This window comes from Punica granatum, chromosome 3 (assembly GCF_007655135.1).
Source record: "Punica granatum isolate Tunisia-2019 chromosome 3, ASM765513v2, whole genome shotgun sequence".
Classification (NCBI taxonomy): Eukaryota; Viridiplantae; Streptophyta; class Magnoliopsida; order Myrtales; family Lythraceae; genus Punica; species Punica granatum.
Window position 1 is genome coordinate 34,088,297 of NC_045129.1, and position 142,037 is coordinate 34,230,333.

General features: G+C 38.6%; 13 protein-coding genes, 1 non-coding gene and 1 pseudogene across 19 annotated transcripts; 11 read left to right on the forward strand and 4 right to left on the reverse strand.

Annotated features, from left to right (window-relative positions):
* Positions 1-17,386: 17,386 nt before the first annotated feature.
* Positions 17,387-18,838, forward strand: LOC116199024 (annotated as a pseudogene).
* A 7,766-nt stretch (positions 18,839-26,604) lies between these two features.
* LOC116201939 lies at positions 26,605-28,560 on the forward strand. The gene is made up of 4 exons (XM_031533411.1): positions 26,605-27,013; positions 27,106-27,189; positions 27,687-27,859; positions 28,086-28,560. Exons 1-4 carry the CDS (start codon positions 26,677-26,679, stop codon positions 28,278-28,280), a joined length of 789 nt encoding a protein of 262 aa, XP_031389271.1. The 5' UTR covers positions 26,605-26,676; the 3' UTR covers positions 28,281-28,560.
* A 6,338-nt stretch (positions 28,561-34,898) lies between these two features.
* On the forward strand, positions 34,899-36,039 carry LOC116198893 (protein YLS3-like). Its single transcript, XM_031529158.1, has 3 exons — positions 34,899-35,286; positions 35,418-35,513; positions 35,670-36,039. The coding sequence occupies exons 1-3, from the start codon at positions 34,935-34,937 to the stop codon at positions 35,813-35,815; spliced, it is 594 nt and encodes a 197-aa protein (XP_031385018.1). The 5' UTR covers positions 34,899-34,934; the 3' UTR covers positions 35,816-36,039.
* Positions 36,040-44,877: 8,838 nt separating this feature from the next.
* LOC116198772 (protein YLS3-like) lies at positions 44,878-46,788 on the forward strand. Its single transcript, XM_031529002.1, has 3 exons — positions 44,878-45,289; positions 45,846-45,950; positions 46,430-46,788. The coding sequence occupies exons 1-3, from the start codon at positions 44,944-44,946 to the stop codon at positions 46,567-46,569; spliced, it is 591 nt and encodes a 196-aa protein (XP_031384862.1). The 5' UTR covers positions 44,878-44,943; the 3' UTR covers positions 46,570-46,788.
* Positions 46,789-53,192: 6,404 nt separating this feature from the next.
* LOC116201594 lies at positions 53,193-55,092 on the forward strand. Its single transcript, XM_031532879.1, has 2 exons — positions 53,193-53,795; positions 54,770-55,092. The coding sequence occupies exons 1-2, from the start codon at positions 53,208-53,210 to the stop codon at positions 54,812-54,814; spliced, it is 633 nt and encodes a 210-aa protein (XP_031388739.1). The 5' UTR covers positions 53,193-53,207; the 3' UTR covers positions 54,815-55,092.
* A 6,821-nt stretch (positions 55,093-61,913) lies between these two features.
* Positions 61,914-68,044, reverse strand: LOC116199473 (DEAD-box ATP-dependent RNA helicase 37-like). Of its 2 annotated transcripts, XM_031529825.1 has the most exons (8): positions 67,874-68,044; positions 66,535-67,404; positions 66,357-66,440; positions 65,946-66,188; positions 65,116-65,283; positions 64,801-64,914; positions 63,830-64,372; positions 61,914-62,240 (listed from the first exon to the last, which is right to left on the reverse strand). In XM_031529825.1, exons 2-7 carry the CDS (start codon positions 67,282-67,284, stop codon positions 63,830-63,832), a joined length of 1,902 nt encoding a protein of 633 aa, XP_031385685.1. In that variant the 5' UTR covers positions 67,285-67,404; positions 67,874-68,044; the 3' UTR covers positions 61,914-62,240. The 2 variants fall into 2 exon arrangements, with proteins under 2 accessions (XP_031385685.1, XP_031385684.1); XM_031529824.1 differs by lacking the exon at positions 61,914-62,240 and having other exon boundaries at positions 63,143-64,372; positions 67,874-68,043.
* An 8,196-nt stretch (positions 68,045-76,240) lies between these two features.
* LOC116199475 (phytoene synthase 2, chloroplastic-like) lies at positions 76,241-78,455 on the reverse strand. The gene is made up of 6 exons (XM_031529826.1): positions 77,897-78,455; positions 77,756-77,806; positions 77,304-77,476; positions 76,968-77,203; positions 76,672-76,864; positions 76,241-76,584 (listed from the first exon to the last, which is right to left on the reverse strand). Exons 1-6 carry the CDS (start codon positions 78,234-78,236, stop codon positions 76,432-76,434), a joined length of 1,146 nt encoding a protein of 381 aa, XP_031385686.1. The 5' UTR covers positions 78,237-78,455; the 3' UTR covers positions 76,241-76,431.
* An 810-nt stretch (positions 78,456-79,265) lies between these two features.
* TRNAG-UCC lies at positions 79,266-79,337 on the forward strand. Its single transcript has one exon. It is a non-coding gene; the product is annotated as a tRNA-Gly (tRNA).
* A 6,286-nt stretch (positions 79,338-85,623) lies between these two features.
* Positions 85,624-86,466, forward strand: LOC116201131 (protein MKS1-like). The gene has a single exon (XM_031532250.1). The coding sequence runs from the start codon at positions 85,911-85,913 to the stop codon at positions 86,334-86,336; it is 426 nt and encodes a 141-aa protein (XP_031388110.1). The 5' UTR covers positions 85,624-85,910; the 3' UTR covers positions 86,337-86,466.
* Positions 86,467-88,408: 1,942 nt separating this feature from the next.
* LOC116199001 lies at positions 88,409-90,619 on the forward strand. Its single transcript, XM_031529284.1, has 2 exons — positions 88,409-89,636; positions 89,733-90,619. Exons 1-2 carry the CDS (start codon positions 88,446-88,448, stop codon positions 90,537-90,539), a joined length of 1,998 nt encoding a protein of 665 aa, XP_031385144.1. The 5' UTR covers positions 88,409-88,445; the 3' UTR covers positions 90,540-90,619.
* Positions 90,620-115,674: 25,055 nt separating this feature from the next.
* Positions 115,675-117,495, forward strand: LOC116199060 (probable polyamine transporter At3g13620). The gene has a single exon (XM_031529350.1). It carries the CDS (start codon positions 115,871-115,873, stop codon positions 117,281-117,283), a length of 1,413 nt encoding a protein of 470 aa, XP_031385210.1. The 5' UTR covers positions 115,675-115,870; the 3' UTR covers positions 117,284-117,495.
* A 794-nt stretch (positions 117,496-118,289) lies between these two features.
* LOC116201924 (probable polyamine transporter At3g13620) lies at positions 118,290-120,597 on the forward strand. Its single transcript, XM_031533384.1, has 2 exons — positions 118,290-118,924; positions 119,207-120,597. Exons 1-2 carry the CDS (start codon positions 118,495-118,497, stop codon positions 120,190-120,192), a joined length of 1,416 nt encoding a protein of 471 aa, XP_031389244.1. The 5' UTR covers positions 118,290-118,494; the 3' UTR covers positions 120,193-120,597.
* A 4,981-nt stretch (positions 120,598-125,578) lies between these two features.
* Positions 125,579-126,961, forward strand: LOC116198678 (F-box/kelch-repeat protein At2g44130-like). The gene has a single exon (XM_031528896.1). The coding sequence runs from the start codon at positions 125,703-125,705 to the stop codon at positions 126,729-126,731; it is 1,029 nt and encodes a 342-aa protein (XP_031384756.1). The 5' UTR covers positions 125,579-125,702; the 3' UTR covers positions 126,732-126,961.
* A 4,092-nt stretch (positions 126,962-131,053) lies between these two features.
* On the reverse strand, positions 131,054-133,301 carry LOC116201907 (constitutive photomorphogenesis protein 10). 2 transcript variants are annotated; one of them, XM_031533361.1, is made up of 4 exons: positions 133,002-133,298; positions 132,535-132,608; positions 131,643-131,790; positions 131,054-131,522 (listed from the first exon to the last, which is right to left on the reverse strand). In XM_031533361.1, exons 1-4 carry the CDS (start codon positions 133,216-133,218, stop codon positions 131,425-131,427), a joined length of 537 nt encoding a protein of 178 aa, XP_031389221.1. In that variant the 5' UTR covers positions 133,219-133,298; the 3' UTR covers positions 131,054-131,424. The 2 variants fall into 2 exon arrangements, with proteins under 2 accessions (XP_031389221.1, XP_031389222.1); XM_031533362.1 differs by having other exon boundaries at positions 131,488-131,522; positions 131,643-131,797; positions 133,002-133,301.
* Positions 133,302-135,068: 1,767 nt separating this feature from the next.
* LOC116200825 (glucan endo-1,3-beta-glucosidase 4) lies at positions 135,069-139,446 on the reverse strand. 4 transcript variants are annotated; one of them, XM_031531741.1, is made up of 5 exons: positions 139,161-139,446; positions 137,388-137,509; positions 136,026-137,273; positions 135,544-135,571; positions 135,069-135,440 (listed from the first exon to the last, which is right to left on the reverse strand). In XM_031531741.1, the coding sequence occupies exons 2-5, from the start codon at positions 137,455-137,457 to the stop codon at positions 135,296-135,298; spliced, it is 1,491 nt and encodes a 496-aa protein (XP_031387601.1). In that variant the 5' UTR covers positions 137,458-137,509; positions 139,161-139,446; the 3' UTR covers positions 135,069-135,295. The 4 variants fall into 4 exon arrangements, with proteins under 4 accessions (XP_031387601.1, XP_031387605.1, XP_031387603.1 ...); XM_031531745.1 differs by lacking the exon at positions 139,161-139,446 and adding an exon at positions 138,270-139,124; XM_031531743.1 differs by lacking the exon at positions 139,161-139,446 and adding an exon at positions 138,246-139,124.
* Positions 139,447-142,037: the final 2,591 nt, after the last annotated feature.

The window sequence follows — 142,037 nt, forward strand, 5'->3', positions numbered from 1 at the left end:
TCAGAGGGTGATTCGAATGCATATTGGTCCTGCTATCTCCGGGATTTACCCTCGAATTTGCCCGGCTTCTTGTCACAACCATCCTTGCAGCTTTGAAGTGCCCAAACACGAACAAGAACTAGCAGAAGCCTAAACTTTGCGCATGATTCCCACAGACGGAGCCAACGTTACGACCTGTGATTCAGGTTGAATCCACATGCAATCCTTGTGCTCTTAAACAACCTACAAAAATGAGAGGATTGGGGTGTTGGCCCGATTTCCCTTTTTGACACTCAACTCAACCAAGGTTTTCACGAAAGCAGTAGTACGTCTATCGTACTTTGATATTTATACATGATCATGAAGATATTCGTTACCTTGTTCAATAGGATTCTCGATATATTGCATGGATATCGTATCTCCATAAATCAGAAAAGATACTCAAGCTCCACACTGACCCAGCACATGCTTCATCGGGCCCTCACTGGGCTCCGAGCCCATCGAAGCTTCGCCCCTTAACTAGCTTCACAAGCCCTCGTGGCCCATAGGGTAACGGGTCCAAAACTAGTCCCTAACAGATACAATACAGTTTACACAAATATATCTTGGAATGTAGGTTATCAATACTCGATTTTTTCAGTGGACTTTTCTGTTCCCTTTTCTTTTCATTTTCCTTAACCTATATTAAGCACTTGCGCCTTTCCTTGTAACCGATTTATTATCTTTACAAACCATACATGAATTAATGCTCCAATCGATTGATGTACTATGAGACCCTGAGCTTGGTGCAAACCACCTTCCTGCATGCTGGCAGAACCCAGGGTGACCGGTTTGACAGGAGAGAAGAGCGAGAGGGATAGGTGAATTTTGCATATGTGTTTGGCCAGGGGTCGGTGGACAGGAGGCAAAGTTGAGAAAGGCAAAGCTTGCCAATAAAATTAAAGGGAATTTTTTTAAAAAAAATTTGCAATAAAAGATATTCTAGTTGAGAAATGGTGTAGTACAATGGTACACGCTTTCTTTTGACAAAGAATATTTTAGTTGAGAAAGGCTGTAGTGAAGCGGTTATACACGCTTTCGTTTGACAATTTAGAGGTTGTTGGTTCGATTATTGTGGTGAAACTATTCATTTCCTTTATTAAAATTTTAATTTCTATGTTTTTATACAAGATCTACTAATCCTTCTATATTTTACCATCTTCATATATTTCTAAATTCTTATAAATCATTCCATATTACAAAACAATGATCAATTTTACTGTCCTCTAATTCCTTTCCTCATCCATTCTATTCTCTGCCTAATTCTCCATCAATTCCATTTTTCACGAGCAAACATATCGTAATTTTATGCATCAAAACCACAAAAATTAACTTATGATGGTTCTACATTTTGCTCATTAATATCATTTTTAAACTTTAGCAATCTAAAAAATAAATATGATCTATCTACTGAAAAAAAAGATGATCTTGTGATTCGGTAGTTCGATTCGTCAACGTTTACAGAAATATTAGTTTCCAAATGCCAATTCCATTCATTATTATAATCGTGGAAAGAATTAATATAGTATTCGTTAACAACTTAATTAATTAAATAAAGTGCTTTTAAAAATTATGAAGCACGAGCTGCGTGAAAATGTATAATTTCCCGAGATGACTCAGAATCATCATTTGTCATCACTAGATTTTTAGGCCCATGTGATGCACGAATTTTTAATTAGTTTATTTCGTTAATAATAAATTTTATGATAAACTTTATTTTAATAAAAATATTAATTGTTTTATGATTTTTAATATTTTAATAAAAATTAACTTAAAATTTATTTTAATATTTACTAGCCAACCCTATTTAATAGACTGAGGGACAAATACAATTTTTTTCTTCTTTAACTTTTTAGTAAAAATTAACTTAAAAATTTTATTTTAATATTCACTATTCTAACCCTATTTAGTAGGGTAGGAAATAATTTTACTAATCCTATTTAATAGCGCAGGAGAAAAATATAAATTTTGTCTTTTAAAATTTTTAATAATAATTAACTTAAACTTTATTTTTATATTTATTATTTTAATTCTATTTAATATAGTGGGATACAACTTTTTATATATATATCCTAGTTATGCAACAAATAATATCAATAACTAACTTCACTAGAAGCTCACTTAACTCCTTAAAACGGAGCTGAGTGAGTTATATTTGTACAATGGTCCCTTGATAAAAATCGGACCGGTCGAATTAAAAGACCTAACCCTGGCGTAGGGTTCGAGTGAATATCACTCTAGGACCCGACAACTACGCAAGTCGCAACAAATGTTGATAAGAGGGAAATTCTAATAATAAGATATATTTTGCCCAAATATCTCGTCAGAAGTCGGAGAACACAAGATAAGGATATAAACACAAGATATTTGGTTTATTGAAATTAACTTTCTCTTGCACGAAATCGTTTAATCTGTCGGACAATCTTAATCAATTATATCAGCCAACGAACAAGTGGAGCCATGTAAATAAGCTACCCATTAAAGAAAAGGGGGAAATAAAAAGCTAATCAGAAGTGTGATCGGAGAGGGCAACATTAAATTACATTGGATAAATTCGGCGTACATATCGCTTGAATTTAATAGAACTAATAAATGCACGTGGGCATCGTTCATAATTATTATTCGTGACAGAAATTTTATTATTTAATTGGATTTTAAAATATATTATTTAATTTATAACTGTTAAATTAAGTACTTTTTGATAGTTTTATGTTAACAATGGACAGAAAACCTTAAATTCATTGTATTGAGATAGCTCTATTAAATTTGGCTCGATAAAAACCACTATTTTATTCACTTAAAAGTATTAATTCTTATATTTTATAGATAAGACTCGTAAAATTAAATAAGTAAAATTATTTAAATCAAAATTAAAATTAAAAAATTTAAATTTTTAGTAATTTTTAATATCGAAATTGTGAAAAAAGCTTTTTTCAGAGAGAATAATAGTTAAAACTAATTATCTTCTCTAGAATACTTTGAAATACTATATAAGATAAATAAATTAAAATTTTACCATAATTAGATAGGCATGGTGCATAGGAGATTTTGAATCCTTTCATCTTTCGGCGATATCATTTTAAGTATGCTCATATAAATCCCGTAATATTAATTAATTCCAGTGAAGATATTATTGTATCAACACATAGCATAAAATAATCACCGCACGATGTATGATATTTGATAAGTTTATATCAAATAAATTAAGGTAACTTGGAGATATAAAGCGATGTTTAATAAGAATGATGAAGTGTATATATGGCGCCTATATATAGACTTGTGGAGGTAGTAAAACAAGCTGTCCATAGTATTAATATAATAAATTAGAAAATAATAAAATTTTAAATTAAGATTATCCTCTATGGACAAAAAAAATAAAGCAAACGTGGATGGTTTGTTTCTTTTGACATGTGCTTTTCACGTAGAACTATCACTGTGAAAACAAAGTTTAACGCCTCTCTAAATAATAATGCATTACTAATGAAATTTCAGTATCATGAGCGATAAATAATTAATAATTTGATCAAAAAGATGCAATACACTAATAACACACTCTTACTTAGAATATTCTAAGGCCATGTTTGGTTCGCAGGTTTCTCAATTCCATTCCCAACCTATTCCGTACACAATAGGTATTCTGACGTTGGGTAACATCTCTATGCGGAATAACTATTCCGACTTAGAATAGTTATCCGGCTTGCATGAGGAATACGGGTGCCTCGCATGAATGTCCGGAATGGGTTTTCTTCATCAGGAATATGACGTGAAAAAGGCAAAAATACCCTCAACTTTCTTGACTTATTACACTCGCATGCCATTCAGCTTTATCTTGCAGAAACTCACGATTTCGATTTCGACAGAGCTTCACAAACTCTAGCAAAGCAAACGAAATGGACGTCTTTGATTCCTCCCACATCCAACCTCGATTCATCCCTCGACATAACGGAATTGGGTTGAGGTGTTGATCTCCACCACTCCACTGCCGAGTTCAACCAGGCGACGGTGAGGGAGAGGGACTACTACGAAGGGTGCCTGTTGTTCGGGTCGAGCTTCTTGACGTTGGTAGTGAGGCTGAGGCAGAAGATTGCAGCGGAGGTAGGGCAGATCAAGGGAGGCCCGGGTGCTATTGTACAAGTTCAGGAGGTCGAGGGCGACGATGGAAGAGCTGAGGGCGGAAGCTGTGAACTTTGGTTCGAGTTCACAAAGAAGTTACTGTTCATCTTTTTATTTTAATAAATTAGTAAGATAATTATCTAAATAATTAATAAAAAAATTTCTTAATAAAAACATATCCTCTCATTATATTAAATAACATAAAATAAAATGATTAAAATAGTATATTAAATTAAAAAAATATTATTATTAATTCATTATTAATAACCATTTAAATATTAATAATTTTACTATTTTTAATTAAAATAATTATTTTTATTACTAATCACAATTTTCATTAACTTTAATTAAAAAATATTTTTTTTACTAATATTTACTTTTTTATTGTTTAAAATGTTTATTTTTTATTAATTATAAAAATTGTCATTAAAGTTATATATTTATCATATTAAACCCTATTAGATTTGGCATGAAAGGGCATTTTTTTTTTCTTTTCATCATATTTATGATCTTTCCATTCTTTATTCAAGCCAATCAAACTTCAGAATTATAATTCTCAAATTTATTATTTCCTCCAACCAAACAAATAAAAGTTCATTAGAATTTATATTCTATTCCCTGCTTATTCTAATCCATGTCTATTATATCATGTATCAATTCTATTTCAGCGAACCAAACGTAGCCTAAAGGTCTTGAGTTCATCATTAGTGCCAAATTAATTCTATTTTCATTAATTTCTACTAGACTCCTTAATTAATTTCCTTATAACTAGATGAAAAACTATTGATCATATTATCCAACTGTATATAAACTGATGCATCATGATTTAGCTAAATAAATACAAATTAATTAATCATGGCACCGTAAGTGAAAAGTTTCAATGGAAGGCTTTAATAGTAAAGACTTCACGATAAGAAAACAAACTAAGATGTGTTTAATAACACCAATTAAATGGTCAAACTAAATTTTCAGCACTTAATTAGATTAAATTTATTTAATAAACTAAAAATAAAGTGACTTATTAGATTAATCAAAAAGCATTTAGGAATTAAAGTAACTCAAAACCTATTTACTTTATGACTTAATTGCCAACTAATATGGTAATTCTTAAAAAATTCAACTCTGCCCCCTAAAATTTTTTCTAATTGCAAATTGCGGGGTGGGGGTGGTGAAGGGTGCCATGATGGACAAAGATCACGAGAGAGACGGCGGGGCTCTATCTCCAACCAAGACAGCCGTCGACCTCGTCTGAGCTGTGGTGACTGGGATTGAAACCACGGCTGCTAAGAACCCCAATCCACCAAGGGGAATCAGACCAGTGGAGGCTCCGTTGCCGACATCCCCGTTCCTAATGAGGTCATCGGCGATCGTATGGACCCCACTACTCCAATTTGATAGTGGCTCCAACACCATCCATGACCACCCATTCAAGGTCTTCGGCAACTCTTGATACCACCGTTAACCTCGACAGAGACGGTGGTTGCCGAAGGCAGGGCCCGCCACTGTTTCTATCCCCTTCTCATATCGTTCAATCTATCTCTTCTTTTTCTTTTTTTTTTCAATTTTCCAAAAAAACTAATATAAATTTAATTAGGCCTTGTTGTGAGTTATATGAGCCAGCCGATTTCGAGGATAATCAACTGCAGGTTATGCCAGTTGATTGTCCTGGAAGACAGTGTTGTGATTTACATGAATTAGCAGACCTCTAGGATAGTTGACTGCATATGAGAATGGCAGTCAACTGTCTTCGAGTTTAGCTCTTCGCGTTCTCTATTGTGAGTTATGAGGGTACTTTAGTGTTTTCACAATGAAAAGGTTGTAGCTTCCTTTATAATGAAAGTGTCGAACCCTAGATGGGTCTCACGGCTTCTCAATCCTCTGATTTTTCTTCTCTTCTTCCTCTTCCTCTCATCTCATCTTCTCTTTCACAATAACAGGTCTAAAGTGGAAAAAACAGAAAGTTATGTAACCATTATATAACTAGAATTTTAAATAATATAAAATTTTCAGCATTTATCCGACCAAACAAATTAACTTAATTAAATAATTATTGCTTATTTCTTTAACACTTAATTTTCAATATTTAAAATTAAGTTGAAATAAACACATCTTCATTCTTTGGCCTTTACAGGAAAAGAAAATATGGTAGGCAATCCAGCTCAGTCTATGAATTTGGAGTAATCTACATTAAGTCCCAAGTAATTTTCTTTCATTTGGTCATTTAGGATTGAATGATAAACTAACGATGGCTAGTTAGTAATTGACATACCAGGTTTTATCCTATATATATATAAAATTAAGAATTCTTTTTTTTTAATCAAGAATCTTTCTTATTACAAGGGACGTCGGAATTTTTACCCAACTAATTTCTATAGTCACGTAAATATCTTTCAAGCCCATGAGACAGATTAGTCCGATTACACAAATCATACAAATGGCCCAATAGAAAAAATATTTTGATACTTAATTAAAAGCAAAAAATTATATATAGAGAGATATATGTATGGATAGGTGGGTTCATAATAAATAATAAATAATGGTTAGCGTACTTAGATACATACCCACATAGACACAAATAGTAGGTCCACCTCCAATTATATATTTTTTATTTTAATTAGGGACGTTCACTTTTTGATAAGTAAAAGGGTGTAATCATGGGAGCCCAAATCTCATCGCGAAATGTCTAATTTGAGACATAGTAAAAAAAAATGAAAAGAAATAAAAGGACATGAAAATTCTTCTAACAAAAATCGCATTCAAGACTACTTAATTTAGTGTCGAGAATGAATTTAACTGCTTTGTCCTCTCATTCATCAACTTCAATTAAACTAGTCATGTAATCCGTGCGTGTACGAACTTTTTTGCGATTTTTATTTTATATTGATATTATTGTATTTATGAATTTTATAATAACAAAAAAATTTTAATAAATAATCTGCTTGAAAATAATACATCGTGAAAATTTGAGAAAAATTTAATAATGAAAATGTGAAAAAATCTAAGTATATATTAATGTACATGAGATGCGAAGGGTTGATCATCAAGGAACTGAGGTTACAAATAAAGCTCCTTATCAATTGAACGTAGAGTTCTCTTGAGCTCTCGTTGGATGAATCTACTTTACATAATATATAGATATAAATATAAATGTAGATATAGATAGAAAGATTATAGAGGTGATGTTGGGGGCTCTTTGATGAGTCCCCGACCTCTTAAGCAAGTATTTTAGCACTTGTTCCTCCAAATGAGATCTAGAAATCAAGTCTTGTAGATAGAAAACACTATTAGAAATAGCGCGGTTACCGAGGGAAATTACTGTGGAAAAAAGTCCCTCGATAATTACCGAGAGAAAATTCCATCGATAATAATTAAAATAAAAAAGTAAAATAAGCTATAAAGGGAATAATTCCACTGGTAAAAATTTAAAAAATAAGTAAAAATTAAAAATTATCAAGGGATCATTCCCTTGATAAATTCAAAAATTAAAAAGCTTCAAAAAAATTAAATAAAAAATAAAAAAATATCAAAATTTTAAAAAATTAAATATCAAGTGACAAATTTAATATTAGTTTTTGCAATAATAATTTTAGAGATATATATGAAATCTAAATTATATTATGTAAATTAAATAACTTACATTAAATATGAAATTAATTTAATTTAAGGTTGGATGTGTTGAAAGTGTTATATTAAATATGAATTTAATTTAATTTTAATATTAAAAATATTGGTTTTTGAAAAGACATATAAATATAAGTATTATAAGTATAATTAGGTGAAGGTAATGGAAATGCTAATTTCATGAGGGAAAAATTGGCACGGTAATCCATAGAAATTTTATTTTTTATTTTTTTTGAAATTTTTTTATGTGATGAAACCTCTTAATTTACTAAGGATATTGTGTACTACTACATTATACTCTTGTGTCTATCCTAACTTTATTTACACTTAATTGTAAAGTAGAATTGGTTGTCAAAAATTGTCCCCGCATGGGTGGGCATCTCAAATAATCTCATGAAATTGAGCGTAGATATTGTGCTTACAAGGTTCGCAAGTTAGATTATGGTGGCAGAATCACGAATATGCCGAAAACCGTTTAACCATATTTTTGAAAATTCGTTAGTTCATATGCGATCTCGAAACCCATAGGTTGAAGAACTTCATGGAAATTTTATTATATTCGAGAGGATTCAAATTTGTCATAATTAGTCGACTTTTTTTCTTGGAGCTTGACGTATTCGAGAGGATTCCCGGGGAATGGAAACCTACGTTCCAATGTGGATTTAAAAAGATTATTTTATTGTTAATTAAGGTTTTTCTTTCCATCAGCTTCTCGATCATACAACTCTAATTACTAAATCGACGAAGAAAACCATATGAGAGTTTAGTACAGTGCACACATGCACCTTAACGCACTTTAACATTAAAAGATGTCGAATTTGATTGTCATTGATAAGACAACAATATTCTTTATTTTCCAATCTAATTTATAATGAAAAGAAAAAAAAAACACAGGGGAGAACAAAAAAATGTCCACGGATTTCAGCCTAGCTGCGGTTTACGAATTCGGCTCTATGTATATATATATATATACACTTTAAACCCCTTCTTATAAATGAGTCAATTGAATTTGGTACATATAGAAATTATACGGATTTTTCTTCTCTCGAAAAATCTTGGTTGATCCTATCACACTGCACGTAAATGTATCCAGGGAGGAAATACCCTTGACAACTTGCAAGTCGAATCAGCAGGGCCCATCAGTCACATCTCGATTTAAGTCCATGAATTGCCTACCAACCGTTGCTTTCATTTCTAGAGGAAAACAGACATTCGCATCGATCACTTAGAGAAACAAACATTCGATTACCTTCAGAAAAAGAAGGTAATCTGGGACAGTCTCCTGTCATCATGACTCACAAAGCTAGTTCGACGGAATCGTCATCCATCCATAACAAGACATGCTACAGTTATCATTCCGTTGTTTCTATTTGAGACGTAAAATTTTCAGTGGACGTAGAAGTATTGGACCCATATATAAGCTCGAGTTGATAAGTTATGACATTCAATCTCTTTTAAATCAATTGGACTTTTTTTTCTACACTCAGACGAGAGGAAAAGCTGGATATCTAACTATGAGGTGATGAGTTTTCTCTTCCGTTCTCAGACTAAACAAGAGGAGCTAGCAGTTTGGCTGCTATCGACGATAGACTAGAGTCGTAAGACATGACATGGTATCACTCCACACAGACGCAATATGTAAAATTTTCAATATTTTTATAAACAATTGAGCTCATATCTAATCCAAAAATTCGAGCGTATAAATTGTGGTCTCAAATCATCTTGTATATTCAACATTTATCTTTCTGATTTTTCGAAGTGATTCAATACAACTCGAACAGCCACGTACACAAATAATCCAAGTCCAAATTAAGGAAATTCCCTTTCCTTAATTTGTTACATATTTGGGAATTGTACGTTGCTCCCTGCGTTCCAATATGTACATTATATCAAGAATAAATTCACGAAATCTAAAAAGAGGGAGCAGAATCCTAATAAATTCAGTGAACGCTTGTCCAAAGCTCATTTGATTAAACAAAAATATATCCATTAAAGAAAAATACTGAATCCTTAGTGATCTCAGGCTGCTATATTAAATTGCATGGAGCGAGAGGTGCATGGAATTGTATAATTTTCGCGGGAAAACCGTGTCATGATCATTATTTGTCGTCATTACTTATGTAATAATGATATTAATAATCATAATATTTTCGCAAAGCAAGTGAAAGTGATGATCTTAGTAAGCCCCAGAAATTGATGGTCTCATTTAAGAATTGAAAATAGGTTTATTGATGTGTGCATATGTTCCTCCGACCGGTCAACCTAATTATGCAACTATGGGCTCAATTTTTACTGAACATGTGCCCCTCATGGCTCATGATATTAGTTTAGTCTCTTTCTACTCTCTACTCCTTACCAATTCTAAATAATTTACCAGATAAAATTTTCTCATGAAAAAGTTTCAATATATAAATGACATGTTCGAGTCATGTATATTATAATACCAAAAATTGTTAAACCATTCGTCAAAATAAAAATTCGTCAAAACAATATTAAAGAACCCGAGGACAATCCTATTAAGAATCTATAACTATTATACAATCAAAGTCACCTTTTGCCAACAAATTTTCGACCTGTAATAAAAAAGAAAAGGGCAAAGTTGTCAAACTACTCCAATAAAATGATAATTAATCCAGCATTTTTTTTGCAAGAGAACAATTAGTCCTAATATTTAGATCTCTCACCATATTCCTCCATTTTTTTTTTTCAAAGCTCAAACTATGTATACCGCCACCTACAATGAAATGAAATACCAAAAAAAAAAAGAAAAAGTAAAAGAAAGAACTTCACAAAACAGTGCTTTCTCTACAATATATTAGCTTTTTCAAATTTGGGACAACTATACATTTATCATCTAGGTTTGAATACTTTTCTATTTTAGTCCTTACTCTATTTTTTTTATCATTTAGATCCTATACCTTTTAATGCATTTCTATTTTATTCTTTTTTCCTTTTCTTGGTTGGTTTTCATCCAATACCTTTGATTAATTTTCTATTTTTGTCATTTGTCAGATTTTTTATTAGAGAATATTTTAATTTTGGTCCTCAACCTTTTAAAATTATTCTTTTATCTTAATTCTTTTTTTAATTCAATTTTTTCTTAATATTAAATGCTTTTTTCTTATACTTCCACTACTAAAAATGCTGGTATTAGCGAGGGCAAGATCCCTTGCTAATGAAGGTTCAGCGAGGGATCCATATCTCTTGCTAAAATGAGCCTCACTAAACTTGGCCGTTGCACCTTGCACATTTGCCCCTCACCCGTTTCACGCCAATATCCTTAACCGTTGAATTAATCAAATTTCACTTGTTATTCTACTACACTTAAATATATTTATATTACTTATACGTTTGCATTTATATTAATATTATTTATTTTTATTTCCCTAAATACTGAAAAAATTTCATGTTACAAACCTAATCCATGAACCTATAATACTATAAGTTTAATTTATTAATTAATTCTCCAATATTTATAATTAGAATTCTCGTTAGAAAAATTGAAAATAAAATAATGATATTTTTTCATGTGCACAAAAAAATATAGAATTGTTTCATAAATTTACTTTAGTAAAATACATCAAAATCCCTTGATAATTTTAATAAGTATACAGTATTATTATGTATATATGAAATTACTATTTAATAAAAATACATTATTATATATAATTATATTATTAAATTTCATTTAATATTTTAAGCTTATAATAATTGCATTTCAAGTTGGGTATAATATCAATATAATTAATGGGATAAGCAAAATTATTATAAAATATATTTTGGTTTTCCATACAAAATTATATCTAATAAATTTCGAAGATATACATAAATGTAACTAATAAAAAAGAAAATAATACATAAACAGTATATGCATATATATATATATCGAAAAATACCTTTCTACATATATATGTTGATATATATCACCAGATTGATGGAGATCGGGGAGGACAGTGCTGGGAGGGATTTTAATTTTCTTTTTTTTAATTAGTAAGGGCCGATCCCTAGCTAACGTGGATAAATTTTTTAAAAAATTTTTATGGGTCGATCCCTTGCTAACTTGGAAAATATTTTTATATTTTATTTTTCTTTTATGGATTAGTGAGGGACTTAGCGAGGGATCCGATCCCTCGCTAAGCACTCACTAATTCGCTGGTAAAATTTTCCAACGGATTAGCTAGGGTTACTTAGTAAGTCCCTCGCTAACTACTTGTGTTTTAGTAGTGTTCCACCATTCAAATTCTCATAAAAATACCCACACGCTATTTTTGAAATTTATAAAAAAAAATATTATTAAAATTTCAAAAATAAAACAAAATCTTTCAAAATCTATTTGGAGAGGGAGGATGGTAAATTGAGAAGGAGAAAGACGACGGTAGCTGGTATGGGATGAAGTCGAGCACCACCACCCTAAGCGGAGTGGAGTTATAATAGAGTTAAATTCCATTACCAAACATTAAGTTAGTCAAATTACTATGGGGGACCTTAATCTATTATGAGTAAGTACTCTGTATAATATAAATTGGATGAAATTTTCCTCAATTATGAAAAAAATTCTAAAATGGAGGCCTAAATTATATGTTCCAAAATCGGGGGCCTACAGTAAGGACGTTGCTTGCCTTCCTATTAGGTTGACCCTAAGCAACGGCACTCCCAAACCGAGACTTAATTTTCTTATCAATCGGGACTCTTTTCACGATTTGTTAACTTGTTTGTTTTAACTTTTTAGGTTGTTTTAGTCATTAACTTTCCATAGTTTATCCTTTCACGCACTTTTCTTTGTATAGTTAATAGATGTGACGCATGCATTTTCTTTTTCGGAAAGTGCCCATGAATTGGAATATGTGCCAATGTATTTATCCAAATTTAATTGTACATAATTTTGATTTCTTTCGTACGATATAAAATTAATATGAGCCCTTAAATTTTCTCATTTAATATAAATTACCTATTTTATATAATTTTTTTAAATATTTATATTCTTTACTTTTTTATTTTCATCTCACAAATCCTTAATAATATTACAAATTACAGTAACTTTGGAATTTGATATCTCACCAAGAAAGGTAGCGTAACTAGAAGAAAAAGGTAAATGAACTCTAAGCTTACTGAACATGACCATTCACTTTAATAGGAAAAATTACTTCAGGAAGTGCCAAGACAATCAATTTCTATGTGGATCATAAAACAATGGGCAAGCAGCAAAAGGAAAAGCAAGAAGAAAGTAGTTTCGAGGAAATACATCTAAGCTAATATATGCCGACAAAACACCAACAGATTAGAATTGTAAATTTTATTCTTTCACCCAAAACTGGAGTCAACAAGGTAATATAAAAAGAAATGCACGAAAATAGGAATTCACATCATCAATTCGGATTTGTGATGAGATTGAAGATCAGTGGAAAGAATTGTGAACAAAAATCACATTTTATATAATAAAGGACTAGACCGTGATTTTTATGAGTATTTTTGAAATTGTAAAACTTATAAAATAGACTATTTAAATTTGATTAAGGGGAATTTAAGAGTCCAAATAATTATATATGATGTGAAAAAAATGCACCGAAGAAGCAGCCTTGTATTTAACATTGGGTCTATTGTCCCCGTCTTTTTATTCTCTAGGCTAATTTAGAAGTATGATGATGATTGTTTGATGCTCTGGAGACAAAATGCAATTAAGAGGATTATTCCGCAAGCTTTCGGTTCATTCATCGAATACTCATAATATAGGTTGGCCAATTTAATTATTGAGTTAAGCCTGTCAGATCCAATAGGTTTATTGCACGTTCGTTCTATTAATCTTATTATCATCATCATTTATAAATATATAATAATACTTAATTAATGTCTTTAATCATATATATTACTTATTATATTTCCATTTGATAAATACTTAATTCATGCATGTGATGTATTAGGAATTATTTACCAAAGAAAAAAAGAAACAGTGAGGATGTGTTACGAATCATGAGTTTGGTCATGACCCGTCAGTATTTGGCCCCTCTCAGAGAAACTTCGAGCCCCTCCTGGTTATGCCGACAGCCAAGGCTATGTAGAAAAGACGACATAAATAAATGTAACTTAATTGTCGTCTTTGCCTAACCAAACAAGATAATCGATTTTCAGATCATTATTATATTTAAATTTAGGTTAAAAAATCACTATTAGTATTCCTGAACACATCCTCTATTTTTCACTTTCATTCTAAATATTCATTATTTTGTGTCAATCTCATTTTCAACCTTACACGATTTTTTTCATTCCGTTTAAAAAAAAATCAAAAAATTCATTTTTAAAAAATCTCAAAAATTAAAAATAAAACGTAAAGGGAGATAGGAAAATTCGAGGGACAGGGAAAGGCGCGCACTCCGATGATGTCCCGACGAACATTAAGTTCATTAATTAATAATTTTTCTTATGAAGGCGGGAGGGTAGTTTGATTAATTAGTAGCCCAGAGAATTAATAATTAATGGATTAATTGTATCTTGTCCAAGTAGCAGTTAAAATCCAAAGAATGAAATCAGCTGATTTTCTCCGTCACAAAACCATAAAAGCTATCCAAATCAATCCACATGTACACCGTCACCATCACTAAATATTTGCATCAAAATCAGCCTTCCCCATACTTCTTGAACTTTACCTTAAACGTTTAAACATCCGGTCGTTGTTCACATGATAGGAAACCCGCTCAAGATATCTTGCACATAACTCTTTCGAACACGATGAGAACATGATAGCATGCGTACGGTTTTTTTTCTTTCAACAAGAAACCGAAAACAATGTATAGGATTTAAGCCAGGGTATAATAAGATCATGCAAGAGGGCGCATATATGCCGCAACAAACTCGAACGGGCTTGCTTAGGCCACGCACCTGCAACGGAGTGTCGTGCAAGGAAGCAAAACATGACACATGAAATTGGGAAGTCACATGAAAAATTAATGAAGGCAAAGGAAAAAAAGGGCCAAACGAGAAATTGCTGAGAAGCTGACTTTTTCTGGGGGAATAATTTTTTGCTGCTGTTTTTTCTTTGACGGGGCTAATGAAAGTAAATGGAAATTTCAAATAAAAATATGAAAATGAAATTAATAATTCCGTGAAATTGAAGAAGAAGTCTTATCAACTCATAATCAAGAAGTTATTGAATTCAATTCTCATCCATAGGACTTGAATGTCTGTTTATTTTGATTTATTTTTTATTTTTATACTAAAAAAATAAATTCTTAACCTTTTTATAATTAAAAAAATAATAATTTTATGAAAAAAATTAATTAATTGGTTATAATATTTTATTTGGAATACGCAAAAGACGACAACAAAAAAGCACGACAAGTCAGCTTCGTTCGTCTATCCATTTAAATTACATTATTTTAATTTTTCCAGCCGTCGCCGTCGCCGTCGGAGGGTGATTCAAATGAAGTCGACGAATTGAAAGGAAAAGCTTCTCATTTTAATTAGTTTACCGATAATCCCAAAATAAAGAAAAACAAATTTTTTCTTTCTCGTTTAATTTTGGAAAAAAGAAAACAAACTGTCCCCCTTATTCCTTGATGGACAAGGAACCCAATGTACGATTATTTATTCATTCCACGCAGGCGATTACAAGCCGAAAAATCAACTCAAAAATGATGCAGACATCGCATGATTTTGTCGGGAACCTGTACGAGAATGTTCGTTTTGATGTAAAATTAGGATTTTTATTAAAAAAAATTCTAAACTTTCGATGATATTTTACGAGTGAAAAAAAGATAGTTGTATAATCCATTTCCCATGTTAAATTTCCCGAGCATGTTTCGAAAAAATTCCGCAAGCGAAAGCGAAGCACCTAGTATTATATTTGTATAGAAATAAATATTATATTATATATTATATTATCACCCATATTCTTAATCTTTCAATATATTATTTTAATACAACATATCTTACGTTTTCGATTCATAACCTCAAAAAATTAATCTTATGGTTAATTATTTCATATCAATGCTTTGTAACTTAATAATACTCGAATCAGATGTCCCCTAAATTATGTCGGAGGTCCTTAACCCTAACACCATATACCTCCTATGGTATAACTGCTTGGTGTTTAGATCGGTAAATAGCTGATACACTAACTAGGAATTTTGTATAATCTAATGCATCATCTTTTATCTAATTAAATATAATTTGGTTTAGGTCAAAACAGAAAATTTTCAACACGAGGTCTTGATCAGGGAGAAAGGCCACTTTAAGTTTCGTCTAATTTAATTAATTTGGGTGGGTTTAACAGGTTAGAATTTGACCGTCGGGAAAATTCCTTTCCATCAGAGTCAGCTCAAATGATCATGAAAAAGGCTGAAAAATATTGCCTTCAAACGCTATCACACCAGAGCCATATGGAATCATACCCACAGAAAAGTAGGCTAATTAACAATGACGGGTTTGAACAGTAATTAACCAACTTTATGCAACATCATAGACCAAGCTAGATCGGAATTCCCAAATACATTTCATTCTGCCTTTTGCACGCTGTGCAACGTCGAAACAAACTATAGCTGCAATAGTCTGATTAAGATGTTGATGAGTCGCCCATCGTTGTTAATTTCTTTACGGATAGATCGGTCTCAGTTTAATTCCATGGGAAGTCGAACCACCGGCCATAATTTGTGGGATCTTTCTTTGCCCATCTCATCTACCGGAGACGTCGAATATGAAGGCAACAGAAAAATGCCAAATTCCATTCATTGTTTATATACCCAAGAACAAAATCGCAGTGTATGAGGACCGTGCCTTTAGAAACCTAAAAGCCCTAATGTAAGTTAGGTAGGAAATTCTTTAAATTTGAAATACCTTAATTTCGAATAAAAAATAAAGAAATTAACTAACTATTAAAACAGTATAAATTTTTCTCCATTAATTATAAAGAAGGGTCGTGAACCTAGTAAAGGGACATAAAAAAATGATAGTTTCACTAGCGTGAGAGCCAAGTTTTTTTTTCGGTTATAATAGGAGATTTATGGCTTAATATAAGAAAATATAAAGAAAATCTAAATAAAGGAGCACGGATAGTCTCACTGATAAGAATCGAACTTGAAACCTCTAAATTACTAAATGAGGGTGTTAGTCACTGCATTATACCCCTTTCTCAGACCCAAGTAAGAATCGAACTTGAAACCTTTAAATTACTAAACGAGGGTGTTAGTCACTGCATTATACCCCTTTCTCAGACCCAAGTACTCTTAATACTAACTTAACTGTACAAAACTCCTATTATGGTAGGTTCTGCCAGTCCGGGACCAATAACTATTCCTTCAGTTATAAATGGTGATGGATATGTAGCAGTCTTAATTCATTGTGACATATATACGGTAGACACGAATCATAGGTCCCATCATATGATGCATTACTATAATCCAAAATTTAATTAATTTATTGAATTTACATTAATGATGGTCTAATCCCAGGGCCATCTTGTAATTCTAGAAGCAATGAAAGAGCGGTCATTGGTCAACTATGCACTTTAATTTTAAGCCCCGAACCCACGAAAAGAAAATATTCACGCTCTTCTTCCATAGAACCCTCTGGACACATTAGAATTTCGACAATCCAATCCAATCCCTCCCCCGCCCCCAAATCTCCCTCTTAAAAACCCCTTCAAACTCTCCCCTTCCTCCCCCAAACATCCCCCTTCACTCTCTTCAATATCCTTTCTCCAAATACCCCAAAAAAAAAAAAAGCGCTTAGTCCATAGGAATTTAAGGTTGTTTGGGAGATCGACTGCGTCCTTAGTGAAGCATAACGACATGGGCGCATTGGTGGGGCATGTGGCACCCGGGTTTGGCTTCTTTGTCATAGGCCTATGGCACCTCTTCAACCACATCCGGCTCCATGCGCGTGGCCCGAGCTCGTACTCATCCCCGCCCTGGTTCCCATCCCCTAGGGTCAGGTACCTCGAGTTGTACATGATAATGTTCGGGTGTTCCATGTCCATCGCGATGGAGCTCTTCATAGGCCCAGACAGGCACCAGCCCCTAGACCCCGACGGCACCATCCCATCCAACCACCTCCACAACTTCGAGCACTCCCTCATCTCCCTCTCCTTCTTCACCTATGCGGCTTTTGCCATCGTCTTGGACCGGGTGGTGGGGCCATCCAAGGCCCACGCTGGGCCTTCTTCGGCCTGACCCAGCTAGTTGGGGCCGTGGCCTTCGGCCAGCAGCTCCTCCTCTTCCACCTCCACTCGGCCGACCACATGGGCGTGGAGGGACAGTATCACTTGTTGCTCCAAATTGTGATCGTTGTGTCCCTTGCCACAACCTTGATTGGGATCGCCCTCCCAAGGAGTTTCCTAGTCAGCTTTGTGAGGTCAGCTAGCATTCTATTCCAAGGAATTTGGCTGATGGTCATGGGCTTCATGTTGTGGACCCCACAGCTCATCCCTAAGGGCTGCTTCATGAACCTAGAGGAGGGCCACCTGGTGGTCCGGTGCCACAGCGACGAGGCCCTCCACCGGGCCAAGTCGCTCGTGAACATCGGGTTCAGCTGGTTCCTGATCGGGGTCACGATCTTCTCCGTATCCCTCTACCTCATCCTCACCAAAATTTACGGAGACAGCGTCGAATATCAATCTTTAGACCTGGAAGCAGATGATGTGGAGTCGCAGAAGAGAGCCAAGACCGTTAACGATGAGCCATCGAGGAGTTTTATCCACGTGGATAAATTGAGTAGTTGCCCGAACGGAAGTGACATGGAAAGGTAGCTGAGCATATATGGCAAAGTGGATAAGTAATTTGGTCTTGGCATATTGAACAAGATTAGAGACGCGTGCAAAAATGTGTTGGGTTGGTGGGTTATGTCAATTAGTGATTTTCTTTTTTCTTTTTTTCTTTTGTTCTCTCTATCTCTCTTCATGCCTTTATTTGTGATTATTGAAGGGTTTGATTTTTGGGGTTTGGAGATTTGGGGATTAATTATACTGGTTTATGTTTATGGGCTCAATTAAGATTAGGAGCTGGGTGGCTTAATTATTAACTGTGTCCGTTGACTGTATATAAAAGAATACTTGGAAACAAAGAATATATATATATATATATTTTTTTATTTCACCCGAATTAGTTTCATCTGATTTGATTAAGCCATGAAGATTGTCTTTTTTTTTTCTTTTTTGGTTCCCTTCTGTTATGGGCTCAGAGATTTACATTTGTATCATAATTTATAATTTGCGCTTTCTAATTTATATTTGTTTTCTCCTTAACGCATGCATATGATTAAATTTACTTAACTCTAAAACTTTATAAAAGAGTTTAGCATTATCATCATCAAGTCGATATCAAGAGATTTTGAATTCAATTTTCATCAATAAAACTCTCATGCCTCTTTATTTTCTCAAACCAATCTCCAATTAAATTTATAAATCTCTGTTATAGTCAAAAGAAAAATCCATGAAATTAACTAGAGATTGGCTAAAAAAGATCTGACTCGGATCGATTAAATTATTTCATTAAAAAAATATTATTTTTTCCTTCAATGTAAAAGGGGATAAAAAATTAAGAGAAGACGTAGAATTGTGATGATGAGTCTTTTAAATATTGCGAGAGCAGAATCATCAGCTATGCATGCATGACGCATCAGTTCCTTACAAGCATCTGATTCCTTACATATCTTTACACAAACAAATATATCATGTATCAAATCCATACGCCATCAAATTTCTTGCACATATGGAAAATTATAATATAATATGAGGAAAATAGCCATATATAGCGTAATTTTTACCTTATTTTTACTTCTTAGCACGTTTTTAAAAGTTGTCATAATTGTACGAATCACCATTTTATTCCGGATCTAACATACCATTAAACTCCGTCTAAAAACCGTTACACACCGTTAAACTCCTCATCTCCTTCTTCACGACTTTGCCCCTTTTCCTCCTTTCATCTGCATCCCTTTTGAGGACCTCCTAGAACTTCATCATCAGACCAGTCCCTCCTTTAATTCTTTGGACGCCAATTCCATCGAGGGCTCTTTTTCTTCTCCTCTCTTTGGTCGTTGGCTCGACTGCCCTCCAGCTTCCCGAAGCCGCTGTTGTCATTTCTTCTCGGCTGCTGAGCTATTGTGCCCCTCTCTCGAGTTTCTTGATGTGTTGTTTTGCTTCCATGTTGCTCGTTGATCTTGTGCCGTCCTCTCTTGAGCTTCCTGAGCTATTGTCGATGTCGCCTTGCAATTGTTGAGGTCATCCTTGAGCTTGCTGAAACGTTTTGTTGTTGTTCATGCTTCCTGAGCTCCTTGAGATTGCTTCTTGTTGTTGTTGAGCCTCTCCTCAAGTTACTGCTAAATGCTATTGCCCTCCTTCATTCTCGTTGATGTGCTGCTGGTGTCCTTCCCTCAAGTTTCCTGAGCTCTCCTCGAGCTACTGCTCTTCTACTTGTCTGAGCTTCTTCAAGCTACTGAACTGCTGGTGTTCTCAACCACCTAGAGCTCCTTGCACATTTTGTTGCTGCTCATTTTCACTGCAGAGCCTTGCAGCTCTCTTTCCTCTTCCCGTGCAGGTTGTTGTAGCTCGTTGCTTCTGTCCAAGATTTCCTGAGCTGTTGTTCCTCCATCCAGTGCTTCCTTGAACTCCCTACTGCGTTTTGTTGCTACTGCTCGGCCTCTCTTCGAGCTCCTTAAGATGTTGTCGTACTGATCAGTCACTGAGTGTAAAATACCATTTGTCTCAACACTGAGGAGCCTTTGAACAACCCGCTCCAATCTCAGTTTGAAGGATTTTTGAAGCTTTACGGGCTCCTTATAATTCCGGCTTGGGAGATGAAACACACACGCAGGCCAGCTTGAGCACAACACTGACCATCACACCCCTCAGCTCATAACACAACTCGCCCGTGTTCCCTCCCATTCTTCAACTCACCCTCGAGTTCTTCTTAACAACAGTCGTCATCACCAGGGACGATCAGCTGCCCCTCTCACAAGCATCCTCAGCAGATGCTACTTCCTCCTTGAGCTCCTTGACGCCATATCTGTGGCCTAGGCCCTCTTGACATCCTGAAACCGATGTGTTGTGAAGCATAGTTGGTGGATCTGGAAGAGCTGGGAAGCAGAGTCGTGAAGGAGGAGGAGGAAGAAGAAGAAAGAGTTTAACGATATTTAATGGTTTTTAGACAGAGTTCAACGATATGCTAAATCCGGTAATAAAATAGTGATTTGTGCTAAATCGTGATAATTTTAAAAAACGTCATAGGAAGTGAAAATAAAGTAAAAACTGCGTTATATGGGACTATTTTTCCTATAATATGTGATGCCACCTTCGCATTGAGTCAAAAGTTGTAGGGCGATCGTAGCGAAAATGAGACATAGTTTATCTGGGATATCGCCTTGACCGGGAATTAAACATCCCGCTATTATATAAATGACTAGAATTATCCACACGCCCACACTACACGGAGAGCGTAGAGCGACACTACAAATGTATCTTATATATTTACTTTCCTCTCTCGATGTTTCTTATAAAACTATAGAGATTGAAAACTGGTTTGCCGAAAATTCGAGCATATCAAGAATTAACGAGTAAATCGCGGAATAAGCCAGACTACGCAGGGTGATAGTAATTGAAAAAACTGTTAATTAAAAATTAAATTATGGGGGAAAGAAAAAAAAAGTAAATTTTTTGGCCACTAGCGGAACAAGGATGACCAAGATTAAGAGAATGACAATAATTCACAGCCACGAGTTCAGGATAATGTGTGACATTTCGTCCGCCTAATTTCTATTTTTCCTTCTTTCCCATACACTGTTTTTTTTTGGGGTTCTATCTGGTGGACTTTAATTTCTCGTACAAATCAATTTTGAGAGCAGGAGGAGGAAAAAAAGCAACAGCCAAAATTAATTTTGAAAAAAGAAAAATGAAAAGAGAGGAGGAAAGCCCCCTCGACATTTATACTGCTATACCCTGTGTTAAATTTCAAAGTCAAACCAGTAACATCACAACGGCCGCTGAATGTCTCTCATCTACTAAATTCTTCCAGCATATGAATAAGATTCTAGCAAATCAATTAATTATGATAATAATAAAAATAATATATGAAGGTTCAGACGATATATGATTGCGCCATGGTATCCCAATTTTACAATCCCTTAACTCATAACTATTATATTTTGGTTGTTTGAATAATTAATATCATTAATGAAATTATTATCACACTTAATCATTTTATTGAAAAATAAAAAAGGAATTTCTCGATTCACAAATAAATATTAAATATTTCAAAAAATATATTAACAAATCTGATTAACAAATAGATATTAAAAAAATCCTTAAAATAATTTATCCATGAATAAATTTCTCCATGAATAAATTTCTCCACAAATATCAAGTAAATTAAATTTTATTATTTATTTTTTACTCACCCATGCAATACGCAAATTTACACCTAATTAATAATTAAGCTTGGCTTATTAATACGTGGATAACGGCCACTAATTTGTAAAATAGCTAAAAAAAAACATTTCTTGTCATGTCAAAGTAAAAAAGGATCGGATTATATAATTAAAGATTATCAAGTTATACACATTTGTCCTCAAATTAGAAAAGTTAACAGCATCACATTGATATGAAAATTTAGCTGGTGAATATGGTAGAAAAGTTGAGATTGTATATTAATCGATCTATACAAGTAAAAAAATCGAATCCAATTAATTAAGCGTGTAAAAAATATTACATATATATAGCTTCAACCCACTGTCGATGTTATGGAGTGAGCATTCATCACACAGAAGATAGGATCATTTGAGATATTCCCTTAACCAAATAATGCAACACCTTCAGCTCGAAATGGCCTGGTCCCTGCATACTCGATCCTCGTACGAAATATATTTATAAGGATGTAGCGCAATTCACACCTTCGCCTAGTATCAAAGAGGTTTCAAATTCAGTATTCATAATATGACCACCTATACACTTTTATTAGACCCATAGACATTCTTTGTAATCGGAAAAATATATATATATATATTTACAAGAGAAATGTATATAATAGTATATATATTACGCAAATTGGAATAATTTCTATTCGTGAAGAAATATACATAGTTTCATAATGCAAATACCTGATTGTCTATTTTACTCGAACAATGACACATCAAAATTGCAACAAATACATTGTCCGATCGACAAGAACTCCTCCTTTTCTAGTAGAATGCAGTTGGAATGAACAATTCCGTAGCGCAGTCAAGAGGCCCTAATTTTGGATAAATCATCATCCGACCAACCATCAACTTTCAGGTCCGTATAATTAATACATAGATCTCTTGAGAACTGCCCCGTTTGGATTCAAAGAAATTTGATTTTAACTTTAACTTTAACTTTAACTTTAACTCAACACACTACACAATAAAAATACACATTTTCCAAGTCAAATTTATAATCACATCTCATTTGTCCTTTTCCACAATTAAAATCAAAATCAAAATCAAAGTAACTTTAACTCTGAATCCAAATGGCCCCGAGATCCGACTTTCGTGTCAAAAGCTGCATCGTTAGGCATATGGGTAAGGGATTAATTAGCTAGAGAATTATGACCTAAGAGTCAAACCACTTAATTTCCTTGATAAAAACTCAATTAAATTCAAGTAGCCTTAAAATCAATATGGGAAAATAATCTTCAAGTCATTTGCACAGTCTGTATGATCGGAATAATTCATCCCGTGAGTGTGTAAGGTGTTCACATTTAGGGGTGATCGGTTCCGGATACCCTGTATTTTTTATAATACCCGGACCCTACCCTGTAAGGGACAAGTTTCAAGATTTTGGAACCGGACCCTACCCTGTTGAATCATGGAATCGAAACCTACTCGGAACCTGTATTATACCACGGGTTCCGGGTACTCTGTTGAAACCTGTAAATTTTTTCTTCTCACTAAATAAAATCGAAAATATCACATATATAATCAGTAATCATGCCAAATAGAATATCAACAAAATTTAGATTATTCCACAACAATGAAATAATAATATTATGTCTCATCAATTCATCGACAAAATTGAACATCCATAATACGATCTCATACAACAAAGTGCTTATATTCTGATTCATTAGAGGAGATAGTAACTTTACTCTTTTCTCGTTTTTCTTTTAATAAATAACCGGTTCCGGATACCCTGTAGGCAGGAATCGGAACCGGAACCGGAACCGATTTTCACAGGTTCCTAATTTTAATACCCGAAGCCTACCATATTTTCAATACGAGCTACCCGGACCTTACCCGTTAGGGTAGGTTCCAACTGATTCCGGATATACCCGGTATTCATGCACACCCCTATTCACATTATCGTAGAATTTGGTAGCTGAAATTCGAATATATCTCCTTATGTACATACATATATATATATATATATAATCTTTATCTTATTTAATCTTAATCTTAATAATAATATAAAATTGGTCCATTGGGACCAACAGGCAAGTGGGATACATTTTCCCACTCGCTCCTTTTCTAAATTTACAATTTTTTAAAAATTTTCATTTTAAGAAAATTTCTCTCCCTTTTTAGTATTTTGAGATCCAACCAAAATAAGATGATAGGTGATCTGATCTATTCGTGGGGTCAAATAATTCAGTGATTATGGTCTAATTTGTTATTTTCAAAATAGTTTATTTCTAAACTTTTATTTAGAAAATTAGAAAAATTTCGTATTAGAAATACCGCATGTTCAAATTAAGATATATGCAAGATTTTTATTTTCAAATTTTAGGCTGTGAATGAGAAACCTTTTTCCACTCCCAATATTTTGTTTTCTTTTTAATTTTCACATTTTAAAAATTTTTCCCTTTTGTCCAGACCCAAAAATGAACGTTGATTTCATTGCTAATTTATTTTTTTATAAATTTATAAAATGCACATATTTTCATTTTCTTAAACTAGATTGTGTTCTCCTTTACTTAGTATTTGCAAAATTTCAAATGTTATTCATACCACTCACTTTAAAAACAAAAGAGTAAGCTTTTTACTCAACAGTCAACGCATTTAAAGTACACTCCATAAAATAAAAATATTGGTATCATAATCGATAATATGGATTAGTATATCCATAGTTGAGTTAAGGACAAATTGAGAAAAATATGGACATATAAGAAGTATGCATGAGTTCATGAGTTCTACCATCTACCAATTTTAAAATTTAGATTAAACATGTGCTCGCAATAAGATTTATCACTCATTATAAACTCTTATTAAAATAAAAGAGTAAACTCAACTAAATTGATATGATAAATCATACTGTATTTTAATAGATAGGATAACCATAAAATTAGGTTTAGTGTTAACGAAAAATTTCATAAAAATAATGATTAAATAATCATAATCACTTCAATATATCTAACAAATAAATAATATTGGTGGTGGGAATCTATATTGAAGATTTTATTTATAATTACTGATTTTCCAACCTTAGGGTCCTTGGGAGAATCAGAATGGAATCTCTGGAATGAATATTGTGACAAAGTGGAGAAAATTGCGGGAACAAATTATTTATTTGTTAGTGCCATTAATTAAATCGCTAAGAAATTTAAACAAGACAAGTTGCAGGAATGAAAATTAAGATCTTCGTCTATCAAGGACATATAATATTCGAGGTAATCAAGTCAAAAGTATAAACTCGGCTAATAATATTCAGATGACGAATTCACAATCCTCATCGTGCCCCTAATATTCTCCGGTTAAATCGGATTGTATATAAAGCAGTAATAAGAAAGGGGGGAAAAAATTAACTTCATGATCTCGATTTCGGATCTTGTGGATAGGTCTTAGGCATGAGATAGGGTCGGCACGTGGTTCATCCGACCGGATATAGGATATGATTACTCCGATGAGAGAGACCGGGATGGGGTGAGAATTTAGAATATGGGCCTCCTAATAACTATGGGTTGGGTCATATATAAAAGTGAGAATCAGAAGCCCTTCTTCGTTGATGGACTTGAAGTATGGGTTCCTAAATGGGGTCTTTTGATCCCGTCTTAAAGAGCTTTCATTTTTTTTTAATTGATATATATATATATATATATCTATATACAATTCGCTATCTTTCGGCCAAAAAATTATTAATCTTATTATTGCTCGGTCATCCCTTCACCCCGACTTCACTTGATTGGTCGCTATCAGTAATGTTCATACTATTCTATTATCGATTCCTAATGCTAATAATTTTATAGCAGTTTGAAGTTATTAGAAGTAGGAAAAAACAGAAAAAGAAACGTTTGGGTGATTTTAACTTCCACAACTTAGATTTTACCAAAAAAAATCTCATACATAGAATCTCATCTCAACTCCATACAATATCTTGTGCTACCCGCCTCTTTCTAGTCGGGATTCAAAACTTAAATCGATACTTAACATATAAAATTAATACAGTCATTGATAACCATAAATCTGTAATACAATTGATATGAATTTATTTCGGCGAATGAACACGAACTATACTATGCATTACGGCTTTCTTACTATCAAGGCCATTGAATCGCCATAACAAATCGCTTTCAGTTCTGAAGATCAATGGCCCCAGGATACAAAAAATCTTCAGCTCGAAGAAAACAACTCCGTTGTTCTGTCAATATTCAGTTCATCCCTATTTTAAAAGACAGTCCATTTATAAAAATAAATAAATAAATAAATAAAGTAATGGCGCATAATTTCGCATGTCAATAAAATGATTATAAGTTCGATACTAAGTGAAAATATTATTGTCCATTTATTAGATATTATGATTTTTATTTTAATGTATTTTGTTCCTCCCTTATAATATGAAAATATAGTTGATTTTCTTTTTATTTTTTAATTTTTAAAAATTATTTGTCTGTTTGTTATGGTCGAGGATATTTTCCTTTTCGGCTTCGACCGACGGTCTGATTCAGAATCATTCTCCGATCGACGAAGCCCAAACCTCTGCAACTTCAAGAAATGCTTATCTCCACAGGGCTTCTTCAGTCCACTGTCACTCTCACTTCTCCGTTCCAACCTCTGGTCGACACCCACTTCAGGAACAGCCCGTCATCGGCCGCCCCGTGTCTGCCCAAATCCCTCCTGCCGGGCTTCGACGCCGGCGGCGGTGGCCTCCTCAGCGGGCTGCTCTATTCGGGTAGGAGGCCGCACCGGTCGAAGAAGCTCAGCGCCGTCACCACCGCTGTCAACGCCTCTCTGATCGAGGCCCCTCTTCTCTGGGCGGGCAGGCTCTGCGTCTTCTACGCGCTCCTCAAGGCCGGGTTGGCCGGATCCGACGCTAACCCCCTTGTCTCAGGTCTTCTTTGATTGTTCTTCAGTTTCCTATGTTGATCCCCCAAAAAAAAAAAATCTTTTAGTTACGTATCTGATGGAGCTGAGGTGTTTCAGATTTGGGAAGCAGTGGGGTTAGTGCTGAATATGGCGATTTGGGATTCTCCAAATGGCTTGGAAGCTTGCAAGGGAAACAATCAGGTTCCAAGCTTTGAACTTGCTCATGTGTTATTGATTAACATTGTTAGGACTTAGGAGGAATGCGATGTCTGTGATTGATGTAAATAGGCTTGTTGCTAGAGAGGATAATATTTTGTGTAAGTTCCGAATATTTTGCCCCCGGGTTACTGTATTGAATGATGGGTTGATCAATGGATTATTCGACGGAGAAGAATCAGGAAAATGAGGGTTGGTCTCGGTTGGTGGAGTTAATTGAAATGCTGTAGCCTTTGAGTCAGCTAAAGTGGATTAAATTTTTTTCATTGCCATGAATCATTGAGTTCTGTTTTCGTTTTCGGTTTAGACGGCCTTTAGAATTGTGCATTGCAAGAAAAGTTTGAAAAGTGGGCTGCCTTACGGTTTCAAGATCCTTCATATATGCACTCATCTAGATGTCTTTCCTGCTTCTTATGTCGAAATGAAGTTGGCAAGTAAAAGAGGGTGTTTTCTTTTTGTTCTTTGTTGGGGGAATGAATCAGATAAAGAAGCAGCTGACAGAAGAAAACTGGTGAGCAAATGGCACCCTACAACAAAGGGTACCCTTCGACGAAACTACAGGATCCCCTCTAAATCCGAAGGCCGGCGCCTCCTCAAGGCCATCGCTTCCTTGCTGTCTGATGATGATCACTTCACAGACGCCACCTCTCACAAGGTATGAAGATTCATTTCGTCGATTCTCATTTCTTCCTTTCTTAACTTAGTAGCATTGCCCAAGTTACCGTTCCAAGTCTTTTTACCATCAATATTTCCATTAGAAGTCGGGCTCGAGAAGCAGATTTTCTTGGTACAAAGATTAATCAAACCCTTGTATCCTAAGAAGCAAAGTTGTCGGGAGTGATTTAACTGGCTAAACTATTTTGTTTCGGTTGCTTCTGCAGGGCTGTCAAATTAGAAGAGAGAGTGCTCATGGTGAAAGTGTTTGCTGCAACAACGTGAGGGCTCTGTTTGATGAGCTTCCGACCCCGCATGTGATCGTGGAGATCACCCCATTCCCTGCAGGCCCACTCACCGAGAAGGATTATGCAAAGGCTGAGAAACTCGAACGCGTTCTGAGATCAGGCCCTTCGATTTGATCTCAAGCGCCATGGACGTTCTGATCTGATCTGAGCTCCCCTGTCCCTGGACATTGTCATCGACTTGTAAATATCTGCAAACATGAAATGGCTTCCCCCTCTTGCCTCGGAATGGCTTTCAACTCCACGAGTCTTGGTTTACAGGGTTTAGTATTTTTCGAAGGAATAGGGTAACGGGTTCAACTGAAGTAGTTATAACGTGATCATATCAGCTGCGCTGCGCCAGTAAACGACTAAAGATCTTATATATAAATTTAGCGCAGTTTACAACCTTGGTTCATTTAAAAACCTGCACAACAACTTCGATCTCAAAACAATTTAACGGCTGAGGGTGCCTCTGGCTGTTACGGTAACAGTAATTTCATTCTACTCATTTTCCCTGGATACCTTTTAAGTTAGAGTCACGTATGGTTTTGGTCCTTGAAAGATATCATTGTCTTGGGTTTGGTCCCTCAAAAATTTTTGTCATTGTTTTCGTCCCTCAATCTACATTATGTTAGATGTTTTAGTCATGTCGTCTTCTTGTGCGTGCCAATCGTGACGGAAATTTCACATGGCGTATGAGCTAGACATAACACCATTAACCACTCCCCAAATTGCCAAAACGGCGTCATTGTCTTCTTTGAACAACTTCAGATCACTTCTTTGTGCTCGTGGCCTCCGGAAGATGAAGAGGACAGTGATAGGCGAGAAGAGATCATGACGGAATCGAAATCCAAGTCCTTGAGGAAGGGCATGTTGAGGGAGGAATCTGAGGAGCTCGAGGCCTTGGAGCCTCTGTGGAGGAAATTCTTGAAGGATTTCGGGTTCGACGATGAAGACGGCATCGAGTTCCTACGAGACGCAATGGACTTGGCGGGGGCCTTGGCATTTGCATTCTGAAACAGCTTCTTCAGGCCTAGGAGCTCTCTCTACTGGCTAGAACACCTTGGAGCTTTGGGAGAGGAGAGGTAGAGATTCATGGCGGACATATCGCTACTCCAACGCCACTCCACCAAGTCCGGTGAGCTGACCAAGGCCCTAACAACGAGCTTTAGAACTGACACCTGGAGTGGCACAAGTTTCCTGTCGAAGAGGAGCTCGTTAGCGAGCAGCATTGCCATCAGATCTTCGAGGCAGAACTCAAAGTCCCCGCCAAACGGCTCCGAATCCGGATCCGCATTTGCATCCGCCAGTTGATCTACTTGAGGTGGCTTGGCGAGGCTGGTGTCCTCCGCCTGCTGCTAAGGCGGCGGCAGAGGACTTGGAGTAGTCGTCCTCAGGGGTGAAAGAGAGGCGGGTGGGGCTGAGCCAGCCGTAGGTGGGGTAGGATGGGGCGAGGAAGTTGTCCGATGACATGTCGATGTTGTTGACGCAAGCGGAGGCCATTGTCGAAGATCATGTAGGATAGGGGTGGGGGAATGCCAGCTACAAGACAAATGAAGGCAGCCCTTTGCTCTGAATCACATTTAACAGAGAGAGAGAGAGAGCGCTTTCGAGAAAGACAACGATGCCGTTTTTGGCAATTTTGGGGTGGTTAATGGAGTTAAGTCCAGCTCATCCACCACGTGAGATTTCCGTTCACGGTTGGCCCGTGGAAGAAGACGGTATGACTAAAATATCTAATGGAATGGAGATTGAGGGACGAAAACAATGGAAAAAATTTTTGAGGGACTAAACCCAAGGCAATGATATATTTCAGGGACCAAAACCATACATGACTCTTTAGTATAGTTAAAACTTCTGCACGTGCTCTAATTATGGTACAGTAGATCGGGATTGATTAGTCGAAATGAGCGACTTGGAAGTTAGTGAAGTTAAAGTCAAGGGGGTCCCGAAATACTACTCAGATTTAATTGGTTTGGATTTGAGTCGTAATAGATTTCTGGATGTAGGTATTGATATATTGGATGCGCATATATAGGTATTGATTTGTCAACTTGAAATCCCTTTGCTTGCATTTTTTGATTCTCTCGTCCTCACTTCAAAAGATTTTGAAGCACACAAATATCGATTTTCCATCCACATATGTTGTCACGGCACAAGTGTCAGAGCTCTCTTGATGTATAAAAGCTTCGAATATATGAAAACCAACATATTATGCTGTCATGGAGATTGATCTACATATGGATAATCAATCTGACACTGTCACATTTTGAGAAGAACACGAATCTGAAAAAAGTTGCTTGATGCTGCTGTTATGGAAGGTAGGATTGCTTATCATCCCAAGCACAGTAAGGTGAGATTAATACACCTTGGATTTGCAGATAATATTCTTATTTTCTTAAAGGGTGATGTTCGGAATGTGAGAGCAGTTTTGGAGATCTTTGATCAATTTTATAGGATTTCTTGTCTTAAGTTGAATCCCAATAAAAACTGAAATTTTCTGTGCTGGGATGGAAAACTCAGAAGTTAAAGAGACTCTTGTTGTTAGTGGCTTCAGGTTGGGCTCTTTGCCAGTTAAATATCGGGGGGTCCTCTTAATACCAGGGAGGCTAACAGGCAGAGATTGCAAGCCACTAGTAGAGAGGATTACTAGGAGAATATATTGAGGGGTCGGCAGTATCCTCTGCTGGTCTTCTCCAATTCGTAAAATCTGTTATCCACTCTATGCTGAACTTCTTGTGTTCTGCCTTCATGTTGCCCAAAAATGTCCTGTGGTTGAGAAGAAATGTAAGTCCTTCATGTGGAAAGGAGTTGATGGTGAAGGAAGAGGGCTAAAGTTAAGATGGAAACAATGTCTCCCCAAAGAGGGGGGAGGTTTGGGGTTCAAGGACCTGAGTTCATGGAACAAGGCCTACTGTTTGAAATACATCTGGTTACTGTTCAATAAGGCAGGTTCACTCTGAATAGCATGGGTGACTGCGCATCTTCTGAAAGGCTAGAGTTTTTGGAGTCTGAAAGTGCCTAGTACATGCTCCTATGCATGGAGGAAAATTCTCAAATTGAGGAAATTTTGCTTACCCCTTAATCAAACATGTTATAGGTGGTGGGAAGGATACTACGTTTTGGTTCGATAACTGGCACTCAAAGAGCCCTTTTCTTAGAGGGCTTGGACGGTGCATGTATGGCATTACTGACGCAACGGAATTAATTGCAATCTGTTCATTTGCGCATGAATTCTAGAAAATAATTTTTTATAACATGTTGATTTTACGAATACCAGGAATAGGCATCCAACTCGAAACAAATCCGAGAATAGACGAAAGAGCAGGATAGCTTCAAAACTTTATTAAAAAAAAATATCAACTGTCTTAACCTAGGGTTTTACAAAGCTTAAATAGGAATTAAAACGTCTAAATTACACAAAAGACATAAACTTTTCCTAAAATTGCAAAAACGTCATAATAACATGAAAATGCCCGTTTGAGGTCCTAAACAATAGAATTCGTCTTAAATCTCGTCTTTTCACGGTCGAAGGCGTGAGTTATGCTCCTGAGGCCGTTTCCCTCGAAATAGGGTCGTCAAAACTTGTTTTTCTCGAGGTACCAATTCGCCACGTCTTCTGCCACATCAATTACTCTCTATGCCAAAGTGGCTGATGTTCTATTAGGAGTTTCTGGGTTGAGAAACTTAGTCCCTTTACAAAAAAGATCACGTTTCTTGGCTTGCTGATAAAAGGGGACGCTTCGCCATATCGAGTGCTTGGGATTCGTTGAGAATTCAGGCACCTAAGTTTGATTATATTGGCACAAACTGGGTTTGGCTCAACCTAACCATTCCAAGTCACAGCTTTATTAGCTGGTTGGCTATCCACAATAAGCTAGCTACTTTGGATAGGGTTGCTAAATGGGGTCTGATGGTGAATACTACATGCCACTTTTGTCATGAGGAGAATGAAAGCAGGAACCATATGTTCTTTTCCTGCCCCTTCATGAAGGAGATTTGGATTAAAGCTCTGCATCAGTGTGGTATAGCTCGGCAAGTAGGGGATACTGGAACATTGAATTTAGTTGGGCTACCAGGCACATCTTAAAGGGAAAGCTGTTCAAGTGATCCTGCTGAAGATAGCATGGAATGCCTACATATACTATACTTGGAGAGCTCTTAACCAGAAGATTCATGATGGTGATGAGCCTCCCATTGAAGGGATATGGTCAACTATTGGTGCTGCAGTTCCAGGACGCCTTTTAGGAGCTAATATTATTAGAAAATAATGCAATATTTACTCTCACCAGAAGCAGTTGTTGGGGAGCTGGGGCGTTGCTTTCTGATGTTGACATATCTGTTTGGTCTGCTGCTGCAATGTTTTCATCTTTGTGCCACTGATAAGAGTTAGGGGCCTGTGTGCCATTCGGTTCTGGGTCTGTGTGCCCCTTGTGTAATGGTGGCCCAAAGTGATGTGCTCTTGGTTTTGATAAGTATAAAAAAGAGAGCTGCTTTCTGATCGGAAAAAAAAAAAAAAGAATTTGAAAAACAAGTTTTATATACCGAAGACCGGGGAGAATTCGCAAGGAGCAGAACTATTTGAATTTCTGGGAGGGGGGAAAGGGAAGGATGCATAAATATGTTTGATCGCCACTTACATTTTGGTTGGATTCCGTAAAAACATACCGGTGTTACGTTTTGGTTGGTTTCCGGAAAAACATACCGAGTGTTATTGTAGTTTGGAGTCATTCCAAGTTCCAAACACGATGGTGATTATTCAATACGGACCATTAACAATAACTAGCGTTCACAGCTTGTTTAACAGAGAAAAAAGAGAAGAGGGAGGGGGGGAAGGGGATGGGGATGTGGGGAAGGAGATGTTTTCCTTTTCTGTTTCCAAAAATAATGATGAGAAAAACAGAATGATTGGATCTAATTGAGACTGTCTCCTTTCCTACCAGTCGAGGCTAGGCAAATGAGTTCAAGCCCAAAGGATGCCGATATTTAGGTGATTAGGTCGACATACTGTTCAGAAGTCCAAAACTGACCGAGCTCAGGTTCGAGCAGAGCGACCACGCTCTAGAATAAAGATAACTTGAACATATATTTATGATTGTGGATATAAATCATGCATTTGAAAATCAATGTATAGTCTTAACCTCAACTTGGCTCGTGAACATCTCGAAGTGTGTCGATGCTCAACTCAACAGGGCTTGCCCATGTACTGGAAAGATCATCTTGGGTTCGGCTTAAAGCTCAGGATCATACAGTGTAAATGAGCACTGATCAAGTCCTAGCCTGAGTATAGATTGTGAGCCGTTTGAGGGGCTTCTGATGAGCGTTGATCACGGAAAATCTTCGAGATTCATTTATGTCAAGGCCCTTCATCTGGAATATCATGCTAATTGTCGATAGCATCGACTGGTATCTGATCAGGACAGTTTCAAAGATTAACTTCGAGACAGATGAGAAAGGCAATAGTGCATAATTTTCCAGGCGAATGAGGATCTTCCATAACAATGAAATTAAGGATCTTTTTGTTGGCATAACTGTATCCATAAAGGTAATAATCAAGTCTTCCCAATCCGACCACGTCGAAGAAGACCTCATGAAACCCTATAGAGAATTTGTCCAAAAATAACCATAAAAAAAAGTAAAACTATATAAATATGAGAACGATGCATCGGCAATGAAGGACACTAAGACAGGTACGTACGCAATCATCATAATGGCAAAAATTTAAATAAAAGCCACCCGTTTTTTGACTAATACCTGTCAAGTAGGTGCATCCATTAATTACGACATTATCTGTCCAAAGCTAACCCTGCCAGGAGACCCGCAAGCCCAATGGTCCCATTAACTATTATTTCCGCACTTAGCTAGCCGCCCACTGCTTGCTCCAGCTGGCTCGGAACATTTGGCCAACATGGTGTCGACACCTATGCATCGTCTCGGTCTCTCACAGGTCAGCATCGTTTTGTGATCGAACCGGACAGTACCTAGCTGGCTCCTAGAACAAACCCCGGCGACCAGGGAAGGCCATGTGGTCCCTGTCCTGTTCAGTGGAGAAATGGCTTGATTACAACGGGTATATGCGATGGGAAAGGCAGGTTGTTCTTGTCTATTAATATATAGCAATTGATAAACCTTAGGCGGAAGCTCGTTCGATACACAATCATCGACGAGTTGTTCTCGTTTGAAGATCAAAGCATCTAGCTAGTAAAGCTAGTAAAAATTAGATGGATGAATGAATAGGAGAGTGATTGATGATGTGAAGAATCCATGTGTTATGGTGCAGTTGTACGAGGGCATTTCGTCCTTCGATTGGGAAATCAATCGATCCTTCGTTTACATATCACCAGTTGCAAGGATATGCACTATTGAACCATCAAACATGTGATCCCCACTATATACAATTAATGTATAGCCATACTGGCAGTTGGAAGGAGAGAAACCACATGGATCTTGTTTGAAATGAACCTGATTCGAATCTCATCAGTTTTCTCAATTCATCACATATTGACTAAATGTGTTTCGGGCCGTAAGATTAGTGTAGCTTATGGTTCAGTGTCTAAATAAATCCTTGAATACCTTTTTACTAGATGTTCCCAGTTCGACAACACGGTGCGTGTCGACCTAATTAGATCGTTCCATCCAGCTAGGTCCCACGTGGATTTCTTCACTGTGATGTTCCACTGGGCGTTGGTGTCAAATTTATTTGAGGGCCATGCCCATCATCATCAATTTCTATATATAATCGACCGGCCCCTCAGTTCCTAAGCCTTACTTTTCAGTAATTTGAAGAAAATGGGATCCTCAGAGATAACTTCTAGGTCTCTTCGAGCCCAAGCCATCCTCGTGGTGGTTATGGTGGCGCTAGTTGGGTTCTCGGACTCGGACCTGGCTCAGGAGAGGGCCGAGTGCACGGAGCAGTTGGTCAGCCTCGCGCCGTGCCTCCCTTATGTGGGCGGGGACGCCAAGGCCCCAACCCCGGACTGCTGCTCTGGGCTAGGGCAAGTCCTGCAGAAGAGCTTCAGGTGCCTCTGCGTCCTGGTGAAGGACCGGGACGAGCCCAGCCTGGGGCTCAAGATCAACACCACCCTTGCCCTTGGCCTCCCCTCCTCCTGTCACGCCCCAGTCAATATCTCTCAGTGCATCGGTCAGTAATCAATCGACTTTCAGTTACACTACTGCCAGATAATCATATCTGCATGCATGAAGTTTGCATGTGTGTTTTCATCGCAAGAGAAAGGTTGCCTGAAATTTTGAATTTTGACGCATTAATTATAGAGCTTCTTCGGCTAAATCCAAGCTCCCCCGAAGCGAAGATGTTTTCCGGATATGAGAGTAGCCTAGAGAAGGGAAATAGCACGCAAGTACCTGCTGGTAAGTTGCTTGACCTATCATCATCCTATGACTATATAGTTTCTGGCCCTGGCTCCAAATCATTAGTGGTACGTACATTGGTACGTGAAATTTCCTATTTTTAGTTCTTTCAGTTGGTATTGCAGAGTGACCTTTTTCCGTGTGTTATCATTCCAGCTAACGGAAATCCGAGTCGAACACAACAGACTGGAGCCAATACAACGAGCGACGGCTCGATAAAGAAGCCAGTACCTGCTCTGAAGGCCGTTCTAGGAGTTGCTGTATGGAAAATCATTGGCAGCTCGAAGATTGGCCTTAAGTAGAACTCTTTGTTTCCTTTTCTACTTTTTGATCATGATGTAGTCCTCTATATGGTAGTTAGTTTGGTATGAATATGTTGGAAAGGAGAAGGAATATGATATTATGGCATTACAATTGTGTATGTTGTTGTACTCCATTTCCTTATACAATTATTGTACACCAAACAATATTGAGCAGGAATCGTCTTTCATATTAATTGTTGTGGAAAAAAAATCCTTTTTTTTTTAATGCAAGCGATGTATAAGTTACTTTCTTTTTTTCGGTGAATATAAGCTACTTTCTTCTACTCCATATAATAACCAATTGTATACAATCCATATTCCACTAAAGATGCAAATAACTGCACCAACTCCATAACATCATTTCAATTTCCCTAGAATAGAAAGGTTGATCACTTAAGTCGAGCTATTTCAAATTTTAGTAGATTGATATATAGTTGCAGGAAACGAATTTCTTGCAATGATACGTGAAGAAAAAATTGATGTTCTACTGAAATTTAAATGAAAACCGGTACGTCATATGTGGCGATAGAAGGACTAGAAGAAACTCCAACTCATAGGGCCATGACTCATGATTAACTGAATCCTGAATTTGTACAGGAATTAGATTCATTGCGAGGCCAAATAGCAGGATCAAAATTGTGCACTTTTTTGCATTCAGGAAAAAACAAAAGGGATTTTTTTTTTCAGTCAGATTAGGATTTCAGTTAGATAATATTCAACCTTATAACTATATCACTTTATTAGCTATTAAAATTATTATTTTATTATATTAACTTTATAAATTTTATTGAGATACGTTATTCCACATGAAAAAATTGAAAAACAAATTACAAGCTTATATGAGGTTTGAGTCTAGCAACCTATTAGTTTAAGTTTTTAGATTGCAGATGAACTCAAGTCTGTGTAGATTCATGTGGAAATTTTTACATGATATCAGAGAGGGTTATACTTTTGCGTGCTCGTATGGGCTCACACCACACCATATTCAATTTCAAGGTAGCCAAGAGTAGTGGCCTGGTCCAGTTCCGAAGTAGCTAAAAAGTGCATCTCTAGTTAGATCAGAGTGTGGAGCTCGAGATTAGTTTGATATTTGTCCCCCCTTGCACGAGAAAGGAAGAGGATGTCCGACTCGTGGTCAGTTGTTAAGGGAGGGTGTTTAAGGGCACGTGACACTTATTGGACTACACGTTGTCACGTGAGGGCGAGTGTTGATAAATGTTATTCCACATGGAAAAATTGAGAAGGAAATTACAAGTTTATATGAGATTTGAATCTAACAACCTATCAACTTAAACTTTTGGATTGCAGATGGGTTCCAGTCTGTGTAAGTGCAAGTGGAAATTTTTATAGATTTCCCTTATAAAAAAAAGAGTAAAAGGTATTTTTTCCCCCTGACCTATAATGAGAGTTTGAGTTTACCCCCTGACCTTCAAATTTTTGCAGATCACCTCCCGACCTTGTCGGAAAATAAGTAAAATACCTCCTCAACCAATTTCCGATCAAAATTTCGGCAAAATAAAAGCACATGCCACTCACATGTCAAAATAAAAGGGTAAAATTATCTACCTAAAACGATAACCTAGAGAAAAAAAAAAAAAAAAAAAAAAAAAAAAAAAAAAAAAACATATCAGCTAACACAGGTATGACATATATGTTTCCATTGCCAGCGGAACTGTGGTCAGAGATTTCAGCATGAAGGATGAGCTCAGTCAAGCAGGTTATGATCTGTCAGTTCCAATCTTTTTAATCCCTAATAATGAGTCGAGAGACATCATCTCTGGTATTTAGAGCTATGTGTTTTGGTCTATCTTGCCCATTTGTTTGCATTTTTTCCCCATTTTACTGTGGTACTTTTGCTCTCAATCAGTGCTATGTTTTGAAGCTGTTAATCATTTTTATATATCCAGCAGAAGCTCCGGAAGTACCGGCAAGCAAAATTGTCATTCCTCTACGAATGAGATCTGCAACTGCGGCAGCTCTAGGGGCAGCTGCTGCTCATGCAAAATTACTTGCTGATCAAGAAGACAGAGAGACTGAACATTTGGTGGCAACTATAATTGAAACTCAAGTGAATTGGTGGTTTCCGTGGCTGATTTAATAACCAGCTAAAGATTTTTTACACAATATACTCCTAATTATTATTAATTGCGCAGGCATCTGTAGATTAAGAAAGTGTAGGACAAAATGAAGCAATTTGAAGATCTGGAGCTCATAATGGAGAAAGAATTTGCAGAAATGGAAAATCTAAAATAAGCAATCATATCAGAAAGGTTGCGTGTTTTAAAAAGAGCACAGCGTGTAGGCATATCTAGGTGGATGGATCATCCATCTCTGAAGTGTTAAGACTGGTGAGCACGTTGGTGTCGTCTATATGCAATTTTGTGATGATGCCGCACCATGCAGCATTCAAATCTCTTGGATACAGTAGCTGGCTTCCCCTGCATATATCCTCTAGGCTGAGATGGTCTTGTTTTATTGTTGACCCTTTTATACATTTTCCCGTAGCATGGTGTCCTCCTCCAGCTCCTACCAGGCTCCCCGACCCATCTCTCATCTCCCCGCTAGCTTCCCAAGCAGCCACGACGACGCCCTAATTCCTATTGCTGAGTTGCTTTCTTTCTTTCTTCTTTTTTTTTTCCAGGTTATATTTTTAGGTAGACGATTTTACCTTTTATTTTGACATATGAGTAACATGTGCTTTTTTTTTTTGCAGGAATTTTTTATCAGAAATTGGTTGAGGGGGCATCTTACTTATTTTTCAAAAAGGTCGGGAGATAAACCCAAACTCTCATCGTAGATCGGGAGACAAAGTGCCTTTTACTCTAAAAAAAAAGACATTTGAACCTTGTTGATCGGAATTTATTATCCATATATAATGGTTTTGGTACCACGAAACCGATTATATATAATAAATTCTGAAATTGCTGGAGGACAGACTAGCTGTCAATCTAGCTTTTAATTTGCATTCATTGATTGATTAGAAAGAACAGCCGCTGCGAGGAGTCCACGATGGAGAGGGTGGTTGGATGATAGTAATTAACTAGCCTTAGCTAGAGTTAATTATCACTCATCGAGTGTGTGACAGTTCTCCACAATTAGCAAAGGTTAATTAGGCTTGAGTTCTTGGTTAATTTGGTTGATTCATGACTACAATTACGAATTAACTAATCGTTACGATCATGACCGACAGTGGATCGATGCATCCACGGAAACATATCAACTATTGAGAGGTGATATTACGGAGGGATCCACTTTTATATGCGGAGGAATCTATGATAAATTCATGCACACGCGCCTCACAAATGAGTAGATTGAATGTCTTTTTCTCGACATATATATGCATGCTATTGGCAATAAACTACATCAATATAAGTTGTTTTCAATTAAAGAAATGTAAAGTAGCGACGCATACCTTCTTATGGTAACTAATAGGTGTCAAATTTGATATTCATTACGGGACTATCCATATTTCTTTGTTAGCTATTTAAAATTTTTATTTCATCGCACTGAACTGCTGAATTTTCATTGCAAATGAAAACAAAAGTTTTCGGAATAATTTATTACTCAATAAAAGACTTTGCATAATCAACCAATTAATGTACTTTATGTGTACTTCATTAGATCCCTGGCTAGTCCATATTATTAAAAACTTCCAATTAAAGATGGTGTAGTATAATGATCAACTCCCTAGTCTGTTGACTAAGAAGTTATATATTCGATACTCACTGAGATTATTCTTACCCTTTTATTAGTTATTAGAATTTCTATTTCATTGTATTAGACACATAGACCTCCATTGTAATTGGAAAAATAATTTCCATTTCTATTTTTACTAATTAAAATTAGTTTGTGCGGGAACCATCTACTAGTTGTAGATTAAACCATATATTGTTAAGGTTTTCCAGTGTCTCTCGTAACATGTCTGTCTTATGTCCTTAGCCTTCAGTGGGAGGGCCCAGTCGAACTTTATGTACATACCAACTTTTTTGGGCTTATTGAAAAGGGAGTGACCTTAACCGCTTGTTTAGATCGCAGGTTATGAAGGGTTATAAAAAGGTGAATTATGGAGGGTCATTATACAAATTTAATAAATTTCCATCCATCCTCATAACCCTCCATTACCAATGATCCAAGCACGCTATAAATGCGATGTCTTCAAAATTACGAGAATAACAATGTCTCTCACAATTTTATCAGTGAAAAAGAAAAGCCATTTCTCTAGTCTTGTATGTGGCTTACATTATTCGTTTATTATTTTTTGAATGCACTTTTTTTTATGAGCATCATGATATTTGGAAACTCAACGAGCTCGACTGATTCAGTTTGACTCGAACATGAAACCTTACTTAAGGTAATAAGCGCCGAACTTCTTGAAACAATCCAAGGATTGCATGCAATTCTTTAATACATAAATATATAACTCCTACATAATGTACTCCGGCTATTAGTTATAAGATTTCGATGAACATATACATCATCTGGCATAAATGACTTGCCTAACTGATCAAGCCTGTATAGTACGAGAACCGAGATTTTGAAAAATGAAGTTGATTAAGGTAGGAGCGATGGTCACTCGGAGACGTCATCGATCGAGCCCTTGCCCACTTTCCAAAATTGCATAGAAAAGCTCTCGTGGGGAACTGAATTGAGGTTGGAGCTTAGCTAGCATATGGAGATAACGTAGACACATGCAAACAATATGCATGCACGTTGTTGTTCCTCAGCTGCAGAATTTGGTGTCACCAGCGGGGAAAATTGATGATACCAAACTTGATCATTTTCAACTACTTCATATACTTTCATTAATATTACCGCTCGACGAGCACTGCCATGAAAATATATTAGTCCGAACCGGGCACGAATACGTAATGTTTTTAGTCCGATAAAAGAAACATATGGTGGCCAAGACTAGCCTTGGCTGACGGGTCAGGTTAGTAGTGATTGAACCAAGTTTTGCCATAAAGATATAGCCCTAGGATGCAAGAGCCAGGGACTGACTGGTGGTTCATGGCTAGCTCGACGACTGTAGCAAAGGGTATAGAATAGGATAAAGGAGCTACATATGCTGTCGACCAGCTGGAATGCAATGGAATATCCTGACCTCCTGCAGGACCCGAAGACTTGAGATCCGTGAGCCAAAAGGTCGTTGTATCCATATGCAGCATGATTTTGCCTTAATGGTATGAACATGTGTCTGATCAGGCTGCCTAGACCGATTGAAATGTTAAAATGAGACCGATCATCACATGGTTAGATACCACTTATTGGCCCATCTAACTGTTGGATCTCGGGACCAAATTCGAGCAGAATCGTACTTTATATAGTTTTCTCCTCCTGTCAAATTGGAATCAAGCGGTAGGTGGAAGTTGAATATTGTTCTATAGAATTCAATGGCATGATATCATCAATTTCGTCTGACAAGTTGTTAAACAATATTAATCCAAATTCATTAATAATTTTGTTTCTATTAGACCATGTGGTCTTACGTAACTTTTTTTGATGTTCAGCCTTGTACTTTGTCTGAACCACACAAATCTTATCATTCATATAGAGCTGATCATTTCAGATCCATCGATCGCCTTGCAAGGATTTTTTGTTATTCTAGGCATGGATGGACATGTCCAGAATAGTATTTGGCTCAATCATTAGATGTCGTACAGCTCGGAGAAGAGGTCAGATTGGACATGTACATTACCACACATTCTTTCCCGAAAAACAAGAAATTTTTATATTTTTATTTAATTTAAGGATCTAAATTCGAAATCTTGTTTAAATTAAATAAGTGTCAAACTATTTGAACAAATTCATGTTGATATTTTTATTTTTCTTTTTGTTTATCCTTTACTAGGTTGATGGATTTTCGAAGCTTGAAATAAGAGAAGGTTAGGGTTTGTTGCCGAATTTTTTTGTATTTATAATTTATTTTTCTCTAGGTCCAAACTCCCATGCCAGCTTGGTTAATTTATCAATCGATTGATTAATTATTAATTACATAAGTAGTCACGGATCAAATCCATAGTGTCACGGACTGGCGAAGGACACAAAGAAGACATAAAACATTCCCATTCATCACGGGCTGCCCAAGACAAATCCGATAAAATTAAATCCCATTCCTTTTTCCATATTTTGGAAAAGCAAGCTTCCCTTTTCAAAGTCAAATCTGATATTCTTTGCTTTCGCTAATTTATTCCGGCCCTACTTCGGGAAAGTATTTTATGAAGCAGTAATACTATGCCATCGATGTCACTCATTGAGTCGGAGATAATATGTATGTGCCAACAATACTTTGATACTACTAGTCCATTCCCAAGTTCGCCGACAAGTATAGCTAACTTGTTATATTTCGATCAATAAAGAAAACATTATGCAACCTCCCTCTATTTTTGTTGCACATCAGCCGGTATATGAAAGTTCAATAAATCCAACCGATACTGATTTCGAGTATAATCGATCCACCAAAAAATAAAACTCTTTCAGTCGTAGACTTCATACATTCGTAAAATTAGACCATTAAACTCTATTTAAGAGGAAAAGATGTCGAATTACATCTACCAACCAACATTGGTCATTATTCCCTTAGTTTTAAGTCATAAGCTAGGTAACAGAGCGCTGGCCTGTTTTGGCGTTTTCTCCATAAGCAGTACTTTTCTCAACAAGAAATTGTCATAATTTCTTCTTTTTTTTGAATGACTCTTGACCTTCTCGATTAATATTTCAATTTCATGAACTCCTAGCAAAGCACAGACCGAGTAAACTAGACCAAAGGCCTAGTGGATATTCGAACTTGGAATCGACAAGATATTTACGCTCAAACTTACTGCCAAGCCAATCATTCAGATTAATTGAAGCTCATGAACCTACGCATGTAACAAGTATACTAATACTTAGCCAGAAAAAAAGGTATACTCATATCTTTTTCGTTTTTAATTTTTTCAGGATGCTTTCTTTGTCGAGTCTCGTCAATGAAATTAAATATATTTCCTTATTTAGATTTCAGTTTCCTTAAACTACATTTATAAATTTCCTTTCTAATTAAAAAAGAAAAAATTATCACGTCTGTCTGTTTTCTAATAAAGTGCCATACCGCTAATGAACTTTTTCAGGGTAAAAGGGCAAAAAAAGGTTACCCTTAAAAAAGGTCCTTTAGTTAAGTCCACTTTATACTCGACAAGGCACATGCAAGGCATCGCATGACCAGAACAAATATACTTTATATATATATATATATATAAATTTCAAACTTGATATTCGAAAATCTAATTAAATCCTGACTAATTCAGTCAAGTTGAATCGGTCCACTAAGAGATAAAACTCTTTCAACATGAATTTTTTACATTCACAATGACTCAAATCCGAAATCTTATTTAAATAAAACAAGCATTAAATCGCTTGAATCAATATACGTTAGTTATTCTTATATTTTTATTTGGTGATGATGCTGATGAATTAGGACGGTTATGCCTCAATTATTTACCATATTTAATGAACTTCAGATGTCGTGTGTTAGGAAAATTTTAACATTTGAGTTCAATTATTTAGTATTTCAATTCAAGTATGTAATACTTTTACGATTTGCAATAGATTATATAAAATACTAAATATTTAAAATGAAAATTCTAAATACTTTACCGTGGCAATGTATCGTATTAGACAGACCCGTCAGTTATGTTTACCCCCAGAGATAATTAATTAAGGATGTACTTTGCACTTTGTACCCTACTGTTAGCTTGAACCGACCAACTCTTTTTTTTTTTTAAATGAATGACCAACTTGTTGGTTTTTTTTCTGAATAAAATGATGGGCAGCATGATGACAATATTATTGCTCCTCGCTACGCAATATTCGAACTCTCGTATTCAACCGTAAACATATGAGACGAACTGAACAACAAGTGCAAACATTGGCATTGTCAACGTAGCATTACTAGGAACGTAGTATAGTTTACAGAAGACAGAAATGACCCTAGACCCAAGCCAAATAGCCTACCCTAGCATATGTCCCTAGCGGGATTCAAACTCGAGACCTATGGATCTCCAAACATATGGAAGTGAGCTTGAAACACTAAGGTGGCATTTGAAATTTAGGTTTGATTCTAACTTGATTTTGATTGTGATTTTACGGAGTATTTGGTCAAACTTGCGGGCCCACATTCATTTGAGAATATTGTAATTATGGAGTTATATTAAAATGGAGTGGTATAAATATTTATGAGTGGGACCTATTATTTTGACTTTGATGAGTGTAATTTGTTTTGTTATGGGTAGAGTTAAAATCAAAATCACGATTCTAAAATCAAACTCAAATTTCAAACGGGGCCTAAATCATCACCCTTGATGGTATGACCAACTTAATGGGGGACAATATAGTCGTATATTCTCACATTCACGATGGCCCTTCAATGAGTTACGCATCCACGTGCACATATACATGAACATGGAAAACGGTTGAATCAGATCCTGCCAACAGTTCAACAATTTCATCATAAGAATTAGGTGGCGTTTGATAAATTAAGTGCTTAAAAAAATTAGTTAATAAAAGAAATGTATAAGAAGATGAGAGGATTGATAAGGATGACGATGTGTGTTTTGAAAGTTAATGACACTAATAAATGAAAAATGACTTATTCTATTAAGTCAATTTTTTTAAATTTAACTCATTAAGTAGTTTTTGATTCAATGATTATGTAGTTTAAGCATTCACCTGAGCACGGAAAATGAGCCAGACTCGAGATCAATTATTGAAGGAGAATGTTTAAGGGCACATGACAATGTATGCTGAAATAGATCACGCGTTACACATAATGGCGGATATTGGAAATTATAATCCCACATAAAAAAATAAAAAAATAATTATGGGTTTATATGAGGCAGGAGTACTATTATTTATCGGCTTGAAACATCCCGTATAAATCCAATGAAAATTTAATGATATAATCCGATAAAGAAACCCCGAATTATCTTAGAATAGTTCACAGTGATTTTTAAGCTTGAGCCCCACTTGTACCCGAAGAACTTCACGAGCCCATTCCCTTATAAAGAGGACTAACAGAGCTTCAAGCCTTTGAACACTCTCTCTCTCTCTCTCTCTCTCTCTCTCTCTCTCTCTCTGGCAGCAAAATCAGCAGTGGAATGGCCTCAAGAAGAGGAGCTGTTCCTAGCCGATTGGTCCTAGTGTCGGTAATTGCGGTGGTGGTTATCGGGTCAGCGAGGGCGGACTTGGACCAGGACAGGGCAGAGTGCGCAGACCAGCTGGTGGGCCTGGCTGGATGCTTGCCTTACGTGGGCGGGGACGCGAAGGCCCCGACCATAGACTGCTGCAGCGGGCTGAAGCAGGTCCTGCACAAGAGTAAGAAGTGCATCTGCGTCCTCATCAAGGACAGGGACGACCCGAAGCTCGGCCTCAAGATCAATGCCACCCTCGCCCTCGGCCTCCCCAACGCCTGCCATGCTCCAGCCAACATCACCCAGTGCATCGGTAAGAGTTGATTAACCTCACATATTCTGTGACCGTACGTTTGGCCGGCCGTGCACATAATTGATCTTAACAGTCGTAATTGATGTATGTTACAGTTATATTATTTACTTATATTATTTAGATAAGTAATAACTTAGTATATCGACCGTGAACTCATAAGCAAATATTAGCTAATTGCTTACCACCACTGGAAATTTACAATTATTATCCGAAAAATAATTAAAACTTTAGTTATTTTATCTAATGAATACACCATTTTTGGAGCAATTCGGGTTGTAATTGGCTGCCAAATCCTTTTCTAATTATCTTTTTATATAAATCGCATGTTAATTAGCACTTTTCTTTTGCCTTTTTGACCAAACAAAATTATGACTTTTCTTTCGATAATAACATCATTTCTTTTCTGCACGCCTAAGGAAAACGAACAAAAGTGTCCCGCTCATCAAAACATCGTGTACTTTTAAAAGTCATCGAAGAATTTAGAAAATATATCGATTCTAAGAAGCATAGTCTGATCACACAATCGAATTTCATGTGTATTTTGCCACGGATACAGATCTTCTGCACTTGGATCCGAAAGGGACGGAAGCTAAGATATTCAAAGAGACCAACAGCAGCACAACTCCAGGTCCGACCGCCAGTACTCCAGCAGTTGCCAACGGTACGTAACATCATGTTCGGTACAAATGAGGGTTAAATAGATCGGAATGCAATCGTCGCACAAGAAAATATTCCTTTTAAGGATGATTCCATTTGATTTCCCTTCCACATTATTTCTTGTGTGATCAGTCACGTTTCGGTAATACATAAGGTATGCTCACTAATTTGGGAAAATTGCAATTATGGTTTACTTTTCTCGGTAATACATAAGGTATGCTCACTAACCTATTATAAGAACAATTCGCTAAAAAAAGAAAACATATTACAAGAACAGTGAATAAAGTAAAATAGATGGACACATATTTTCTATTTATGAGAATCAAACTCTAGGACCTCTGTTCCAGACCGGCGTCTTATACCACTACAATAATAAGACTCATTTTTCACAATTTTGCTTTATTAATTTATGATTATTGTTTTTTCTTTCGGTTTTGTCCAATTGATTTTGACTTGTACGAGGTGGTTTTAATTAATTTTCAGTGAATTCCACAAGCAATGGGACGTCAGATCCTGCAAATGGGAGCAATGGAAGGAAGGTGAACATCGGATTGGTATCAGGGATTACTTGTGGAGCTGTAATAATATGGCTGTTCACATCAAATCTAATGTTTTATGTATGATTGTTGGGATTGATTAATTTAATGGGCCCAAATTTTCTTGGTCTTTGTCTTTTTTCTCTTTTCTTTTCAAATCTTCTCCTTTTTACTGTTCTGGTGATGGTAGTTGACATATGATATATGAAGATGCATGTTGAAAATAAAGCAAACATGCATGCCCATTTGTCCATTTGTACTATTCAATATCACGCATTTGGTGGTTTGATTGTGATTTTTCACTAAGATTTGGATTTAATGAGCACGAAAGGTCGATGCAAGGACATATCATCTTCACTTAGTATTTTAATTTTTCTTTTCAGATTAGTAATTGAGATATACGAGCCTAAATATGAAAGTAGGGATAAAAAAAAAATTCAAAAAAAAATGAGGGAATCAAATACATAGGAAATAGACAGAGTGATTGATTAGTAGGGAAAATGTGTGAAGTGTAATAAGATGTTTTATGAGTTTTTTTTTAATTCTATTTCTGTGTGCATCTGGTATTTGAAAGTCTAGATAACCTCGACTAATCAAGTTCGAGTCGGGTCTGCTCATTAAGAAGTAAAGCTTTTCCGTCGTGAATTATTTTTCCAATCACAAGATTCGAAATCGAAATCTTAATTAAAAGAAACGAGGGTCGAACTATTTGAACAATCACGTTGATATTGTAGGAGTTTTTAGATCTGGACAATCTAAAAAATAGAAATTTGGATTTATGGTTTTCTATATGGTTTTATTTTATATTCCTTTACCATTCCCCATAAGAAATCAACTAATTCTTTCCATTGCACTCAGATTAACGACAATACATTATCGTCCCGAATCACTTATATCATGAGTGAAATCTTCTTTTTTGATTATCTGTGAATCCTCTTATTTCAAAATGAGATGAGGTTGAGTTCACGATTAATGTTATTTATAGCCTAACTAAACAGCACCACCCACCAACCAGAATTTGATAGTAATTAAAAATGAGCAATCCGTGTCTTGTTCACAGCAGATTCAATAATTATGCCACATATGCACCAAATTAAATGTGCAGACAAAACTTCAAATGTGCAAGACGGATATATTCGTCTCAAAGACTAAGACGAAATTTTCCATGCCATTGTTCCGTCTCTACTCTGAGATTGGACGGAAAATTCCTTCCTCTCATTTTGAAATGCGGTTTTTGAGATGGAAATTTACATCTCTATATCGTGTTGATATAAAAATTTCCATCTCAATCTCCATCTCTGTATCCTTGATTTCCTGTAATGATCACCTAGATGGTCAATGGATTAAAAGGAGCAAAAGATTAAGTACTTACATTTCACATGATTATTAAGTGCTAACTTAATCATAAAAAACAATTAAAATTTGATTTGCATCAATTTTGCATATAGCGTCACTTTTTTTTAATTCCATTAAGAAAATTTCTCAAATTTTTCAATCAACCAATTACTTTTTTATTTTATAACTTATTGCAATAGTTGTTGTAATATTATTTTTTTTGTTCGTTTGAGTCATATATCTTAAAATCTTATAATGATTTACTATATATAATAATATTAAAAGACTAATTAATATAGTGATATTGTTCTAATAATGTTATAAATGAATAATATAATATCACCTAATATAAAAATGATAAAATATTGTTTTGTTTCTTGTCTTGAAATAAGTTTATTGAGTTAGATTATTTTTTTCATTTCTTACCATTTATAATGATCTAATAATTTATAATGTGATTATATTGCAAATCTAAATATAGTGCATATAATACGTCTACTTTTAGAATATTTAATTTTGCATCTACTAATTTACGTTTACTATACAATTAAACAATATGACATTAACCAATGTAAGTGTACTAGTGAAAATTGTAACCGAAAAAGTGTATTAGTGAAAATCGGCTTTTGCTATTCTCGCCGCAAAGCGCGAGCCGTAGCTAGTTCTATGTTGCTTCTGTTGTAGGATTTCACCAATTTTTTTGTATCCAATTCAGAAAGTAATATGAGAAAACAAATATACTGCTTTCCTCCGAACTTCTTAATCTCGTCCAGTTTGCGACTTATTCGAGCAGGTCATTTATGTAGTGTCTAGCCCATTTGCAGGACATTTATGAGCAAATTCCAATGTCATCGGACATGCCTTTTGTTGGTGAAAGGGAATGCCTTCCGTACCCTTGCGAGCAATTTTAAATATTTAATGGAGAAAATTTTTCAACAGAGAAATTTATATATAGCATTATTTATCACTTATTACGCATTACTAATATTTATTAACTAAGAAGTGACTACAGGCCCCAATAAGAGATAGGGTAAATTCTAAAAAAAAAATACAAAATTTTCACTTTTTTTCTAATTTTAACACGAACTTTTAACTTTGTCTAATAAAATCACAAACTTAGCAAATAGTTTCACATTTAACACGCCATGGGCCCACTCGACATTTTTAACAAAAAAAAGTTTATATGAACCATTAACAGTGTCAATATAAATAACGGCAGGCCAAAAGTAATTAAAAATTAGAAAAAGTTCTCTTATTTAGGACTGAAAGTCCCAAATCCAAGCATATTCGTGCCCTAAACATAACAGAGCACTGCTGCTAGAAAAGCCGGGTGAGCTCATAGCGTTATCCAAGTCGACAAATATGGACAGCCGTTATCCACGTCGACATCGTTAATAGTTCACATAAACTTTTTCCACTAGAAATGTCAGGTGAGTCCACAACGTGCTAAAAGTAAAACATTTTGCTAAGTTTGTGATTTTATTGAACAAAGTTAAAAGTTGGTGTTAAAATTAGAAAAAAAAAATGAAAAGTTTGTATTTTTTTGTTGAAATTTACCTTAAGAAATATTGTGGCGAGTAAAAGAATTCCTTCTAAGAAGGGATCTTGATGTAGTGGCACAAGACGCCACCCAAAATTATGAGATCATGGGTTCGATGAGACTTATGTGTCATTTTATTTAGTTTCATTTTATTTCATTATACTAAGCATATTTATCTCCTTATTATCTGAAAAAAAAAAAATTTAAATCCGTACCCTCATTCAGAGGCGCCACTTTCTTCCTTCTTTTGTTTGACTTTTACCTTATTTACATATATATTTACATTGCTTAAATGAGTCAGCAATATGCAGCTGTCCTTCTGGCTCCTGATGTTTTCCTCTCCACCTTTGAAACCTTCGCTCACGGGTCCGATTTCTGGTAGTCCACCTATATATATATATATATATAACAATTCTGAATTATCTATAATCTTTCTTTATTCCCTTATTCTTGACTTTTTTTCTTTACAAATAAAGCATCACTCTCATGTAAACCAACTTTGGTATTAGGCCCTATTCCCAATTTCATGTAATATGAGCTTTTCTCATTTTTATCTTTACTTAAACGCATTTGCAATTGTGATATTGATTTCTTTCAAAAAATTAGAGCCTTTTTTGCTTAAATCCACCTATATAAGATATCTAAAGCATGTATCCTGAATTAATTATAATTAAATATGCATAAATAGATATTATTGCATAACATATGAGATACAATTGTTGCATAATTGTAGTTATAATGTAAAATTTTCTACAAGAGAACGAACAAATACATCTAATTGAACTGAGATGATACTAAATGGTAAAAATATAATATAACTAAATTTTGATAGATAAATAAGTGTTTAATTTTATGTGGTGTCAACTATTTATTTAAGAAATAAAAATGAACAATTATTAAGAAATAGGAATTGTTATTATTATGCAATACATGAAAATGGATCCAAGTGAACAATATTGTGCCACTTGTCCCAGTTTTTCTATTTTCAAATAAATTCACAAATATTTCATTATCTTTAATTTGTATCCTCTTCAAAACTTCCATAAAGTTTTCCAACCACCATCTTTCGTAATAATTTCATTAGTTTTAATAAATTCTCTATTTAAGTATTAAAAAACAACCTCTTTTTATTTGTGACGTTAAATATCATATTTTTTCAATGATATGAAATACACGTCAACCTATTGATTGATCTAATCATTGCTTTGGCATTGAGTTTGTCATATTGTCATGAGATACCTTATTGAATTTTTTACTCTTGCACCATAAGTATAGTTCATCAAAAAATTAGCAACGTCAGTCATGACCTATTAGATTGTGACCATGATTTTCTGTTGAGAAATATTAAAATTTAAAATAAGATTACTAAGAAGAAATGTTAACTTTTATATCATATGAAAAATTAATTATTATGATCCATTAGAAATTTGGCACAACATAATTGCGACCAAGAGTTCGTAAAGGTTATACATAAGAGATTTTATCATTAATTTCAGCTGTATTTTGTATTGATCTTTATATATACGAATATGATAAATCAAATTGTTGAAGAATATAAACTTTCAGCCTGTAGCATCGCCCGGGTTCCACCTTAGTTTATTATTATGATTATTGTCATTTATTTATTTATTTTGCTGAATAGATTAATTGGATCTCTGCTGGGTTGGGATAATAATCCAAACCGACCTTTCTGAAATGTGCATGCTTTGGGCTATCATCTCGAGAAACGGGAGTGGGACTGCCTCTAAATACTGGAATTTGTGTCCTTCCATTACTTATATTAAAACTATGGCAAAAAAAAATTAAATTTAGGTTCTTAGTGTATAAATTTTTAACTAATCCTAAACATTTAGTCCGTTAAATATTTTCAATTCAAAAACCGTTATTGCCGCTAAATCGGTTCACCGCTAATATTTTTATTTTTAAAATTTTTTTCAAAAAAATCTGAAAAAAGAGAATCACAGAGAAAGGTTGGGAGGAGAATCCCCCTGGTGGGGACTCCCACCCAACTGTATCTATCTAATTATGGGGTACATGGCCGGTGGGCCCCCTTCCCCTTCCCAACCCCCCTACGCCCCTCGGCCTCTCCCCCAGCCCACCATGTGAACGAAGGTTGCAGCTGGCTCTTCTTCTTTTTTTTTTAAGGCTTAAATCAATTGCATTGCAAAATCGTATAGTAAATAAAAAGTTTTTGTATTTTTACTAAAAAGTTTATTGAAGTGATTTGGCAAAGAAAAAATACATCTTACAACATGATTTTTTTGACATCTTCAACGAGATAGCCCATTTTGATTTTTTACAACAGATAGCACAAACCTTTTGAACTTTCACACCACATGGCGCACCATTAACTTTCCATAAAAATATTGAACGAAAAGCTAACATGCCACCTCGACCCTGTACATGTATAATATTGGTGGGACAAAAAGAATCAAATAAAATAAAATAAATGAAAATTGAAAAAAAAAAATAAAAAAAAAATGTTAGTGCTCAAAGAAGGGGATGGGGGCGACGGCCACCATCCCAAGCGGAGGTCGCCAATGAGTTAGACCCCATGGGCATCCTAGATCAATGGATGGGTGGTCGGGCAGGAGGCCCCCCACACCCTGGCTTCGCCTCGACTCAATAGATTCCAATCAGATTTGAGAGATCCCATCCGACTGGCATCTCCCAAATTAGGGGTGGATGGCTAGCAGGTCCCTCTTCCCCTCCCCATCCTCCCGCGCGAACAAAGGTTGCCGGTTGGCTTAGTTTTTATTTTATTCAATTCTTTAGGTCCCATTAGAATTTCACGTACATATGGTTGGGTTGCCACGTCGACTTCCTATCCGATTTTTTTCAAGAAAGTTGACAATGTACTATGTGGTATAAAAGTTCAAAATTTTGTGTGTTATACGGTGAGAGTGAATCAAATTGGCTAACTCATGGAAAAAAGTCAAAAAAATCATACTGTATAGCGTAATTTTCCTGAATTCACAATTGTTTGTGATGTTGGTTGGGGATTAATTCTTTTGGAAAGCATGTGTTGGAAGAAAAGAGCTTTCAGATTTGAAGGGGAAAAAAAATATATATATATATATATATATATATATATATCATGCTTGGATTTTGAGTATGACTAACTTATGCCAGAAACTTTTTAAATGAAAATATTAATATTAAAAAATCAATTTGGCACAATATCTCTAGTGCTTACATAAGCGCGGACGTGTTTGTCTAGTTAGTGTTAATAGGAGAAACCATTTATTAGCCTTTTTTTTACTTTTGATAATTGACCATTTATTATCCACCTTGCAGCAACGGATGAACAAACCAAGTAACCAACCCTCAAAGTTTAATGGCTTGTTTGATTTCAAAGTGGAATTTTAAAATTTTATTTTAATTTAATTTTATCAATAATAAAATAAAATAATTTATGCAAAGTCAAAGAGTGGACGACATTTATACCACTCTTTTTCCACAACAAAATAAAATAATTCATACAAAATCAAAGGGTGACCCTATTTATATCACTCTTTTTCAAAATTAAAATCTAATTTTAAAATTTTATTTTGAAATCAAACGCAGCATAAAAAGGAAAGCGCAATGAATTTATTTTCCCCATTATTATTTAAAAAAAATACAAATATTAGCATTTTTTTAATGTCAATGATAGTATTCAAAAATTTAATTGGATTATGACTAATCCAATCGAGTCGGATCGAGTAAAACTCTTATGGTATGAATTTTTTACGATCACAAGAATTCGAATCCGAGATTTTTGTTAAGCGAAACAAGTATCGAACTCTTGAATCAATTCAAGTTCATCAAATATCAGCAATTTAATTATTCATTTTTCTACTTTTTATTAATGGATAATTTTCTGGCTAATTTATCCAGAAGAGCTATTTTTCTGGGACAGCTCGACGCTGCGACGCCTCCGAAATCGCCCACCGTCTCCTCGGCGTCGGACCCCCCGAAGATGGATTCTCCCTTCCCCTTCTCCTCTCTCCTCCATGCCCTCACCCTCTCCCTCACCCTAGCGATCGCCTCCGCCACCACCGTCCACGACATCCTCCCCAAGTACGGCCTCCCGAGTGGTCTCCTCCCCGACAACGTCAAGTCCTACTCCCTCTCCTCTGACGGCCGCTTCGTCGTCGACTTGGACGGCCCCTGCTACATCCAGTTCGATTATCTTGTCTACTACGACAAGAAGATCTCTGGGAAGCTCAGCTACGGCTCGATTACCGACCTGAAGGGGATTCAGGTCCAGAGATTCCTGCTCTGGCTCAGCGTCGACGAGATCAGGGTCGATCTGCCCCCCGCCGACTGCATCTACTTCCAGGTCGGTCTGATCAACAAGAAGCTCGACGTCGATCAGTTCGAGACCGTCCGGTCTTGCCGGGACAAGAAGAAGCTCTCCGGCAACTGCGGTGGTTCTTGGACTAGGGTTTTTGAGGTGATCTCGATGCCATTCTTTGCTCAAAGCTCGATTCTTTTACCAAAATCAGCTCCCGATTTCGCTCCGCGTAGCTCAAGTTGATAGCTTTTGTAAATTAACGAACTTTTGGGCACGTTTCTGCTTATTTTTGCAATTGCTATTAGTGGATGCTTCTTTTTAGTGACCTTATTGCTTGTCAGATGTATGGATAATTGAACAAGCTAGGATGCACGCGACAGCTAATCTTTCGGGTTTCTTACGATGTTTCGTGTTTGTGGAGATCCGTGTTCGTAGTTCCGTATTCTACAGTAAGAGTTCGATGTACTTAGTATTTTTTGGCGAAGGATGCCATGGAGGGTAGGACTTGGGGATTGCCCTAAACCTACCCGAGTGATTTGGATTATAGAGCAAGTTACGTACTCATAGTTGTGGTAACCCCAAATCAGTCGGGTTCCTCAAGATATTTCGTGGGTGCAGAATCCCATGTTTGTAATTTCCTTGCGGTCGGAAATGAGAGTTGGGTCTGTTAGTCCTATCACTTAGTCGTCTGGCACGGAGATTGTTGAGACATGACATGACAATACGGTTACCAGAAGAAGAACTAAAATAGATGGACAATATGAGAAAGCAGAGTCTGGTGGTTAGGATCTGTAGGTCTGCGAGGAAGCTAGGAGCTTCCCAATTCAGAAGCATGAACTGAGTGAATGAGTTCGTTCGTGTTTTCAGTTCACCACCATTGGAACCAAATGTGTAGTTTCAGATACATCCGGCTGGGTGCCGGCATTTTGGATTCCAGCTTCCTCATTTCCTCAGAGCTGAGGATTATGCTGTGAGAGAATAAGATAAACTTTGCAACTTCCAGTAGTATTGCTAAAACTAACTTATGGTTATTTTTCTATACTTTCCCCGAGCTTCCTGGGCTAACCTTATGAGAGAATCATCAATCTCTATCTTTCACATGGAGATTAGTGACATGTCTTTTTTCATTGCAGCTTGCAGGTCCAGCTCAAGAAGTTCCAATGTTAATCACAGAGTAGCGGCCTCAATTGGTCCCGCAATGGGTGCAAGGAGATGCTGCTTAATTTAATTAGCCATCCCCCGCCTTATCGGACTCTGCTCTCAAGAAGAGAGTAGAATGTAGCTAGGACATATGCAAAACTAGAACGGGAACTGCCTATATATGAACAATCTATTTCGCGAACTGTATAGATTATGGAAGTGTGTACCTTTACAAACAGTGTCGAGTGTATCATCTATCTTTAATTTCGCGTATCTTGCTGCCATATTTATCATTAAGCGTGGTGGTCATTTTGCATTTTGGAATGCCAGAGAGTGATTAGGAAATCAGACAATTCTATTGAGGTTTCAGGGATGGATGGCTAATTTGACCCTTTGTTTGAAGGCCTTTGTCGACTTGACTCTGATTCAGATCAGAAGTTCGGTGCAGCTCCACACCACAAAAATGAACTGTGTTTAATCTCGTCATGTCCATTCCGTCACGAAAAGTCCTGATGGATAAAGACGTAATAAACTAACCGTACCATGCCGGTGGATCCGTTAGCAGTTGATGCCAACATCCTTTTGCAATCTATTAGTATTACGCAAAGGGAAGCGGGCAATAAACTATAAGAATTAGGCTAGACAAATGTCATTAGCTAATCTATATGCGGAATACGGATCCCCCCTTGGCTTCTTCTCGCAGCATTTCGAGATTCTCGTAGCTTTCCATCGGTTATACCCAATGCAAAACTCGTGCGTTTTAAGCTGGGTCCTCGCCTATATAAGCCTACCACCAGACTTCCACACGAAGCAATAGCTACTCGAGCAAGAAGTACAAATAGCCATTGCAACTAAGCAGCTGCGAGTATGGATCGGGACAACCAGGTTTCTATGGGCGTAAGCTGGGGAAAGATTTATTAAAAACAGAGGCGGGACAGGGGGCGTCGTCAGGAGAATGGCAACGGCAAGTAGGAGGGTCCTTGTGGAGGAGCAAGACGAAGACATAAACAAGCTCATGACGCCTTCATCAGGAAGTTCAGGAACCAGCTCAAGATCCAGCAGGACGAGCCCTTCAAGCGGTACCGAGAGATGATAGCCGGAGGAGTGTGACAGGAGGTCGTGGAGCAGACAACGATTCATCCGACTTATAGTATCCTAACGTATAAAATCCGTGATTGGAATAACGAACATACTCTACTGTACGATTCTGCAATGACGTTGGTCATTTCATCTACATCAAATAGTAGCCCAATGTAATTACATTGAACACCTGGAAATCGTTCTCCTTTTGTTAACTTTTCTCGGTACCTTTTTACCACGAGAATTCCGATCAGCTTGTGCGTTCCTATTCTTAAATGGTTTAATAGTTACCTCTTTTTTTTTTTAATAAGTAAGCTGAAACACAACCATATTCACCGAAAATAAGGAAATGGGAGCCGAGAATCGGAAAGCGACGAGCCCTGCAGTCCCTGTCCTGCCATAGGATTCTCGAAAATGAAAATGCCCCAAGTTCACCAGCAAATGAACTAGGAGCATCGAATCTGATACCCAGGACTCTCTAAGACGATAAAGCAGCAGTTGCAAACTTACCGAATAGTGCTCTTCTCTAGTTGCATCAGAGTCAAAAGTGGCATCGTCTAAAATTAGCATCAGATAATCGAAGAGGGTGTAAAGGACTTCAATTTAGAGACTGAGCTGTGGCAAAAAATTTGGAGACTATGAGCTACAATTTTGATCGGTGGACTATGGAACAAAGATTGATCGCGACTGTACTACAGGATAAAAGTGAACATCTCATTCTGGGTAACCGAAGATGGCATCAGTTTTCTGCGGTCATATTCCCCCTAATCTTGATCCAGTAAACTGTTTCATACAAGAAATCAAAGCTCGCTGGCATAACAGAGGGCTTGCAAGCAACACAAATCGAAAACACGCTGACCCTTTTAAAGTACCTCTACGAACGGTGCCGTAAATGTATTATCTTACTTCCAAGATCACATATCATCCGGCCCGTGTTTAAAACCAAGTGAGTAATTGTTGCATTTTGAAATGCTAGAGAGGGACCAGAATACAGAATATCAGACAATTCTATTGATGTTCAGGATGGATGGCTAATCCAACTCTTTGAAGGCCTTTGTCACCTTTGACCAACCAAAATTGATACAATTTCAATTCATTCCGACTGGAGACTCAGATCAGACATGTTGCCGGTGCGGCCTAATTTCATGCTGAACGTAACCCACGTGTTTAAACAAATGCTGTAAGTTACGAGATCCCATCATGAAAATTCTTGATGGATAAAGAAGTTATAAAATAACCACTAAGTGCTAAAATAACTATACCGTGAGGCCGAATCATTGGTTCTAAGACGTCCATCGCTGCCATTCTTGATCTGTTGAACACATTTTATCATTGGTCTGGCTTGAAGTTGAACCCTGAAAAGTCTGAAATATTTACGGGAGGCATCTCTGGGGAATCTGTGATTGATCTGATGACTTGGTCTGGTTTTAAAAGAGGTGTGCTCCTTGTGCGTTATTTAGGTCTCCCCCTTATATCTGGGAAACTCTCTTCAAGGAATTGTGAAGCCCTAACTGAGATAATTGTGAAAAAAATCAAGAGTTGGTATGTGAAGCACCTGTCTTATGCAGGTAGATTGCAATTGATCAACTCTGTCCTCTTTAGTATGGCCAGTTACTGATGCTCCCACTTCATTCTTTCGAAACAAGTTGTAAAGCTAGTGCATCAGAAATGTCGATCCTTCCTCTGGAAATGTCTCGAACATCACACAGGTGAGGGCAAAATCAATTGGGAGACCGTTTGTCTTCCCAAAGCTGAGGGAGGCCTCGGCATAAAAGATCTAAGTTTGTGGAACAAGGTTTGTGTGCTGAAAAACTTATGCTCCGTTTGTTTCCAAAGTCGTGATTTAAGATTTTAACTTTAACTTTAACTTAAAACACTACACAACAAAACACACATTTCAAAAGTCAAATTGGTGGGCCCCATATATTATTAAAATACAATCCCATTATAATTAATTATCTATACTTTCCATTCATTTCATATTTCAAAAGTCAAACTGATGGGCCCCATATATTTTTGTCTTCTTCTACAATCACAATCACAATTACAAATTCGTGACTTTAACTCCGAAAACAAACGCATTGTTATGGTCTCTCCTAGTGAGTTTAGGGTCCCTTTGGATTGTGTGGGCTAAGAAGCACTTAACAAAAGGCCGAAGTCTTTGGTCTTTACATACACCTGGAGATTGCTCATGAAATTGGAGGAAACTAATGCAACTTAGACCTCTAATGTTTCCTTATGTTAGTTGTGAAGTTGGCTCTGGTACAACAGTCTCATTTTGGCATGATACTTGGCTTCCAGTCGGTCCTTTGATCAAATTTTGCTGCAGAGGACTTCAATGCTTCCCTTCTCTTGGTAAGCATGTAAATGTTAGCGCTGTTCTAACGGAAGGCCATTGGCATTGGCCGAGGAGCTCTGACCCATAAGCTTCTTTGATCCAAGACATGGCCGCTAATCTCGAACCTTCCAACCAGGATAAAGTTTTATGGTCTCTTCACAAATTGGGGCAATATTCTCTTGCTAATGCCTGGCAGCAATCCAAGAATTGAATAGAGCAATGCAATTTGGTTTGATGGGCACTTTCCTCGTTCTTCTTTTATTAGTTGGCTCTGTATACATAACAGATTAGCGACGAAGGATCGTCTTTCCAAATGGGGGATTCAACTTGAAGCAACTGAATGTTATTTCTGTCGTATGCAGTGGAAGACTCGCGACCACCTCTTTTTTTATTGTCCAGTCACCCAAGGAATTTAGAGAAGTTTGTTGGCTCGAATCGGCCTACACCGAACACAAGTATGCTGGAGTACGGAATTTCGTTGGATTCTCTCTTCGAGGTAAGAAACTTGATGTGATTTGCCTGAAGTTACTTTAGACACACTACATTTACAACATATGGCGAGAGAGGAACACTAGAATCTATCAAGGACAAACCTCATCTATAGCGGCTATGGTTCGAAAGATCTTTGCAAATGTAAAAGCAAAGTTATATGTGCTCCCCCGATTCTCTCACAAAATTGTAAATTATATCCTAGTCCATCACATGTTTTAACCTCCTGATAGTGCTAATAGTTAATCAATTTTCTTTTGGGGTGTAGATTAGGAGTTCTTTGATATTGTTGATGTTGTACAGGGTAAATGGTCTTTTGATGTAAATCCTTTTGATTAATGAAAGTTTCTACCATTTATCCAAAAAAAAAGAATCATTGACACCTGATGCCAACACGCTTTATAGAGTAGCATAGACGAGTAAGAAACGATGTAGAGCCTTTAAAATAATCGTATTAGATAAATAAGTGGGCGAATAAACTATAAAGCCTTTAAATCTTTTTGCATTTTCCTAAATTTTATGCTAACCTCAGTTGGCTTCTCCTGGAAGCCTCAACGAGATTCTCTGAGGTTTCCTTCGCTTATACCCAATGCGAAACTCATGCATCTTAAGCTGAGATATCTGTCTACATAAGCACACGAGAACGAGACTTCGAGCCAAAGTGACGGTTAAAAGAGCTAGAAGTACAATTTTGCGCTGCAACTAAGTGTCTGCGGGTATGGAAGGGGAAAGCAAGGTTTCTACGTGCATAAGCAGGGGAAAGATTTGTGAAAGACGGAGAGGTGGGGAAGCCGAGATGAGAACGGCGACGGCGAGGAGGAGGGCCCGTAAAGGAGCCGGAAGAAGACATAGACCAGCTCACGGACTCCTTCATTAGGAAATTCAGGAACCAGCTCAAGATCCAACGGGATGAGTCCTTCAAGCGGTACCAAGAGATGATAGCCAGAGGAGTGTAAGCGGAGGTCGTGGAGCAGAGACAACGGTCTTCATCGAACCTATACTTCTCCAACGAACAAAAACCTATGATTGGAATAAGAACATATTTTACTCTATGACTCTACGATGACTTTGATTCTAGGATGATTTTGGTCGTTCGATCTATGTCATATACTAGACTAGATATATTAAAGAACATCTGGAAATTGTTCACTTTCTGTTTATTGGATCTATTCTCATGACCTTCAACGAACAGAATTCCGATTAGCATGTACACACTCCCATACAGAAACGGTTTAGTTAATACTCTTTTTCTCTTCATCAGAACTCGTCCAACTCATCAATAAGCAAGTCGAGACACTACCATATTCGCTGAAAATAAGGAAGAGGAAGCCGAAGCAACCAACCCTGCTATTGGTGTCATAGTATTCTTGAAACTCCAACCTTACCACCAAATGAACCGATTCTGATATTTGGGAATCTCTGAGAGAGACGATAAGGCTGCAATCTGAAACTTGTTATAAAGTTTAAATCCGAAATCGCTGAAGAAGAGTCGAAACTGTCAACGTCCTACATCAAGCACTTGATAATCGGAGAGGACAAGAGCAGGTTCAATCTGGAGCCTGTGGGTGCGTCAATTTTTTTATTGATTAGCAGACACAGGCATTGCTACTAGGAAACGTCCAAGGCCCTAGTGGATTTACCGTGATTTGCGTCTACGTGCGATAATTTTCTCAAGCCTCAACATCAGATGTTAAATATCAGTGTCCGTGAGATGCAAAGCGGTATCGAACATAAACATCTTTTAGGTTAAACAGCCAAATTTTACCGACACTCTATGTATTGGCACATTGAACAGCAGTAGTTTCGACTCCCGCATTGGTGAATAAGACGTCACTCTAATCACCCCGGTAGAGTGGCTCAAGAACCGACATCTCAAAAGGATGAAATAGGCATGAAATAAACCAAAACTCAATGCATTGGAAAGAGCTCCGATGTTTCTTTTTGGTGTCTTTATTGCTTGTCAAATGTATGGATAATTGAACAAGTTAGGATACACGGAAGAGCTAATCATTCGGGTTTCTCATGATGTTCCGTGTTTGTGGGATAGTTCGCTGGGCTAAGTGAATGAGTTCGATAGTGCTTTGAGTTTGTCATCGCTGGAACTGAATATGCAGTTCCAGACACAACCGGCTGGGTTCCGGCATTTTGGATTCCAGCTTCCTCCAAGCAACTTCCGGTAGTATTGCTAAAGCTAATTTTCTGTCATTCATCTATTCAGAATACGACTTGTCACGAAATCATGAAGAAATCTCTCGCGTGGAGATTAATGATGGATTTCATTGCAGCTTGTAGGCCCTGCAGATGAAGTTCCGATGCTAATCACGGAATAGCAGCCATCGAAATGAATGCACGGAGATGCTGCTTAATTTAACTGGCCATCCTGTGCCTTATCGGATTCTGCTCTTAGAAGAGAGTACGATATCTACTCCGAAACTGTGATTATGAATGTCGTAAACGTATCATCTTTCTTCCAAGTTCACATACCGTGCGGCCATGTCCAGCACCAAGCATGGCAGGCGTTATTCATTTCGGAATGCTAGAGGTTGATTAGAATATCAGAATTCTATTAAGGTTTCAGGGATGGATGTCTAATTTGACTCCCTGGAGGCCATTGTTGACTTTCAAATCTCCGTTGTTTACATCTTCCGATTGACTTCCGACTGAGATTTAGATGAAACGCGTGCCCTGCGCTGCCTAACTTCACACCAAACATAACCCGCGCGTGTTTAACGCCGTAAATTTGTGTTTTCATAGCATAACAAGATTCCATCACGAAAATTCCCGATGGTTAAATATGTGCTAAAATGATGCGGCCTAACTTCGCACCGAATGGAATCCACGTGTTTAATCTCGTAGTTTTTATATATCATAGTAACAAGATCCCATCACGAAATTTCACGATGGCTAAAGATGTGATAAAATAAGAGTCACGAATCCGTCAAATCATCGGTATCCAATGCCTACACGCTTTATAGAATAGCATAGACGGGTAAGAAACGAAGTAGAACCCTTAATATAATTGCAGTAGACGCACAAGTGAATAAATAAAGAGGTTAAAATATTTATAGCATCTTCCTAAATTTTATAATAATCTCAGTTGGCTTCTACTGGCAACCTTAACGAGTGCTTTCCATTGATTATACCCAATGCGAAACTCGTGCGTTTTAAGCCAAGATCTCTGCCAATATAAGCACACGAGACCGCGACTTCGACCCAAGGCAACAGCAGAGTCAAGCTAGAAGTACGATTTTTGCATTGCAAATAAGCTGCTGCAAGTATGGAACGGGAAAACAGGATATCTGCGTGCATAAGCAGGGGAAAGATTTGTGAAAGACAGAGAGGCGGGGAAGCCGAGATGAGACTGGCAATGGCAAGGAGGAGGGCGCCCATGGAGGAGCAGGAAGAAGACGTAAACGAGCTCGCAGACGCCTTCATCAGGAAGTTCAGGAACCAGCTCAAGATCCAGCGGAACGAGTCGCTCAAGCGGTAGTTACAGTGCCCGGATGTAGTGAGCAAACACCGATTCATCCAACCTATTCTTCCCTATAGAACAAAACCTGCAATAAGAATAAAACGAACGTATTTCACTCTGCGATTCTACAATGACTTTGGTCATTTTATCTACATCAAATGCTACCACTAATTCCATGTAACAGTAACACCAGGATATTGTTTCTCAATTTGTTTCTAGGAACCGTCGCAGGACCTACTACCACCAGAATTTCAATTAACATGTACTCTCCTATTTGGAGATGGTTTAATTTATACCCGTTTCATCTCCACGAGAACTCGTTCAACTCGTCATAAAAGCAAACCCAAAACACCACCACATTCACTGAAAATAAGGAAATAGAAGCCAAGAATCGGCAAGCGACCGTCCCTCGAATCAGTGCCGTAGGATTCTTGAAACTGAAACGCCCCACATTCTGAGAATGTGAAACAGCAATCTCAAACTGCCTATGTAGTCTAATTCCAATCATAGCAGATGAGACATAACGTCGTAAACCAAAGCATCAGATAATCGGGAGAAGAAATGAACAGGTTCCGCGTGGAGCCTATGGGCGCTTCAATTTTTTTATCGATAAGCAGACACAGGTATCGCTACTAGGAGATGCCTGGGCCCTCCTGGATTTACCATAATTCGCATCAACGCACGACCGTCAGATTCAACCAATGAGGACTGAGACATAAGATCAAGTGCTGAGTTCTCACTTACGTGTCATGCAAAGCGGCATCCAACATAAAACATCTTTAGGTTCAGCTGCAGACTTTTACCAGCAGTCTATGCACTGGCGCATTGAACACCAGTAGATCCGACTTCCGATTCAGTTACTAAGACATTAACTCTAAATACCATTACCTGGTCATTGAGTGGCTCGAGAAATGACATCCCAAACGGATGAGATAGCTCTAAAGACACCACAAAACTTAATGCATCAAAAAGAGCTACAAGGCAACAAAAACTGAAAAACCCATTGCTTTCTTTCAAAGTGATCATCTTTGTTATTTCAATCTCCGTCGAAACGTTAGAAGGAAAAGCCCTTACAGAGTTCCAACTCCTCAGAATAAAGGAAAGGGGGGACAACATTATCCTTCTCCACAGTGATATACTTTTTTCTGCAGGCTCAAAGCCCTCAAAACCCCTAACAAAATGGGCCGAAAGAAGAATCTGCCTACTAATCCGAAAATAAACAAAAACATATGCATCGAGATATATATGATAGAACCAACCGAACCAAACCGACACCCCTCCATCCATCTCCAACCCAGACACATTCTACCGACCCCATCTCCCCACCAATATTAACACCCAAAATGGCATCATATAGATCGATGAAAAGACAGCAAAGCCGCTCTCCCCCAACTATGCTAGAAGATTACTGTATTGACCCAAAGTCCCGCAAAAAATATATATATATGATACGCCCCTTCCCATTCAAAAGCACATCCCCCTCATCAGACAAACTATCACACGGTATATAATACAGCTAACGCTGGTTGGAATCCCCTAATCAGAGACTTGACAAAGAAAATAAGGCAAAAGAGAAAATATTAAGAAAACCCAGTACAGTAGAAGCGAGTGAATCTCCACAGCAGCACTTGGAGCAAACTCCGAGCGTAGTCAAGAAGAAAGAATTTCACCAACCTAATCCCATGCGCTGGTGACCCCAGAATTGTGGCCTCCACCTCCTCCATAGCCACCGCCTCCATATCCGCCGCCTCCGTATCCGCCGCCTCCATAGCTGCCGCCACCAGAACCTCCATAGCCGCCGCTGCTGCCACCATAGTAATCGGACCCGCCGCCCCGATTAAATGAACCCTCTCGCCGAAAATCGCGACCGCCAAACCTGCCTCCACCTGAGCGACGGTTCCTCCCTCCACCATATGAGGACCGAGCAGCATACCTTGAGAGCCAAGCAGGCACTTCTTGATTAGCTTCCTGCATCAGCTCAGCTAATGACCTTGCAAGTGATGCATTATTCTCATTGAAGAAGGCAGTAGCCAAACCACTCTTCCCAGCACGTCCTGTCCGTCCAATTCTGTGGACATAATCATCTATGTCATTCGGGAGGTCAAAATTGATCACATGGGCCACATGGGGAATGTCAAGGCCACGGGCTGCTACATCTGTGGCGACCAAAATAGGGGTCCTGCCACTTTTGAATGACCGCAGAGCCAACTCTCTTTCCTGCATTCATGTAAATGGGCATATAAAGATGACGGTTAATCAAATTAAAAAGCCAGAAAAAATAGTAAGTCACTGCAACCACCATGATTTTCAGCAGATGAAATCATTGCATAGGAAAAATAAGTCAGTAATGAAGACACAGTACAATAATTTTTCTTTTTTATAGTAAAAGAATAACACCGTCAAACAGTGTAAACAAAACACCCCCCCCCCCCAAAAAAAAAAAAAAAGTATGCAACAGTTTCCCTTCATACAGCTCAAATCATTCTTAGCAACATAACCACCAACTGCCGTTCAGTATTTATGTTCCAGCTTCATTGGTGCAGATTGAACACGAATTTTATCAAAGGACGGAAACAGCTTGGGCCCAAGATTGGTGGTGTAATTATAAAGACAAGCGAAGGAAAAAAAGAAAGAACAAGAAGCACCTGCTGTGTTCTATCTCCATGAATAGAGGTTGCTGGAAAACCGTTCATGCACAACCAATTCTCCAGAGAGTCAGCTCCCTTCTTCGTCTCCACAAAGACCAATGTCAGAGATTGCTGCAAAAGTCAAATATAAATCCCATTGTCAACAACTTTTTTCTCCAAGACTACCATGCTCTAATACAGACAATAACACCATCACAAATTAATGCTATGGGATTTGCATGGAAACTCTATATAGTCATGGATGGCCATCTCCTGTGGAAAAGTATGCAAGAAAAGGGGAAATGGATGGTTTGAGGCTTTAAGCATCATTACCTTGCTCTGAACACCATTCTCCCTCTGAGCGTGAAGAAGATCCATAAGATAACTTCTTTTGTCGGCATCATGAACAAACTCGACTCTTTGAACAATCAGATCAGTGCTAGAACCAACTCTTCCAACAGCCAGAAAGATATAATTTGAAAGAAAATCAGAGGCCAATCTCTGCAAAGCACAAAGCATTAGTAATTCTATGGATGAAATAGGAATGTCATCAGTAAGGTTATCAGACCACAAAGACAGACACTAATATTAATCAAGAGGAACTATTCAGCAAGACATGCATTCAGAGGTATCTACAAGTAGGTTCACATCCAGATCTTAAACAAGTAAGCTATTACAGTAAATTAGTAGAGCAGATGAAATTGACAAAATAAAAGAGCATAAATTAACCCTTTATTGAACCCTGTATTTTACCCTTCATGACAAATAAAAGAGCTCAAGCCAGCCGATTTTCACTTAGTTGCACTTTCTTGCAGAAACGAAAGCGTGGGGACAATAATCCTTTGCATAATAAATTAACCCTTTTATTTATAATGCTTCTCAACCAAACAACCACAATCCAAAATCTCTACTTTCATAGTCCGAACATGACAGCAGAAACTCGCATAAAAGAAGTGAAGACGGCAAAGAATAAAAACCAAGCATCCGATAAACAAAAGAGCATCAGCTTCAAACACGGTAAAAACTCAGATATTTGAACCTGAATCAATCAGGAGATTTAGGTTTAACCCCAATCTGACACAATACTCCTATGGTGTCAAAGATAATATCAACTTCAACAGCATGGCCGTAATCATAGGCAAATTTTCAAGGGAGGGACAGACCTGAATCTCTTTCGGGAAGGTAGCGCTAAATAACATCGTCTGTCTTTCGCCTGCGGGTGGCATGTCCATTTGTTCAACAATTTTTCTAATTTGAGGCTCAAAACCCATATCCAGCATTCGATCTGCCTCATCCAGCGTCAAGTACCTGATCATCTGTAATGAAACTCTAGCCCTCTCCAGCAAATCTACCAACCTCCCAGGTGTCGCAACAAGTATATCAACCCCTCTTTCCAATTCCCTTAGCTGGCAAGACATGAAATCTTCAGTTAGCATATAGACATACAAATTATATGCAGCACAATAAGATTGGACATAAGATAAACTTAAGAGCATGATCACATGCCAACAATAACCAAGAAGATACACAGGCAAATTAACAAAATAATATACAACATAGAATAAATTCCAAACCTGCTGATTTATTGGTGCACCTCCATAAGCAACCACCACCCTGACCCCCGTTTGATATGCAAATTTCCTAGCTTCTTCATGTATCTGCAGATGCACGCAAGAATTATTTCCTAATAAAACTAGTAGCAAGAATGTATAAGGATAGAACTCTTTTAATAATATTATTAGAAGAACTTACTTGATTCGAAAGCTCCCTTGTTGGTGATAAAATAAGAGCCAGGGGGTATACAGTACGTGCACCACGCGGCGGTCTCTGTACAGGCTGGCCTCCTCTCATGATTCCACTAATGATTGGGAAGCAGAAGGCAGCAGTCTTGCCAGAGCCAGTCTGAGCACATGCCATCAGATCCCGCCCTGTCAGGGAAATCGGTATTGAATAGCGCTGCACAGGTGTTGGCTTCACATACTTGCACCTCCGAATGTTCGCATTGAGGGCTTCACCCAGATCAATTTCTGCAAATGTATTGACAGGCGGCGGCACATTCTGCCCGCTTGTCTCCACGGGGATATCTTCATAGGCATCGAAGTTGATGCCAGAATTCTCTTGCTCACTAAACGGTTCCTCTGTTTCGGCATCATCTCCAAAGGGATTTACTTCCCGGTCTCTACCACCACCCCAGCTGCCACCTCTGGAGCCCCAGCCACCTCGTCCACCACCACCACCACCACCACCACCACCAGCATACCCTGATCTGCTGTTAAGATCATTGCGGGGACCTCCCCAACGGGACCCACCAGCAGCAGCTACCGGAGCAGCATTTGTTGGTGCAGGCGGATCTGATGCAGCTGGGCGGTTGCGGAGATGTGGAGGCACATAAGCACTTCGGGAAGAACCAGAGGCACCAGCAGGACCATTGTTGGCAGAAGATCCAGCTCCTACATTCTCAGCTGCGGAATTCGCAGCCAAATCTGCCCATGAAGCTCGCATATCGCGGTAAAATCACTCTCTCTTCCTTAAATTATGTTGAGCAGGCAACCAAAAGATAAAAAGCAGCAACAAATTCACTCTCAACTCTAACAAAGCCAAATCCACCGAGAATTGTTTCAGCTGTCAAAAGACGAACAACCTCATCAGCCCAAAAAAAAAAAAACACCGGACCAATCATCTCAGCGCTTCCTCCAGCTGAAGCCTGAAATTCCAATCCGATATGAACAAAAAAAAGAAAGAAACTGCAGCATATGGAGACGAACAACGAGCCCTACGCTTCCAAACAAGAATGCAACGATAAACCGAAAGCACGCACGCTAGCAGATGAAACCAGACCGGAAATGGAGAAAATCGAAGATTAGGTTTTAAGAAAGCCCCGCAACCGCAACCACAACCGCGAAATGCAAAGACGCCACCCACAAATCCGAGCAGTCCCGCACCAAAACACGAAAGCGTAGAAGCAAAGACACGGAGAAAGCCATGCACAGACACACCGCCCGAGCAAGGACGGAGAGGAGAGAACAGAAGCCGTGAAGAGCAGAGAGAGAGAGAGAGGGGAAGGGAGAGAAGGGAAGAAGGAGAGGCGAACCTGAGGAGCAGCGTTGCGTAGCGAAACCCTAGAATCCGACGGAGGGACGAAGATAAATTTTGGGAGAAGGGAAGGATTTGATGAAAGGAGAAAGAAGATCCAAACGTGAGAGAGAGAGAGAGAGAAACCCTAATTTACGTTATAACGAAGGCGGACGCAACCAAAATATCTCCCAACGCACAGCCCCCCCTTCCATCCGTCTCCCCTCCCTTTCTCTCTCTCTAGAAAAAAAAGGAGAATAGGGTGGGCCCACCCCCATTCCCTTTCTCTCTCTACCCTGTCTTTTGATTTGTATTTTAATTTTTCGACTAAAAATGTGGGAAATTCGAAATCTTTCAATTGTATTTTCTTTGTTTTTTTTCCTACCAGTCTCCGCCGCTTTTTTTTTTCTCATTGAAATTAATGGTCGAGAAAATTAATGAATCGGGCATCTCTCCTTCGGTGCTCCTTTTAGTTCACTCGTGTGTTTGTCTTTGAATTCGAAGGCTCGTCTTTTCCGCAGAGCTCGCAGATATTTTTTTCCGCTCCGTGATGCTGGATAGGTTAATACATTGAATTCAAAGTGATTATGATCTTCCTCACTCGAGAGTTTGGAAGAATTTGTGTGTTTGATTTTAGAGTTAAAATAAAGTTGAATTTTGATTTTAATTGAGTTATAATGATTGTATTGTTGAATTATGAGAAAAAGTATAAAGAAGTAATAAATAATTAAGAGAAAATGAGGTTGTGTTGTTGAATCAGTGTTATCAGAACCGGACCGGATGATGAACCGGAAGGGGTACGGGGTCATGGGTTTATGGGTCCAACCGGGGATTCGATGGGTCGGACCGCTCGTTTATTTAAAATAAAATAAATATTCATATTATTAAAAAAATTATGATAATTAAGATAAAAGTATGATGATTTTAAAGAAATATAACAATAGTATAAGAAAGTATCTATATTTAATATTTCTTACTTCAAAATAAATATTTTATTTTAATAAGTACTTAAAAGTAGAGTTAAAAGAACAAAAAAGTGGTGGTGGCTTGGTTGGTAGTATGTTAATATGAAAAGTAAGAGGTCATGAGTTCAAATCCTTACACAACCAACCAATTTTTACATTAAATAGGAAACCCATAAAAACCCATAGAACCGGCCGGTTTAATGAAATTTTGCTTAAAACCGGCCGGTTCAATGGGTCCGGCGGTTCAAAGTTGCCATTTCGATTTTTAGGCGAACCGGACCGGACTTGGTGCCGGTTCCCGGTCCGACCGGTCGAACCGGCCGGTCCGGTCCGGTTCTGATAACAATGTGTTGAATTGTTAAAAAAGTAATGAATAGTTAAGAGAATTTAGTATTAAAAATTAAATTGAGTATAATGGAATAGTATATGGGTTTATATATGGGGCCCACCTTTTTGAATTGGAAGAGTTGATTTTTGTTGTGTGGTGAGTAGAATTAAAATTATAGTTAAAATCTTATAATTATATTGCAAAACCAAACGGGGTATTATTTTTTGAAGTGGTTTTGAATCATGATTAATGAAGAACTTGGAAGATTTTGATCGATTTTCAAGATCGATGCCTTGACGCAGTTATAGAGCCTCATTCCTAGATGATCTGTAGAAGGCCCATAGGCAACGAGGGCAATTCGTTGGACTAGATCCCATCTTTTCGATTTACGGGAGTGGGCAGCAGTAACTTTCATAAAAAAAAAAATTTGAAAGACGATAAACAAATTTTCTTAAAAAGTTAGAATTTTAGAAGGCAATTGGTCCATCCATGGTAATAATCAATATGGAGTATAACTAAAATTAATTAATAAACTATGCATATTTGTAAATATTATGAATTCTCATTTGTTAATAGAAGATTATACTAATCAATATTTAATGAGATATAAAAGTTAACATTTCTCTCTATTAATCTTAATTTTTTATTTTTCGATATCTCCCGTTAGAAAATCATGATCTAAATATAATAGGCCGTAATTGGCCCGCTAATTTTAAGTGGATAAACTTTAATTGCAATACGAGCTTTATATTCATTAAAAGCACATTGTAGTCACAACCAAGTCAATAGCCAAGTGAGAACTAGTCTCAGTCAATAGATTGACGTAACCTTGCATTTTACCAAAAATAAGGACATTTATAATGTCACAAATAAAAAGAGATGAATTAAATTGGTGATAAATTGAAATAGGCTTTTTTACTAACGTTGGTTAGTTTTAGATGATTTTCTGCTTGTTCCGCTAGGCGAAGTTTTGGATCTTATGATTGTAGAAAATCTACAATCATAATAGCTTCATCTCTCAGTGAGCCAACCTTACTTGAACCTCGATTAATCGAATCCGTTTGATTTTCAAATACCATGTGGTGTAATAAAAAAAGTTTGTACATTTAAATTAAATAAAAGTTTAAAATTTTAATTTTTTAAAGAAAATAGTAGGGTGGGTCCTCGAGGATGGGGAAACCCACCCTACTTGCTCTTAGGACATGATGGACTCATTTTAATTTTTTTCGGTGTACAGTTTGATATCCAAAATTATAATTGGTCCTAACTAATTTGGTTGAGCCAAGTTGGCCCACTAAAGAATAAATTATCCCAACATGAATTTTTTTCCATTTACAATACTTGAATCTAATATCTTACTTAAGTCACAATGAAAGAGAAAAAATATATGAAATATATATATATATATATATCATAAAGTGAAAGTTAATAATTTATATTAATTGACACCCACACGATTTATATGATCCAAAAATAATAATCAGCACATAAAGCATAAGTAGGAGAGTTTTAGACTAAATTCATGTTAAGATCATAGTCAAAAGAGCAAAAGGCAGTTTACTGTTGACTGTTAGGAATCGGTAATGTTTGCCTCTAAAGTCGAAACTTTGCCATCCCGAACTTTGCATGGTGATCCCGAACCTCTATAAAAATAGACGCTTTGCCATTTCCGGTCAATTTTTAGACCAAAACATGTTGCATGTCTGAGAAGTTACCTTTCTAACGGGAAGAAAATCATTCGTAAGCCGATCCGACTTGATTGAATTAGTTGGAACCTAATTGAGGTTACAGATATCAAGATTCACACCAAAAAAATAAAATGATAAATTTTAAAAATTTATTAAATACGAAACAAGCGATCAAAGAGGGGGTGGGCTTCGCTAGCGACCTCGATCACCCCCCCTAAGAAAAAAAATAGATGTTTCACTTGATAATGGGATTAAAAAAAACAAAAGAGCAACTATTGTCCAATAATCTATTTCTTTATTTTTCGATTGAAGGAGTATAAAAATTTACATAAAAATTATATATTATATATAATATTGATTTCCATCTGCTAAATAGAGGGATAGAATTGTAAGATTATTCATCTCACCCTAATTAGTATGACCATGTGGTAATTTCATTTAAATATAGCTATATTATATTTAAATTATTATTTCTGGTAATAGATAGAACTCTTTCTCACGCTTTTTTATAAGGTAAATATCTATTGCAAAATTTTATGAATAAAAAATTGTATAAATTAAGCAAAAAATGATTTGATGATATTTTAACGATTACATGAGTGAAATATTATGAAAGGTTAACTTAATTCGCTATATTAAGAGGGTTGAGAAACTAAAAACTTACTATTAGAAAATTTCATTTAAGTGAACGACATTAATTTTTGTTTTATATATAATAATATTAAATGTATTAAATTTAATGGTTTATTTTCGAATGAATAATATTTAAGTGAAATTTGTTATATGTATATAAATTCTTTTGTTGTGCGTATATTAATTGCACGTAAGAGTTACTAAAAAAAGGACAAGAGGAAATCCCACGCAACTTAAATGAAGAAAAAAAACCCAAAAAAATGCGAAAAGGAAAACTAGTTAAAGAAAAAAAAAACCTCCTTAAACAAATATTTTAAGGGAAATTACCCTTCCCACCTTAATAAACTTTAAAAGATAGAGCTAGTGTACCCTAAACTATTTTTGGGACAATTAATTTATGGTATCAGGACAATGTCTCCCTTCCTCTTATTTTAATCCGTTAAATCGATTATACAAAAAAGAAAAAAAAACTGTTAAACTTGATAGGAAATTGCATGTGCACCGCAAGTACTTAACAAGCTAAGAGTGGGAATTCATGAGGATTGATTATCTTAATCATGTCTTTGGGGTTCTCTATATAGGACTCGACAGAAAATAAAAATCGAGGGGATTAATTTAGTATTATGATGAGATTTAAATTTTAAATTTGGTTGAATGTCATAATAAACTGGAGGTGTGAATGGGATAAAAGTGAGATAAATATACCCTTCCTACACATCTACGGATACAATATATATTCTAAAAACATATGTTCAAAACGTAACTCTCATTCACCGATCTTTGAGTTGCTAAAAATTTAAATTCAATCATGATGTTATTTATTTTCTTAAAAATGTAAAAGAGTATTTTAAAAATATAATAAATCTTCATAAGGTCACGTCGAACTGATAACCCTATAAATGAAAAAAAAATCATGCAATCGTAAAAATTCGACTTTCAATACTAAGAGAGGGTTCTCTTTCACCTGAAAAAAGAAGTGATAGAATATACTAATTTCTATTATTGATAATAATTCGCACTCTCGCCCCACACGCAAAGTGGTTAGTACCATATAATGTAAATGATTTTAAAAAATTACAAAATGTTACTAAAAAAATTGTGCGGAAGGAGGAGGTTTGCAGCTTGCCGTCGTGGTTGTGGCCACTGAACCTCTAGCTTCGACCTTTCAATTGACCTCTCCTAGCCGATATCGGCATAACAACAGTTAGACCGGTGGGCAACAACCAGGGAGGAAGATGAAACCTTAAGTTGATTGTGGCGATCGCCAGCGAGTGTGCTATGAGAGTGCCAAGGGAGTTGCAAATAATTAACCGATTGATTGATTGATTGATAGATAATTTGTTCTTAGGCTAAGCCCATGACTTCCTCTTTTCATGCTATATCCGGCATCCAAATTTTTTCTTTGATAACACAATAATGTGATATAATAGAACAAATGGTCAGTTGATCTTTCATTATCATGCATAAGGAGAAGCTACACGTGCCAAATTATCTTCCATCCTCTTCTCCAAGATGATAATGAATAACCGTACGTGTTATTTCATCAAGAAAATTAATCATTCGAATTGTTCTTAAGACGATGATAGCCATCCTCTTCTCCAAGATGCTTTATAATGAATAAATCTTCAGCTAACCGAACGTTTTAAATTCAACACTCATGATATAGATGAACCGTCCAAACTCATTAATATTCCTTACAATAAGCATTTGCAATGGATCTTCCATGGCTTGAATACCTATAATTTTGCGGGTCCTTTGTATAAGTGATAAGTGAGGATTCAATTCGAGTAAAATTTACTTCCTTCTTAGTAAAAGAGGGCCAAGGTTTATCTAAAAAAAATACATGAACAATGTTCATTTGCTGATGAGAAATTGGGAGTACTCTAGTGGCTAATGTTAACACTTGAACGCCTATATTTCTCTTCTCTTACTTTCCTTTTTTTATGCTAGAAAAAGGTGGTTTTTAATAACAGGCAGTCAGACTCTAATAATTTTGACCAATATAACTATCCTCACAGCGTTAGTAGTGAGCAGGCGGTCGACTAACTTGAACTCCTCGTGTGTTCATATGGACTCCTCATAAACTTTTCTTGACATCTAGTAGAACTCTTATGTTAAAAGACATGCCATGATAAGGGAGGCCATGAAACTGAGGACGTCAAGATAACTGATTCACGCTGTCATCACCAAGCTACTAGATCTTGATAGTCATTTTTCCACTCATGTCAAGTTTATGGATTTAATTTCCCCACGAAGGCTCCTGAAAATGGAGTGTTTACGGAGATCAATTGGAGCGTGTCACATCGCAGATTGTCAGGTTTGTCGATGACGAAATAATAAAAAACCTCTTAAATAGCAAAAAAGTAATTATTTAACAAGAAATTTATTATTTTGAAAATAATAAGATATTTACTAGTAATATGTAACTTGTTATTTTGTAAGAAATTTATTATTTTGAATATAATAAGACTACATTAAATAACAACATACATATTTTTTTTCGAAACTTCCATAAAATCCATCTTTTAAGGAGGCCCCGAAACCTTAACAACACTCCAAGTTTATACGAGCCACTTTTCCAATGGAAAAAGAAAAAAATCGTTTTCTAATTGCTAAAGAAATAATAAATAAAAAAATTAGAGAGAGAGAACAAGAAAAGGAAAAAAGGGATCCAACCAGAAAATCCAGAGCCTATGTTGTCGGCGCTACGAACGGCCACAGAAGCGCCACGCAGCGCCTCCCATCCCGTGGCGATGCCTCTTTCGTTTTAAGCACGGGCGGAAGTTAACGGCTCCAGACGTAAGAGGCGGACTCCCAAAAGAGAATCCATTTTCCACGTCTGATATTACTTATTATTATTTTTATTTATCTACGTCTGATATCTATATATATATATATATAAATTAATTCAATAATATATCAATTTTCACGTGTAGTTTACGATGAGTGTCGTGTCCATGGGATGGGAGTGAAAAAAACAGAGGAGCTTCCTTCACGTCAGGGCTGTAGAGATCCGAGTTCGGAAGTTGAAGTCCGCGGGGGCCGGATTCCGTTGCCTCAAACTCAAATAGAAAGGTCGACCAGCATATTTCTCAATCCTGCAGTGTAAGTCGTTATCTGAATTAGAGACACCCGTTTCCCATTCCCTCCTTTCTTCCAGCTCCTTCTAACGCTTCTTTCACCCGAGTTGCGGAGTCCGGCACAGTTAGATCTGGTTAAGGATTTTTATCATGTATATATATATATATGATGGTGGGGTCATGGCAGATTCTATTAGAGTGAACTGTATAGTGGCGAGGAATCGTGGCATTTTCTCACATGATCTCAATTCACTGGGATATGATCAGGGGGACGGAGCTAAATTAGGAATCCTCGTGACTCGGATGATGCCCCCCCCCCCCCCCCCCGATCTGTCCATTGCGAATGGCTATAGATGGTGGTCAGTTTTCGGCTTGAATGTGTTATTGTTGGCTCAGGAGGCGCATTGCTAATTGATACGTTTGAACCATGAGCTGCATATCTCTGAAAGCATCTGTCTGGTCGGCGCCTTTGATTAGAAGGATGTATGTCATGTGCTACTCTTTGTTACGTGGTTTGATTTATGGGAAACTAGTCAAAACAGAAGGATGAATGAAATAATCAGCTCTCTGATTGCAAGGATGTATGAAATGCTATGACTGGTATACTTAAGTTATGCATCGCATGAACTAGGAAGCATGTCTGATGCAGCTTGTCATGATTGAATCCTGATTTCAGCTGCAGGTGGCCCTCAAAGTGCGGTATCCACAGTGGTTTACTATCCTGGTTTCCGAGAGGAAACCATGAAAGTTGGCTGGTTGTTTAGCAATCATACTCTTCCTCCCTATTATATATGGTTCTGTTTTTTCTTCTCAGCATCTGTTTTCAACAGCTCGTGTGGACAAAAGAAAAGGCAACCTTTGTTCGTGTTTAGATTATTCATTATATAGTCATGATGAAGACATACATCTTGGCATGTCGCCCTTGTATCTAATGCATGGTTCTTTTTAAACTTCTATTTATTCTTGTCATTGACGTATGTCAGTGTACCTAACCTTTGAATTTAATTTTGCTAATACAGTTTCTTAGTGTTTGCAGGTAGGGAAATGCAAATGTTTAGAAGAGATCTTCTAAACTTTCGACTATTTTCTGCAGACAGCGCTCGTTAGTGCAACTGTACCTTTTTGGCTGTGACAGCTTGATTGATGCAGCCTTTTGTTCCACCTCCCGTCTAATTGTTACAAGTTGGATGTTTCTATGTATTTGTTTTGTTTGTTCTGTAATGAATTGTGAGATGTAGAAGCATTTTCAGGTTGCCCTCCACTTGGGCCATTAGCTCCTTTCATCTTGCAGGTTGAATCAGAAAAATGTTGTTTACATGGAGGGTTGTCTCCCGTTTCAGATCACTGCAGTTTTGTTTTAATATTTCGCCATTAATTGCCGTGTAGAGTGGTTGAACTATAGGTATGGTGGGATTTAACAGTGTGGTTGAGATAAGTTTCTATGATGGTGGCTTCTTCTTGGTCTTCAAGTATGTCATTGTTCGCATCACATCATCGTGTTAATATGTACAAACTCTGCTTCTGTCTCGACATAGCCTTCCTGCTTGTTTCTTCGCACTGGTTGTGCTCAGTCATTTTCTTTGCGAACTATGAATATTTTTTCTTTAATATTATTGTCAGTTCTAAAACTCTTGGAAGTCATTTTTATCTTTACTTTTTGGCCACGGAAATCATTTTAGCTGGCCAACTGCATTTTTAACGAAGATTGATACCGATATTGCCGATGTTACATTCGTGTTTTGTCTTGAAAAAACACACTGAGAATCAAGTCGATTCCACCCTTTTTTTTTCTTTTTCTTTTTTTTCTGGTAACAAGTCATTCATGACTTTAAACCTCAAACTTCTGATTTTTACACTGCACAGCGAAGAACGAGTAACAGTCGTCACACATGAGCTGCGAACGCTCTGCTGTACGCCAGGGGCAGCGTGAGAAGCTTCTTAGCCCTCCCGACATAAGCCCTTCTTGTCAAGTTATCGTAGTCATTCTCCTCGATCGCATCCAGAATTTTCCGGTACAGTATCAGTGACGACCACACCTGCAAAAATATCACCCATCACCTCAATTACATGAATAGAATGTCAAACGATCAATCTCTGTGTTTATTATGATTTGGATATCTTACCGGCCAACGACTTGCTTTATCGAGTTGAGAAGCTCCTTCCTCAGCCATATTGAAGTAGAACCTCGCCCTAGTGATCTGCTGCTTCATGAACTCCCTCCATCCTTCAGTCACCTTCCTCGAGAACACGTTCTTGTCACATAACCCGAACTGCGCTAGCTCATCCTGGGGAAGATATACTCTGCCCCTCATAGCACTGTAAGAAGCAGTTCATTCAGAAACAACGCTCTTATATAAACCATGTCAGAGGGGTGACAAGCTCGGAAATTCCGTGCCATATCAGATGTGCGAAAACTCACTCCTCCCCAACATCCCTCAGAATGTTGGTAAGCTGATTCCCGATTCCCAGGTATAGTGCTGCGTTGTAAATGTTCCATGACGAGAGCATTGACTCAGGTGCGATTCCCATCACCGGGACACTCATCAGACCGACTGTTCCCGCCACGTAGTAGCAGTACATATAGAGCTCTTGGAAGTTCTTGTACCGGGACTTTCTCATGTCCATCCTCATACCCTCGATCATGTCCCTAAAAGGCTGTAAGCAACAAAAACGACTCGCAAATCTTAGAAAGATTAAAAATGATTATAACCAACAGAAGGAATGAACTTGGAATTGTATGTTCATTGTTTCGAACCTTGATGTCTAAGGGGAACTTGAAGATGGTATCGGCGAGTGCTGCATCGAGCATGTCATAGGGGCAGCCATCAAATATGTCTTGTAATCTTTCTTCCCACCGATCGAGCACAGAGGAGCTCATGTAGGTCGCATTGGGTCCATCAACCAATTCATCTGTCCTCCTGCACCAAACTTCGTCGGTGCACGAAAAGGATCATAAGACTTTACTACGACAAACAACTCTGATATGGAAAACTGCTTCATTTGGTCATGAAAAGCCCTACCGGGTATCATCCGATAAACGTTCACGAAGCATTTTACAATCCAATACGTTTTTAAAGGACATCTCAAGTTTTATTTATTTATTTTTTTCCCTCTGTTTTTTTCATTCTTCACAAGAAGTACTTGAAATAATCTAAATAATTTTGCAGTTTTCCGGAAAAGAAACGAACCCGATGGTAGAGTTCTTACCATATATAGCCCAGATGGCCTTCTGTCTTTCCTCAGTCATCAACAGGGTTCCTGAATCAAAGAACAACCCCAAGAAATATCACCCAGTGCTCATCTGCCGAGAAAGCTGTAAACAAGGCGTGTTCGGGAGTCAATATTCACCTAAGTAGAACGTTTTAGCGTATTCAGCGCAGAGCCTCCGACAACTCTCATAGGCTTCTTCAAGGAACAAGGGGTGAAACCCTGGTCTCCTGCCGGCGTCTTCCCTGGCCAAGCCATTGGCCTTGGACTGCCTCTCCACGATCTCCAGCAAATGGAGATCATTCAGGGGGATGCCTTCCTTCGGTAGTTCCGGGACGATGCGCAATCCCGTCTTGGTCTTTCTTGGAGCCACGGTCACTTGGGCTCTGGGGCTGGTAACAACCGCTGATCTCCGTTGGATTGATATCCCTTCCCTTACACTCAATCTAGCAGAAGGTGACCATGCCGACGTAGAGCGCATTTTTGGCTAGGTTAATCTGGCTTCGCTTTTCCTTCCCTTGGTTCAGCGGATTCCGATGAATGATCCAGTTAGATCATTAGCATTGAAGTCACTTTCTCTTAGCATATGATGTGTATAAAGATGAGTTAAGAGGGGGCAGCGCTTAAATACTGCTCATCGGAGACAACAACAAGGCAAAGGCAACTATGCAGCCGGCAAATGACAAATTTTGGCACAAAACAACGGGCGATTGCAAAGATGCCGATCTTGTCTTTGTCCCAACATTACTAAGCAAAACAAGAAATGGTTCGTTTTCTTGTAGCTATGTCTTGTTCTGTTGATGACGTGGGAATCTTGATGAAATAGATGCCCCTCTTGGCCCTTTGGGAGTAATATTTTATGATAGTTTTCAGGTTTATTTGAGCGATTTCCCCGATTTCTTTTTGGCCTTGTTGCGGCCCTCCCAGTCCCACCGGGCAGTTTAAATAATAAATTATAAAATTATCAAAAAAGTATTAATTATAAAGTTGGCAAGAATGTTTAAGAGAGAAATATTGGAGAAAATATGGAAGAAAATTCCTGATTAATGGGTCAAAGTTCTTGTCATGTTCATATGACATCTGAATGAATGATGCGGGACGATTCAAGAATATGGCTTCCATGAGATGCCCGATTATTTCTTGTTTCTCTACACCAATTCATCATGAAGTTTATTTAGGTCAATCTCTCATGAGGATTGTTTTGGCAAAAAAAAAAATCTCTCTTGCAACGTACATTGCAACGTACTGTTAATATTTTTGTTATGACTCGTTCGTGTATTCGATTGAGATAAGGTGAAGTATTAGCCGATTTATCTCTAGACCCTTGAACATTTTCAACCTAATTTTCATCATTGCTGCACTATCTGTATACTATTAGTTCTATATTGCACTATTACTTTTCATGAAATAAAGGACCAAAGTCTTTGACGTTGGGGGGATGATAGCCATGGGCCAAAAAACAAAAGGGTCCACGTTCGCTTAGAATAAATGGGCACACAGGAGCATCAAAGCGTTTGTAGTCCAACGGTTAGGATAATTGCCTTCCAAGCAATAGACCCGGGTTCGACTCCCGGCAAACGCAGCTTTTTCCCCTTCTTTCTGTAATTTTTTGAAAAAGGTAATTCCTGGTGCTGGATAACTAAAAATAACTTAGTTTGATATGAAAAGAAAAAGAAACTTTTAATTTACCCAAAAAAAAGAAACTTTTAAATATTTGAATCAATGTTTTTTACGGTTGCTTGAACCGGTTAATACACCACCCGTTGGCTTGTCCAGGCCGGGTTTAACAAAAACTCAATTAAATGAAAACTCGTCCAAAATAGGTAACCTTAATTGAACCATCAATCAAACCAATTATTCCGGGAAAAGTCTTCCTTCCCCCATTTTGGCTAAAACAATTAGAATAAAATTTGTAGTGAGAATGCTATATATACAAATTAGAGTAGATACATGATTCCCTTTTTTTTTTTTTCAGATTTAGGTATCATTTGCAAATTGATCTTCTACAAAATTAATTTTTATATATTAAAATCTTAAATATTAATATATGGCATACCGGCTCTTTACCTTATTCATTATCTGCGATATATAATTTAGATTGTGATTTTCTAAAAGAATTCAAAGCACATAAATATTTATTATGATTTAGTTCGTCAATTTTATATTATTTCCATATCTTTTAATGTTTGTATTTTATAATATTTGAATTCCTTATGATTTATTGAAAATACAAAATAGAAAATAATCAAATCAGTGGGTTGAACCGGCTAAAACTAGTTGACCCAGGAACCGGTGAAGACTCCGATTCAACGTACGGGGCTGGGTTTGAAAACATTGACTTGAATAGTTACTTTCATTATTCATTAAAAAAAAAAGTTACTTTCATGGGCTATCTAATTAATTTGGGTCTGATCCAATTATCTCCCGTCTAATTGGCTATCAAAATATCTTTGGATCTACAATTCAATATTAATAATGGATCCAATTTCCTTATGCCACTTAATTGGACTTCTCAAACTTTGGGCCTACTTTGGGCTTGTCATTACTTTCAACAGGGAAAAAAAGAAAAACTATTAACATTTACATAATCCCAATCCTATTAAATATTGTGGTTTTGATTTCCACGGGAACAAAAGAATTTTGTAAATTGCACTGGTGGTCCAAAATGTTTTACAAATATTTCATTATGGTCCAAAAAGTTTTTTTCGCTACATGATGGTACATATGTATGTACCATCATGTAGCGAAAAAAACTTTTTGAACCATAATGAAACATTTGTAAAACATTTTGGACCACCGGTACAATTTACCCCAAAAGAATTTTGAGACATATATAATAGGGAAAATAACACTACGTAATACATAATTTTTTCGAAAATCACATTGCAGTATAAAACAAAATCATTTCACAAGATAATACATAAATATTGATTTTTATCACCATGTAGCACGCCGTTGGTATTCCATCGAGAATTGGACAAAATTTTGACGTGACAACCTTTTTAGAGATACTTTCACATAAAATGAAACTTGAGAGACTAAGTTACATTAAATATAATAAAAAATTCAAAAAATTTTAAAAAAGGAAAAGGTTGAATGGGGTCTAAGGCTCCCCTACCAACCACCCAGCTCGGATTAGGGTTGTCAGCCTGCTCAAACAAGGCCAACAACCCCAATGGAGGGGTTGGTGGCCAGGGGAGGAGCCCCCTTCCCCTCCAATTTGGGGGATCCTAGCCGCCGAGTCCCCTAAATTAGGGTGGTCGGGGCTCCAACCCCAGCCACCCACACTCCGCTAGGGTTGTCGGCCTGGTTTGGATCGACCGGTGACCTTAATTGGGGGGGCCTGTAGCCAACGGAGGGCCCCGTCCACTTCCTAATCGATCGTCACTTCTTCTTTTTTTAATAATTTTTTCTTATTATTTTTATTTTATTTTATGTAATTTAGTCCTTCTAGTTTCCTTTTGTGCGAAAGTATCCAAAAAAGGTTGTCACGTTAGAACTTCGTCCAATTCTTGACAGAATACCAACGGCATGCTACAAGGTGATAAAAATAAAAATTTATGTGTTGTCTCGTGAAATAATTTTATTTTGTGCTGCAATGTGATTTCCGAAAAAGAATATGTATTGCGTGGTGTTACTTTCCTTATATAATAATGATGTAACACCTTTTTTTCTAGAGTAAAGTCCGACCTAGTCCCTTTCAATGCCAGTCCAAGAAGGCCATCTAAGTCAGGTCCCGTTAACGACTTTCAAAATGGACAAAATTCGGCAAGAATAATATAAGACATTTTCTACATGTATTTCCAATTAATTTCAATATGGATCTGATAATTGCATTACTTCTAGGGATAAGCAATCCAATGAACAATAGATTGGAAGTGAGTATTTCATAATTAAACAACCCATCCTTTTTTCTTCTTTTTTTTATACCACTAGTTATTCAAAAGTTTAATAGGTCTCAATTAATTCAGATTCTAACAGGATCAACTCGTTAAAAGATAAAACTCTTTCAATCGTTGAAAATTTACATCACAAAATTTGGGATCTAATTTAAGAAAAAGAGATGTCGAATCACCCAATTCAACTTAGATTGATAACAACCCACCTTCATTACTTAAGCACTTTAGTCAAAAACACACACATCAAATTTTTTATTTCTTTTATTTTTCAAATATATATATATAGTTGTATCCATCCTAGTAAATAGGGGTAGAACGGTAATTTTTTAATAAATTAATAAGCAATATAGATTTTAAATGACAATAATAATAGTAATAATTATAAAGAAATAAATATATCCAATAGTAAATGTCTTAATAAAATTGATATGCAATATATAAATTAAATAATTATTATTATCCAAATAAATAAATAAATCCAATAATAAATTTCTTAATAAAATTAATATGAAATATATAAATTAAATAATAATAATTATGCAAATAAATAAATAAATCAAATAGTAAATGTCTTAATAAATTAATATACAATAAAAATTGAATAATAATTTTAATTGCCCATAAAGAAATAAATATATCCAAAGAAATATATTAATCACTTATCGTTATTTCATAATTTTAAGGAGATCATTAGTAAATAATTATTCATAATATTAACAAAATTGAGAATTATTTAAAATCTAAAATAATTTTAAAAATCATTGTCCGCTTTATAAAATTTCAATCAAGAAATATCACATCGAGCCCATTTTATCGGGAATTATTCAAACTCACGAAACTTAATACATGAAACGTGATTGAGAATAAAAATAAGCTTAATACTAACTTAAAAAAATTATAGGTTTACGATTATTATTCATTCATTAATTGAAGCTAAGGAATTTAAACTTTTGGGATTTTAAAAATATTTTTATACAAATTAGATTGATGATTGTGATTATACATATGAAGTGTTTTACATGAATTATTTGCTCAGACTCTTCAATGAATATTATTTAACGTGTGGGTTTGAAATTTACCCAGTGAAATTTATATAGTATAAAAATATAAATTTTCTATACTCTAATATAAAATATAAAATGATAGCAATTAATATTTTCATATTTAAATTCTCATGATAAAATTTTCTTTATAGAGTCCGTGCAATGCACGGGGTCAATAACCTAACGAGGGCATACGATAGACAACCTATCTTCCTACCTTAAGGTATTACAAACAGATAAAGATGAAACTATGCTCATAATTTTTGTAATCGCATAAATTGGACTATAATCCTAAAACCTCCCTTGCTTTTACTCGCAACATATTTTTTCTTGGGCTAATACCTTGATCGAATCCCTCCTCACACCAATCCAAGGAACGTTTTTTAGAAGAAATCTAATCTAGATTAATTTAATTATTATTAATCTTTCGTGCTTTTATCATTTTCATCTCAAATATTTTTCTTCGCTACTCAGGTCCTCAATTTTTGCTACTTGTCACTTTGACCTGGATGTCAACTTTCTTGTCAACAGAGGCTAATATGGAAAGCGACGTGACACTTGAGATCTCCATGGATTCCATCTTTTAGGAGCACCGATCATTAGCCTCCGACCCACCTCTGAGGTCGCCAAGGACGTCAGCAACCTTGGAGGTGGGCAGAAGCCGCCGGCTAACGACCTTACCCTCCTTCCTCACGGACTCATCCCTTGGGCCAGTACCGATCACCTTTTTTTCTTTTTCTATTTTTTTTTGGTAGGATTCTTTTCTTTCCTTTTTTATTTAATTTTGGAAAAGTAATTTTTATCTAAAGAAAATATTAAAATCAAAATTGAAAATTTATTAGCTTCTGTTAACAGAAAAGTTGATATACAAACCAAAGTGCCAAAAAATGCAAAAAAGTTGAGGACGAGGCAGAGGGTCTTGAAGTCGGAGAGCTAAGAATGAAGACCTTTCTCCAGCGAATTTGCCAAAAATTGCAGCTGTTGCGGTGTTATCTTCTATGCAAGCAATATTGGGCTGATGATCTTTCTTCAGTGAATTTCCTATCCACGTGACCACCAAGGAATTTGCAATTCCCACAGCAGCTTGTTCGGATCACCGTCTGCTGGTTCCCTGAGAGTGCCATCAGCAAAACCCCACTTGTTCTTGGCACGACGTCCCGTCCTCATCAGTTCGGACCAGGTCAAATAGTTATCACCATTTAATTTGCAGCCGATTAACTGAGTGTCCCATCCATCAGAAGAAGAGGTGAAATAAGGAGACACCGGAATGATAGTATTACCGGAATTACCGTTACCCAGAGTCCGATCACCAAGGGCGAGAGCTCATGGAGCCGGGACTTGTTCACCATTAGTAGACATAGTTAGAGCGGAGACTCGCAGGTCTGCTCAACCGAGAACATATGAGATGACGATGGAACCCTCTGACGGTACGCTCTGATACCATCTTGAAGTCGGAGAGCCAAGAATGAAAAATGGACATCAGTTAACCTGCATTCGTATTCGTCTCAGACGTCGTCCATGTAAGAACCAAATACATCAAGAGTATAAGGAAAAGCTAGCCTAATCAGGAAACGAGCTAGCCTAAAGTGTGGTTACTGTACAAAATTACAAGATAAAGAAGATATTCTAGAATACTCGAGAATATCCTAGAAGATACACTGTAACAACTATAATAGAGGGTGACAAAAGATCAAGATTTAGGACAAATATGACAGAAATTCGACATATTGAGGATGAAAAGGGGCTTTTTTCTATGTACTCATGTTCACATGTGATGAGGAATATTTTTTTTTAAAGAATTGGAATAGGATTAATTAGGTATACAATGTATACAACGAATTGCTGCTTTTGCAGAACCCAAACAATATCAGAGCAGGGCCTCCCCTTTGGAACAAAATATAGTATGTTATGTTGACTCTGCTGACTACTCTGACATCACTTTAATTTTTTCTGTGGAAATTTATTCGGTCCAAGACAAGGATCAATCCAGAAATGCCCAAAATGAATCTAGTAAACTGCAAATGAATATAGTCGATTGGAGTTTCTAATTATTCATATGAAGAATAAAGCCCGTCTTCACATCCATCGACACGTACTTTTAGAACTTTTTCCATCGTTAAATCAAAGTAGGACCATCGAATATACCAACTATAAATTTGGAATTACAAGGTAGTTGTCATATAATTGATTACATTTTTTAAGAATAACGTGAACAAATTTAAACAGATAATAATAAATAATAAAAATTGTAGTGACTATTGATCATTAAATGTACAGGCTAGATAATTGTGCATTTTAATATTTATTTCTGGGAACTTATGTAATAAAATAATAAAAGTCGGGTCGATTCATTAAATGATGCCACATAGGACGGAGGAGACTATTATCGCTCGATCTTTCACATGACTGCAAATAACAATTTGACAATTGGTATTGTGTCGTTATGCCATCTCACTTTTAGAAAACAAAATAACATGTACTTGTAGAAGATGGAAACCCATGCTATAATGAATTTATTGAAAAAATTGGCAAATGACAAAATATAATGAATTTGTGGAATCGGTGCCTGTAACATTCTCCAATGGAATCGGTGCCGATATTCCATGTACTTTTTTCCATTTTAGGACTAGCACTAAAATATGGACCAATTAAAAGAAAACATGTAAGTCAAAACCCCCTTAACGAATTTTTATTTCATGAAAACATGTACATCAAGGCTTGTTTTGCCCATTGTTTGGTTCTCGGCACAAGTCGTCAGTGATGGCCAAAACGAAAATATAATTTTGTCATATTAAACTGTTATAGTCACCTCGGATATCTACCGCGCACGCATTCATCCTTATTCAAGTCGTCGGCCACGGTATGATATGATTAGCATTACCGTAAAATTCTTTTATCGAAATTACTACTTTTATGGTTTTCAATTTCCAATTTCCAGCCAAAAGAAAACTTCTCTATACGATTTGGATCAACCAAGGACATGAATTGAATCTCTATTAGATTCAGTTTGACCTTTCTCAAGTCTTAAATGCAATGCTTCTTTTATTTTGAAATTTCCTAATAATTTCTTTCCTTTTGGTCTATCTATCCGACTTCACAGCATTCGTTGACCGGTTGACCAAAAATCTTTCTACAAAACCGAGTCTCCCCTTTCTTCCGCCATTCTTGATCTCTTCCTTTTTTATCCACTGATCGATCAATCCCGCCAATACCATGGAGCAGCCACGGGAATTCTCCGGCGCCGGCGGTGGCGGGTGGAGACCGCCGCAGCCTCCTCCTCGGCCGTCACGGTCGCCGAGGAGGGAGCTCCCGCTCCAGGGCCCCCGCCCGTCCCCACTCCAGGTCAGCAAACCGTTCCACAAGATCAAGAAGCCGCTCCCGAGGCCACCGCAGCAGCTCCACCAGGCGGCGGCCCTCCCGCCACCGGAGCTCATGCAGCCGGTGATCATCTACTCAGTCTCTCCGAAGGTCATCCACGTGGAGGAAAGCAAGTTCATGTCCACAGTCCAGCGCCTCACCGGGCTCTCCCCCGGTCCCGGGGCCAGCTCCGGAGCCGTCTCGCCCGCAGCGAGGCTGGCTTCTATCGAGGGGGTTAAGGGGGTTTTCCATTTTAGGACTAGCACTAAAAGGGGGTTTTGACTTACATGGGTTTTGAATTGACCTTACGGTTATAAGTATGTACATTCATCTTTTATGTTGCTGCTTAACGGAGCCACTGAAAAATAGTTTCTTTTAGACTGCTATCTCAAGAATGGAGACTATATTTGATGATATGGGCCATTTGTCTCCTCTCTCAACTAAGGTGATTCGCTTGTGCTTTGGGATTAAACAATTACATGTCTTCTACTATGTCCAGTGGTTCATGTCATGATCATAATTTATAAAGGTACAAGTGGTGTTCGTTCATTAAATCGGCCACTCTGTAAGACCGTGTGGTTAAAAGGAAGGCTTCTATTTATTTCTAGGAAAAGTTGGTCGAAGTGATTTGTCAAAAATCTGTGATCATGTTTGTCAAGAGTTACTTCATTTGGAAAGCATAATTCAACTGGTGCAATTGAAGATTGAACATGCTCGAAGAAAAGAACACTTAAATTTGAAAATGGAAAAAAATTCAACTCAAATCGCAGGTATGACTTATTCATTATAGATTTTTTAACTTAAATTGATACAACATATTGATTTATATGCAAAAAAAAAAGAAATAAAAAAGTGATTATGTATTTTACAGAAGAACGTGGATAATCCTCTTAGAAGGTTTAACCTAAATTTTTTAAAATGAAAATTGAAATTCTGCATTGTTGAACTTTAACGGTTGTCTCTGCTTCTACGATATTAACAGTGCGTTTGGTTTCAGAGTTAAAGTAACTGTGATTTTGATTGTGGAAAATGACAAATGAGATGAGATTATAAATTTGACTTGAGAAAATATGTGTTTTTGTTGTATAGTGTGTTGAGTTAAAGTTAAAGTTAAAGTTAAAATTTTTTACTTGGGAAATGTGTGTTTTTGTTATGTAGTGTGTTGAGTTAAAGTTAAAATTAAAATTTTGAAATTTTAACTTTAAATCCAAACGGAGTCTAATAGTTCTATTTTATATATTTTTTGGTAGATTTTATATTTGTGTATGTAGCAAATATTAAAACAAGAAATCTTTTGACCCAATAATTCTAACCCCTCATTGTCTAGTTACATGTTATGGATGTCATTTTTCGATTGTATAAAGTTAATGGTTTTGTAAAATACTACAGGACTCTAAAATAGAAATATCTTTTAACTGCATTTACCGTGCCATTTAAACAGTTTGGATGGAATCCGAATATATATACATATATATTATAATAGAAAAAGGCCATTAATACAATTAAAAGAAAACCTTAAATAAACTTTATGAGAGAAAAGCCAATGAAATTATATTTTATTTTATTTTATAAAAAAAGAAATGATAACAGGTCCGTAGCCACCAGGGGAGAGTGGGATGATTTTCCCCAACACTCTTTCCTTTTGTTTTTTTTTTTTTTAAATTTTGAACTTTTCTTATTTCCAATTTTTTACTTTTTTTAATGTACGTATATAGATTTTTTTTTGAGACACCACTTGATATCTGATAGTCCTACGAGCCCGATTAATTTAGGTTCGATCGGGATCAATCCTTATTTTTTAGAAGTTTATTTCACGCATGAAATCTCACCATATTTTTTAATTTATTATTTAATGTAAGTATACAAACTTTTTTTAGCAACACCATTTAACATTTGAATGTCGAACGAATCTGATTAATATGGGCTGAAAGTTAGATTTTCTTTTTCTCGGGTATTAAGATATTATCAGTTACAGGGTACACGCACCTCCACACCCAATCTTTTCCAAAAATTAAGATGGAATGATTAAACTATCATGTTAAGTATGGCCAAAAAAAATTTATCATGTTAAGTAAGGCCAAAAAAAAATTTATTATGTTAAGTACTAACGCCCGTATCTTCCTCTTTCGTTTTTTTCCCTTGGAGTCCAAGGAAGCGTTTAATTTAAGAGCCAGAATTATTATTAGAATTTAATTTATTTGTTAATTACATCAACTTTAGAAAAGGATTACCGTAATTTAAGGGAAGTTAGTTATGTATGTACGGATTTTAATAGCAATTTCTTGCTCTCCAAGGCGATATCTCTGCTTATATATTCTGTCCGTCACTACTCTGCTCATCACAGTATCCCTAAAGCCAAATCCAACCCTACCATCTGCAACAAAAAAAACAATGGCTCCTCTCTCTTTTCTTGGCCCCCCCGAACTCTACATTGCCCGAGCCACCACGGAGGCGCCCTCGGCCGCTACCCCCTCCAGCGACCCCTTTGTTGATGCGATGGTGGCGGACTTCAACAAATTCGCCTCCTGCCGCCATCCGGAGCCTCCAATGGGCCTCACAGAGAATGGCTCTGCCACCTACCTCTCCTCGGGCAACCCCTGCCTCGACTTCTTCTTTCACGTCGTGCCCGACACCCCACCTGAGTCTCTGACTGAGCGCCTCGCCCTCGCCTGGGGCCACGATCCCCTCATTACACTTAAACTGATATGCAACCTCCGCGGGGTCCGTGGAACCGGGAAGTCCGACAAGGAAGGCTTCTACACGGCTGCGTTCTGGCTCTTCAAGCACCATCCGAGAACCCTTGGATGCAACGTGGGGCCGTTTGCCGAATTTGGGTACTTCAAGGACCTGCCTGAGATCCTCTACCGCCTCCTCGAAGGCTCCGAAGTGAGGCGTATCCAGAAGGAGGCGCACAATGGAGGGAGGAGGCCGAGGGTCAGTAGTATGTTCTCGACCCGAGGAAGGCATTTCCAGATGAGGCACCGGACCTTTGGTAGAAAAGGAAAGAGCGCGAAATCGAGGAAGTCGAAATCTTCCATCCCAAGGGAAGTTCGGGTTGCTGCCGCGATGGCCAGGTCGAAGCAAGAAGAAGAGAAGGCAAGAAAAAACCGACTAAAAAAGAAAATTGCCATGGCCAAAAAGGTGATCGATCGGTATAGCCGGGACGGGGACTTCCGCTTCCTATATGACCGCATCTCAGAGCACTTCGCCCAGTGCCTAAAGGCAGACATCGAATTTTTGAACTCCGGGAAGATAAACAAGATTGGGCTTGCCGCAAAGTGGTGCCCCTCCATCGACTCATCTTTCGACCGATCCACCCTCCTCTGTGAGAGCATTGCAAGGCTAATTTTCCGCCGGGAGTTGTGTCCGGAGTATGAAGGCATCGAGGAGGCCCATTATGCGTACAGAGTCCGTGACAGGCTGAGGAAGGAGGTTCTCGTACCACTGCGAAAAGTCCTGGAACTGCCTGAGGTTTATATTGGGGCAAATGACTGGGGCTCGATCCCGTATAACCGGGTGGCTTCCGTGGCAATGAAGCTCTACAAGGACAAGTTCATGAAGCACGACAAGAAGCGCTTCCAGGTTGGTTAAGTTGTCCCATCAAATATGGTCTAGCCTATATTTCTGACGTTTAGATCACGGTCTAATATTGGAATCATATACTCATTTTATCACCAGGAATATCTCATCAACGTGAAGTCAGGCAAAACAACGATCGCTGCTGGGGCTCTGCTGCCGCATGAGATAATCTCATCCGTACACGATAGCTACAGTGATAGCGATAGCGAAGGAAACAGTGACAGCGACGGTGGAGCAGTTGCTGAGCTCCAGTGGAAGAGGATGGTGGATGACCTGCTAAAGTCTGGGAAGCTCGAGAACTGCGTAGCTGTGTGTGATGTCTCTGGTAGCATGTACGGGATCCCCATGGAGGTCTCGGTCGCGCTCGGGATCCTGGTATCGGAGCTCAGCAAAGAGCCATGGAAAGGAAAGGTTATCACGTTCAGCGAAAGCCCTCAGCTCCACTTGATCGAGGGAGATGATCTAGCTGCCAAGTCGCGATTCGTGAGGCACATGGAGGAATGGGGGTACAACACAGACTTCCAGAAGGTATTCGATCTGATACTCAAAGTGGCGAAGAATGGGAAGCTGAGTTCGGATCAGATTGTGAAGCGGATTTTTGTATTCAGTGACATGGAATTCGATCAAGCGTCCAGGAATCCTTGGGAGACCGACTATCAGGTGATCAAGGAGAAGTTCAGGAAGGCAGGGTACGAGGATGTGGTCCCTCAGATTGTGTTCTGGAACCTGAGGGACTCGACGTCGACCCCCGTGTGCAAGGACCAGGATGGCGTTGCCCTAGTCAGTGGCTTCTCAAAGAACTTGCTCAAGATATTCCTCAACAACGGTGGGCAGATCTCCCCGGATTCAGTCCTGCTCGATGCGATTTCTGGGGAGGAGTATCAAAAACTCGTTGTAGTGGACTGATTATAGAGTACATGGATTTTGAGTTGTACTCTTCATTAGAATGGAATAATAACCGAAAGCTTTGATTCATGCGACATTAATTCTGAATTTTTTTTTCTTTTTCTTAAGAATGGTGGACTATACAGGTTCAGACTATGCAAAACATTCTATTATATTGAATCGCAACCGGAAGGGCATCGGAATGCCTCGTCTCACCTCATTGATTCCATAGTTCAGATAGTGAGAATTGAACCCGTATAATGAATCGTGGAATGCCACCTCCTTACAGACCGGTCCACAAAGTGATTCGCAGCTAGTGTTCATAATAAATCTAGGGTACGTCTTTTCGTTACTTATTACATAGAATGAAATTTGCAAGAAAGATCTAAATAAAACAATCAGGCATATAACCAAGCCTTTTTAAGTATACTAGTAAGGAAACACGCGCGTTGCACGTGAGAAATTCGATCAGTTGACATGCAAGACAATGGTGAAAAGATATTTTCATAAATTGAGTATAATCTAGATATTCTATTGATCCATACTAACCATGATCATGTACAAAAGGAATTGCAATCAAAAGATGACTCAACCCCGATTATCTTGACAATAAGAATAAAGAGAACGGAGGGAATTCAACCCAATTATCTTGACACATTCCCTGGGTAGCCACCCAATCTGCAGATAGATTTGCAGATCTCCTTACCAAACTGAGATGCAACTTGGAAGAAAACATCTTGCAATCTGTTGATTCGTCCGCCACTGGTTGCAGCACCTAGGAAGGCTCAAAGCACCCGTGAGAGTCTTGAATGATACTTCTAAATCGATTTCCATAATCACATCTTTCCATCTATTCCTCCTTGTCAATCTGATACCATCAAGGATCGCTAAACCTTCAGCCATTGAATCATAATTGCTTCTTGGTTTCCTGCCATCTCCTCCAATCAGCTCAGCACCACCACCCCTAAGTCACTATGCAAGCAAATACTAGCTTCAAATGATTGCTAATCAAAAGCAGCATCACATTTCAGTTTGCCTTCTGCACTACACAGACTGGTTGAGGTAACTTGTTCCCATAGACACCAGACACATCTCCTCCTTCCAACTATGTCACTGGATAAACGCCAACATTATCATAATTTCACAACTCTTTCCTTCCCTCTCAATCCACCTGTTGAATACATATTCAACAACCAGATGTGCAGTCTATTGATCACCTTCTTTTCAATCATTAAACCCTTTTCCTACAAAACAAAAAAAAACTCTATTCCAATCACAAAGCAGCAAAGCGTGCTCGACTGACTCATCCTCGCCACAAAAATGACAGTAGCCAGTTTTAGAACTTCTCTTCTTCACCAGGTTAAAAAAGGTAGGCAGAATGTTTGAGCAACCTTGCCACAGAATCGTTCTAACCTTAGGAAACCAATCAATGTTCCAAATAACCTTCCATACCTGCTGATCTATACAGTGTTAGGTGGATGGCTTCCCGCTAATCCCCTTCTCCTTTATGCTTCTGATGAAGCATAAGCTGATTTTGCTGTCACTACTCCACACCTCCCATGGGGCCACACCGACAAATCAGGCTTCCCTCGAGATAAAATAGATTTTTCTCATGATGATGGCTTTCTCCACTTCAATAGGTATAAAATGTTGCAGCACCTCTAACATCCAGCTCTGAGAGTTCTTGAGCATCAGATTTCTACTTTACCTTCTATGGCATAACCAGAAACAGGCAGACAATGCAAAATTTATTCTACTTAATAACAGGGGAATTCTGTAAAGACAGGATAATGAAACATACAAAACGTGCCTAACAAAGGGAAAGACTGAGTAGATCACTGTAGGAGTGAAACTTCAATATTCCAAATATACTAAGAAAAAAGCAAGTGTACTTATCAAAAGAAAGAGAGAAAACTCCATCTGCGTTACCTTCAGCTCAGTGTGCTGCCATGTATCTCTAACTGATGTCGAGGAATGACTTGCATATTCCGGCTTTTTTAAATGGATTATAAAACTCCATCTGCATTACCTTCAGCTCAGTGTGCTCTTGATCCGAAACTTACATTAGGTCAGCTTCATAAATACACAAGCTTCTTCACTATGGAAAAGTGAAATAGAACTTCGAAATTTGAATAACCAAAACATTGACATGAAACAAAAGGTTACGAATCTATTGTTTTGAATAATTTACCACGTAAACTATTGGTTATTGATTTGCTTCAGCATGCCAAGGTCAATATATTATATGCAAGAAGGTCATGACATAGAAGCATTGGAAAAAAAAGAAAAAGGGAAAAATTGATATGGGAAACTAATAATAGAAAAAAAATGACACATTCACTATCCTTTAGGCATCTGTCATTTTCTTATTTTTTTTTATTTTTACTGTTCCATTTCAAAGAGCCCAAAACACCACGCGATACCATAAAAATACATGTCGATGTAGTTATTATTATTAATTTTGTGAACGTAAGTTTGTTGTTTGTTTTTCAAAATTCAGTATTTCATTTCCGTGAGAAAAAATTTGGAATATCATAGAGCAAAAAAGAATTTCAGAAATCAATTACACACACACACACACACACACACACAAGATTTATTTCATTTGCGAGAAGGAAAATCTAATTTCTTTTATCTATTCCCTAATTAAGTATTTTCTCAAACAATAGAAATAGGATCACTTATCGGAAAGATTTTGCATACCCTAACAAGAAAAGAAAAATAAGGATGTCCTAAAGAGGACATTCCTCATCATGAAAATCGATCAGTAGTATATCACGACTAAGAGTAGATTTATGTATCAGTGGCTCTAATTGGTGACATGTTCAGTTCCATGTAATCATGGTTGATCTCCACTCCACCATTAATTAGTGGAGTATCCTCTTAATTGGAAAAATTGAGCCTCATAACTGAGTTTTAACACGGACATTTTAACAAGCAACTGGTATGCACATCAATAATGAAATGAGTTCCAGACAAACTCACGGTCAGGAATCGAGGTAATGTCATAGCGGAAAGTAGATCGGTACTCCGACTCTCCTAATTTTGGATCATTCTAACCATCTTGAGATTGAAAACAATCATTATCTATATGGATGATCCAACTTAACTTGATTTTGTGTAATAATTGTAAATGTTAATAAATATATGGATGGATGAAAAAGAGCGAAAAAAGGAGAGATATTCTGGAAAAAGAAAATGAAGGCTTCAAAAAAGAAATAGAAAGCCTCTGTGCGGAATGAATAGAAGTCATAGAGTTTTCTGAGTCCTGCCTCAGAGAAAAAGACGCTCTTGATGATGAAAATAAAAAATTAAAGCAGGATTTGGAGTCCCTATCAACTCCATCGACAAATCAGTCGTCTATACTTCCCCTCATCGGAAGTATGACTGAAAAAATGTTTTCTAAAAAACCCATTGAGGTAACTCTCAGTGGCATTTTCCCTCGAGCAGGAGAGATCCTGTTCCTTTCAAAACTTCCTGATGATATTGTCTTAAAAATTTCTGAGACGAGTCTTCAGGATTTTTCTACAACCATAATTTCCTTCTTTCAGAGACTCCTTCAGTTCTGTGCTTGCTCACAAAAAGGAATTGACGGATGGTTTTGGAATTGGGAAAGAAAAAACCATTTTCAAAATGATTTTCCACAACCCTGCAATCAACACAGTGAAGATGATGCTTTTGAAAGAGCTGACATCTTACTCATGGATGGTTGCAGACATGTCCTGGAATTCTCGATCCCCAGGATAAGTTTTTATGTTTTCCCTTTAAAAAATAAGTTTTTTAAACACCATTTCGATTTCTGTGATCTCCTGAAATACGGAGTTCTCAAATCTATAATTATGAGACCAGAAGATGAACATCGACCAGAGTACCAGTCCCTTTTCGGGAACAAAACTTGGGACCTCATCAAAAAGTCCCTGCACCGATCTTCTAGCCTCTTCATCAGCATTGAATCCTCTCCACCAGAGTGGATTTCCCCCATAAAAGTCCAGCCTGCTATACATTACATCTTTATCTCTCCGGTAAGTTCCAGAAGTGTTCTCACCCCAGAGGCGAAGTTTTGGCCAGCAGATGGACAAATTGTTACTCAAATCAGCAAGTGGCGAGCTTGGGTTCAGGTGAACGAATGGCACTGGCGTAAATACCCAGAGCATATTCTCCAGTTCTCAGGTACGTCCCAAAGGGTCTTCCTGCATATCTCCCTCATTGACATGCCGATCCAACCAAGGTTCAGCACTCGTCATAATTCGATTCTTGACAAGTTCAACGAGGAGTTTTTGTCGGATTCCCAAAGATACTATTGATTAGCCCCAGCAACCGAGAGCGTCCGCCCACTGCTTCAGACGCGTGGATCATTACCGGACAAAAAACCCTTCGGCTCAAAAGGCTATGCCCCGACATAATCAGCGCAATCTCCGGAAGCGTCCCACCACTACTCACAGTGGTACCATAAAGGACAAAAAACATTTCGGCGAGCGTGCCCGACATAAAGCAGCCTCCTGTCACCTTTTGCGACAAAAAAGGTCACTGTAGCTACAGTATATCCCACTGAGCTCGACAGTACCCCGCATGTGAGTGCACAGTGTAAAGCTGCACAGCGACAAGGCATCCACCACTGCCTATAAGAGTGCCCTTCCTCCAGCATCGAGGAGGACACACACCCGCAACACATAATTCACTCTTCCTCTTTTCTTCTCTTATCTCTTCCCACATGTAAACATCCGGCTCCCATAACCCGGATCCTCCAACCCCCTTTCTGTGTGTAAGTTCCAGTGTAAGCATGGATTGAGTCCTTCCAGACTCTTTCCTTTTATTTTAATGTCTTCTTCTTTTGTTTGTTTCAAACTCATGTACTCCCTTCAGCCCATCATGGGCTAAGTGTTTGAATAAATCTTCCATGTCGATCTCATATTTATCTTGACAGTCTATGCATATCAGATCCATGTTCTTCTTGTATTCCATGGTTGTCCCCTACGGATAGATCTCTGGGTAAAATGGTATCAAAGCCAAGAATAGGTGGGGATAGGATGTATATTCCGTTGAAGTTACTTAGATCCATGTAGATCTCGTAGGTCATGTTCATCTAGGACCGCCTTCATGGCTGGTAGAAACTCATGTAGCGTTCTCCCAATAGTGTATTCTTGCATATCCTATACAATGTACTGAAACTGGTATAAACAAGATAGGAAGAAGGCATAGATCACATTCTCTTTAGGCTCCTAGATCCATCCACAATGAACTGATGCTCACAAAAGAAGTAGTGCAATAGGCTCTAATGTCCATCCAGTCGCTCTAATGGACCCTACACATTCACCGTTTGTAGTAACCCGGGGGGAAGTCCTAAGGTGTACCCGTTTGTAAGTCCCGACGGTTAGGGCAGTTTCAGGGTAAAAATTGGAAATAATCCCGGTAGTGTTATGAACACCGTCTAATGGAGGTTATCGACTGGAGTAGAGTTATCCTAGGGCATTACCGTTCGTAGAGGTACAGCAGTTGGGGTATGGGTCTATATAGATCTCTCAAAGAGTAAGTGAGTTTTATGTATTTGTCTCCCTACTATTATTGTTAAAACCAGGTACAGCAGTTGGTTAGGGATGTGCTAGGATCCGACGGGAAACACTGTGTGAGGAATCTGCCGTTCATCCAGGTAAGTCTTAGATCTTGATCTTGAGAGAAGCCGGGTAGGAGTATCTGATCCGGTATAGCATCTCTGAACTACCTTCTAGGCTGATGGTTCTATTAGATCTGTAGAGCTTTCGTCTAGGATAGGTATGGAATACCTTAAGGATAGGGAACTGATATGCAAAAGTATAGAAAGTCTTGATAAATGTCTGATAGACTGGAAGGTTTATTGTTTTAAAAATATGGATTGGTTTAAAACAAGTTCTTCGAGTACATGTCCTTCTGAAAATAATTTCGATAATGATTCTGTTCTCAACAGAGAAGAGGTCAATTTGGAATGTTTTGATAAATCTATCGATGATTGGGAGATCCCAAGAATCGCTTCAAAACAGATTTATAAAAACTCAAAATTCCAACAAATTTTCTCAAAAACCGATTACACCATAACAACGGAAGAGCGGGACATTCCCCTAAAAAACTCTTCACAAACCATAAAACTCTTGAATCAAGAGTCCCTGAAAAAACATAACGATAAATACAACTTCATCCATATAGGGCTTGTCCAAGTGGGCATAAAACCCCTGACCAGAGAAGGTTTAGATACCTCAGTACTCCTAGTGCTTAGGGATGCTAGGCTTCTGAATTACCATGAATCCATTCTTGGAACAGTAGAGACTAGTCTGTGTGACGGGCCAGTCCATTTCAACTGTTTCCCAAATTTCACCATGTCCCTCAAAGACCAAAACATAACTCATGGCTTGACCCTGCAAATCAAAACTCACAATTACAAGATTGCTTTAGGCTCCATCCCTTTAGCCCTTGTATACAGACTCCATTACAAAACGATGGTCTCAGCATTTGCAACCAAAGCCTTCAACCATAGCCCCAAAGGAGAAACCCTCCTTTTCCAAACTGATATTGCCAGGTCAAACACTGTAGTTCCTAGACCAATTAGGTGGAATGAGGTAACTCTTCCTGAAGAATGGGTCTTAGAAGACGCAGTTGCCCCTGAAAAAATTCAAAATGAGGAACTTAGTCGAGTGAGCCAGTTCCAAGATGGGAGAGTTTCCATAAGCTTTCACCATAGGAGATCAGTCGACATACAGTCAACCTCAACCCCATCGATAAATTCTTCCTTTAGAAGCCCTGAGCTTAGAAGGAGATCATTCAATGTTGCCCCATCGGCAAACACTTTTCAAACAGCTACTGAAAACCCTCCTAGGACTGCCAACCTTAGAGGAATAAGTAGTGTCGCCACCGATATCCCTAGACCAGTGTACTCTGCCCCCATCACAGATGAAACTGAGTCTTCGCCACCTTCACCCACATTCTCATCCATAACCGATGCAACCAGAATCAATCCTAATCCTGAGATCTATGTTATTGAGAAAACATTTTCAATAGCCTCAGCCATCCTTAGGAATGACTTCTGCTCCAAAGAAAATGAAAAAAGAAAAAACTGGTTGTATGATGTCTTTACAAAAAATTACGTAGAGACCATAATGCAAAACAGTTGGATCTTCTGGATGGAAGAAAATAGAAAGAACATCCTTTTCTGGGATTGGTTTTACCAATTCTTCATGGAAGAAAAGGCTCTCAAATTCAATGAAAATACCATAACCTGGAAACTACCTTTTAACAAAGCTGTAGTCTCCTCAAAACCCCCTCCAAAATATGTTGAGCCAAAAGAACCTGAGCAAACCAAAAACCTTAGGTTACTCAACATGATGATCAGGAATACCCGCGCCCAAGAGCATGAAAACCGGGAAAAAGAAAGACTTCAAGCAGAGTTAAAACTTCGCCAAAAACTCAATGAGCTCCATAAAGAAGTAAAAACTCTGAAAACTGATAAAAAGCTGGTTCAGACCTTGGACGATGCTGAACCCAAACCTGAGTGTAAAAACCAGGAATTCACTCATCAGAAATACCTCCTAAAACCTACAATCAAGGTGAACGACTTCCAAGTGGAAGTAACTGCCCTGTTGGATACAGGTGCAGACGCCAATTGTGTGAGGGAGGGAATAATCCCTAAAAAATACTGCGAATTGACCCATGAATCTTTACGTTCTGCCAGCAACAACAAATTGAAAATCACCCATAAAATTGCAGAAGCAGAAGTTAAAAATGAAGATTCAACATACAAAACCGGTTTCCTAGTTGTCCAAGACTTAAAAAACGAAGTCATACTAGGAACACCCTTCATTCAGCTCATTAAACCCTTCCTGCTCACCAATTCAGGCATAAAAACGGTGTACTTAGGAAGCAAAACCCTTTTCCCTTTCGTAACAAAACCTGTAACCAGAAATCTGGACATGATACAGGCAGCTGAGAGGCAAATAGGTTGGGTAAAAGATGAGATCTCTCACCATAATGTTGAAAATCTGCTCCAAAAACCAGATTGGAAACAAAAAATCGATAATCTCGACAGGCTGATTCAGGAGTCAGTTTGTGGAGAAACCCCAAACGCTTTCTGGGATAGGAAGCAGCATGTCATCGACTTACCTTATGAAAAGGATTTCGATGAGAAAAATATCCCAACAAAAGCCAGACCCATTCAGATGAACCAAGAGTTGGAAAGACACTGCAAGGTAGAAATCCAAGACCTCTTGAACAAAAAATTGATTAGGCCTAGTAAGTCTCCCTGGAGTTGTTCAGTCTTCTACGTGAACAAAAATGCTGAGCTTGAAAGAGGAGTCCCCAGGTTAGTAATCAATTACAAGCCCTTGAACCAAGCCTTAAGGTGGATTAGGTACCCCATACCTAACAAAAAAGATTTGCTCCAAAGACTCCATGATTCAAAAATATTTTCAAAATTCGACATGAAGTCAGGTTTTTGGCAAATTCAAATCGCCGAAAAGGACAAATACAAAACTGCATTCACAGTTCCGTTTGGCCAGTACGAATGGAATGTAATGCCATTTGGGCTCAAAAATGCCCCATCTGAATTTCAGAAAATCATGAATGACATCTTTGGTGAATACTCCGATTTCATAATTGTATACATCGATGATGTCCTCATATTTTCCAAAACCCCTGATTCTCATTTCAGACATCTGAAGCATTTTCTGAGGGTCACCTCGATAAATGGTTTGACTGTGTCTCCGACTAAAGTCTGCCTCTTCCAAACCAAAATCCGATTCCTAGGGCACAACATCAGCAGGGGCACCATAATCCCCATCAACAGGTCCATCCAGTTTGCTGATAGGTTCCCTGATCAAATCCATGATAAAAAACAGCTTCAAAGGTTCTTAGGAAGTCTAAACTACGTTGTAGATTTCTTCCCTGGCCTAAGTAAGCTTTGCAAACCCCTCCATAACAGGTTAAAGAATTCTCCTCCACCATGGACGGATGAACAAACCAAAATTGTGAAGCAAATCAAGCTTCAAATCAAAAATCTGCCTTGCTTGCACTTGGCAGATCCTTCTGCAAAAAAGATTGTTGAAACGGACGCCTCTGAAGAAGGATACGGAGGAATCTTGAAACAATCCAAAAATGGACTTGAGCAAGTTGTTCAGTTCACATCAAAACATTGGAACCCTACCCAGAAGAATTACTCAACAATAAAAAAAGAAATTCTTTCTGTGGTCCTTTGCATTTCTAAATTTCAATATGATCTTCTAAACCAAAGGTTTTTACTTCGGATTGATTGCAAATCTGCAAAAGAGGTTCTTCAAAAAGATGTTCAAAACATTGCATCAAAACAGATTTTTGCCCGCTGGCAAGCTATCTTGAGTGTATTTGATTTTGACATTGAATTCATAAAAGGTGAGACTAACAGTCTCCCTGACTTCCTGACAAGAGAATTCCTGCAGGTACCAACATGAGCAAGAGGACTCGTTCCTCGAAAAAAGAGGCTGCGGCCTCAAAACAGCTGGCTCCCAGCCAGTCGATAAAGAATGAGGAGCAATCCTCGCACCATAAGGCCTCTGGCCAACCATCCATTGGACAGATCACTGTTGATAGCCAGATAAAAACCTATCGACAGACTCTCCAACAGGAGATCGATAAACAGAGCTGCATGCAGACTCTGCCAGGTAAAATTCCTAAACCCAAAAAGGAGAAACAAACTCTTGCAAAACAGAGTTCCTCTCCCGTCGATAATGATGCCGTAGTCCAGCAATGGATTACTGTTTTAAAAGATAAACCAGAAATAGCACAAGTGCTATCTGGGATATCTCCTCCTCAGCTGGAGACTAGCAAGGGAGAGAGCTCTAGGCAAATCGCCAAAAGAGCAGAAAAAAGTCTCACAACATTTTCCGATAAGGAAACCAGCTCTTCAAAAACAGCACCATGGTTTCCAAAATCATTATTTCAAACTGTTTTGATTATGGAAGAAGGTTTTTACCACGAAAACCCCTTCTTCGCTGCATCAAAATTGTTTCCCGAAAATTGGTATTTCCGGCCGTTTGACATTTCAAAAACCCGGGAATATTATGAGAAAATTTTGAGTGATACAGGTTCAGTTGAGTTCAAACACCACCTCGTCTTTGGCTCCTCAAACACCATATCCCACTCTACAGCCAAAATACTCAGAGTGATCCACCCGAGAGAATGGAATGAGGGAAAACCTTACCAAATCCATAAATTCCAAGCCCGGTTCTCGTCCGATCTCCCCCATAATGCCATGTATTCCTACTGGGATTACCAGCAAGCATGGTACAATGCATTTTTGTACCAAAACCATGAGTTCAGACACACTTGGCTGATCTTTTTCCATTCTAAAGATATAGCCATATTTCCCTTTTGGTTCGCCCACTGGTGGTCTATCTGGGGTCCTATTCCAGACATACTGCCTCCCATAATCCATGAAGCCTATATCATGTTCGCTTCCAGATTCAAACCTCAAGGGAATCAAACCATCTTCCCCGTGCTTCTCCAGTTCTACCAGATCTTTGGATTATCATGGGTTCATAATTGGTCTTTCGGATACAAGCCTGATCAACAGACAGGCCTGCAGACACTGGCCAGGATCTTCAAATGCAAATGGTGGGTTAAGCTGAAGGTAGATCATCTTGACTCCCAATTTGTTCTCAGTTGGTTCCGTAAAAATGCTCTTGTCTCAGACAAGGCACAAGTGGACCACCAAAGCTTTCTCCAGGTCAAAGCCCGCGCTTCGTCCTTCCTCTCAGCAGCAAAAACTGATGAGGATTACATAGGGCGACTCAGTCAGGTCCTCCTGGAGCTCAAAGAATTAAACACTGCTTCGTCTGCATCAGAGTCCCACAGGGAACAAGGCGACAGTGATTTCTCATCTGAGTGATTGCTAGCCCCAGCAACCGAGAGCGTCCGCCCACTGTTTCAGACACGTGGATCATTACCGGACAAAAAACCTTTCGGCTCAAAAGGCTATGCCCCGACATAATCAGCGCAATCTCCGAAAGCGTCCCACCACTACTCACAGTGGTACCATAACGGACAAAAAACCTTTCGGCGAGCGTGCCCGACATAAAGCAGCCTCCTGTCACCTTTTGCGACAAAAAAGGTCACTGTAGCTACAGTATATCCCACTGAGCTCGACAGTAACCCCGCATGTGAGTGCACAGTGTAAAGCTGCACAACGACAAGGCATCCACCACTGCCTATAAGAGTGCCCTTCCTCCAGCATCGAGGAGGACACACACCCGCAACACATAATTCACTCTTCCTCTCTTCTTCTCTTATCTCTTCCCACATGTAAACATCCGGCTCCCATAACCCGGATCCTCCAACCCCCTTTCTGTGTGTAAGTTCCAGTGTAAGCATGGATTGAGTCCTTCCAGACTCTTTCCTTTTATTTTAATGTCTTCTTCTTTTGTTTGTTTCAAACTCATGTACTCCCTTCAGCCCATCATGGGCTAAGTGTTTGAATAAATCTTCCATGTCGATCTCATATTTATCTTGACAGTCTATGCATATCAGATCCATGTTCTTCTTGTATTCCATGGTTGTCCCCTACGGATAGATCTCTGGGTAAAATGGTATCAGAGCCAAGAATAGGTGGGGATAGGATGTATATTCCGTTGAAGTTACTTAGATCCATGTAGATCTCGTAGGTCATGTTCATCTAGGACCGCCTTCATGGCTGGTAGAAACTCATGTAGCGTTCTCCCAATAGTGTATTCTTGCATATCCTATACAATGTACTGAAGCTGGTATAAACAAGATAGGAAGAAGGCATAGATCACGTTCTCTTTAGGCTTCTAGATCCATCCACAATGAACTGATGCTCACAAAAGAAGTAGTGCAATAGGCTCTAATGTCCATCCAGTCGCTCTAATGGACCCTACACATTCACCGTTTGTAGTAACCCGGGGGGAAGTCCTAAGGTGTACCCGTTTGTAAGTCCCGACGGTTAGGGCAGTTTCAGGGTAAAAATTGGAAATAATCCCGGTAGTGTTATGAACACCGTCTAAGTAGATGGAGGTTATCGACTGGAGTAGAGTTATCCTAGGGCATTACCGTTCGTAGAGGTACAGCAGTTGGGGTATGGGTCTATATAGATCTCTCAAAGAGTAAGTGAGTTTTATGTATTTGTCTCCCTACTATTATTGTTAAAACCAGGTACAGCAGTTGGTTAGGGATGTGCTAGGATCCGACGGGAAACACTGTGTGAGGAATCTGCCGTTCATCCAGGTAAATCTTAGATCTTGATCTTGAGAGAAGCTGGGTAGGAGTATCTGATACGGTATAGCATCTCTGAACTACCTTCTAGGCTGATGGTTCTATTAGATCTGTAGAGCTTTCGTCTAGGATAGGTATGGAATACCTTAAGGATAGGGAACTGATATGCAAAAGTATAGAAAGTCTTGATAAATGTCTGATAGACTGGAAGGTTTATTGTTTTAAAAATATGGATTGGTTTAAAACAAGTTCTTCGAGTACATGTCCTTCTGAAAATAATTTCGATAATGATTCTGTTCTCAACAGAGAAGAGGTCAATTTGGAATGTTTTGATAAATCTATCGATGATTGGGAGATCCCAAGAATCGCTTCAAAACAGATTTATAAAAACTCAAAATTCCAACAAATTTTCTCAAAAACCGATTACACCATAACAACGGAAGAGCGGGACATTCCCCTAAAAAACTCTTCACAAACCATAAAACTCTTGAATCAAGAGTCCCTGAAAAAACATAACGATAAATACAACTTCATCCATATAGGGCTTGTCCAAGTGGGCATAAAACCCCTGACCAGAGAAGGTTTAGATACCTCAGTACTCCTAGTGCTTAGGGATGCTAGGCTTCTGAATTACCATGAATCCATTCTTGGAACAGTAGAGACTAGTCTGTGTGACGGGCCAGTCCATTTCAACTGTTTCCCAAATTTCACCATGTCCCTCAAAGACCAAAACATAACTCATGGCTTGACCCTGCAAATCAAAACTCACAATTACAAGATTGCTTTAGGCTCCATCCCTTTAGCCCTTGTATACAGACTCCATTACAAAACGATGGTCTCAGCATTTGCAACCAAAGCCTTCAACCATAGCCCCAAAGGAGAAACCCTCCTTTTCCAAACTGATATTGCCAGGTCAAACACTGTAGTTCCTAGACCAATTAGGTGGAATGAGGTAACTCTTCCTGAAGAATGGGTCTTAGAAGACGCAGTTGCCCCTGAAAAAATTCAAAATGAGGAACTTAGTCGAGTGAGCCAGTTCCAAGATGGGAGAGTTTCCATAAGCTTTCACCATAGGAGATCAGTCGACATACAGTCAACCTCAACCCCATCGATAAATTCTTCCTTTAGAAGCCCTGAGCTTAGAAGGAGATCATTCAATGTTGCCCCATCGGCAAACACTTTTCAAACAGCTACTGAAAACCCTCCTAGGACTGCCAACCTTAGAGGAATAAGTAGTGTCGCCACCGATATCCCTAGACCAGTGTACTCTGCCCCCATCACAGATGAAACTGAGTCTTCGCCACCTTCACCCACATTCTCATCCATAACCGATGCAACCAGAATCAATCCTAATCTGAGATCTATGTTATTGAGAAAACATTTTCAATAGCCTCAGCCATCCTTAGGAATGACTTCTGCTCCAAAGAAAATGAAAAAAGAAAAAACTGGTTGTATGATGTCTTTACAAAAAATACGTAGAGACCATAATGCAAAACAGTTGGATCTTCTGGATGGAAGAAAATAGAAAGAACATCCTTTTCTGGGATTGGTTTTACCAATTCTTCATGGAAGAAAAGGCTCTCAAATTCAATGAAAATACCATAACCTGGAAACTACCTTTTAACAAAACTGTAGTCTCCTCAAAACCCCCTCCAAAATATGTTGAGCCAAAAGAACCTGAGCAAACCAAAAACCTTAGGTTACTCAACATGATGATCAGGAATACCCGCGCCCAAGAGCATGAAAACCGGGAAAAAGAAAGACTTCAAGCAGAGTTAAAACTTCGCCAAAAACTCAATGAGCTCCATAAAGAAGTAAAAACTCTGAAAACTGATAAAAAGCTGGTTCAGACCTTGGACGATGCTGAACCCAAACCTGAGTGTAAAAACCAGGAATTCACTCATCAGAAATACCTCCTAAAACCTACAATCAAGGTGAACGACTTCCAAGTGGAAGTAACTGCCCTGTTGGATACAGGTGCAGACGCCAATTGTGTGAGGGAGGGAATAATCCCTAAAAAATACTGCGAATTGACCCATGAATCTTTACGTTCTGCCAGCAACAACAAATTGAAAATCACCCATAAAATTGCAGAAGCAGAAGTTAAAAATGAAGATTCAACATACAAAACCGGTTTCCTAGTTGTCCAAGACTTAAAAAACGAAGTCATACTAGGAACACCCTTCATTCAGCTCATTAAACCCTTCCTGCTCACCAATTCAGGCATAAAAACGGTGTACTTAGGAAGCAAAACCCTTTTCCCTTTCGTAACAAAACCTGTAACCAGAAATCTGGACATGATACAGGCAGCTGAGAGGCAAATAGGTTGGGTAAAAGATGAGATCTCTCACCATAATGTTGAAAATCTGCTCCAAAAACCAGATTGGAAACAAAAAATCGATAATCTCGACAGGCTGATTCAGGAGTCAGTTTGTGGAGAAACCCCAAACGCTTTCTGGGATAGGAAGCAGCATGTCATCGACTTACCTTATGAAAAGGATTTCGATGAGAAAAATATCCCAACAAAAGCCAGACCCATTCAGATGAACCAAGAGTTGGAAAGACACTGCAAGGTAGAAATCCAAGACCTCTTGAACAAAAAATTGATTAGGCCTAGTAAGTCTCCCTGGAGTTGTTCAGTCTTCTACGTGAACAAAAATGCTGAGCTTGAAAGAGGAGTCCCCAGGTTAGTAATCAATTACAAGCCCTTGAACCAAGCCTTAAGGTGGATTAGGTACCCCATACCTAACAAAAAAGATTTGCTCCAAAGACTCCATGATTCAAAAATATTTTCAAAATTCGACATGAAGTCAGGTTTTTGGCAAATTCAAATCGCCGAAAAGGACAAATACAAAACTGCATTCACAGTTCCGTTTGGCCAGTACGAATGGAATGTAATGCCATTTGGGCTCAAAAATGCCCCATCTGAATTTCAGAAAATCATGAATGACATCTTTGGTGAATACTCCGATTTCATAATTGTATACATCGATGATGTCCTCATATTTTCCAAAACCCCTGATTCTCATTTCAGACATCTGAAGCATTTTCTGAGGGTCACCTCGATAAATGGTTTGACTGTGTCTCCGACTAAAGTCTGCCTCTTCCAAACCAAAATCCGATTCCTAGGGCACAACATCAGCAGGGGCACCATAATCCCCATCAACAGGTCCATCCAGTTTGCTGATAGGTTCCCTGATCAAATCCATGATAAAAAACAGCTTCAAAGGTTCTTAGGAAGTCTAAACTACGTTGTAGATTTCTTCCCTGGCCTAAGTAAGCTTTGCAAACCCCTCCATAACAGGTTAAAGAATTCTCCTCCACCATGGACGGATGAACAAACCAAAATTGTGAAGCAAATCAAGCTTCAAATCAAAAATCTGCCTTGCTTGCACTTGGCAGATCCTTCTGCAAAAAAGATTGTTGAAACGGACGCCTCTGAAGAAGGATACGGAGGAATCTTGAAACAATCCAAAAATGGACTTGAGCAAGTTGTTCAGTTCACATCAAAACATTGGAACCCTACCCAGAAGAATTACTCAACAATAAAAAAAGAAATTCTTTTGTGGTCCTTTGCATTTCTAAATTTCAATATGATCTTCTAAACCAAAGGTTTTTACTTCGGATTGATTGCAAATCTGCAAAAGAGGTTCTTCAAAAAGATGTTCAAAACATTGCATCAAAACAGATTTTTGCCCGCTGGCAAGCTATCTTGAGTGTATTTGATTTTGACATTGAATTCATAAAAGGTGAGACTAACAGTCTCCCTGACTTCCTGACAAGAGAATTCCTGCAGGTACCAACATGAGCATGAGGACTCGTTCCTCGAAAAAAGAGGCTGCGGCCTCAAAACAGCTGGCTCCCAGCCAGTCGATAAAGAATGAGGAGCAATCCTCGCACCATAAGGCCTCTGGCCAACCATCCATTGGACAGATCACTGTTGATAGCCAGATAAAAACCTATCGACAGACTCTCCAACAGGAGATCGATAAGCAGAGCTGCATGCAGACTCTGCCAGGTAAAATTCCTAAACCCAAAAAGGAGAAACAAACTCTTGCAAAACAGAGTTCCTCTCCCGTCGATAATGATGCCGTAGTCCAGCAATGGATTACTGTTTTAAAAGATAAACCAGAAATAGCACAAGTGCTATCTGGGATATCTCCTCCTCAGCTGGAGACTAGCAAGGGAGAGAGCTCTAGGCAAATCGCCAAAAGAGCAGAAAAAAGTCTCACAACATTTTCCGATAAGGAAACCAGCTCTTCAAAAACAGCACCATGGTTTCCAAAATCATTATTTCAAACTGTTTTGATTATGGAAGAAGGTTTTTACCATGAAAACCCCTTCTTCGCTGCATCAAAATTGTTTCCCGAAAATTGGTATTTCCGGCCGTTTGACATTTCAAAAACCCGGGAATATTATGAGAAAATTTTGAGTGATACAGGTTCAGTTGAGTTCAAACACCACCTCGTCTCTGGCTCCTCAAACACCATATCCCACTCTACAGCCAAAATACTCAGAGTGATCCACCCGAGAGAATGGAATGAGGGAAAACCTTACCAAATCCATAAATTCCAAGCCCGGTTCTCGTCCGATCTCCCCCATAATGCCATGTATTCCTACTGGGATTACCAGCAAGCATGGTACAATGCATTTTTGTACCAAAACCATGAGTTCAGACACACTTGGCTGATCTTTTTCCATTCTAAAGATATAGCCATATTTCCCTTTTGGTTCGCCCACTGGTGGTCTATCTGGGGTCCTATTCCAGACATACTGCCTCCCATAATCCATGAAGCCTATATCATGTTCGCTTCCAGATTCAAACCTCAAGGGAATCAAACCATCTTCCCCGTGCTTCTCCAGTTCTACCAGATCTTTGGATTATCATGGGTTCATAATTGGTCTTTCGGATACAAGCCTGATCAACAGACAGGCCTGCAGACACTGGCCAGGATCTTCAAATGCAAATGGTGGGTTAAGCTGAAGGTAGATCATCTTGACTCCCAATTTGTTCTCAGTTGGTTCCGTAAAAATGCTCTTGTCTCAGACAAGGCACAAGTGGACCACCAAAGCTTTCTCCAGGTCAAAGCCCGCGCTTCGTCCTTCCTCTCAGCAGCAAAAACTGATGAGGATTACATAGGGCGACTCAGTCAGGTCCTCCTGGAGCTCAAAGAATTAAACACTGCTTCGTCTGCATCAGAGTCCCACAGGGAACAAGGCGACAGTGATTTCTCATCTGAGTGATTGCTAGCCCCAGCAACCGAGAGCGTCCGCCCACTGTTTCAGACACGTGGATCATTACCGGACAAAAAACCTTTCGGCTCAAAAGGCTATGCCCCGACATAATCAGCGCAATCTCCGGAAGCGTCCCACCACTACTCACAGTGGTACCATAACGGACAAAAAACCTTTCGGCGAGCGTGCCCGACATAAAGCAGCCTCCTGTCACCTTTTGCGACAAAAAAGGTCACTGTAGCTACAGTATATCCCACTGAGCTCGACAGTAACCCCGCATGTGAGTGCACAGTGTAAAGCTGCACAACGACAAGGCATCCACCACTGCCTATAAGAGTGCCCTTCCTCCAGCATCGAGGAGGACACACACCCGCAACACATAATTCACTCTTCCTCTCTTCTTCTCTTATCTCTTCCCACATGTAAACATCCGGCTCCCATAACCCGGATCCTCCAACCCCCTTTCTGTGTGTAAGTTCCAGTGTAAGCATGGATTGAGTCCTTCCAGACTCTTTCCTTTTATTTTAATGTCTTCTTCTTTTGTTTGTTTCAAACTCATGTACTCCCTTCAGCCCATCATGGGCTAAGTGTTTGAATAAATCTTCCATGTCGATCTCATATTTATCTTGACAGTCTATGCATATCAGATCCATGTTCTTCTTGTATTCCATGGTTGTCCCCTACGGATAGATCTCTGGGTAAAATGGTATCAGAGCCAAGAATAGGTGGGGATAGGATGTATATTCCGTTGAAGTTACTTAGATCCATGTAGATCTCGTAGGTCATGTTCATCTAGGACCGCCTTCATGGCTGGTAGAAACTCATGTAGCGTTCTCCCAATAGTGTATTCTTGCATATCCTATACAATGTACTGAAGCTGGTATAAACAAGATAGGAAGAAGGCATAGATCACGTTCTCTTTAGGCTTCTAGATCCATCCACAATGAACTGATGCTCACAAAAGAAGTAGTGCAATAGGCTCTAATGTCCATCCAGTCGCTCTAATGGACCCTACACATTCACCGTTTGTAGTAACCCGGGGGGAAGTCCTAAGGTGTACCCGTTTGTAAGTCCCGACGGTTAGGGCAGTTTCAGGGTAAAAATTGGAAATAATCCCGGTAGTGTTATGAACACCGTCTAAGTAGATGGAGGTTATCGACTGGAGTAGAGTTATCCTAGGGCATTACCGTTCGTAGAGGTACAGCAGTTGGGGTATGGGTCTATATAGATCTCTCAAAGAGTAAGTGAGTTTTATGTATTTGTCTCCCTACTATTATTGTTAAAACCAGGTACAGCAGTTGGTTAGGGATGTGCTAGGATCCGACGGGAAACACTGTGTGAGGAATCTGCCGTTCATCCAGGTAAATCTTAGATCTTGATCTTGAGAGAAGCTGGGTAGGAGTATCTGATACGGTATAGCATCTCTGAAATACCTTCTAGGCTGATGGTTCTATTAGATCTGTAGAGCTTTCGTCTAGGATAGGTATGGAATACCTTAAGGATAGGGAACTGATATGCAAAAGTATAGAAAGTCTTGATAAATGTCTGATAGACTGGAAGGTTTATTGTTTTAAAAATATGGATTGGTTTAAAACAAGTTCTTCGAGTACATGTCCTTCTGAAAATAATTTCGATAATGATTCTGTTCTCAACAGAGAAGAGGTCAATTTGGAATGTTTTGATAAATCTATCGATGATTGGGAGATCCCAAGAATCGCTTCAAAACAGATTTATAAAAACTCAAAATTCCAACAAATTTTCTCAAAAACCGATTACACCATAACAACGAAGAGCGGGACATTCCCCTAAAAAACTCTTCACAAACCATAAAACTCTTGAATCAAGAGTCCCTGAAAAAACATAACGATAAATACAACTTCATCCATATAGGGCTTGTCCAAGTGGGCATAAAACCCCTGACCAGAGAAGGTTTAGATACCTCAGTACTCCTAGTGCTTAGGGATGCTAGGCTTCTGAATTACCATGAATCCATTCTTGGAACAGTAGAGACTAGTCTGTGTGACGGGCCAGTCCATTTCAACTGTTTCCCAAATTTCACCATGTCCCTCAAAGACCAAAACATAACTCATGGCTTGACCCTGCAAATCAAAACTCACAATTACAAGATTGCTTTAGGCTCCATCCCTTTAGCCCTTGTATACAGAGTCCATTACAAAACGATGGTCTCAGCATTTGCAACCAAAGCCTTCAACCATAGCCCCAAAGGAGAAACCCTCCTTTTCCAAACTGATATTGCCAGGTCAAACACTGTAGTTCCTAGACCAATTAGGTGGAATGAGGTAATTCTTCCTGAAGAATGGGTCTTAGAAGACGCAGTTGCCCCTGAAAAAATTCAAAATGAGGAACTTAGTCGAGTGAGCCAGTTCCAAGATGGGAGAGTTTCCATAAGCTTTCACCATAGGAGATCAGTCGACATACAGTCAACCTCAACCCCATCGATAAATTCTTCCTTTAGAAGCCCTGAGCTTAGAAGGAGATCATTCAATGTTGCCCCATCGGCAAACACTTTTCAAACAGCTACTGAAAACCCTCCTAGGACTGCCAACCTTAGAGGAATAAGTAGTGTCGCCACCGATATCCCTAGACCAGTGTACTCTGCCCCCATCACAGATGAAACTGAGTCTTCGCCACCTTCACCCACATTCTCATCCATAACCGATGCAACCAGAATCAATCCTAATCCTGAGATCTATGTTATTGAGAAAACATTTTCAATAGCCTCAGCCATCCTTAGGAATGACTTCTGCTCCAAAGAAAATGAAAAAAGAAAAAACTGGTTGTATGATGTCTTTACAAAAAATTACGTAGAGACCATAATGCAAAACAGTTGGATCTTCTGGATGGAAGAAAATAGAAAGAACATCCTTTTCTGGGATTGGTTTTACCAATTCTTCATGGAAGAAAAGGCTCTCAAATTCAATGAAAATACCATAACCTGGAAACTACCTTTTAACAAAACTGTAGTCTCCTCAAAACCCCCTCCAAAATATGTTGAGCCAAAAGAACCTGAGCAAACCAAAAACCTTAGGTTACTCAACATGATGATCAGGAATACCCGCGCCCAAGAGCATGAAAACCGGGAAAAAGAAAGACTTCAAGCAGAGTTAAAACTTCGCCAAAAACTCAATGAGCTCCATAAAGAAGTAAAAACTCTGAAAACTGATAAAAAGCTGGTTCAGACCTTGGACGATGCTGAACCCAAACCTGAGTGTAAAAACCAGGAATTCACTCATCAGAAATACCTCCTAAAACCTACAATCAAGGTGAACGACTTCCAAGTGGAAGTAACTGCCCTGTTGGATACAGGTGCAGACGCCAATTGTGTGAGGGAGGGAATAATCCCTAAAAAATACTGCGAATTGACCCATGAATCTTTACGTTCTGCCAGCAACAACAAATTGAAAATCACCCATAAAATTGCAGAAGCAGAAGTTAAAAATGAAGATTCAACATACAAAACCGGTTTCCTAGTTGTCCAAGACTTAAAAAACGAAGTCATACTAGGAACACCCTTCATTCAGCTCATTAAACCCTTCCTGCTCACCAATTCAGGCATAAAAACGGTGTACTTAGGAAGCAAAACCCTTTTCCCTTTCGTAACAAAACCTGTAACCAGAAATCTGGACATGATACAGGCAGCTGAGAGGCAAATAGGTTGGGTAAAAGATGAGATCTCTCACCATAATGTTGAAAATCTGCTCCAAAAACCAGATTGGAAACAAAAATCGATAATCTCGACAGGCTGATTTAGGAGTCAGTTTGTGGAGAAACCCCAAACGCTTTCTGGGATAGGAAGCAGCATGTCATCGACTTACCTTATGAAAAGGATTTCGATGAGAAAAATATCCCAACAAAAGCCAGACCCATTCAGATGAACCAAGAGTTGGAAAGACACTGCAAGGTAGAAATCCAAGACCTCTTGAACAAAAAATTGATTAGGCCTAGTAAGTCTCCCTGGAGTTGTTCAGTCTTCTACGTGAACAAAAATGCTGAGCTTGAAAGAGGAGTCCCCAGGTTAGTAATCAATTACAAGCCCTTGAACCAAGCCTTAAGGTGGATTAGGTACCCCATACCTAACAAAAAAGATTTGCTCCAAAGACTCCATGATTCAAAAATATTTTCAAAATTCGACATGAAGTCAGGTTTTTGGCAAATTCAAATCGCCGAAAAGGACAAATACAAAACTGCATTCACAGTTCCGTTTGGCCAGTACGAATGGAATGTAATGCCATTTGGGCTCAAAAATGCCCCATCTGAATTTCAGAAAATCATGAATGACATCTTTGGTGAATACTCCGATTTCATAATTGTATACATCGATGATGTCCTCATATTTTCCAAAACCCCTGATTCTCATTTCAGACATCTGAAGCATTTTCTGAGGGTCACCTCGATAAATGGTTTGACTGTGTCTCCGACTAAAGTCTGCCTCTTCCAAACCAAAATCCGATTCCTAGGGCACAACATCAGCAGGGGCACCATAATCCCCATCAACAGGTCCATCCAGTTTGCTGATAGGTTCCCTGATCAAATCCATGATAAAAAACAGCTTCAAAGGTTCTTAGGAAGTCTAAACTACGTTGTAGATTTCTTCCCTGGCCTAAGTAAGCTTTGCAAACCCCTCCATAACAGGTTAAAGAATTCTCCTCCACCATGGACGGATGAACAAACCAAAATTGTGAAGCAAATCAAGCTTCAAATCAAAAATCTGCCTTGCTTGCACTTGGCAGATCCTTCTGCAAAAAAGATTGTTGAAACGGACGCCTCTGAAGAAGGATACGGAGGAATCTTGAAACAATCCAAAAATGGACTTGAGCAAGTTGTTCAGTTCACATCAAAACATTGGAACCCTACCCAGAAGAATTACTCAACAATAAAAAAAGAAATTCTTTTTGTGGTCCTTTGCATTTCTAAATTTCAATATGATCTTCTAAACCAAAGGTTTTTACTTCGGATTGATTGCAAATCTGCAAAAGAGGTTCTTCAAAAAGATGTTCAAAACATTGCATCAAAACAGATTTTTGCCCGCTGGCAAGCTATCTTGAGTGTATTTGATTTTGACATTGAATTCATAAAAGGTGAGACTAACAGTCTCCCTGACTTCCTGACAAGAGAATTCCTGCAGGTACCAACATGAGCATGAGGACTCGTTCCTCGAAAAAAGAGGCTGCGGCCTCAAAACAGCTGGCTCCCAGCCAGTCGATAAAGAATGAGGAGCAATCCTCGCACCATAAGGCCTCTGGCCAACCATCCATTGGACAGATCACTGTTGATAGCCAGATAAAAACCTATCGACAGACTCTCCAACAGGAGATCGATAAGCAGAGCTGCATGCAGACTCTGCCAGGTAAAATTCCTAAACCCAAAAAGGAGAAACAAACTCTTGCAAAACAGAGTTCCTCTCCCGTCGATAATGATGCCGTAGTCCAGCAATGGATTACTGTTTTAAAAGATAAACCAGAAATAGCACAAGTGCTATCTGGGATATCTCCTCCTCAGCTGGAGACTAGCAAGGGAGAGAGCTCTAGGCAAATCGCCAAAAGAGCAGAAAAAAGTCTCACAACATTTTCCGATAAGGAAACCAGCTCTTCAAAAACAGCACCATGGTTTCCAAAATCATTATTTCAAACTGTTTTGATTATGGAAGAAGGTTTTTACCATGAAAACCCCTTCTTCGCTGCATCAAAATTGTTTCCCGAAAATTGGTATTTCCGGCCGTTTGACATTTCAAAAACCCGGGAATATTATGAGAAAATTTTGAGTGATACAGGTTCAGTTGAGTTCAAACACCACCTCGTCTCTGGCTCCTCAAACACCATATCCCACTCTACAGCCAAAATACTCAGAGTGATCCACCCGAGAGAATGGAATGAGGGAAAACCTTACCAAATCCATAAATTCCAAGCCCGGTTCTCGTCCGATCTCCCCCATAATGCCATGTATTCCTACTGGGATTACCAGCAAGCATGGTACAATGCATTTTTGTACCAAAACCATGAGTTCAGACACACTTGGCTGATCTTTTTCCATTCTAAAGATATAGCCATATTTCCCTTTTGGTTCGCCCACTGGTGGTCTATCTGGGGTCCTATTCCAGACATACTGCCTCCCATAATCCATGAAGCCTATATCATGTTCGCTTCCAGATTCAAACCTCAAGGGAATCAAACCATCTTCCCCGTGCTTCTCCAGTTCTACCAGATCTTTGGATTATCATGGGTTCATAATTGGTCTTTCGGATACAAGCCTGATCAACAGACAGGCCTGCAGACACTGGCCAGGATCTTCAAATGCAAATGGTGGGTTAAGCTGAAGGTAGATCATCTTGACTCCCAATTTGTTCTCAGTTGGTTCCGTAAAAATGCTCTTGTCTCAGACAAGGCACAAGTGGACCACCAAAGCTTTCTCCAGGTCAAAGCCCGCGCTTCGTCCTTCCTCTCAGCAGCAAAAACTGATGAGGATTACATAGGGCGACTCAGTCAGGTCCTCCTGGAGCTCAAAGAATTAAACACTGCTTCGTCTGCATCAGAGTCCCACAGGGAACAAGGCGACAGTGATTTCTCATCTGAGTGATTGCTAGCCCCAGCAACCGAGAGCGTCCGCCCACTGTTTCAGACACGTGGATCATTACCGGACAAAAAACCTTTCGGCTCAAAAGGCTATGCCCCGACATAATCAGCGCAATCTCCGGAAGCGTCCCACCACTACTCACAGTGGTACCATAACGGACAAAAAACCTTTCGGCGAGCGTGCCCGACATAAAGCAGCCTCCTGTCACCTTTTGCGACAAAAAAGGTCACTGTAGCTACAGTATATCCCACTGAGCTCGACAGTAACCCCGCATGTGAGTGCACAGTGTAAAGCTGCACAGCGACAAGGCATCCACCACTGCCTATAAGAGTGCCCTTCCTCCAGCATCGAGGAGGACACACACCCGCAACACATAATTCACTCTTCCTCTCTTCTTCTCTTATCTCTTCCCACATGTAAACATCCGGCTCCCATAACCCGGATCCTCCAACCCCCTTTCTGTGTGTAAGTTCCAGTGTAAGCATGGATTGAGTCTTTCCAGACTCTTTCCTTTTATTTTAATGTCTTCTTCTTTTGTTTGTTTCAAACTCATGTACTCCCTTCAGCCCATCATGGGCTAAGTGTTTGAATAAATCTTCCATGTCGATCTCATATTTATCTTGACTGTCTATGCATATCAGATCCATGTTCTTCTTGTATTCCATGGTTGTCCCCTACGGATAGATCTCTGGGTAACTTCATCTATTTATGTGAAAGTAAATAGAAAATTTATTATAAAAAAATGATTTAAAAAATATAAGCTAAAAATTGTTATTAAATTGAGAAAAGACAAAACAGTAATGATCACAATTTTAAATTTGAAAAATAATAAAATCGAGTTGGGTAGAGTAATTTTTTTTATTTAAATGCCAATCAAAGCCCGATGTTTGTTATTTTAGGTTTTACATTCGGCTCCTGGAACAAACCTTAGTAAATTTTGAACGATGCCAAAAAGGGAGTATATGAGCGCGCCCTTGGGTCATGCTGATTATATAGATGAATTTATCGTTCCTAGGAACATGTAATTCCAGTATAATATCTTCCACTTGAAAAATGTGTGCATTGTATTATAATTTTGCAAATCTTTATTTCTTCACAAATAACGTTTAATCTAATGATGAGGACAAAATATGTAATATATAGAGCTAAGTGGGAGGCTTTATGGAACATAGGAAGCTGTTTCCTCCCTAACTATATAGTTTATTCAACGACTCCTTTCTATAATGTTGAAAGCGTGCGCCAATGATGGAGTCTACATTATATAAAAGAGCACGAATCGAACTTGTTCTCGCTGCCCGACAACAATGTCTCCTCAAACCTCTCCCAAACGGCCTGAACCGGCCGACGAACTCCCCATCACCGCCGCTCCGACAACTGCTTCATCGACTGTGGGAACATCGAACAAGCTCACTCTCGTCCCGCTCATCTTCCTGATCTACTTTGAGGTCGCCGGCGGGCCGTATGGGGAGGAGCCCACGGTGCAAGCGGCGGGCCCCCTGCTCGCTATACTCGGTTTCCTCATCTTCCCCTTCATCTGGAGTGTCCCCGAAGCGCTCATCACCGCCGAGCTCTCCACTGCGTTCCCGGGCAATGGTGGGTTCGTTGTCTGGGCCGAGCGTGCCTTCGGACCCTTCCCAGGCTCCATGATGGGCTCCTGGAAGTTCCTCAGCGGCGTCATCAACATCGCAGCCTTCCCTGTCCTCTGCATCGATTACCTAAAGAAGCTATTCCCTGTGTTCGAGTCGGGCTGGCCTCGGATACTAGCCGTGGTCCTTTCCACCTGCGGCCTCTCCTTCCTCAACTTCACCGGCCTCAATATCGTCGGGTATGGAGCAGTCCTCCTCGGTATCGTCTCTTTGATGCCATTCATCCTAATGTCCCTCATCGCGATCCCGAAGATCAAACCTCATCGATGGGGCAGTCTGGGGCAGAAGGGCGTGGACAAAGACTGGAACCTTTACTTCAATACTCTGTTCTGGAACCTTAACTTCTGGGATAATGTCAGCACATTGGCCGGGGAAGTCGACGAGCCGCAAAAGACTTTCCCGACCGCCTTGTTCTTCGCTGTGATCTTCACCTGCGTCTCCTACATTATCCCTCTCTTCGCAGTGACCGGGGCCCTGCCCCTTGATCAGATGCAGTGGGAATCGGGATTCCACGCGGTGGCTGCGGGGATCATAGCAGGGAAATGGCTCAAGATATGGGTTGAGGTCGGGGCGGTCCTGTCTGCAATTGGCCTCTTCGAGGCCCAGCTCAGCAGCAGTGCGTATCAGCTACTAGGCATGGCTGACCTCGGGTTCCTGCCAGGGTTCTTCGCGACCCGGCACAGGAAGTTCGGGACCCCGTGGGTCGGGATCCTAGTCTCAGCATCGATCGCGCTTGCTGTCTCCTTCATGGACTTCACGGACATCGTCTCCTCGGCAAACTTCCTGTACAGCCTAGGGATGCTGCTCGAGTTTGCATCATTCATCTGGCTCCGGTGGAAGTTGCCTTCGATCAAGAGGCCTTACCGGGTCCCATTGAACGTTCCCGGGCTCGTGATCATGTGCCTGATCCCGTCCGGGTTCTTGGTGGTGATCATGAAGTATGCCACCGGGGTTGTGTATCTGATCAGTGGGCTGATGACTGTGGGAGCCATTGGGTGGTTCTTCCTGATGAGGTTCTGCAAGTCCAAGAAGATCTTCAAGTTCAACAATGCCACAGAAATTCAAGAATGATTCTCAAGTACAAATTGATTTTTGTTTTTGGGTTGGGGGAGACTATGAAATGCCCTCAAACTCATTAACATAGTGCTTGGCAATGGAGTGGAGCAAAACTCGACTCGACTCCAAATATTTATATGTATATTTAAATGAGATTATAATAATGATTAGAAAAAATATATGTATATTGCACCGAAAAAAAGTATATGTGAAAATTTATTATTAAATTGAGGAAGAAGATAAAAAAAAATTCATGATTATGTTGTTAATTATTGAAAATGTAATAAATAATTAAGAAAATTTAATATTAAAACATCGAATTAAATGGTAGTTAAAAAAATGTGAGAAAATTTATTTTTATTCAACTGAAGAAAAAGTAAAGTGAAATATTTTTCAGTCCGCAAACAAATGGACTAGTATAATTGACTCTTATATTAGTTAAGACATGACTTATATATGTTGTACACGAAATGCTTTCAATGAATTCTCGAAGTCATGGATTGGTGGTAAAGTGTGGTTTTCCAATTCATTCTCGTCTATTGTTGGATTATATTTATGGGAGAGTTACAACATATTCTTGTTTTTTTCCCAATTTATTCTGGAATTTTTTCATTTATTTATATTTTGGTTCACATGTATTATACCTTATCTTATCTCCATCAGTTTGATTTTTTTTGAGATGGGCAATCTTTGATTTTTTATCAAGCAGTGTTATCCTATGCAGCCTCAAACGTGGACGATATGATTGCACAAATTTCAATTTGTTTATTTTTCTCCCGGTTTTATGGGTAGCATAAATTTATTATTTAAAAAACCTAATTATAGTGGTTGGTGGCGAAATAATAATAATAACAACATTATTATTATATTCTTTTTTAAAATTCTAAATTTTTAAATATTTTATTTCGAAATCCAAAACAGAGTAGTTTTGATTTTTCTTATTATTATTTAAGGACGGCATCAGTCCGCGTTCAAGTCAGCTTTCCGTCCTGCCAGTTAGTGATTGGACTAATCAGCAGCAAGGTCACAAGGGCATATCTCTACGCCCGGTGTATGAATACTGAACCCGACAAGGTCACCTGATTGAGGCCCCCAACCGACAGTCAAATCAAGTCATCCTGGGCTTGCGTACGCCGGGTTTACCTATGTACTTCCCCCCTATAGGAATCATAAGGAATCTTTGCCTTCTCATCGTGGCCGACAAATCTCGTCAGACTGAAACGTAAATGGGGAGTCCCTCAGATTCTCCGACCATTTCCCGGCCCCTCCTCGACCGCACTCTTCCGCCGCCGCCGGCTGCATCGGCCGCCAAGAAGCTCTCCCTCCTCCCCCTCGTCTTCCTCATCTACTTCGAGGTCGCCGGCGGACCCTACGGCGAGGAGCCCACCGTGGGCGCTGCCGGGCCCTTGCTCGCCATCCTCGGCTTCCTCGTGTTCCCCTTCATATGGAGCATCCCGGAGGCCCTGGTCACGGCCGAGCTCGCCACCGCTTTCCCCGGGAACGGTGGCTACGTGATCTGGGCTCACCGGGCCTTCGGCCCCTTCTGGGGGTCCCTCATGGGTAGCTGGAAGTTCCTCAGCGGCGTCATCAACTTGGCCTCCTACCCTGTCCTCTGCATGGACTACCTCAAGCTCGTCATTCCCATTTTCTCTTCAGGTTCTTCTCGATACCTATAATCGATTCGGATCACCAAAAGATTGAGAGTTGTCAGGATAGAAAATGAAATTGCAGGAATTCCACTTGAAGTTGTTGAAATTTTTGGAAGAGTAAAGGATTTCGTCGCAGTCGTTTGACGATCAATTCGGTGATATTGGACCATCCATTCGACGTATCTGATGTCGGTTCTGGCAGTTCTCGATCATAGTTGAATCTTGAGATCCAGTTTGAAAGAAACTGAGAATGTTGCCTGATGGGGTTGTGTGATCTCTTTTTCAACAGGCGCACCTCGCTACATCGCGATCTTCGTGTTCACTTTGGTGCTCTCCTTCTTGAACTACACCGGCTTGACTATAGTTGGCTATACAGCAGTATCATTAGGAGTTGCCTCGCTGCTGCCATTTGCTGTCCTGTCCGTGATCGCGATCCCGAAGATTGATCCTGCCCGATGGATCAGTTTCGGCGAGAAGGGTGTGGCAAAAGACTGGACTTTGTTCTTCAATACACTGTTCTGGAACTTGAACTTTTGGGACAATGCCAGCACTTTAGCAGGGGAAGTAGAGGAGCCGCAGAGGACATTCCCGAAGGCTCTTTTCTCTGCAGGCCTCCTCACCTGTTTAGGTTACTTAATCCCTCTAATGGCCGCTACCGGGGCAATACCTCTAGACCAGAAAGATTGGGTTGACGGGTATTTTGCAGAAGTTGCTGAAATAATTGCTGGGAAATGGCTCAAAATTTGGATCGAGATAGGGGCAGTCCTATCAGTCGGAGGGCTCTACGAGGCTCAGTTGAGTAGTTGTGCTTATCAGCTTCTCGGAATGGCCAACTTGGCAATACTGCCTCGATCCTTCGGGGCTCGATCGGTTTGGTTCAGTACCCCTTGGGTGGGAATCTTGATATCAACTTTGATAGCCCTTGCAGTCTCTTACATGAATTTCACCGACATTATCTCGTCAGTGAATTTCCTCTACAGTTTGGGGATGTTATTGGAGTTTGCCTCTTTCCTTTGGTTGAGGAGGAAGCTGCCAACAATTAAGAGGCCATTCAAGGTTCCGATTGGGATGATGGGACTGGTGATAATGTGTCTGGTCCCGTCGGGTTTCTTGATCTATGTGATGACTGTGGCTCCGATAGCTGCTTGTGTCCTAAGTGCCCTCTTGACACTCCTTGGGATTATGTGGTACTTCTTCATGAAGCTCTGCAGATCGAGAATGTGGTTCCAGTTCTGCAGTGCAGACGAGAAGTGGGATTGCGAGGATTCAGAATAGGTCAATTGTTATGGAGGTCTTAGGAGGATTTTGCAGTGGATTCAAATACTTCCTAAATATAGATCGATCCGAACTGTTTTAGATTCATTTCTTCACCAGATTGCCCATGGATTCAAACGTTTCCTGCTGTTGGGGAAGAACTGTGTTGCAATTAGGGGTGTGGTCCAGGTATCCCTTGTCTGGACCTTACCTTGTACAATGTCAGTTTCTAAAATTTGAAACAGGACCCGATCTTATTGACTCATAATACAATAAGTTATGGACCACTCGTTCGAGTAGATTCTGACTGGATCCAAATCTATCCGGTACGTGTACACACCCCTAATGCAATTGGTGTCTTTTTACAAAGCAGCCCCAGCAGTTTGGGCTTGGGAAGAAATAGTAAAGGTCACCTATTGGGCTTTCTGAATGTGTTTCTTATGTGCCAATTCTTGAGGAGTTTGTAGATAACTAATGATAACGGGTAGAGATTCGAGTTCGAAGACCCATCGACTATCATTCGTAACAATATGGCTTTTCTCGTTTCTTGGTAGTAGATACAATCCGATATAAGTCCCACTTATCTGTCTTAATTCGTTCAAAATCATGCTGCTGACAAATGAAAGGGTATTTACCATCGTCAACCATATGCAAACTATTATAATCATGTGCATTTGGTGGCTCCAGGGGGTGAAAGCAAAAAATAAAAACCACGAAAGAGAGAACCCGACCCGTCCAAACCAAAATTGAAAAACCGTCTAGGAATTTGGGTGGTTTCTTCTTCATACTCGGTTTTGGGTTCAAGGAAAACCCAACGGAAACCAACCCGACCCAAGAAAATATATTTTTCCTCTATGGTCCATTAGGCTTCTATTCTGATTTCAATTTGTCTCTCTCGATATGGCAGTGTTGAATATGTTGACATTGCATATTAAAGAAGTTCTTCCTTTGTCTTTATCTTTTTTCTTTTTTTCCCTTTAATATAGAAATTTGGGTGAACTAGAGAATTCGACCCGAAAGTGGGCGGTCATTTCATATTTTATTTGGTTCTTGGGCAGTTTTTTACTAAAAAAACGCGACCTGAGAAGAGAAATTCAAGCATGATATTTTGAATAAAAACCTGCGCCGACATGATCGTTTACACCCCCAGTGACTCTGAGTCATTTGATGTGTTCCCTTGAGAGACGCAAGGGCAGTTTGACACTAACATCGCCACTACAAGTGAAAGGGAGAGGAAAGTACCGATTGGAGGACCTTAAAGACCCCCAAGCCCTATCACCTCATCAACTTGGCAGCGTGGCTCTTATGGCCAAAGCTCCAAAAATGTTATTGTCAACTTGTGCCGCAGTCCACATTGGAATCGTAGAAATTGCTCAGTGTTGTGTAGCTTTCCTTCTAGAAGCTCTTCCCACGTAATCATCCCTCTTTTTTAGTTTTGTCGATTTTATAGAAAAAGGAAAATTCATGAAAAAAGAAAAAAATTTAGGGTCAAAGACAAAATGAAAATGAAACTAACCCCAAAAAAAGAAAAGGTGAATTGGGGTAGTGTCGTCCAGCAAAAGTGCACCCGCAGCGAGTTGCTCCTATTATAGGGTCCCCATTTTTATTAAATTGGAATGAAGGGACATTATATTCATCATATAAAGGGAGGAAAAAAAGCAAAAAATCTAGCTTTTTTGGATATAAAAAGGTGGAGGGATGGGGAAGGGAAGGATAAGGGTGGATGGGGAAGAATAGTGAAATCTGAGGAATTCTATAGTGTAATTATCTTTTCTATGCAATTAGCTTTTGAACCGTTAAATTGCATTATCACTGAATATATTAATAATTTATGATCATCAAATGATCAAGAAGTTGATGTTATTATACAACTGAATGGACCTTCTCGTGAAATCCATGTTCAGATGAGAACAGTAATAAGTGGATGGGAGAAGTCGATAGATTAATAATCTCTTTACTGGTATTATAATATATTTTAAAATTCATATCCCTCCTTATTTCGCAAAAATTGTGGGGATTGGAGGGATTCCCAACGCCAATCCTCTCCCTCCTTCCAAAATTAAAGGCCAAACAAGGAATTACTAATTCCATCCGTCCTAATCCCTCCCAACTTCGCAATCCAAACATGAGAATTACTTTTGAATTTCAATGATTAGTTCATTCAAAAAAATCATAACGTGATAAGATTTTAAGAGAACTGTCACATTTAAAATTCGGTCAAACAAGATGGTCTTAGTCCGTCTTATCGCCGCTTACCCTTCCAAGCGTGGAGTTCGATTCGTACTTAACCGTCGGATCGAGCTTGTTAATACTCTCATCATCATAAATGCCATTTAGCTGACCATATAGGTCGCAAGTTGAGAGGGGGCCCATCATATATGTACCCTATGGATAGAAGTCGTCTTTTTTCAAGTGGCCCAAGAGGCCGAAAAAGCCAACACTTCAGCCACTTCCTTCTCTTCGAAGATAATCATATTCCACATGGTGTCCCGACCCGATACATCTCTTGCTTGTCCAAATGAGGGATGATATCGGCGTCCGGTTGGCGCTTTCGATGACTTAATACTTTTAGCATGATTTTAGTCCAAACGCCAATGATGTAGGTATCAAAATATCTAGCCATTGTATTCATTAACGCACAAAGAAGACGGATCCGCAAAACGGAAAGCTTCTGTATAATATGTACTTGGGATGCCGAAGTCCTAGAAATATCTCCCGGCAATATTGATCTGACAGTGATTGCAATACCACATGAACCATTAATACTTTATTAGATACGATAAGATTGAAGAAAAGGAGGGAAAGGGGAGAAGGCAAAGTTGTATATGATTTTTTAAATTTCTTATACAAAATTCCTTCTTCTCTCATCTCTTTTTCTCCATTTCATGTGACCCAAATGGAGGATAGGAAGAATTGCAAAGCTTAATTAGCTAGCCAATCCGCGTAAACATTCGTTTCTCTGAACGGGTGCCCCTCAAAAACCTCGTAATCCTTTATTTGTAGTCAACCTCCACCCATAAGTTCTAAATCCCAAGATTCCATGTATATTGCTCCAGGGCCAGCAACAATTCAAAACCAATATGATATGGAGAGTTGTTATCACATATAGGAAAAAATATACAAAACATCAATGGATTTATAAAAGATTAGGTATCATAATATATCGGCTCGAATTTTTAAATTAGAAATAGATTCAATCACTTGTAATGAAGTCAGATGCCAAATTCAGTTTCCAATTAACCAAAATGCATCTCAGGACTATCGACTTGAGCTAGTTGGAAGAAATACTCATCTCCATGTCTGCTTTATCTTGACTTTTGACTTATAAGTATATCCTAATTGTAATCCCTCGATTGAATTTCTCACATCTTTAAACATCTACCCTTCAGATTCCCGATCTTTGAATTTTCTTGAATTAAAGTATCTTTTTGAGTGAACTAGCAATTTGATCCTTGAAATAGTCTGCATCATGTTAGTCCCTTGTAACATCAAATTAGTCCCTCACAACATCAAATTAGTCCTCATAACATCAAATTCGTCTCTTATAACATCAATTTGGTCCCTCGTAGCTCTAATAGCGCATAACGGAGGGACTAAAGTGAAAAAAGTAAGGGGATTCAATTGATGTTATGAAGGACCGAATTGATATTGCGAAATGATCAAATTTATAATCGGGGACTAATTCGATGTTATAACGGACCAAATTTGACGTTACTAAGGACAAAGTTGATGTAAATTTCATTCAAGGGACCCGATTAATGCAATTTAACTATACGAGGGATCAAATTGCTAGTTTACCCCTTGTTCTTCTCACCATTGTTTGTTGCTCGGGGCCGCCGAAAGTTAAGTTGGGCAAGTTGCTGATGGAGTGGCTTTTTTTATGCCAACGGAACATAGAATTTGGAAACCCCTTGATTTGGAATTCTTACTTTACACTTCACTGAGTGGCACCTTACATGCACCCATAATCATTTTATATTTAATATATATATATATATATATATTATAATTTATTAATCTACATAAAGACTATTATTGTCATCATCATGTCTATCTTCCTCTACAGGAAAAACCACCCAAATTATTTAATAACTTCCTGCCCAGTTATCTCTTTTCGACATAAATTAATGGTGCGTTTGGATTCAGAGTTAAAATAATTTTGATTTTGATTTTAATTGTGGAAAATGATAAATGAGATGTGATTATACATTTAACTTGAGAAACGTGTATTTTTGTTGTGTAGTGTGTTGAGTTAAAGTTAAAGTTAAAATTTTTGAATTGGGAAATGTGTATTTTTATTGTGTAGTGTGTTGAGTTAGAGTTAAAGTTAAAGTTAAAATTAATCGTTTGGGAATCCAAACAGGGCAGATATCCACATTATAATATGTCCGTATCTGTGGATCCAGCAGTAGTAGTGAGACAGGCCCACTTGCCCCGCCTTAGCAACAAACATTATGGCAGCCTCGGTCACACTCCTAATTTTGTTAGGACTAACCGTAAAAAGTGAAAATATTCCACTTATTATCGTCATTATAATATTCAAAACTAGATAAGAACTGAGCCTGTCGTAAATTTCAAAGGCGATGGCGCCACACTATTGATAGAAAATGACACTGAATTGGAGATAAGAGAGTGGTAAGTAGAGTGTGTGCCTCCGATATTATCTTTTCGATTACAAGAAACATACGCAGCCAAGTATAACAAAATATAAATTTCAATAACTAATAAGGTGATACAAATAAATCTCATTATAAGAGTCAAACGTATAACGTTTGGATTGACAGATGAAATCACATGCCGCTGCGATATTACCTATGATCTGATCTGAATTCTGATCTTGCACGACCCTAAAGTTAAAGGTGTGTTTGGATTTTAAATTTTTTTTAATTCAATTCAACTTATTTTCAATTCAACAATACAAGTATTACTTAATCATTACTTTATCTCAACTATTCATTACTTTTTTATACTTTTTCTCATAATTTAATAATACAATTATTACAAATTAATTAAAATCAAAACTCAATTCAATTCAATTCTAAATCCAAACACATTCTAAATTGTTCGGCCTCATCCGTTGGAAGGGGACAGCTTCCGTGATCGGGTACGCGTCAGCACAGGCATCTTAATCCAAAACTTCCACGGGGCCCCCGATGCCTAATCACATTGGCAGTTTTATCAAGTAAATACCCTCTGGGCTGCGTGGGCCGCACGCGCCGTATGTCCGATCGGGCACAGGCGCAGACGGAAAGACGTCAAAAACTCGCCGATATTTTGAGGAAAAACCTCAGGCCCTATCGCCAAGTCACGTGGCATTGACACGAAACGTGGCGCGCAACGATTGCTCCGTCATATCTCGGCCTTCCGTCTCCGAGCCGCTGACTTTGCTATAAATACCGCCCGATTTATTAATGTGGTCGTTGCGACATTAAACAAAACAAATCGGCAAATTGTCTGAGGAAGAAAGCACTGCCACTCACTGAAAGTGGAAAGGAGTGAAGGATCTGAATTTGGGATTTTGAAGTTCAGAAATGGAAGGATTCGATTCGATCGATTGGGTTCCGGGCTTGCCGATCGAGCTCGGTCTTGAATGCCTGACCCGGCTGCCGCACTCGGCCCACCTGGTGGCCGCTGGGGTCTGCAGGAAATGGCGGGAGCTCATCCAGAGACCCGAGTTCTACCACCAGCGCCGCCACCTTGGCTATACCCGCAAGGTGGCCTGCCTCGTCCAGGCCCTTCCGGCGCAGGCCCTCCCCGACGGAAGCAAGCCCGGCGGCTCCCCGAGCTACGCCGTCACCGTGTTCGACCCGGCGAGCGGGTCCTGGGAGCGGCTCAACCCGGTCCCGGGGTTCCCCAACGGGCTACCCCTTTTCTGCCAGCTGGCGGGCTGCGAGGGGAAGCTCGTTGCAATGGGCGGGTGGGACCCGAAGAGCTACGACCCGGTGAGCGACGTCTTCGTGTACGATTTCACGACCAGGGAGTGGCGGGTCGGGGCGCCAATGCCTTTGAAGCGGTCTTTCTTCGCCGCCGCGGGGGTCGGGGGGCATGTGTACGTCGCCGGGGGCCACGACGAGAGCAAGAACGCGCTGAGATCGGCCTGGGCTTACGACCCGAGGGGGGACGAGTGGACCGAGCTGCCTCAGCTGAGTCAGGAGAGGGACGAGTGCGAGGGGCTGGCGGTGAACGGCGCCGAGTTCTGGGTAGTCAGCGGGTACTCGACGCAGCGGCAGGGCGCGTTTGAAGGGAGCGCGGAGGTTTACGAGCCCGGGGCGGCCGAGTGGCGGCGGGTCGACGGCGCCTGGGAGCTGGGCCAGTGCCCGAGGTCCTGCGTCGGGATGGGAAAGGACGGGCGGCTGGTGAGTTGGGCTGAGCCGAACTCGCAGGTCGGGGTCGGGGCATGTGGGGTGGCTCTGGGCGAATTGACCATTTTGACCGGATCGGAGTACCAAGGCGCACCGCAGGCGTTCTATTTCGGAGGGCAGGACGGTAAATTCGCCAGGATCAGCGTGCCGGAGGAGTTCACCGGGTTCTTTCAATCGGGGTGCTGCGTCGAGATATAAAATTGCAAATTAGTCCTCCATTTTTCTCTCTCTTTATTATTTTCTTATTTTTGCACATCGTTCTCTCTTTAGAGACCAGAGCTGTGGTTTGGATTTTGTAAGACCAAATTCCAATGCTTTTAAGAGCACGTACAATGTTGTTTTTGGCTATAGTATAAAAGCATCATGCAATTTTGCCCGGAATTTGTACACTCCTTATCTCTTAATTGACATGTCATTTACCATTTCCAGTATTGTTATTACAATCTAATTTTCTTTTTCTTCTTTTTTTTTTTTTTTCAAAAATGTAGATAAAGCGGTGATATTTCAATTTTTTTTTTCTTTGCTTGAAAGTGATATTACAATTTGAAGGGGGGGGGGGGGGGGGGGGGGGGGGGGGGGGGGGGGGTGGCATAGTCTTTTACTAGCTTAAGAATGGAGAAATGCTTCTAGAAGGTGTCATGGTAATCGAGACGACCTGGGGGGCAGTCGTGGCAGTGACTAGAGGAGGTTACTTTCTTTAGTACAAGAAAGTAAGGAAAAAGGACGGCGGGCCAAACCTATGTGTGGTGTTAGATGTGAAGCCAAATTGTATCGTCCACTTCGAGGCTTTTTCAAATGGGGGAAAAAAAAAGGTTTCGATGGGACCAATGAAAGAAGATAATCAATTCTGTACCAAAGCAAACACGTTAATCGTGGTCGAGTTTATCGGTTGTTTAGGTTGATCGAAACTTTATCGGATGCAACGAGAACACTGAAAAACTTCATTTTTATAGTATTTTTTTCATAAGGGACCATGAATTAACGGAATGAGTAAATTTTTTTTTCTTTTTAAATGAATTGTGATTCTAAAGGGAGGTAAGGGAAAGAGAAATGAGAGATTTAAACTAGAAAATGTGGAATAAGAGGATAATTGTACTCGTGTTTTACTATGTATCCTTAATCGAACGGCTTATTGTTTATATTATGGGTATTTTTGCAAATGGAATGGAAGACCCTCGATTTCGGACTTTATGATAGCAGAGAAGATCAGATCAGCGATGCACCACTCCATTCTTAGTGAAAAAAATATTATGTGAGATTAACACACTAAAATAATATTGTGTTAATTCTGATCAAATGTTAAAAAAAATGTAATAAAAATAAGTATTACTTGACATGCACTAAATGGAAATTTACGCAACATTATATGTTTTAATGTGACCTAATATTTTTTTTTCTTTTGGTTAGAATTCTAGGATTCTCGTGGACACGAATTATTACAAAGTACGCATGCGCCAGGCCGTTTTATCTCTTTGTTTGTTTGTTTTTTTTTTTTTTTGCGTTCTTTAATTAAATTTTCATTTTTTTTTGTTAATTTTTTTTTAAGGTCTTCGTATCTTTTATCTGTTTCCTTGTCGGATTGGTTAAAAATATGCCGGACCGGATGCAGCCTGACAGCTCCATCGTCCACATGCAATGCCCCTACGCTTACGAGTACGGACCACCATCCTTCTAGAAGCCTTTTTTTTTTATTAAATTTTTTACATTTATATATGGATCTAAATGCTTGCCGGGCATATTGTATTGTACTGTAGCCATTGTCATCTTCCTTTACACAATGTACCCATCCATGCATTAGTGGTGCGTCGAGATAAAACACCCGACCCTCGAGATTCCCCTCAATTTTCTAATTGCGAACAGGGGGCTGCCGAGAAAGATCTTGGCGATGTCATCGGGCCCGATATCTGATCGAACGATAGAAAAAACGAACTGCCGCGATATGGAAATATGTAATCTTCCATTATAGTCATCTTAATTTCGAATTCTCAAATGAATTATATTGATCACGGCATTTGCTATGGAACGGTGTTGGGTTCCTTCTATCTCTGACGTTCTAGAACAACATCGTTAGTGCCTAATACATGTCAACGCTTCAAGCCTCCCACGCAGCCTGCAGTTATTGACATCCCGTTAGTTTCTAGAATATGCAATTAAAAAACGCCATTAAAAAACAACACCTTTTAAGGATTTCTTTTAGGTTTTTCTTAAAGAACTTTTTTAGTTTTTTTTTCCCCTAAAAAATGACCCTTCTTTTTCGTTTTCTCCCTTTTTTTTTTCCTCGCTGCGTCGGAGCCATGTGATGCGCATGGATCACGCATAAAACAATTCATCCAACTAGGAGCGTGCAAGTTCGAATATATATTTTTTTTATGATACTCGAATCCTATATTGGGAGGAACAAATTTCAAGATTTTGAAAATCGGACTTACCCTGTTGAATTTTGAAATCATAATCTATTCAGAACCTGTATTATATCACAGTTTCTGAATATTCTGTTTGAACCTGTAAATTTTTTTGTCTCGCTAAATAAAACAAAAAATATCTCATTCATAATCAGTAATCACGCAAAATATAATGTTAACATAGATCTAGATTTTTTTAATTAGTCATTATTTTTTAAATATAAGAAAATATGAATATAACTATATGTATATATAATTGAGGAAATTATTATCCGTGTCCGGGTATCAGTTAAGGTTCCGATTTTGAGTATGCTATATATAATAATCGAAACGGCAATTGATTTTCACTTGTTCTGTATTTTAATATCCGGACCCTACCATATTTTCAATACGAGCTATCAAGACCCTACCATAACGGGTAGGTTCTGACCAGTTCCGCGTATATACGATATTCATGCATACCCCTACATCTAACAGCTCTCATGCGGGGGTTACCACCACCCCGTGTCATACTAGAAAGTTCCTTTTTTCAAACGAAAAAGAGTAAACAAAGAACATGAGCAATGAAAGCAATATTAATTTATTTAAGCGGTTCGACATTTATTTTTCTTAAATAAGGTGTCGGGTTTAAGTCTCGCGAATGAAAAAAAATCCATACTGAAAAAGTTTTACTATTTAGTTAGTCGACTGATTTCGAATTGAATTTTTTGGGGCTAGTTGGACTTTAGATATTGAAATACAAAGTTGAATAAAAAAAATAGGACTAATGAACAGGACCGTTAAAAGAGAATGCTAGAAGTTAATTAATGTTAAAAAGTCCAGGTTGCTGGCTCTGTTGATGTTAGAAAATTACCTTTGATAGCACATCCCCGACTGGATGTGCTCGCTTATACGATGTAGGCAGAGCATGTACTTTCTACACTGGATGGACCACCCTCCTAAATTTATCCGTTGAAATTGAAGTACTCAGCATACGAGAGCTTCCTAACGATTAATTAATAAATGGAATTCACCCCCGAAAAAGTCATGCACGAGTTTCACACTATTCCTAATTCCTGCTAGTGTGCTCTCGTATCGAATTCATGCGATTGTTCTTGTTGAATCAGAGTCGATTTCTGAGAGTTCAGTTGCTTATAAAGTAACCGAGAATCGAGTTTAAGAGCGTCTACGCCACGGTATCATGTCGAACTCTCACCGATACCTTCCTCACAGGCCTAAAGCTGAGACAAGCCCCGTGCCATGATTAACGCCAGAAACCGAAAAGACAAAACATTTCAAAGTCATCCTCCAAGAGGGGACAGAATTCAGTATGAACTGACCGGACTGCACGTTGTTGAATTCAAATTCAGTGAGAGGCGTCCGAGGAAGGCTGGTGGAGGTTCAATTCAAATGTGACATCATCAGATTATTGTTCTCTCTGTGGCGACTTTGATTTTGGAACCGCGAGAACGACAGCATTACCATAGGAAAATCGGTTGTCCTTGAATTTGGGAAATTGCTTGGGAATTGGTTCGGTTTCTTGGAATTTTTGTCTGACGACTTTGGCACCGAAATCATTGAGGCTCCGTTTGTTTTCAAAGTCGTGATTTAAGATTTTAACTTTAACTTTAACTCAAAACACTACACAACAAAACACACATTTCAAAAGTCAAATTGATGGGCCCTATATATTATTAAAATACAATCCCATTATAATTATTTATCTATACCTTCCATTCATTTCATATTTCAAAAGTCAAACTGGTGGGCCCCATATATTTTTATTTTCTTCTACAATCACAATCACAATCACAAATTCGTGACTTTAACTCCCGAAAACAAACGCATTGTGAGAATTCTGATCCTTTGGAGTCAGAAATTGGCTCCCAACTGATAGTCAGCGTTGCCCAAATTTTGATGGAGGAAGAATCGGACACTAATTTGACAATTGGTTACGGGAAACTGCTGGTGTTCTCCACTTTCTTACGTTAAAATATGCATTTGAATAAACCTGATTCGCTCTGTGTCACCATCCGGTCGATGTGGCCAGTGATCAATGAGGGTCAAGAACAGTTTAGTACACGAATCGTAGCATTTGCGAAGAAAATGCTTCATGTTTCCATTGGGGGGGGGGGAGGATTACGTCGCAGTATAATCCAGAATTTCCATTCCAGTTCTGTATGTTACAGCAGTACAGACCCGTGCTATCGGTGTTCCACTGCTACATTTCCTCGTCCACTCAACGCACTTATATGTTTTTCCACGAGAAGAGTTTACTGCTGACAAGAATTGCCATTATTGAGCTTACACCAGATCTAACCTAATATGGCTAAATCACGGTCTGCATGGAAACAGTTCATAAACACCTATAGTGTATTCTTTGTTACCATGAGCACAGCACAAAGGTTTTTGTGCACCCAAGAAGAACCACTGGCAGCAGAAATCTGATTCTCTGAATTTGGGTTGATATTTCATCATTCTATGAGTATATATGCATCCTGCATCGGGCTTTACTTGGCGAATCTCAATGTCCACTCTGCAGCTAGTTGATCGTGCTTTTCTCTGTCCGCCAAATACAGACAAGCAATGCCCGGGACAAGAGGTTTATCTGCAAAAAAAATTAACAGGATTATTTCAATAAAATGTGAATGACCAGGGACACCAAGAAAGGTTGGAAAAACAAGATGAGGAGAAAACTAGCACATGACGAGGTCAATGTAGGACATACAGGGATCGGGGTTCGTGAAGATTGATCTGATGGCGAGGAGGATCTTGGTGATCGTTAGAGCCGGGCTCCATCCGTCCTTCAAGATGTCCAAGCTGAGATTCCCCGAAGAATCTACACTGCAGTGGAAGATTCGAGTTTTGAACACTACCTGTTGACTAAATGCATTGGTCAAATACAGCCATAGCCATGCAGCCTGAAACTACTGTACTGCAGGTTCATAAAAATTTCGAACAGTAAAACTAAACAATTTGTAGAAATCAGAGCTCTATGGTCAATAAGAATGTTACTCTCGAATTTCAACAGGACGTGTCCATAACCAATTACTATTACATCTAAACAGGGGCAGCATTCTACACAATTGGTTCTCCTTCATTTTGCACTAATGCTGCACCATGTGCCCAAATCCTAGACTTCCAACACCAAACATAAATTAGAGATTGCTGACTAAGTGATACTGATACACTCAGGCAGATTCAGGTCTGGTGTAAGGATGAAAAGCTCAACTTGTTTGCCGAAGATCTCTCCATGTAATTGTTGCATATAATAGTCACATCCGTTCTACATGAAGTGCTGTCAGTTCAATGCCATGTTAACCTTTGTCATGATATGTTTGATGTTACACTGAAAATTACACGAAAAAGAAAAAATCCAATTCTTGAGCTAAATCGGGTGGGTCGAGTAATCCTCCATCCGATACATTCTTTTTGACCTAGAGCCATAGAATCGGACAAAGGGGCATCAGCATTTAACGAGATCAGACCTGACTCCTCGTCCTCACTTATCCCATCTCAAATTCACTTATCCAAACAGTCCACTCAACGTCCTTCCCCACAACACATGAAGGACTACTGATGTTAGGCAATCTTAAATAGATGCAGAGAAATACCAATACCTTTGGTGGTTTGAATGGATAATCGCAGGGAAAAGTAATGTCGAGAAAAAAGATGCCTCCTTCATAAGGTGTCCCTGCACATAATCACAAGAACTCTCATCAATATCATCACATTACATTCGTCAGAAACATAGAACACCACCAAGTCACACAAATTAGATAGCTTAAACGAAGAACACATTACGAAATCTACATCCCGGGATTGAAGGAAGTAACTCGAGCTCAGACTCAAAACCTCACCAACTATAAGTTCAAATAGCAACTCCATAGATAGAAGCATAGCATAAACAACCCATAAGAGCTCAACAAGGTCGAGATTTACCTAAGCAGCTCAAGAATTGAACAAGCAACGAAGTTAAAGCAAAGAAGCCCCAAATTAAGTAGTAAAGATCAGATTTTGAGCATGCCCAGATGAAATTGAGACGGCAAGGAGAAGGGACGAGAGAGGCTTGAGTAGGATTTATTACCCGGGGGGCCGATGATAGTGGAGACCCAATGGTAGAGATTGTCGCCCTTGGGGCCGGCGGAACAATCGGGGGGAGGGTCCACGTTCAGCTCAGCCATTTCCCTATGAATCCTCTTCCCCGACGTAGACACCGACGTCGTCGACGCCCAGGTGGCCGACGTGGCCGAGGCCGCGGCAGCAGATGTCGACAGCGAACCGATCATCCCGGCACTCCTCATGCTTCTGAAGAGCTAACGACGGAGAAGGCGCCACGGCCGCCGACATTAACCGTTGTCCACAGCCCCAATAAAACGGATAGTATCGACCCTCGAGTGTTCATATTCGGTTTGATTCGGCTTTCCATAAGCCGAAAACAAACCGGATTTAAACCGGCTTAGTCAGGCAGACCACACGCCTTACCGTCTGCTGGGAATACTCGAAAATGCCATAAAAGAATTCATTTCACAAGAATTCAATTGAATTTTGTTGTTTGTAATGCAAATATCACAAGATTTCTTTAAAAAATGCAAGACTTATATTGGATACCAAATCAGGCTAAAATCAACCAGATTTAGCTTTAATTTGATTATTTTAAATTTTACTCTATTTAAAAATACATTTCAAATGAGATTATTCAATTCATTTCAGTTAAATTCCTTAATTTTCAAAACAATATAATTCATTTACAATTAAATTGAATCAAACAAATTGAATTGAATTAAAATGATTTCTTGCAAAAATTGATTCCGAATCGCAAATGGCGTGTTAATGCTCAAATGGGATTGGATTTGAAAATCTGATCCGTCCAACAAAAGTGGTTGTAAAGTTAATGCAAGGTGAATTGAAGTTTGGCGCAAAAAATACAATCTACCGGAAAAGGAGTATCCTTAAATGAACTCAGGATTTCTGGGCTCAGGTCAAGAACAATGCCACTATACCAAAAACCTTTCATCTCGATTGTTGGAGAATGTCTTGCATTAAGCTCATATTGCATAAATGAAGACCCGAAGCGAGGAAGAAGTCAGGAAAAAATATTGTTTCTTATAATTTCGGAATTTCTTGTAACCTCGTAAAAAGAAATATTCGAAGAAATATTATGGGAGATATATTATGACATATTCTCTTGTAAGTCTATATATAGGGTCTTGTATGAGTTGTAAAAGGTGCATCGATGCCGCGAAACTCTGAGCCCTCGAGGGCCGGCAAGAGAGAGTCTAGAATCACGGGATGGGTGATGGAGTGATATTCTTGAGAAATTTTCTGGGTTATCTTTTTTGAGTCTCGATTTAGAATGAGAGGATGGACAGAATTGAGAGATCGAGTTAGACTCTTATCGGTGTGGGATTTTGTAATGGGGGTTGGGATTGAGAAACATCTATGAGGGCTGTAATTTCCTGATTATCGATCTAGTGGATTCTCCTACTTTATCCATGAATATTTCCTTGTAGGGTTTTATCATGTATATTCGGTGTTCGATTGTTGGAGATTTCTTGCATTAAGCCCAGATTGCGGAAACTTGAAAATCTGGAGCGAGGAAGAAATTGGGGGAAAATATTGTTTCCTATATTTTCGGGATTTCTTATCACCTCGTAAAAGGAAATATCCTAGGAAATATTCTGGGAGAGATATTTGGATGTCTCTGGAGATATTATGATATATTTTCTTGTAAGTCTATATATAGGGTCTTGTACGAGTTATAAAAGGTGTATCGGTGTTGTGAAACTCGAGCTCTTAGGGGCCGGTGAGAGAGAGAAATCATGGGGTTGGTGATGGTATTGTCTTCACAAGAAATTCTCCGAGTTATCTTCTTAGAGTTTCAGTTTAGAGCGAAAGGATGGAGATAATTGAGAGATCAAGTTAGACTCTTATCAGGATTGGGTTTTGTAATGGAGATTGGGATTGCGAGACATCTCTGAAAGTTGTAATCTCCAATTTATCGATCCAATGAATTCTCCTGCTTTGTTCGTAGATGTTTTCCGATTGAGAATTTTACCACATATATCCAGTGTTCAATTTTTTTTCCGTTTTTATGTGGAAACTTGAAATAAAAGCGGTGATTTACTGTGCGAATCAACAGCTTTACTGCTTCAGCTAAGATGAAGAAAGTTCAGCACATTGTCATTTCTCAGTTAAAATAACACATCCCAGCTAGTCTTGAAAAAATTGTAGATTTTATCCACTGCTCTAAGAGTGAATGTACAGCAAGCCCGAACCGACAGTGGGACTCGACTATAAACACCAACAAAATTGATGACAGATCAATAAAAAAAAGAGAGATGCCACTTCAGGTGAATGGTACGATTATGGATCATACACTTACAGCAATACGAGAGTTAGACAGATTGCCCACAACAAGAGCAAGAGCTGCGGTCTTGAAACAGAAGTCACAGCGAAACTTCCTGCTTGGGGATTGGCGGGTGCTAGTGCTGATGGAGGAAGGAGTACGCTGCTGGAGTTCGAACTGTTTAAGAGAAGTGACAATCAGAAACCGTATCTAGAATGTAGCATGAGTTAGCTTGTCAATGAACGAAATGGAATTCACATATATAGATTCCGAGTCTAACCTTCCTGTGAAAATACATGATCCATAACCTGCAAGTTGGACATTGACAGCAAAGAATCAATCGAGGAATGGAAAAGAAGGATGCATCCGGAAAAAGTCACCACTCGGGTCAGTAAAACTTTTGCTTCTCCCATACATGCTCTTCTCTTGATACTACCACAGCCAAAGAACTACTAGTACTAAGAAAAGTTTCATCGTGTAATAGCTTGTTTGGGTTGCGGGTTATGGATGGTTATGGGGTTTGTAGGAGGATTTGTAAGCCTCCATAACCCCTTGTCCCCTGCAATTGAAACAAGTTATAAAAGTCCATTACCCGTTCTTTCTTCTCTCCGGACTACAGGGAACTTCAGCAGAGAACACAAAGAACACGAACTTGGTTTCACATTCAATGCCCGAAAATAGTAACTTGCTTTCTAATAAGCTAGAATTATCAGAAACATCACATTATGATAGAACGCATGGCCATGAAACTTGGCAACTTACTTGGGTCATTTGCAGTGAGCATAGCTGTGCCCTGAAAATCACAAGTCCCACCTAACGCGTGCATTCTCTGATAGTAGTCATTATAGGCATAAGAGGCATGATTCACAACCGTGTTAGGTGTGTAACAGGGCTGACCCTCTTGAATTGGTGAGCAGTTAGCCTGGCCTTGCCCACAAGCCCAATTTAGCCCGTCCTGCAACTTGTCGGTATCTGCATCCTGCTTCGCCACACAGAATTCGCCTGTGGAATTTCCTGTAATTCGGCCTGAGGTACCAAGACTGAGAGGATAGACAGCAGTCCCGTTCGTGAAGAACACGCCCCAGCTCTTCTCTGATACAGGTCCGGGTCTACTATCTTCATTGAAAAGCTCATAGATGTATGTGTTAATGGGCATATCAGGCTGGCTAGGTGGCCCTGACCCATTCAGCACTCGCCTGATCAAGTTATCATTGAAGGTTCGGGCATTCTCCGCTGTTGCATCGGGTTCCTTGGCCCCACCAGAGGATGGCCACCCAGTTTCCGTCACTATAACAGGAATCCCCGAAAAATTCAGGGCCTCAATTGAGTAATAAGTAGCATCCACCATAGAATCAAACATGCTGTTGTAGTGGAAAAGTGTATTCGGGTCAACAATCTGTTTGACTGAGGGAAGAGACCGAAAGAGAGCGTACTCTAACGGGAAAATTCCATTCCCTTCTGTGAACCCATAGTATGGATAAGCATTCAACATGTAAGAGGAGTTTGTGTTCTTTAGGAACTGAAGGAGCTGATAAATTGTAGAGTTCGAAGAAGAGTTAAAGGCCGCAGTGGAGGGAGGGAACCACTTTGGGATTAGGTCCAAGGACTGTGGAGCTGAGACTTTGACCCTAAAGTTGAGATTTGAAGCCACTAGGGCTTTGTGGAGGTAGTTCATTGCAGAAATCAACACACGGCCCGCATTAGGGATCGCAGTGAGAACCTCACTTCCCACAGCGATATACGTTATATTCGTCGAAGGCAAGTAAGCTGCTACATTCTTACTGATCCATGCTGCTGCCGTTGATGGGGACACCCCAATTCCCAAGATTTCTTCATTGGTCACACCAACAGTTACGTCAATCCCACTGTTGGAGAGGGCTTTAAGCATATGAGGGTCAGCATCGTAAAGTCGCACATGGGTGATTTGATGCTCTTTAAGGATTGATACTATGTCTGGAGCTGATGGAAGGTCAGTGACATCAGTTCCGATGTTTATACCCACAAACGCCCCTGCATAGCAATCTTGTAATCGTCAGCGAAATGTTTTCAGCGGGAAATGATGCTTCGAGGACATACTATATGAGCATCATGGAGGATAGTGAAGAAGAAGTGAGATTTAATTACCGAAAGTGGTGTCCAAAAATGTAAGCAGAAGAAAAAAGAGCAAGCATCCTTGGCATTTTTCGAGCATCATTGCAGGCAAAAACTCAGTCTTCTCTTCTTCGAATTTTGGTGGGAGATTGAAACTGCAAAGTTTTTCAGCTCAGTCAGGTAGCGGTGAAGGTTCTCCAACAGCGTAACAGTAAGGAACAAATTCTGAGGGCAATACGGTAACTCTTAACAGACAACAACGTTTAGTGCAGGTTTAGGTTACCAGAAGACAACAATAGGGTACAGAATTAGAACTACCTTCAGGCTTCAGCAGTGTTCAAATATAACCTCCATTATTTTTAGGATATATTTGCTGCTGACACATACAATATCTGGACTGTCCTCACTCGCAGAACTTAATCATACACATTAGAGTCTTCGTTCATTTACTTACATTAATTAAATCTCAACTAAATCTTTGACTATGTACACTTAGCGTAAACCTTTCCTAAAGGAGTATGGGGGAAACAGAGAAAAATTAAACTGAAGTCTCTTAGATTAGTTCGCTGCCAGACAACCAAATCCCATGAAATGGCTCCACGATGGACTCTAAATTCGAAGAAGAAAATCAATTGCCAACCCTGCTGTAAGGGTCAACACCTTCCATAAATATACGGCTTCACTATAAACATTAGCCTCAATCAACATGAGCCGCTAACTCATCACAACGACATCATAAATTATGGTTCTTTCTGAGAAATTAAGGGGAGGAAGGAAATTTTATATGAACCCGACTTGGAAGAATAACAGATCTCTGTAGCTCATATAGATGATCTGATATTGCACAAGTAATCTCATGTTGACAAAAATTGCAGAAAGGATGAGACTAACAAGTCAATAATCCAGCGCAACCACCTTCTTTGATGAAAGACATTTGCGTAAGTTAACCGCAAAGCATCAGGTGATTAGGCCCGTAGTCACTCGAGGTACTTTACACAATAAATAGCTATGTTGGTTTTTCTCCAAAATGGTAGCTTCCCCCCACTATTCCAAAGGCATAACATAATCCCAATCAAGCTTTGGCTTTTATTAATCAACAAGCTCAGAGAAGTCAAGTAAGCATCTTATGCTAACCGCCCCAAAGCAACCTCTTAGGCCAACCGAAGGACAAGAAACAAGTGAAAGCCGAAACCTAACCAAAAGATAGCCCAAAAGGATGTCCAAAAATATAAGCTTCTCTATGTCTGAGAGAGAGAGAGAGAGAGACAAAGGGCCAAAAGCTTGAAACTTTGCGGTAGGGCAGAAACACCCAGATGGACACATCAAATCTGAAGGATGAAAAGAACCTAAATCAAGCTCAAGAAGCCAAGAAATCCAACTTCCTGCAGTAAGCTGAAGAAGCCAAAGAAACCCTCCTCCCGAGTCGGACTCCAGAGTATATTGCTTTATCAGCAAAACCCAAATGGCATATTCAAGAGAACCGGCAACCCAGAACAGAGCCAGATTTCACCAACCCCTTCTACATTATTCGACCTCAGAGCACTTATGCGGGGCAAAGCCCTAAGAACAAGGACACACACAAGCTTCTAGACCTAATGGCCAATGAGTCAAAGGTTTCTTCCTGATCTTATTTTAACAATTACATTCTCATCAAATATACCCCACCAGCGGTCCGAGTCCCAGACACTTATTCTATGCCATCCATATAATATTGTATTATGCGTCAATGGAAGAAGCTCTAGAGAGAGAGAGAGAGAGAGAGAGAGAGAGAGGAAGATGGAATTGTGCAGAGAGATGAGTATCAACCTGTAGTAAAGTAGTTAGCTTCTTTCTCTTGGACGGGTCTCAGGAGCTTTGAGAGAACGCAGTGACTGAGCTGGAAGAGAGTAGCAAAGACTAGAGACGCTCCACCCCCCCCCCCAAAAAAAAAAAAAGAAGAGGCCAAAAGAAAAAAAACATAAAATGTTTTTGTGAGCTGTTTTTTCTTGAATGTTGTTTTCTTTGGTTTCTTGTCTCTTTTTTAGCGGATTTTAGGGTTAAAATTTTTCTTTCTGGGTCCTCGCCGCTCATCGAAATCGCCGCCCCCCAAGCTCATCGAAAGCCTTGAGCTTGCAAGCACTAACAAATGAGCTATGGTGGAAGAATGGCTTTTCATTCCCTCCCCCCAAAAAAAAAAAAAAGGAAAAAAAAGGGGGGCTCTTTTTCTCAGTAAAAGCATCCAGTCGAGGAAGCCGAAAAGGCAAAAAAATAAATAAATTAGAAAGCAGTTTTTACCGTAATAAACGCTTGAATTTACTTGGTCTGATTTTCGAATCACAATTTTACTTTATTCAATTTATTTATTTTTTTCAATTCAACAACAAATTTTAATTTAATAATAAGTTTACTTATATATATTTTTTAATTATTTTTTAATTAATTTTTAAATAATAAAATTCTCATTTACTTTCACATCTATATATATATATTTTTTTTTTCACATATCAATATATTTGTTAACACGTATAATTATTGCACAAAATCAAATTGAATTTGATCATTATTCAACTCAAAAACCAAACGCAAACTAAAAACACTGTTAACTAATTTAAGCGCATTTACAGCTGATCGGTTGCGGAGTGGACGGACTTTAGGTAAGAGCTCAAAATTTACTGGAACAACGTGTACACGACAAGGATCAGTATAAGTCATACATCATGATCTAAAAAGTAACTATTAACTAATCTAGTGCCTTGTTTTATTACATATATTTATATGGTGGGTGGATTTTCTTGCTGGGTTTGAAGAATTTCCGACCTAGACAGCGTTACTGTGCATGTAAAGAGACCAAATCATCAAAAAATGTAGTGAAGAGGATCGAATATTTAAGGCAAAGTGTGTCCCATGAGAAATTGTTGAGAAAAAGGAAAAAGGAAAAGGAATAACAGAAATAAAGAAAATGAAAAAAGACAGAACCTGCGGTGAAATAACCTTGCCAAGAATCAATTGAACTTTTTCGTACCCGTGTATTTATCAATTACGCATTGTAATTGAAAAAAAAAAAGAAAAAGAAAAGAAAGTTAGGTTTGTTTGTTGGTGGGGGGAGTTGAAATAGGACTAGCCGTTGGTTTCACCACGTGGCATTACAGATTGCTCCAAGTTCGATATTCAGTAAAATTATACGTGTCTTTTAACCAGCTATTAACACTTCTATTTCATCGTAAAATCCAAAAAAAAGAAAAACAGAGAGAGAAGTTTGCGTTCATGGAGATTTGTGTTTTCCAGTTTGAAGTCAGTCATGAGATGGGAAAAAGGGAAAACGGAAAACTGGTTTTCGAAAGTGCTAAGCTGTAAAGGGCGGAGAACTGTTGACATCGTACGTCAAAAGTTTTCTGCATCTTTTCTCAACTTTTCTGTCCCTGTGATGAGTCCGACTCTGCAAAGCCAAAGGAAAAAACAGAGGCAAACAAATTCAAAGATTCTAGGACGAGAGGCAATTACACTGACACGCATCTTTATTTGATAATGGGAAGATCTCATATTCGAATTTCGCCAGACGAAATTACTTGTATTCTATTATTCATTTTTTTATACTAAATTCATAAACTCTGTGATTAGAAAGAGAGTGGTGGTTAGGAAGCACAACCATAGTAAACCCTATGGTGCGAAATCAGTTCACGAAAGACATAGTTATGTTTGGTTTTAGAGTTGAGTAGAGTTGAGTTTTGATTTTAATTGAATTGTAATGATTGTGTCGTTGAATTATGAAAAAAAGTATGAAAAAGTAATGATTGTATTGTTGAATTGTGGAAAAGGTAATGGATAGTTGAGAGAATTTAGTATTAAAAATTGAATTGAATAGTTAAAAAATTGAAGAAAATGGAAAAAGTAATAATTGTGTTGTTGATTTTTGTTGTGTAGTGAGTAGAGTTAAAGTTATAATTAAAATTTTAAAAATTTGATTGTAAAATCAAACGGGCATTTTTTAAAGACACAGCTAGGAATGGTCGAATGACTAGTCTCATCAGACCATGCAACGAATATGCCTTTGAGGGCCGGTAATGCGATTGCAACATTGATTAATGTTAAGATCATAATTGACCATCCAGTTTATTACGCCAAAAGATAATGTATAAAATAGACTTTATAGAAAACGTAAAGTAGGATAATTTTTTCTTGGTGGATTAAAGGGAGCTAAAGCTCAAGTATGATAATATTTTACAAAGTACATGTATATAAGATCGGATTTGCTTTTCTATTTTTCCTAAATAGTTTCTTGATGAAGTGGATTTCTTTTAAATGTTTTTATTTATCAATATAAATACAGTATTAGGGGAAGAGAAGTACAGGCCTTGTGTGGCTTTTTAGGTTTAGGATTCGGCGGTATCTGGCGGGCCTGAAAGAGAGGCCCGACCTTCCCTATGGGCCGGGCTTGGGGAATTGCACATCAACTGGACCCATTGTTTGATCTGATCAACGATATCTTTTTCAACTTTTCACATTTTTTCAATTTGATATCAATATTAATACAACGTCAACTTTTTTTATTGGTTGGGTCTCAACGGCGGCCACTGCACCCCAATCAGGGTCGCCTGTGATGATAGAGGTTAACGGGGACCTTGAATGTAGAGTGGTGGTCGCTGATAAGGCTCCCATTTGCCGACCCCCTCTTCCTTCCTTTTTCAAATTTACATTTCTTTTTCT

What these genes read in the sequence shown, in the direction of transcription:
- LOC116201939 (XM_031533411.1), top strand. Translation starts at nt 26,677, where the DNA reads ATGCTTATCTCCACAGGGCTTCTTCAGTCCACTGTCACTCTCACTTCT. An exon ending in CGCTAACCCCCTTGTCTCAG is followed by an intron (nt 27,014 to 27,105) that starts GTCTTCTTTGAT and finishes GAGGTGTTTCAG; the next exon opens with ATTTGGGAAGCAGTGGGGTT. An exon ending in CTTGCAAGGGAAACAATCAG is followed by an intron (nt 27,190 to 27,686) that starts GTTCCAAGCTTT and finishes GGAATGAATCAG; the next exon opens with ATAAAGAAGCAGCTGACAGA.
- LOC116199473 (XM_031529825.1), bottom strand. Translation starts at nt 67,284, where the DNA reads ATGCGAGCTTCATGGGCAGATTTGGCTGCGAATTCCGCAGCTGAGAAT. An exon ending in GTGCACCAATAAATCAGCAG is followed by an intron (nt 66,189 to 66,356) that starts GTTTGGAATTTA and finishes ATGTCTTGCCAG; the next exon opens with CTAAGGGAATTGGAAAGAGG. An exon ending in ATGGAGATAGAACACAGCAG is followed by an intron (nt 64,373 to 64,800) that starts GTGCTTCTTGTT and finishes ACATGAATGCAG; the next exon opens with GAAAGAGAGTTGGCTCTGCG.
- LOC116198678 (XM_031528896.1), top strand. Translation starts at nt 125,703, where the DNA reads ATGGAAGGATTCGATTCGATCGATTGGGTTCCGGGCTTGCCGATCGAG.
- LOC116201594 (XM_031532879.1), top strand. Translation starts at nt 53,208, where the DNA reads ATGGATAATTTTCTGGCTAATTTATCCAGAAGAGCTATTTTTCTGGGA. An exon ending in CTTGGACTAGGGTTTTTGAG is followed by an intron (nt 53,796 to 54,769) that starts GTGATCTCGATG and finishes TTTTCATTGCAG; the next exon opens with CTTGCAGGTCCAGCTCAAGA.
- LOC116198893 (XM_031529158.1), top strand. Translation starts at nt 34,935, where the DNA reads ATGGGATCCTCAGAGATAACTTCTAGGTCTCTTCGAGCCCAAGCCATC. An exon ending in CAATATCTCTCAGTGCATCG is followed by an intron (nt 35,287 to 35,417) that starts GTCAGTAATCAA and finishes CATTAATTATAG; the next exon opens with AGCTTCTTCGGCTAAATCCA. An exon ending in TAGCACGCAAGTACCTGCTG is followed by an intron (nt 35,514 to 35,669) that starts GTAAGTTGCTTG and finishes TTATCATTCCAG; the next exon opens with CTAACGGAAATCCGAGTCGA.
- LOC116198772 (XM_031529002.1), top strand. Translation starts at nt 44,944, where the DNA reads ATGGCCTCAAGAAGAGGAGCTGTTCCTAGCCGATTGGTCCTAGTGTCG. An exon ending in CAACATCACCCAGTGCATCG is followed by an intron (nt 45,290 to 45,845) that starts GTAAGAGTTGAT and finishes CCACGGATACAG; the next exon opens with ATCTTCTGCACTTGGATCCG. An exon ending in TACTCCAGCAGTTGCCAACG is followed by an intron (nt 45,951 to 46,429) that starts GTACGTAACATC and finishes ATTAATTTTCAG; the next exon opens with TGAATTCCACAAGCAATGGG.
- LOC116200825 (XM_031531741.1), bottom strand. Translation starts at nt 137,457, where the DNA reads ATGATGCTCGAAAAATGCCAAGGATGCTTGCTCTTTTTTCTTCTGCTT. An exon ending in ATTTTTGGACACCACTTTCG is followed by an intron (nt 137,274 to 137,387) that starts GTAATTAAATCT and finishes ATTGCTATGCAG; the next exon opens with GGGCGTTTGTGGGTATAAAC. An exon ending in GCTCACTGCAAATGACCCAA is followed by an intron (nt 135,572 to 136,025) that starts GTAAGTTGCCAA and finishes TCCAACTTGCAG; the next exon opens with GTTATGGATCATGTATTTTC.
- LOC116201131 (XM_031532250.1), top strand. Translation starts at nt 85,911, where the DNA reads ATGGAGCAGCCACGGGAATTCTCCGGCGCCGGCGGTGGCGGGTGGAGA.
- LOC116199475 (XM_031529826.1), bottom strand. Translation starts at nt 78,236, where the DNA reads ATGCGCTCTACGTCGGCATGGTCACCTTCTGCTAGATTGAGTGTAAGG. An exon ending in GGCCATCTGGGCTATATATG is followed by an intron (nt 77,477 to 77,755) that starts GTAAGAACTCTA and finishes GCACCGACGAAG; the next exon opens with TTTGGTGCAGGAGGACAGAT. An exon ending in CTGAGGGATGTTGGGGAGGA is followed by an intron (nt 76,865 to 76,967) that starts GTGAGTTTTCGC and finishes TGCTTCTTACAG; the next exon opens with TGCTATGAGGGGCAGAGTAT.
- LOC116201907 (XM_031533361.1), bottom strand. Translation starts at nt 133,218, where the DNA reads ATGAGGAGTGCCGGGATGATCGGTTCGCTGTCGACATCTGCTGCCGCG. An exon ending in ATCCATTCAAACCACCAAAG is followed by an intron (nt 131,791 to 132,534) that starts GTATTGGTATTT and finishes TTTAGTCAACAG; the next exon opens with GTAGTGTTCAAAACTCGAAT. An exon ending in CTTCACGAACCCCGATCCCT is followed by an intron (nt 131,523 to 131,642) that starts GTATGTCCTACA and finishes TTTTTTTTGCAG; the next exon opens with ATAAACCTCTTGTCCCGGGC.
- LOC116199060 (XM_031529350.1), top strand. Translation starts at nt 115,871, where the DNA reads ATGTCTCCTCAAACCTCTCCCAAACGGCCTGAACCGGCCGACGAACTC.
- LOC116199001 (XM_031529284.1), top strand. Translation starts at nt 88,446, where the DNA reads ATGGCTCCTCTCTCTTTTCTTGGCCCCCCCGAACTCTACATTGCCCGA. An exon ending in ACGACAAGAAGCGCTTCCAG is followed by an intron (nt 89,637 to 89,732) that starts GTTGGTTAAGTT and finishes TTTTATCACCAG; the next exon opens with GAATATCTCATCAACGTGAA.
- LOC116201924 (XM_031533384.1), top strand. Translation starts at nt 118,495, where the DNA reads ATGGGGAGTCCCTCAGATTCTCCGACCATTTCCCGGCCCCTCCTCGAC. An exon ending in CATTCCCATTTTCTCTTCAG is followed by an intron (nt 118,925 to 119,206) that starts GTTCTTCTCGAT and finishes CTTTTTCAACAG; the next exon opens with GCGCACCTCGCTACATCGCG.